At 35.5% G+C, this 144,179-nt stretch overlaps 1 protein-coding gene across 5 annotated transcripts; it reads left to right on the top strand.

Annotated features, from left to right (window-relative positions):
* Positions 1-48,802: 48,802 nt before the first annotated feature.
* LOC149533425 (FACT complex subunit SPT16-like) lies at positions 48,803-129,852 on the top strand. 5 transcript variants are annotated; one of them, XM_089804456.1, is made up of 4 exons: positions 48,803-48,994; positions 65,419-65,508; positions 65,643-65,731; positions 126,267-129,852. In XM_089804456.1, exon 4 carries the CDS (start codon positions 126,349-126,351, stop codon positions 129,532-129,534), a length of 3,186 nt encoding a protein of 1,061 aa, XP_089660582.1. In that variant the 5' UTR covers positions 48,803-48,994; positions 65,419-65,508; positions 65,643-65,731; positions 126,267-126,348; the 3' UTR covers positions 129,535-129,852. The 5 variants fall into 5 exon arrangements, with proteins under 5 accessions (XP_089660582.1, XP_089660580.1, XP_089660581.1 ...); XM_089804454.1 differs by lacking the exons at positions 65,419-65,508; positions 65,643-65,731; XM_089804455.1 differs by lacking the exons at positions 65,419-65,508; positions 65,643-65,731 and having other exon boundaries at positions 126,219-129,852.
* Positions 129,853-144,179: the final 14,327 nt, after the last annotated feature.

Below are 144,179 nucleotides of genomic sequence, written 5' to 3'. Positions count from 1 at the left end.
ACTTAATAAATTGAATTGTGAAAGACAGAAAGAGAAGGGGATAACAACATGTTGACCTTAGTCATTCAAGAATTGTGCATTCATTTTAAAGCCCAAATTGAAGTATAAAATTTGAAATGTTCTTTGAAACTTAAACCATTCAAGATTGTGTATGTCAGAGCATGCATTGTTCTTTTTAGTGCCCAAAATGAAATGTGAGTTAAAATTTAAGATTTGAAATTTAGACCCAAATCTAAATTTTAAATTGTAGCCTCCTAACAACATCACCGACCTACAAAAAAAATCATTAGACAATGCCTTTGTTTGCTCCTGAAAGAATTTTTTTATGAAAAATCATGAAAAATTCATAAATTGTGAAATATTGATCTAAAAAAATTTAGTTGTTTACTGTAGACTGAAGACATTAACATCAACTTGCAAAAACAATTTCTAAATTTTCTCCCAAAATATTTTTTTATGAAAAAACATTAAAAAATTATAAATTGATAGGAAATTGATCTTAAAAGTTTGATTTTTTTTACTGTAGGTTGTCGATATCAATATCAACTTGCAAAAAAAAATCATCCAATTATTTTATTTGCTCCCAAAAAATTTTTTTTATGACAAACCATGCAAAAAATATAAATTATTGCAAATTGATCAAAAAATTATGATTTTTTTACGGTAGGCTTCGAACATCAACAACCTATAAAAAAAATTTCATCATCCAATTCTTTTATTTGCTCACAAAATATTTTTTTAATGAAAAATATGAAAAAAAAAAAAAATTATAAATTAATCAAAAAATTCTGATTTTTAGGCAAAAGCCTACAACACAACAGTGAATTGTGAGCCTCTTAATTGGGAGGTCTTGGGTTTGAACCTACTCAAGATTAACTAATAAGTGAAATAATTAATCATAATAAATAATAATAATTAACCTTGGCTTTGGCCTCTTACCAATCTACACACACACACACACACACACACACACAGATATATATATATATATATATATATATATATATATATATATATATATATATATATATATATATATATATATATATATATATATGAATTTTTATTATTGTAGGTAGCAAACATCAACAACAACCTACAAAAAACATTTCATCATCCAATCCTTTTATTTGCTCACAAATTTCTTTTTATGAAAAATCATGAAAAAATAATAAATTATCAAAAATTGATCCAAAAATTCTAATTTTTGTACTGTAGGTTGTGGACATCAACAACCTGCAAAAAAATTACATCATCTAATTTTTTTATTTTCTCCAAACATATTTTGTTTTATGAAAAATCATGAAAAAAATATAAATTACTGAAAATTGATCCAAAAACTCTATTTTTTTATTGTAAGCTCCTCGTATCAACCTCGACCTGCAAAACCCAAGAAACTAAACAATGGAACCAAAAAAAACACAAAAATGTTAGATAATCTTTTAGTCCTTTAACAAAGAAAAATGAATCTTGGATAGCAAAATGACATTTGCAGGGTCCCATTAGGCGTGCCAAAATGTAAACTATAGAAATTAATTCATAAAGAGCACAAAGAATAATCAAAGCATTTACAAAATAAGATCCAAAGTAACAAATATGATAAACCAATAAGGAAAACTAAATAAAAAGAATGCAAACTTGTGAGTCTTCATAGCCTTCATGATATGTAGATGTGGTTGTGATCATGGATGTGTTCTCAAATCTAGTGCTCAAGCTTCAACAATGGATGGATTGGATATATGGATTTATGAAAATTTGAATATCGCCAAATAATGCTTGGAAGGTAATTAGCTCTCAAAATAGTATAATAATTCTAATCAAAAGGTGGATATTCTTTAGGAGCAATGGCTTTAATTTATAGGTGATTGGGTGAGGAGGAGATAAGAATTGTTGATGGATAGCTTAACTAAGTGAGGTGTGAGATACGCTTGAGCTGATTGAGATAAGTGGAGGAGATGGACTTACGTGTTTATAGGTGGGTGGGAGATGTGGTATGAGAGTGGACTTGGGCTTAAGTCAAGAAGAATAAATTGTGTCTTGATTCATGCAAGTGATCCGGAGAGGGATTTTAGGCATGGAAGAGGAGGTGAGGTGTTTCAGTTAAGGTGGGTGAGGTGGCTCAATTGATTGGATGATGTAGGAGGTGGATGGATTTGTTAGAGAAAATGTTGGGGGTTAGCTTAATTAAATAAATGAATTATTTAATTAAAAGGAGAATTATTAGTACATGTGATTTAATTAAATAAATGAATTATTAAATTAAAAGAGGAATTATTAGTGCATGAGTTTTAATTTAATTAATTAATTAATTAAAAGAGAAATTATTGGTGCATAAGATTTAATTAAATAAATGGATTATTTAATTAAAAGAGGAATTATTGGTGCATGGGTTGACTCTAGGTAATTGCTGGTTTAGAGGATGAGTTTGTGGGTGGAGGGATTTAATTAATTAAATTAAATTAATAGACAAGGATTTTGGAGATTAAATTAAATAGGATGTGTAGTTATTTAATTTAATAGAGGAAGGGGGATTTTTTTAATAAATTAGACTATTGGTTGTCTATAATTTATTAATTGGGCTATAACTAATTAATTAGGGGATAGCACTAAAATAATTAAATATTTGATTAATGTATGCTTTAGAAGATGACTAAATTTGATTACAAACTTATGTGATCAGATTTAGGTGTCTACAAAAGCAACATGTCGTAAGAAGTGGGTACATCTGCAACCAAGAAAATCATTTTGATCTTTCTGTCCAAGAAGGATGAAAAGATGAACTAAGCATCTTTTATTTATTCTTTTAGGGGTACTTGCTTATTTTCCATAGAATAGAAAAAATTAAAAGATTTAGTCAAGGTTAACCCTAAAGCATTTGCAACCTTAGTTGGCATGACATTATCAGAGGTGTTGGAATCTATGATACAATTGCTTAGCTTGAAGTCATTAATCAACAGGGGAAGATAGAAAGGCTCAATCTTTCTTAGAACTAAGGATGGATAGTAACAAGTTATTTGGCATACTCTTAGATTCGGGGGTGGCCACATGAGGTTGGGCAAGTTGTGATTCCTTGACAAATTTTGTAAGTCTATCTAGGTGGTTTGGATATGCTTAAAGGTATTCTACCTCATACATCTAAATTTTAGTCCTCTTAGCATGATCTATGATATCAAAAGCTTGGAATGAATTAGGTGCAAAGGAGTTAAAATTTTCATCTTGTGGCTTAGCATTTGTATTAGGAATACTAGGAGCAGGAGAATCAACACTTGATTCCTAGTTGGGTCATTAGGTAGGGATGGTAGTTTTATTCCCCTCTTTGCAATGATGAAATGCATATTGAGGAGCATCCAATTTCTTTTCATCATCTTCTTTTTGTTGTGCCATCTTTATTTGCAAACATATCATAACTACATATGCTTGTGCAAAACTAATTCATGGTCCTCATCATTATATTGGATGTACCCAATAGTAGAGTCACTAGTTTCTTGGTGATCTTCACAATATTGGGTAGCAATATCCTTGGAAGGATAATTTTCTTGAGTATCACCAGTAAAATCAACTTCGTAGTAACCAGTGGCTAAGTTTCTTAGTGGTGCGTCAAGTGAAATCCTCTTTTGAGGAGGAGGAAGCTTTTTATGGGTCTTGGTTGCATAATTATTTGTAGTATTAAGATTTGGACCCTATTTTCTACTGAAGAGAAAAACCACACTCTTGGAGGTAAAATACATGAAGTGGATGCATGTAAAAGAAGGTTTATAATGAAAATTGAACTCTTGGAGGCTCATAACATGTAACACCTAGGTTAGAAAAGGGGTTTTTCATGCAAATCACACTCTCCAAAGCCTTTTGCATGTGTTATCATATGATTTTTCATTTTCCCAATTCAAACAACAAGAGCATACAATAGAAATAGTTTATCTATGTCAAGTTACAAACAATCAAATGAAGGTATAAAATAGCTGTAATAGTTTCATCAAAGATTGGTATTGTATGTCCAAGAAGAGTTAAAAAATCAACAAAGTGGGAGTCTTTGGATTAATGAGCTTAATTATGATAGAGTTAGTTGATGAAAATTTAGAGGCATTCTTGAGACTTTCTTGTGACTCCTTGACTGAATTTATGCATGTTTGTGGGTTCTTTTGAGAGGGTTTTCAATGTAATATTGTTGGAGCATTCAGAAAGAACAACATTTATGTCTGACATGATGATGTAACATGTACCAATGGATCATGGAATATTTTTTTTTTTAATGTTTGAGGATGTTATTATTGATTTTTTTATGTGTTAGTCGACATACACATGATCAATTTGTAGAATGAGTTGTAATAAGTAAATATTTTGCAATTAGGTGTTTAGTAAGGCCAAACTTGTTTACTCTACAAGGTTAATGAATTGTGTAAATGAATATAATCATTTGTAGTTATGAAGTGTGTGTCATGTGGATATGGATGTGATCTATGTGTTGATGACCACATGAAGAGGTATGAGATGAATCTAATGTACTTCAATGGAACTAATTAGACATTTTGAAGATTTGACTAACTAGGTCATAAAGTTGTGGATTGTTGCCCACCATTGAATTAGTATCCAATTGTAATTATACAAAAATGAGCCTTCCTTTGAGAAATGAGCTCTAGACAGTTGGTCTAAATGCAAGTTCATTACTCATTGTAATAAGTTATATTTTTAACAAGGTATAGTTTATTGTGGGTTTCAAGCCCACCAAGGTTTTCCCCTAATAATGTTTCTACACAAAAATCTTGGTGATGTGTTGTGGATCAGTGCTTACATATATTTGTTAAAAAGTGAAGTCCACCAAGATAACTAAGAGGGGGGAGTGAATCGGTTATTTGATTATAACTACTCTTAATGTACTTACTAAGTCCAAAAAATGTAAATAGTAGATGCAAAAACCACATAAATATTACCATATACAATAACACTAGATTGTTAACTTGGGAAAACCTTGATCAAAGAGAAAACCCCGATGTGGATGGTACCCACAAAATGATGTACTAATATATAAGTTTCCTGTAAGAGGATGGACCCATGAAATACACTCAGTGCATATCAATCCTTGTTGGAGAATTTGAATACCTATTAGAAGATTCTAAACATGTTTGGAGTTGTGTCAACCCTGTTAGGAGTTGTGGAAGATAGAAGGACCCGCTATCCACCTAGATTTTGGGCAAGACCACCAAATACACTATTCAATTGGCCTTAGTACTATCCTTCTTAGAATAATACAATTGTACAACTATCCACAACAAATTCTTTTACAAATATTGTCTCTTTGTTTGCTCACCATGCCTCAATTGCGCCAAAAACTTCTATGATCAAAATATATTCAATATTAGGTTCACTAGATCTCACATACAAGTTCACATACTCACATTACATATTATTATCACTTAATCACAATTATTTCTCTACCATAGGGAAATAATGTTTCCTTTATACCAAGTCCTAGAATAAGTTATTGAGTCAGCCTTGGGGCTTTTGCAATTTAAAATTAATATTATAGGACCACCTTAAGTTATTACATTTACACATTCCATTACAATATTACATCTTTTCACAATTACAACCAAATTTTTGGCTCACAGTCTTCACAACTCTTCACACATATAACCTCTAACTTTATTCACTTAACCACATCATCTTCAACTTGTCTTCTTCCTCTATACAACCTCACTTAACTAGATTGTATCTTTATTAGGAGATATAATCAAAACATCAACAACTACTACACAGGAGCTCTGTCTGAATTTATCTTCAATAAATATAAAATAATTGTCTATTGCCTTCATATTTCCATGTGTGCTCTTAGCCACACCATGTAGATACTCTATAGAGCATCTAGTTAAGTGTGCATCACCTCATCTTCAATCCTCAAACCACATGACCTCAATCTTTATTTGTTGCTCTATCAATCTCACAGAGTAACATGTATGTTGATATCAATGACAAAACTTCCATAAATTTAACATATGACCACTATAATCCCTCTAGTAATGCTAGGATACTCCCCCACAGTAATATCATCAGTCTTTATGCTAGCAATCTCCCCCTTTAGCATTGATGGCAACATAGATGAAAGACATCTAAGTTCCATGAATGTCAAATGTCTCTACTACCTCAACTCCCCCATTCATGCTACCCATGAATGTCTATTGTATTGTACCCATCATGCATAAGGTAGGAGTTAATCTCCCCCATACAATGGCATCTTTTCAAAACCTCTTCATCAACCATCTCTCTCTCTCTCTCTCTCTCTCTCTCTCTCTCTCTCTCTCTCTCTCTCTCTCTCTCTCTCTCTCTCTCTCTCTCTCTCTCAAGAACATCAATCCCTAAATATTCTTCCTCATTGACATCAATTAGTTTATGTGTTACTCTCCCCCATTGATATTATACAAGAATGTTTATATTACTCTCCCTCATTGACATCAATGAAAAAGGCATCATTGTGTGATTTAAATACATAAGATATGCAATAAGCTCAAATGTCCAAAGACATTGTTTACCAAGAGTCCTTCATGACTTAGTTCAAACATAGATAGTACCCCATAAAGGAAGTATTAAGCTTCCAGTCCAGATAAGGAATAGTGCTCTACTGTCATTGGACTGATGCAATCTCTACATTAACTACTTAAAAGTAGGTTGGGGCATAAACCTGAGCATACCTTTCAAGTACTCAAATTTATCCTTTGGAAAAGGCTTCATAAATATGTCTGGTATCTACTCCTTTGTATTTACATACTCCAATCTGATCTCTTTCTCTAGAACTTTCTCTCTCAAAAAGTGGTACTTAATAGATATATTCTTTGTCTTTAAATGTAAAACATGATTCTTTGACATACTCACTATACTTGTGTTATCATAATGTATGATAACAAACTCTGTAAACTCAGTTCCAATGTCCTTCAATATTTGTTTCATCCAGATGATCTGAATACAATTATTTTTTGCTAATACATACTCTGTTTCTATTGTGCTATGTGAAATACAACCTTGTTCATTTCTTAGCTAAGAAACTAAACTTCCTCCTAAGAAGAATTCTCCACCACTTGTACTTTTTCTATTATCCACATTGCCTACCCAATCTGCACTAGTGTATGCACATAAGGTAAATTCATTTGATCCATCATACCATTATCCAAAATTAGGTGTACCCTTCAAATATCTAAAAAAATATTTTCACTATCCCATAATGTGATTCTTTAGGATCACCTTGAAATCTTGGCACAATACCAATTACATTGGCTATATCCATTCTAGTGTGTGTTAGATATTGTAATCCTCCAATCATAGACCTATAATTTTTATTTTAAATAGTAGGCATTTCATCTTTGCTATATAACTTGTGACCAGTTACCATAGGTGTTCCAACAAGTTTTCAACTTTCTAAACTAGATATTTTTAGAAAAATCTTCCAAATACTTAGTTTGTGATATAAAAATACCACCATTGTTATGAATAATCTACAATCCCAAGAAATTCTTCATCTAACCAATCATACTTATCTCAAATTATTTCTTCATTTCTGCTACAAATGTTTTACTTGCTTCATCAACATTTTTAGGTTCAACTTGAGAAATCAAACATAGTCCTTTCTGTACCTTATTCCTTGTCATAACCCCTTTATCTTTTCTTCTAATAATCTGATCAACAAGGTGATTCTTTAACAAATTCTTATTAGGTGGCATTGGTTCAACTATGACTTCCTCTAGCTCTAATCCTTGGTTCTTCTCTTTGTGCCACAACTTGAATCTCATTTTGTAAATTAGTTCAATCTCATAAAACAACTCAACATTTTCTTGGTTAGTCCTTGGATTAGTCTCTTCATCATAATTGTAATCAAGTATTCTTTCCTAAATATTGAACTTCTCGTCCACTCTAACATTTGCACTCTCAACAATTTTTTGAGTTATCTCATTAAAATATTGATAAGCCTTTATTTTCAATGAATAACCAAGAAACATACCTTCATCACTCTTTGAATCAAGCTTTCTACTATCATCATCCCTTTTAATGTAATACTTAATTCCAAAGATTCTTAAGTACATAATTGATGGCACATGTCCAAACCAAAGTTCATAGGGGGTCTTACTAGTACCTTGTCTAATTTTTACTTTATTCATAAGGTAAACTAGTGTATTTACTACTTCTCTCCAGAATCTCTTCACCACATTATTCTCAAAAACTATAGCTATTATTGCCTCTATTACAAATATGTTTATCCTTTTTGTTATACCATTATGCTCAAGTGTTTTATAGGTTGAAATTTATCTCTTAATTTCATTTACTTTACAAAAAAATTTAAACACATTTAAAGTAAACTCTCCTCCTCTATCAGATCTCAAATATTTAATCTTTAATCCATAATAATTTTCAACTATGTTCCTGAATATCTTAAAGTTCTCAAATGCTTCAGATTTTTCTTTAACAAATGCTATCCACATCATGCTAGTGAAATCATCAACAAGGATCATGAAATACCTTTCGCCATAGAAAGCTCTTGTCTTTGTACAACCACTCAAATCTATGTCTAGAATTTCTCCAACTTCGTAGATGTAGTAAACTTCTTACTTGGAAACTAGCTTTTCTTCTACTTTGCCATAACACATTCCTTGCATACCATGTTAGTAGGTTTCACAATTTTAGGCAAATCTCTAACAACAAATGTAGTACTGATATTCACAATGTCATCAAAGTTTATATGAAAAAACCTCTTATGCCACAACCAACTATCATCCACCATAGCAACTAAACATGTCATCTTAGTAGGATTCAACTAAAAACAATTACCTCTTATCCTTATACTAGTGTTGATTAGCTTACCATCTTTATATTTGATAATGCATGTCTTCTCTATAAATTGAAATTGATATCCTTTGTGAACTGGATGTCCAACACTCAATATATATTATGTTTCAAATCATCAACAAAATAAACATTATCAGTGTTATTCTTTCCATCAAGAGTAATAGACCCTTTTCCCTTAATATGATAGGTTGAATTATTTCCAACTATAACTATTCCACTATCATAGCTATTGAATTCAATGAATTTGTTCATATCTCCAGTCATATGACAAGAAAAACTACTATTAATAATCTAATCTAATTTCTTATTTTCAGCTTGTGATACTAATGCTCTTTCTTCCTCAACTTCATCTTTTTTTCGGGACTTTCTTCCTTAATAACAACAAATCCTATTTCATCACTTTCACTAAAAAATATTTCCACACAAGCATGTAATTCCTGATCATTAGCAAATAGACATTTCCTTGGCTTATAAGGCTTGTTCTTATACTTTCTTTCTCTCTTAGGACATTTACAAGAATAATGACCATACTCATTACATGCCCAACATTTAAAGATATTTTTGCATTTAAGTTCTCTCTAGATAAGCAAGGCAAGGCCTTCCTCAATCTTCTTGCCTTCTTCTATTTTTCCTCAACTGCTACTAGCATAATCTCCACTTATACTTGCACTTCTTGTCAATGTATAACCTCCCACTTGGAGACTGATCACAACACTACCAAACCTATAGCTCCCACTAGAATATCAAACCACTCTAGACTTTTTTGTTGTTTTATCCTATTTAGTCTAGAAGACCAACTCAAGCTGAAGAGGAATTTAGCTTCTCCCTTGTCACTACCTTTGTAAACATATCTACTAGATTTTCATTTGTATGTGTCTTGTCCAGCTTTAACTATCCATCATCCAAAACTAACCGAATGAAATGGTACCGTAACTGAATGTGTTTTGTCTTTGAATGCAGAGTTGAATTCTTTGCAAAATGAATGGCACTCTGACTATCTGTAAACAAATAATTATCCTTCTAAGCGTGTCCCAATTCTTCCAAGAAGAACTAAAGCCATATCATCTTCATGGTTGCCTCTATAGTAGCAACATACTCTACCTCTGTAGTGGATAAAGCATTAACCTTCTATAATCGAGAAACCCAACTCACTGCTACCCCACTAATAGTAAATACATAACATATAGTACTCTGCCTAGTATAAATATCCCATGTCAAATCAGAGTCAACATAGCCCTGTAAATTAGTAGTAGAGCCTCTAAAGTGTAAACACTTACTGGATGTTCCTCTGAGATATCTGAGAATCCATTTTAGTGCATTCCAATGCTCAATTCCTAGATGACTCATATACTTGCTAACTACTCCCACTAGATGTGCAATATCTAGCCTAGTACATACCATAGCATACATCAAGCTTCCTACAACTGAAGCATAAGGTACCCTAAACATCTTATCCTCCTCTTCTTGTGTCTTGGGTCACATCTCCTTAGTCAACTTCAAATGACCAAGTAAAGGTGTGCTAACAGCTTTAGCATTCTCCATATAGAAATGTTCCAACACCTTTGCAATATAATAAGCTTGAGATAATGTCAATTTCCTATTCTTCCTATCTCTACAAATCTTCATACCAAAGATTTTTTTTGTTGCCCCCAAATCCTTCATAGCAAATGTATGTGCTAACTGGTGTTTCAACCCCTTAATATGATCCGTGTTAGACCCAGCTACAAGAATACCATCAATATATAAACATAGAATAATGTGGTTGTCACCATCCAACATCTTAAATTAAACACAATGATCTAAATGACACCTACTATATCCATGCTTATGCATAAACCTGTCAAATTTCAAGTACCATTGCCGAGATGCTTGCTTCAAGCCATATAAACTTTTCTTCAATCTGCACACTAAGTTCTCCTTACTATTGACCTCAAACCATTATGACAGTGTCATATATATCTCTTCATCCAAATCACCATGAAGGAAGGTTGTTTTAACATCAAGATGCTCCAAATGTAAATCTTCAGTAGCCATAATACTTAAAACAATGTGAATAGAAGTCATTTTAACAATAGGAGAAAATATATCATCAAAATTAATGCCCTTTTTCTATGCAAATCCTTTTACCACTAACCTGGCTTTAAATATTTTCTTACCTCCGTCCTCTTCTTTCAACCTATAAAGCCATTTATTCTATAAAGCCATTTTACTTGCAGGCAACTTGCATAAATCCCATGTCTTATTTTTCAGCAAAGAGTCCATTTCATCTTTCATTGTAGACTCTCACTGAGTCTTTATATCCACCCACACAGCTTCATCATAACATCCAAGTTCACTAGCATCAGTGAGTAAAATAGAATACAAAGAAGGAGAAAATATTTTTGGAGGTCTACTTATCCTTATTGACTATCTAACATTCACTGGGGCCTCTAGTATTTTTTGTTGTGGTGATTGTAGATCACAAGGAAGTGCTAGAACATCAACTTTTGGAGTATCATCTAGCACTACATAATCATATTCTTTCTTCTCATATTGCTGCAACAGATCTTTGTACAACACTTTCTCATTAAATATGACATCCATGCTTCTTACAATTTTATGATTTTCAAGATCCCAAAGCCTATAACCAAATTCATTAATCCCATATCCAAAAAAAAACATTTCTTTGACTTAGCTTCTAGCTTGGTTCTATTTTTAGAATCTATATGAGCAAATGCTTCAGAACCAAAGGTTCTGAGAAAAGAATAACTCACCTTCTTACTAGTCCATGCTTCCTCTGAAATACCACAACCCAAAGGAGTATAGGGATCTCTATTAATCAACTATATAGTAGTATTGACAACCTTCACCCACATGTTTAACGGCAACCCAACATGCAACCTCATGCTTCTTGCATGCTCCATTATAGTTTTGTTCATGCATTCGACCACTCCATTTTCTTGTGGAGTCCTTGGAATAGTTTTCTATCTACGAATACCATTAGCGGAGCAATAATCTTGAAATTCATGATTGTAATACTGACCACCATTATCAAATCTAAAAAATTTTAATTTTTTTCTAGTCTCATTTTCAACCAAGCATTTCTATTCTTAAAATTTTGAAATACATCAGATTTATGTCTAAGGAAATAAACCCATACTTTTCTAGTTGCATCATCAATAAATGTAACATAATAATGAGAGCCACCAGGGGAAGATACCTGAGATGGTCCCCATACATCTATATGCACAAGCTCTAATTTCTCAAAAAAAAATTCCTTCCCAGTCTTCACAAAACTCACTCTCTTTTATTTTCCATACACACAACTTTCACAGAAATCCATATTGACACATTTCAGACCTGGTCATACTTTCTTTGAATGAAGTACTTTCACATCTTTCCCACTCATCTGCCCAAGTCTATTATGCCACAACACTATATTAGAATCTACAACAGCTATTTGTTCTCCCTGGTTAATTGTAGCAACTGTTCTTGAACATTCATTTCTCTCTAAAACAATCAAAGTAGAAGGAACAATATGACCTGTATAAAGATATAAGGTGCCTACTTTCACACTTTTTTCTACTACAAGGGAACTTTTTGAAACCTTCTAATTTTTATTATTAAAAGTAACTATACAACCCTCATCACTGAGTTGCCCTGCTAAAATTAAATTCCTACTCAGTCTTGAAACATGTCTTACCTCATGTAGTAGCCAATGATTCCCATTTCACAACTTAATCTTAACTTTTCCCTTTCCAACAATCAGACAAGGTTCATTATCACCCAAATAAACAAGCCCAAAATTCCCTTGGACATAATCAATAAAATAACCTCTATGAGGTGTAGCATGAAATGAAGGACTAGCATCTAAAACCCATGAATCATCAACACTTTCTAAAGACAGAAGCAAAGCATCCTCTTTGGATTTGTTACTTACCACATTTGCCTCTTTGTTCCCTTCTTGTTTATCTCCTTCATTGTTCTTTTGAGTCCAACAATCTTTCTTCTTATGGCATGTTTTACCACAGTATCAACAATCTCTCGGTCCTCTGGATTGAGACCTCTTCCCCTTTGACTTTCCTCTTGATTTTCCACAATTTCCTGAATTATTTCCTCTCTCAATCATTCTACCTCTGCTTTGTGTATTCAAAGCACTTCTTGATGTAGATCCACCTAAGGTTTTCCCATGAGCTTCCTCACTCAAAATAACACCGATCACATCATCATATTTTAGAGTATTACATCCAAAAATGGAATTACTTGCAACCATTACCAAGCCATTCTAGCTTTCAGACAAAGAACATAAACTCAAGAGAGCCCTAATTTCTTCATCAAAATTGATACCCATAGAAGATAACTAACTAGTAATAGTATTAAACTCATTTAAATGATCTGCAACATATCCACCTTCTGTCATTTTCATATTAAATAAATTCTTCATGAGAAATACCTTGTTTGAAGTAGAGCACTTTTCATATAGTTTCACTAGGGTTTGCATCAACTCTTTTGTTGTCATCACTTTTGTAATATTAAATGCTACCAATGGTACCAGACATAATTGAATGCTTCCAAGTGTCTTTCCGTCTAAAAGATCCCAGTCATTATTTGTCATAGATCCATGATTCTTGGTTTTTTCTTCCAACAGCTTTCATAAATCCTTCTAATAAAGATAGTCCTCTATTTGCATCTTCCATAATTGAAAGTCCCGCCCATTAAACTTGTTAACCCTCATCTTACCCTCATCTGCCATCACTCTCACTCAACTGTGAGACTCCCACTCAATTCTGAGACCTTCCTACAAAGGATCGCTAAAAAAAATGACAACGGTTTGGATTAAAAAAAAATGATGACCGATCTGGCTTTGATACCACTTGTTAAGATTAACCTCAGATAGAAATAATAGTTACATGCAAATATAACCAATATCAAAAAATAATAGATCGCATAGAAGAGAACACAAGACACCAAGATTTAACGTAGTTCACCCAATCATTGGGCTACATCCACCAATAGAAAATCCAATATTATTATTATCTAGTGATTACAACTTGATTACAATCTGTAACCCCTTACAACTCAATACCACCGCTAGAAACAATTTTCACATCACACATTATGAAAAACCCCTAACCCTAAGCTCTTTTATACAAGCTTTTTGTCACTTACAAAATTAGGGCTAGAATAATAGAAAAATAGTAGTGACACCTTTTACAATATAAGGCACATGGGTCACTACCCCAGAACCTCGTAGGGGTACTACACCTTGACCCTATCTTAGGGCGCTACCCCCAAACTCTCATAGAAATAATATGGGGAGAAAACCACACTGAATAAATCTTCAAGGCTTATTAGGCTCCACATCACAACATCAATTCCCTAATATTGTGGATAGAGTGCCCTCCCATATTACAGTTTTTTCTCTTGCTAAGGTTTCTACCAAGGACAATATTATACATAACCCCCTGATTGTGTAGGATGTCACTAAGGAGCAGGTGGATGGCTACCAATATGGCAAATAGGAGGCCATTAAGGAGGTCTGGAAGATGGCTAGCAATGAGCTAAGGGAAAGAATCTACAACCTAGAGGAAAGAATGTGTCTCTTGACTAAATTTACTGTCAAGGTGATGCATGTTAATACTACCATGTTACATCTGCTAAAGGAATAGTAGTGTGATCTGACCAGTGAGGACTTTAGAATGTTTTTCGACTTCCTTGCTAAAGACTAGACAAAAATCCTCCTAAGGGGGAAGGATGCCAAGAAGCCTTGGGGCCTTTTCCTCCCAGATCTCTATGTTGTAATTTTGCTGGTTGTTAAACTTTGTTGGGTTTAAGGTAGTTGTGCCTTTGTTTTCATGCTTTCTTAGTTTTATTAGTTTTAGTACAGGTATTAGTTGTTTAATTTTTGTTGATACTTTTATCTCCGTGCTTCTGAACAATGTTTTTGTGTTAAAAGTGGTAGGGGGTAATTTTCGTTGGTGGTATTCTATTGGTTGTGGACCAGATTATCTTTTTGAGGGTCATCCCCCTTTTTTTGACTACTTTTTTATTCAAAAACATATCAATTTTCAAGATAGTTCAGCCAAAGTTGCAAAGGAAGATTCATTTGTTGAGGTTCATGGTTAGTGAGTTATGTTTTAAGCACTTAAAGGGGAATTTAGGAATGTGTCCTAATGTTATGTATATGTTTGTGGGAAGAGATATGCAGATTTGCATGAGTTATAAAAAGTTTTGTGAAGATTGTTCTAAGAGAGAGTTTATGGTAAGCGAGTATTGGCAATCATTGTATATCTTTTTGGTGAGGTTGAAGATCATTCATCGGGCTTGGGTTATGATAGAAAACATGTTGAAGATGCTATGGTTAACTTTGCCAAATCAAATGTTCATTCTATGAAGATTTATGAAGATTGCTCAACGTGTTATTTCTAGGAAGCTGACAGGTGGTCCTATACTATTTATTGTAAATTGAGAAAGCCTTGAGGCTGACTCGATATTTTTTTTAGGACTTGGTATAAAGGAAAGTGTGTTTACATGGGTTTAAGTGTGTCATTAGATTAGTGAGATCACACATTGTATTATGCAAGCTTTGGATGTGAATATTGTATGATCAGAGCAGATATTGATGTTGAGGATGTACTATGAGCTTCAAAGGAACTGTATTGGCAAATAATTTGTAGTTTACCTAGTTTAAAAACTTGGATATCTTATCCTCAAGATTGTTTAGTGAAGATAACCTTGGGTTATTTGAATAATAAGTTCATGTGTCCTCCTTTCAACTCCTAAAAGGGTTGGCATAACTCTTAACATGTTTGGAATCTCCTAACAAGGATTCAAAGTATCCCAACAAGGACTCATATGTACTAATTGTATTTCATTGGTTCCTAATAGAGTTCATCCTTTCACAAGATACTTTAATATCCATACATCATCTTGGGGGCATTATTCCCACCAGAGTTTTCCCTCTGATCAAAGGTTGACCTGGTTAATAAATCTAGTGTTATTATGCATGGTTATCTCTATATGGTTGTTTCATCTTTTGGTTACATGTTTTAGATTTGATAGAGTTATTTTAAAAAAAATTGAGCACATAACTGATTCACCCCCCTAGTTATCTTGGTGGACTTTACTTTCTAACAATTGGTATCAAGGCTTTAGGTCCTTGAAGAAAAATTTTAATAGCTTAAGTAGATCTATGGCTTCTTATTGCATGAAAGAAATTATGAAGTTGAATGGAGTAAGTTATGATAGTTGGAAGGAAAAGATGAAGACTCACTCGTTGTGCATGGGTCCAGAATTTTGGCTACTTACTCAGAAGCAAAAGGATGTAATAGATGAAGATAAGCTTGACTCCTATGAGCAAGATGCTAAAGATTTATTCATTCAAAACATCCTTACTAAATAATTATTTTTGTTAGCTCTTCTAAAATCTGAATATGTAGAGGTGAAATCTATAAAGCTTGCACATCAAATTTGGCTTTAATTGAAGAATATGTTTGAAGGTGATGAAAATGCAAAGAAGTTTAGATTATAGAGTTGGACATGTATGTCTCAAAGTGCTAAAATGTAGGGAGATGAAACTGTAAGAAGATACTTTACCAAGATATTTGAGATTCTTGCAAGAATTAGAAGTTGTGGTGGAACTAAGACAGAGGATGATACTGTGCAGAAATTTTTGGAAACTTTGATACCTGCTTATCATCAAAAGGCATAAATGATTCAACAAGTTATCGCTTACACACCTAACTTTACAAAATAGACTCTTCTTTGAAAGTTATAGGCATCTAAATTATGGATGAAATAGAATGATGTATTACCTAGAGTTAAGGCTTTTTTCAGTGTATAGAGAGAAAAACCTACACTTATAAGAAATGTGAGTAAAAGTGGAGACTATGGTAGAATAAAACAAGAAGAAGACAAGAAGATTGATGGAGGACTTGCACTACTTATGAAAAGAGAACCTAAAGGTGAAACAATTCTTGTTTGTTGGACATGTAAATAACTTGTTCAGTTTTCATCTAAATGTCCTAAGAGAGAAAAGAAGAGGAAGCCTAAGAAGCCTTACAAGTCTAGAATGCCTAAAGATTGCTTCTTTGTTAATGAAGATGATGAAATTTATTTTAAGATGGTAAATTTTCTAGATGATAGTGACAATGAAATTGATGAGATAGGATTTTTTGGTATTCAAGAAGAAATCCCTAAGAAAGAATAAGAGAAGAAAAAGCCTTAGTATCACATGTTTTGAAGAGAAAGTCTGATTGGGTTATAGATAGTGGATGTTCTCATCATATGACTAAATATATGAACAAATTTGTTGAATTCAATAGTTATGATGGAGGACTAGTTAGAGTTGGGAATAATGCAGCTTTTCACATTAAAGGAAAAAGATCTATTACTCTTGATGGAAAGACTAACACTGAGGATGTTTACTTTGTGGGTGGATTGAAACATAATATTTTGAGTATTGGAAAACTTGTTGACAAGAAATATCAGTTGTAGTTTATATAGAAAACTTGCCTTATCAAAGATAAAGATGGTACATTCATTGGTACATATACAAGGAGAAGAGGTAATGTTTTTTGGTTGAACCCTACTAAGAAGACATATTTAGTTGCTAAAGTGGATGATAGTTGGTTTTGGCATAATATTTTTTGTTATATTAACTTTGATAATGTTGTGAAGGTTAGTACAACATTTGCAGTTAGATATTTTCCTAAGATCATGAAACCTTCTAACATGATTTGCAAAGAATGTGCATTGCTAAAGCTGAAGAATTGTCCACTTCCAAGCAAAATGTTTACTACTTTAGTGAAGCTAGAGATTGTGCATACAAATCTTCGTGGTGAAAGGTACTTTATGCTTCTTATTGATGATTTTACTAGGATGATGTGGATAGCATTTGTTAGAGAGAGAAGTCTAAAGCTTTTAAGAAATTCAAGATATTTAAGAGTGGATTTGAGAATGAATCTAATTTGAAGATTAAATGTTTGAGATCACATAGAGGTGGAGAAGTCATTTCAAATTAATTTAATATATTTTTTGAAGAAAATGGTATAAAAAAAATAGTTTTCAACTCCTAAGACATTGTAGCAGAATGAGATAGTGGTAAGAAGGAACAAATTAGTGACTAAAGCAAGTTGAGTAATGATGTTTGAGAATAATGTATTACATATATTTTGGAGAGAAGAAGTAAACACCATTTTATACATGATGAATAGAGTTTAGATTAGACAAGGCAATGGTAAGACACCTTATGAACTTTGATTTAGATAAACACCTACTATGAAATACTAATGAATCTTTGGAAGTAAGTATTGTATTAAAAGAGATGATGATATTGAGAAATTTGATTATAGAAGCGGTGAAAGAATATTTCTTGGATATTCATTGAAAATTAAAGTATATAGATGTTTTAATCAAAGATTGAAGACTATTGTTGAGAGTGCTAATGTGTGAGTTGATGAAAATTTTAGAATTCAAGAAAGGATACTTGATTATGATTCTGATGGAGAGACTAATCAAATGATTGGTAATCAAAATGTTGAGCAAGAATTTTTGTGTGAAAATGGCATTGACTTGTAGACTAAATTATAAAGAGAAGAATAGAGAGAAGAATAAAAAGTGAACTTAGATTAGAAATCATAATTAAGCAGAAGTCATAATTACATAGGGAATACTAGAGTAGAAATCATAATTAAGTAGGGAACACCTAAAATGAATGTTACAAAGAATCACCCTATAAATCAAATCATTGGCAATGTGAACAAAGGAGTTATGAAAATAAACAAGGTTAAGAATTTTTTATATATCTCAAGTTGAACCTAAGAATGCTGATGAATCTTGTTGTTAGAAAACTGGGAGTGTGGCAGGGGGGGGAGCAGGGTGAATTAGTTATATTTAGTTATCCTATAGGCCTTTAAAACACTTTAGTACTAAATCACACTTTATAAACTTTCACAACAATAACTCTATAACTACATTTAACTTCTCAAACCAAACTTGTAATCATTTATCACCAAACTATTCCTTATAGTTACCAAGTAACAAATATACTACTTATCTTATACCGAATTGCAACATTCAACAAATAACACAAAATAAACTTTACAACACATAAGAAATCACACATTTGACACATATATTTTAACGTGTAAACCTTATGAAGGGAAAACCACCCGGGTAATGACAAACCATAATATATGATCTACTCTGTGAGGAGTCTATCCTATTAAAGACTTAAGAAACTGTCAGGTTTCACTTGGTTAAAGGATTTGACACTTATAACTAAGGACTCAGTTAGGAGATTTACAAAGATTTGTTAAGACCACTCTATTAAAAGATTTACCCTAATTCAAATTTGTTAAAATTGACTTAATACCCGACTCTCAGTTTGCTCTGCAAGCTGATTTTGTGTCTTCTCCTTACTAACTAATGCTCTCCTCTGATATGATACTCTTATCTTTCCCTTCCAGTTTCACTACTTATGAACAAGTCACTTGTTATGTTAGATGGTAATAGAACTCATGGATGACTTCTAATCTCCTTCTCTATTCTTCAGATGGACGCACACAACCACTTTCTTAGCTCTCACATTCTCTTGATCTAGGTTAAGATCATCACTATATAAAGATTCCAAGAAGAGTCTTCTAGGTATTACCATGTAATGCCTACCCCTAGTTGACTTTTCATGTTGGATTGTCAAATTCTTTTAGGCCAATTTTATGATTAGCAGTACTTGGTTACCGAATTCAATTGGATTTAATTTTAGACCCAGTTTATTTATGTGATGAGCTACTTAGTTATTTCATGTGTTCATGATTATTTTGATGATGATATATGTATATTCATATAGTGGTTTCACTTATTTCATGATGATAGATAGATGGATGTTTCATATGCAGTTTCTATAGATACTCACCCCATACTTGCATGTGTATAGTGTACTTGTATGTTTTACTTTATATTTGACATTTCTAATGTGGTTTAGGGAGGGAGTGGCAGTCACTTGCTAGTTGGGATCTACACCATGCATCATTCCCTGCCATTTCCTATTTAGCTTACATTATATGTGTATGTACATGCTTAGATTTTATGCAGATTGTAGGTACTAGGCATCAACTTCTTTGAATTGCTAGGATGAGCGTGCCCTAGCGCGATATCTTAATGGTAAAATAGGAGAGATAATTCTTCAGTCCAAATCCTAGCCCTAAGCCAATTGTCCTAGAAAGTAGGACAAGTATCTGAGTCATTTATCCTTCCAAATTTGTCAGGTACATAAATTCATGATTTTGACCCTTGAGTTTGATCTAGTATTCTATACTTTATAATAGATTTTCGTATTTAGTTTTGTGGGTCTATTATGATTTTTAGTTATAATTAAATCAAATTAAAAGATAATTTAATGAAAATTTTATAAAGAAAATTCAATATTAATTATATTTAATTAATTGAGAAATTAATTAAATGAAAGAATTAAATTTAAAGATTTAATTAAAGTTTTTTGGCGTAATTATATTAATAATATATTTAGGAGTTTCATTTTTATAATAAACTCTAAATATTATTATTAGTTAAATTAATAAATATTTTATTAAAAACATCTTGGGATTTAATAAAATAGAGAAAGCAATTGATTTAATAAAGTTATTTTAATTAAATTGCAAAAAGGTTGCACATGAAAATTAAAATATAATAAAATAATTAAGAAAAAGGTTTCGCATGATTGCAAAATTGAAGCCCTAATTGGAGAAAGCTCTTTATTAAGAAATTAGAGCTCATTTCTCCATACACAGGTTTGGAGGAGCAAATTTCAAAGAAGATTGTTTCCGAAAGAAAAATAATTTGCTTGCAAGCTCTGTGCATCCATTGTTTAGCATCATATCCAAGTAGGAATTTTGCGAGTAGTTCTTTCATTGAAAATATTTGTCTTCTTCTTGTCTGAATGTAATGGTTTTCATAATTTAATTGGGTTGAAACCCTTGTTTGTAAATTTAATTGTTCTTCATTTAGAAAACCTTTGTAAACGAATTTATGATTTGAAACCCTTGTTTTGTAAGTTTAGAGATTTGTAAATTTGATAAATTACAATATGGGTATGGTTTGGAAAAGAAATCAAAATTTGATTGGTTACTCGTATTCTTCCTATCAAATCTAGTTCATATATTTATATTAAAAAAATTATATGTTAATAAAAATTACCACAATAAAATAAATTTTACTATGATAATTTTTATCACATAACTCATAATTCCTGAAACTTCATGGGAGGCATTTGATTGTGTTATGTTTATTTGAAACATATTTTTAAAATAATAACAAAAAATATATCTATGAAAAGGTGGACGGGGCCACCAACTCCCCACCCACCTGTGACTGCCTTTGTATTGCCGCACAACAAGTGTTGCTATCGTAGCAGTAGGTATTATTGTAAGGCAACACGTTGCTACTGTTGCATCACTGCCATAACAGTAGGCCATCGACTAGTAGGCCTAAAACACTTTAGTATATGGTTTTTTTAATTTAATTTATTAAATTTTAATTTAATAAAGTTTTTAAAAATATAGTTTGTGTTTAATTAAAATTAATTAAATTAAATTAAATTAAATTAGAAGATATTGAAATATTAATTAGTTAATATTATATTAATATTAATTAGTTAATATTATATTAATATTAATTAGTTAATATTATATTAATATTAATTAGTTAATATTATATTAATATTAATAGTAATTATGATTATTAATAAATTAAAATTATTTATTAATAGTTATTAGTTATTTTATTAATCATTAATATTAATTGTTTAATTTTTTTAATATGTATTTAAAATTATATTTTAGTTAGTAAATTACCAGTTATTTGGAAATGGGATTTTAGTGTTAAATCAACCAAGTATGATTGAACTATTTATTTTAAATCTAATGTTGATTTATTTAAATGATCATTATGAACTTTTAGGGATACATTTTAAATGGAGTACAAAACTCGAACCTTGTTGTTTAATCAAAATCATATGTTTTCAAAAAAAAAAACAAAAATCTATGAAACTACACTACGATGTTGTATGTTTTTCTTTCGTGTTGGGTTTGGGGTTGACTTAGAGTATTGACTAATTCAAGATGTTTACCAGAGGCTTGGGGGTTTTTGTTCTATGATGATGTTATGCATATGATCTTTTATACTTGACCGTGGTGATCTCTCATGTGTTTTCTATGATGAGTTTGTTTAGATGTTTGTGGTGCTTTCTAGTTTCTTATGTAGAACTAAGGTGAATGGTGTGGCTTTTCTTGTGTAACCTTTGAGTCTTCGATTAGTTATCTTTTGATGTCTTCTAGTTGGTTGTATAGGATTGAGATGATTATTGTGTTTTGTCTTTTGGTGATTTTCAGTTGCTTGTATAGGACTAAGGTGATATTAAGATTGTTCTTTAGGTGCTTTCCAATTGCTTGTAAAGGACTAAGGTGAATACTATGTTTTATCTATTGGTGCTTTCTAGTTGCTTGTAATGAATTGAGGTGAAAATTGTGATTTTTATGAGTTGTACTTTTATGAGCCTAGGATTGGTAATCTATGTGTACATTGTGAAGTGACTTGAAATGGAGGCCAAAGCCCTAAGTGTTTGCTTGGGTAACCCATTGTAAGTTGTTTTAATAAGTGATAACATTTCATTAAATGAGATTAAAATGACTTAATAAGAGTCATTGTTTTTCCTCACCCATGCCTTGAGTGCTAGTATAGGCTAGGATAAGAGTAGAGAGGATGCTTGGTTGTGACCTTGCTTCATTAGTATGCCTTGTCTATGCGAGAGGATATTGGTACCACATAGAGACACTAGGGGGCCGAAGTCCAGAGAGCTTGCCAGGGTAACCTTAGAGTTGGCTCATGCGATGACACTTGCCCACTTACATAGGAGATTCCCTATGTGTCTTTGTTGCCTCTAGGATTAGATGATATTTGTGTCTTGGTACCCTTTGAGATAGTTTGCTATCGGGTATTTCCTTGACCTAGATGTTGGTTATGACTTGTAGATTGCTATCCGTTTGGGACTTGAGACTATCTCCTTAGCACAATGAGAGTGGGCCATTTAGGTTCCATGAGGTTGGGTGGTAGTGCTTTTACTTATACCATTGAGATTCATTTGTTGAATGTCATTGTTGGATGTACTTGTGCAATTGTTCCTTTCTATCTGATCTTGTATTTTGTTGGATGGTAATATTCTATTGTATTGTACTTGATTATCATAGATCCTATGAGATGATGTATTTATTTATGATGTATATTCTTTGAGCTTTTCATACCTTGTGATTTGTACAGTGGATGATCATGCATTCTAGTTATGCCAAGTGGCAAACTTTGTAATTGTATATTATTTAATTGGATTCGTACTTGTGATTATTCCATGATGCGTATTATGTATCAATTATAATATTAGTAAAACTTGTGTGTGTGTGTGTGTGTGTGTGTGTGTGTGTGTGTGTGTGTGTGTTTCAACATCATGAGATCCTTGAGAGATTTAATTTGTTTATGTAGTTGCATGTATGTGAGTTATCTATTTTATCTCTTGTTGTTTATTATCTTTCAAAAAAAAAAGTTTGGAAAACTTAGTAAAACTTTAGGTTAATTTATTTTGGGTTCCCTGGTGGGGCGTTACATTCCATGTTTTGCCTCTTCATCTTGATCATTGAACATACACATGGGGATATGTGATCCATGCCATGTAAATATTTTGTAACAACCTCAACAAGTATTAAATGTTTAGTAAAAACCTCTTCAAAAATTAAATATTTCTTCTAAGTCAGCCTAATAATCATTTGCCTAAAACTACATTCCATTCCTGAATTTTATATAACCTCTGCATTGCTTGGCCTCTACTATTACTAGTGCCTGACATTGTTGTTGCTCAGCCTTTATTAACTTCCTGATGCTCGACGTATACTGTGTTTGGCACATACTATGTCACTTGGTACTTATATACTAGGAACTATACTCGGTCACTAGTAACTTTCTCGGTCATTGAATGAGTTTGGTCCATATGCCATACTTTACTCATTTTTTGTACAATTGCTCGATATATACTAGCTTATGTACATGACTCAACCTATGTAGAGTAGCTCAATCGTAGTGATGACTATTTGACTTTGCCTTGTAAATGAATAAGTGATTGATACTAATAGACAAAAAAGATTAGTGATACTAATGTAGGGGCATCTTGGGGTGTAAGAGCAATCTTGCATCACCCAAAAATATTTTATTTTCAGTCTTTTCTATTTTAATAAGGACTAGTAGACAAGGTGGTTACTATTTATGGGAACTTGCTATTTTTAGTAAGTTTATCATATGAGCTCGTAATGTTCTCATTTTCTATAGGAAGGTTCATTTTAGAGTTGTAAGCCTACCATAAAAATCTCATTGCTCAAGCATAAGTATTAGAGAAGTTATTGTGGTTTTTCGATGGAAAAATTTGTAGAAAAAACTTTAGGCTCATCATTGGAGGCCTTAGACTGCCCAGATGAGGTCCAAAAACTTGACCAAAGGGTGCTAGCATGGTTTTAAGCTTGTAGATCATGAGCTGGTATTTCTAAAAAGTGGTTATAATAGCCAATCAGAGCAACGATTTGTGAGTTATGGCCTTTCAAAGTTAGTCTACCCGAAATATCTAAAATAATTGTCAAAGATGTATTTGGCAAACTCTATATGTATTGTTAGGGTTTGTCGGCCCTAGGTATTAAGTTTCAATGTCTAGAACCTTCTCAAGTGGCATAAAATTGCCTATTTAAGAAAGGCCCGAACATTGTCTAGAACAACTTTGGGTGTAGTTCATAGCATTGTCTTGCAAATTACTGTAATGAAGGCGTGCCCATGTGGGTTAGCATATTGTTCTTGTGAGTTTTGTAATTTCACTTTTGTGGAACAAATAAGAAATCTATATTAACATATTGTACTTGTGAATTCTGTAATTCTGCATTTGTGGCACAAATAAGAAATCCATATTTTGTTCTCGCATTTGTTATTTTTTCTTTGTCATGTTATGGTTTATGGTATTAAGGGGAGCACCCTTCATCAGATACCAACACCATATAGGATTTAAAAGACTTTTTATGTCCACTTAGTTAAGAGATTTTTCTGTTGTAATGATAAGAAAGTAATAGTCAAATGGTTTGCTAGATTTAGCACTACCTTTCTTATTCATATCTCTCATTGTTTCTATCTTCTTCCTTTTGATCTTTGTCTAGTTGATTCATAGACTTTCACTTTCACGTTGCACTTCCTATGCTTGATATTTTTACTTTTGCTATGCTTAGTTCAACTTGTTCTTCTTTATTCTTCTTCAACAATATTTCTTGCACAATCAACAATTTATCCACAATTAAAAAAAATCTTGTTCATCTCCTTAAATAGTAAACTTTATCATTCCATAGTCTTCTAGATTTTGTTGTTTAATCACGATTGTAGATCTCAAATTCATTGAATTTAGCCACCTAAACAATATAACTTCCTTCAACTTTGTGCTCATCGTCATTTTGTTAAATCTCCTTCATGAGATCTTTATTACATTTTTCTAGTTGTAGAACTTATAACTAACTTTGACTCTATCCTTTGAACTTCTCAATCATTTCTTATTATCAAATGTTGGTCTCAAATTCAATCTTTCTTGACTTGTTCTTCTTGTTCATACTCAGTAAACATTGTAACTTTACTCGAGCAATACATCATTCAGTTAACACTAAAATTACTTGGTCAACACTAAATTTCAATTCTTCCTTGCCAAGTGTCACAAACAACTGTAGTCAACCGGTTAATATTGTATTTCTTCTTTCACTGTATAGACTGTTTAGTCAGTGAATACATGAATTTCATCACATTATCACATGATTGTAAAATAATTAAACCAACATTATATTGTCATAGTCCAATTTGTTCAAGCACCCACTGAATACCAACACTTATCAACTCTTTCATCATCATACTTTCTTAAAATCATCTTCATCAATCAAATGATGTGATACTCTACTGAATTGGTATAATGTTTAACCAAATAAGGCTTGACATCAATGACAACATAACAACTGATATGACGTGTTTACATTCAATATTAACATTATTAGTCAAGGCTAACACTTGTAAAGATGATTTTTGGATAAAAGATATGAAAATGGAATTAGAGCATATTGAAAAGAACAAAACTTGGGAATTGGTTCCTAGACCTAAAGACCATAATGTTATTGGAACTAAATGGGTATTTAGAAACAATATAAATGAGCAAGGCAAAGTAGTGAGAAACAAAGTAAGATTAGTTTATAAAAGTTATTCATAGCAAAAAGGAATTGATTTTGAGGAAACGTTCGCACCTATTACTAGATTAGAAGAAGTTATAATATTTTTAGCATATGTAGCTAACAAGAATTTCAAGGTTTTTCAAATGGGTTTAAGGTCAACATTTCTAAATGGAGAACTTGAAGAAGAGGTATGCATTGAAAAACCTTATGGATTTCCTTTGACCAAAGAAAATGCTATGGTTTGAAAATTGAAGAAAGTATTATATGGACTAAAATTATCACCTAGATCTTGGTATGCGAGGTTGGATAAAAATTTGTTTAGTTTGGGATTTGTAAAAGGTAATGCAGACAATAATTTGTACTTAAGAAGGAATGAAGATGGTTTGTTGTTTATTGTTGTATTTGTAGATGAGATCATTTTTGGAGGTCACGATAAAGCTAGCAAGACATTTTTAGAAGAGATGAAGAAGGAATTTGAGATGAGTATGATTGGTGAGATGAAATGTTTCTTGGGATTGTAGATTATTTAGAACAAAGATGACATTTTCATATCACAAGATAAATATCTTAAGAATTTATTGAAAAGATTTGGATTGGAAAATTGTAAACCTATTGGAACACCTATGGTGATAGGATGTAAGTTATCAAGCAAAGATGAATCTCCTAGTGCATTGCAAACTAGATATAAATCTATGATTGGAGGATTGCAATATTTGACACATACTAGACACATACTAGACCAAATATAGCCAATGCAGTTGGAATTATAGTGAGATTTCAAGTAGATCCTAAAGAGACATATCTTGTAGTGGTGAAAAAAATTTAGATATTTGGAAGGAACTTTAGATAATGGGTTATGGTTTGATAGATCACATGATTTCACATTATGTACTTATACTGATGCTAATTGGGGAGGAAGTGTAAATAACAAAAAAGCACCAGTGTTGGATCATTTTTCTTGGGAGGAAGATTGGTTTCTTGGCTAAGAAAGAAACATTATTGCATTTCATGATGTATAGTAGAGGCAGAATATGTAGCAACAATAAACAAATGTAATCAAATAATTTGGATGAAGCAAATGCTAAAGGATATTGGAATTAAGTTTATAGAGCATTTTATTATACATTATGATAACACAAGTATAATTAACATGTCAAAGAATCTAGTGTTACATTCAAAGACAAAGCACATTTCAACTAAGTATCATTTTTAGAGAGAAAAGGTAGAAGAGAAAGAAATTAGATTGGAATATGTCAGTACAAAGGAGTAGATCAAAGACATATTTACTAAACCTTTGGCTAAGCATACATTTGAGTATTTGAGAGGTATGCTTGGAGTCATTCCCCAATATCTTTCGTAGTAGTTGATACATATATTAGACTAGTCCAACATGAAACAAAGTACTATTCTTTTGTCTAGACTAAATACTTGATACTTCTCCTATGGGGGAGTATTTGTCTTTGAGTTGGGTTATTGAAGGGCTCTTGGAAATGATATTTAATAGTGTCTTTGGACACTTGAGCTTTTATAGATTAGATCAGAGATGATTAAGCTTCAAGAACCAGCATAATGCAACCATTGTCATTGATGTCAATGGGGGAGAGTAACACGTCAAAAACCTTCTTTGTTATTGGAGGAGAGTAATACATGAGAAACCTTCTTCCTTTATGGGGGGCATTAAAACCTTCTTAGTGCATGGGAGAGAGATATATTGTTGACTAATGGGGGATTAGAACATGAAAAAATATTTATAACATATTAGAAAGAGAGAACAAGAGATGTTTACATTATGCACAACATGAATGGGGGAGTAAAGACAGATGAGGTAGAAATATATTTTGGTATTCATAGTACTTTGATGTTTTTCATCTTATGTTTCCATCAATGCAAAAGGGGGAGATTTTTAAGCATAAATACTTGTTATTGCTGAATGGGGGAGTTTGTCAACATGTTAGGGAGATAATCAAATACTTATGTGTTGATGTCAACATATCAATTTTAGAATAGCTCAGCCAAAGTTGTAAAGGAAGATTCATTTGGTAAGGTTCATGGTTAGTGGGTTATGTTTTGTGCACTTAGAGGATAATTCAAGAAATTATTGTGATGTTATGTATATGTTTGCAGAAAGAGATACGTAGATTTGTGTGAGTTACAAAAAATTTTGTGAACATTGTTCTCAGAGAGAGTTTTTGGTAAGCGAGTACTAGAAATTATAGTATATCTTTTTGGTGAGGTTGAAGATCATCCAATGGGCTTGAATTATGATAGAAGACATGTTAAACATGTTATGATTAACTTGGTAAGATTAGATGTTCATTCTATGAAGATTGTTCAACATGTTATTTCCAGGAAGTCGACTATTGTTAATATCTTTATGGGAAGTGTTATTTGTAATGTAATATATAATTTAATATCACAATGTGTTCTTATATTATTTATTTCAAATTGAGAAAGCCTAAATGCCAAATCAATATTTGTTTTAGGACTTAGTATAAAGCAAAGTTTGTTTCCTTGGTGTAGGCGTGGCATTAGATTGGTGACATCACATATTGTATTATGCAAGTTTTGGGTGCAAATTATGTATTATTAAAGAAGAGATGTATGTTGAGGACCTATTGTGAGCTTCAAAGGAATTTTATTGGAAAATAAGTTGTTTTTTATGTTGAAGTTGATGAAAGATCAACCCCATAGCTCCCAAGAACCACATGTATGCAAACACCTATTATAGAAAGAGAGAAGCAAAAGCTATGGAGGTTGGTATTCACATTCTAAAAGATAACATAAAAATGTGAAAAACCAAGTCAAACCTCTCATAAATAGAAAAAGGGCATGTAGATCTAGAGTCTAATACCATGTTAAAGTTGATGAAAGATCAACCTCACAAATCCCAAGAATCACATGCATGCAAACACTTATCATATAAAGAGAGAAGCAAAAGCTATGGAGGCTGGAATTCACAGATCCACAAAGGAGACATTCTTGACGAGCAAAAAGATGAATTGATATTAATCAAAAGTGAATAAATTGTTGACTTCTAAAAACTCTTAACTGAGATTATTCACATGCATCTAACACATCTACTTAACATCAAAAAATAAAGACATGCATGAAAATAGATAACACAAAATTTTGGTCACCCAGAAACTCTCCAAAATGAGAAGGTAAAACTGAGGTGGGGTTGACACCCACAAATTATCATTGCAGCAATATGTAACTGATTAAGGTTACAAAGTTTGACCACTTCCAATGGTCTGCCCTATGAAAGGCCTACCCTGTTAAAGGCTTTACACCCTATTAAAAGTGACCTGGTTAAAGGATTTACAATCATTCACTTGCAATGTTACCTTGTTAAAGGTTTACAACATGGTTGTTAAACCAACCTATCTCCATAGGATTTTCATTCCTAATAAAATGGTTAGAAAATATTAGAATATGTTGACTTGATGACTTACAAAATTTAATTGTTGATTCCAGATCCTTGTTCTGCTTAATCTAATCTAATCCTTCTTGATCTGATAACTCTCTGCTCATATTGTTGATACTCTATTCTGAACAACTTGATTATGTAGTTCTACTCTTCCTCTAAGTCCTTACACCCCTCTGAACTTTGCTAGCATTCTCCCATACAACTCTCTTCCATATAACTCTCACACATGAATTATGGGCTATCAACCTCCTTATAAAGACTTCGAAGACTTAGGGTTAGGTATGAATCCACAATCAATATTCATCCATCTTTTTCTCTTAAATCTTTACACTTTTCCTATTGGTTGCATACTTTCTCCATTTTTCTGATTGACAACATGCTGATTACATAGGGAACATAAAAGATTTGATCTTATCTTTTAGATCCTTCAAGATTCATCCTGAGTCGGCTCAAACATGGTTTACATCTAAGTTTGTGAAGGCACAAACTCATATGTTGATTTTGTGTTACTCAGCACTTACTGATTTCTAATGCTCAACACATATAGGAATTCTATCGTGCTCGGCTCCTATAGTAACTCTATCTCGCTCAGCATCTATACTTTGCTCGGTACCTATAGTGATTCGGCACCTAAAACTTGCTCAGCACCTGAAGTTTACTTAGCACCTGTTGAATTTATGGCTTGGCACATACTGTAGCTCAACATCAACTTAGAAATTGGTTAAGTGTGTTGACACTCAATTGTCAAAACCAATTTGAGACCAACAATCTCCCCCTTTGACATGAGTGTAAAAAACACTTAACTAAACATTATGAATCTAATCTCTATGAGTATAATACACATCTTGTTTGACATATGTACAAAACTTTAAAAACTTGCTCAAAATTTTGTAGAAGACTATATACCTAAAAAACTTGTAACTCCCCCTGAGTTGATGTGCCATTTCTATATCCAAAGTTCCTTATGTTGGATTTGTCTCATGCCGATGTTTCTAATGCTCTTTATCTTTGCCTTGTCTACTCTATTTCTACTCTTTTTTTACTCCCCCTTTAACACATCTCCATGTAGTTTTTGTATCCTTTTGGCTTTATTTCCTTATCACTCCTCAAAACCCAATTGTGTATTATCTCTCCCCCTTTGGGTATATCTTCTCCTTTGGGCATTATCTCCCCAATTTATCATATCTCCCCCATATCTTATTATCTCCCCCTTTTTGACACTTATGTCAAAGGGTCCTAAGAATGAATTGAATACTTAGCCAAAAAAGATTTATTTACTTCCATTATAATCTTTAGAGCAACATCCCAATTGTCTAATGCAATTTCTAGTGCTTTAAGTTGGATGGTTGTCTCTACTGCAAGGTGTACCAGGCCTTCTAATGTAGAAAGATTTGGATCTTTCTTCAAAACATTCTCTACATAGGCCATCTCTTTATGCAAAACTTCCATGTGTGGGGTGATTGTAGACTGTATCTATATCAACTTGGCCTTGATGTTAGCCTCATCTGCTATGAGTACATCTAATTCCTTTTGGGTGTGAAGTGTTCTGGCAAAATAATTCTCACTTTGAGCTAGATCCTTTGGTAACTGTGTGCTTAACACTTTGAGGTTCCTCTCCAAGCTCAATATCCTTTGGCTAGTCTTTTGTGTGAAATATGAGGAATCACACAATTTGGAGTACAATGAGAATATGTTCTCAAGTATTGCTTTCACTTTCTCTACCTTTTTAGCCAGTTCCACCTATGATAGTGCTATTTCACCAAATATTTTCTTGTTTACCTTCATTTGAAATTTCTTCTTAGACCATTCAAGCAATTTTGCATTGGTATTTAGGTCTTCATTTTGTACCTGGTCCACTATGTTGGATAGTTGCTCCATTATGGGCTTTGTTTCATCAGGTACTGGCAAGTTGAATGCATCAAGAAAGATGTCTTTAATTTCAATCAATGTTTGCCTCTACCTATACTCATTTCTAAGTATCTCCTACCTTTTCTTCTTCTCTAGTGCCTCTTTCACTTCATTGATCTATGCTATATTCATTATTTTATAGTCATAACTTGGTATGACTATCTCCTCATCAAGTGCAAGTTCTCCATAATGAAGTACCTTTGCTACCTTGGTAGAGCTCGATCCTAGTGCTGATATTTGTAATGGTATTGCATCAGTGCTTAGTTGCTTAGTAGGAGTCCCTATAGTAGGCAAATTGACCAACATTTGTATTTCCTTTTGCTGACTCTCCTTAAGGGTCTTCTCCTCTTCCTTGTCTTCTTTAGTTCTGCCTTCATCAATTATAGTGATTAGAGGAGGTGCACCTTGACTCTGTATTGTAGGATCAGAGGTATCTTTTTGTCCTATCTTCTCCTTAGCTTGCTCCTTGGTAGTTGAAGTCTTTGTAACTGTGGAATCAACCTTAGCAGATGCATCTTGTGCTGGTTGCTCTTGAGGTTGACTACTTGTAGCTGTAGGAGTTTGTGAAGGTGGTTCTTGTGGATTCACCTTTTCCTTGGTTATTTCAACTACTACCTTTTGTAGTTCCTCTACACTCACCAGAACTAGATTAGTGCACAATTGTGCTTGCAATGTAGTCTGGTGAAGGATCTTTTTGAGATCCTTTGCAGTGAATGGGTTAATGTTATGACCAGAGGTGTCTGGAACATCCTTCAAAATTATTGTTCTGTAGATGTAGGTGTTGCATGTGGAGGACTAGGTGGTGGCAATTGTGTGTCTTGCACACTCTGTTCCTGTTGCTACTCCTCAACTGTTGCCTCATCACCTTTTTGTGTTTCCTTCTCCACTATTACTTCTTCCCTTTCTTTCTCTCCTTCTTCCTCCTTTTCATTTTCCTCTTCTTCTTCATCATTATTTCTTCCCCAAAGGGATCTTCTTGTCCTTCCTTGAACGTAGTCAGCCCATAAATCAATTTCCACATTTGTGTGGACTTCTTTACAACATCTTCAATCTTATTTTGTAAAATGTTGAAGGCTCTATATTTTGGTGCAAATTTGCTCCCATGTTTCTTGCTAACCTTGCTTATTTGACCTTTAGTGAGGTCAGACATTACACGAGCGAATGTTGACTCTCTTATTTCTTTCTCCATGTTTAGCCAATAATGTCATTTATTTTCAACACTAGAGTATAGCTCCTTAGGCATAGTATTATCTAGTTCAAGTGGAGTAGTCTTGAACTTGGCCATCATAGTGTAGATTGATTCTTCAACTATGTTCTGCTCCTCTCTACTTAGCTTATTACAATCAATAGTTTTCAATCCAGTTAAATCTGCATTATCCCTAGTATTGTCACAAACATTTTCTAGGTCAGATTTAGTGGTGTGACTTACCACTTTGAATTGTTCATTGTCAGATTCTATCCTCTCCTCATCTGACTTTGGGGGTGACACATATTTTCTTGTCTTTTTCCCTACTGGCCCTCCTTGTTGTGTTCATTTTTGCTTCTCCTATTCCTTTGCTACTTTTGTTGTTACCCTTGTATCTACCCTTGTGGTAGGCTTTGTTGGGCTAGGCTTGGTCATTTTCTTCTTGCCTTTCGACTGTGCAGTAGGCTATTCTTGTGCTTTCCTCTTCTTGGGTTGTACTTTGGGTGCTTCCTGCTCGACACCTTGTTTTTCTTCAACATCCTCACCCATGCCTTGGGTTAATGCTAGTGGTCCTTGCCCTTGTTCATCTTCATCATCATTTGCCTCTTCATCTTCTTCTACCTCCTCTGCCTTTGTTGTGCCTTCTCCAAATTTGGCCTTGAGATTCTTCACTAATTTATCCTTTTTTCTTAAGTGTAGAAGTTGTCTTCAACTCCATATCTACTTTAGATCTCACCACATCATAAGTGCCAAAATGCAGTGCACTCTTATCTACTTCTTCTACTAACAATGTTGTTATGGTTGCAGATGCATCATCAATGTTAATTTCATAACCAAGAGGTCTAAGCCATCTAACCCTTGGTATGGCTCCTTGAATGTAGGTATAATCAATGTCCACAAGAAAACAAACATCATTTATATGCTGCTCAACTAATGAAATAGGTATCCTCAGTCTTTGTTTCATGGATTTCTTGAAATCTTCAAAATAATTTGTCATAAGTGTCTCAAAATTTGCCCCCATTTGTTCAATATATTCATTTACCTGGGCTACAATGGACCTGTTTGTCTTCCAGCTAACTTTCCAAAAGATGGAAATTTATTTTGTACATAAAAAAAATATACAAATCAAAATTGCACCAAATTTACATTGTGCTCCCTTAGTTCTCTTTATAGCTCCTAAATTCTCATTGATTTGCTGCAATTGCAATTCTGTTAGGTCATAGGTATGATCCTTTTTGACAAGTTTGTGGCCAACATCTACTATAATGCATGGAACACTATTGAGTTTGCTAGATTGATAAAACTTGTGGGAAATGACTCTAACAACAAAATCAACAAGAGGATCCTGAATGGTATCTATAGTCATTCCTCTCTTGTTCCATTTGGCTCTTGTATTCTTTTCAATGGCTTCTTTGGAGTCACTTCTTAGGGTTTTGGGCTGATCTAGGGTTGGATACCCTATTACCCTGTGAACAATCCACTTTGATATCTTAACTGGGCCATCTTCTAACCAAAAACTTCCATCATGAATCCTACTTGACACAATTTTGATCCATTCAGTTTTTTAAATGGTAGGGAATTCTAGGGCACGGGTTAAACCTTTCCTTTCAACAATTTGGAATTCTTGCTTTAAGACTCCATTTTCAAACAACTTATTAGAAGCTTCACTAATCTCCATATCTCCTATAGCACCTATCTTGTAGTTATAACATCTCCTAAAATCTTGCACCATTACTACCTTAGGAGGAATTACGGATAGCGCTCCAGCTAGGTCATTTATGTAGGCAACTTCAGGGATAGGTCAAAAATTTGGTTGCTTGACTTCATTTGACACTAATTGGACTTCAAACAACTCTTTCTCCTAAGGTTTCCTAGAACTGGAGGCCATTTCTTCAAACTAGGGTTTAAACACGGCGAAAATTTGAAACTGCATAGCTTGGCACTAGTATAAATGCCTTGGAATCAATGAGACTATGCTGAATTTGCATAGAAATCAGCTCAAATGCTTGATTCTCTACTTAGAATTTTTTCATCTCTCTTCTTCATCTTTGCTCTTTGTTAGCGATGGTGAAAAATGATTCAAAATGTGAACATATACCCTAATTTCATAGCATTTAATTCTTAGTGCGTTTACAACTATCCACTTGGCTTCTTAAGCATTTCTGTTTTACTCGGCTTCCATTGATTTTCAAACACTCGGCATATACTGGAGTTTCCCTTACTCAGATTCAACTAAAATTCTTCACTCGACATCCACTACTAACTCAATTGCAACTAACCACTTGGCATCTGAAGGCAACTCGGCAACACTTGTAAAAACTTGGAATTTTAACTTTGCATCTTTATTCATGTTGATCTATCCTCTTCAGTATTTACTTGTCTTGGAATTAATGTATGATAAAGCTTTGTATATCAGTCCCACATACCTTTTTTTGCTTAGTTAGATGAAGTGTGACCACTTGACCTTTTTGGTGAAGTGATCCCTTCATTGGATGCGATGCTTCCATCTTTCTTCTTCCACGTCTTATTCATCTCTCCTTTGATGTGTTCAACATCTACCTTTCCTTTTCCTTTGTTGAACTCTGAATTGGGTGCCTTTGACCTTGTTAGGCAATTTTTTCTCATATGACCAGTCTTCAAACAATTGAAGCATGTAGTTTGGCTTAACCATCTGCTGTAGTTTCCACTGAAATGTGTTCTTATGTAGTTTTCAAGAATGTGTCCATATTCCTGATAGTAGTGATAACTATGTCTGGTGTTGTAGTCCCAGTTGTAGTAATGTCCATGATTATTTGACCTTGTAGGCTGATTAGATGTCCACATAGGTTTTGATCTGCACTCAAAAGCTCTATGTCCATACTTCTTGCAATTATAGCAGCGACCTTCAAATCTTGGTGTTCTAATGGTTCTAGTCCTATAGTCATGTGCTTGATGTCCTTGCTTGTTGTACTTGTGATAGTGACCCATATTCTTAGGTTTTTCATACTGATGGGCATTCTTACTCCTGCACACATTAGAGGTATGTCCTTTTTTACCACAAAAATACAAGTAGGTTTAGTGTTCTTACCTTTGTCACTTCTTTCTTTTGTAGTCTTGGATGATTCTCCTTTTTCAGTGCTGGTGTATCCTAGTCTTGAAGTATCATTGTTGGCCCTTGGTGATTTTAGTAGCTGTTCAAATTATTTGATGGCTTCATTAGGTTTGTTAAAGCTTTCTGCAATCTCCTTCTCTCTTTTTAGGTCATTTTGTAGTTCTTCATTTTGCATCTTCAATATGGAGATCTTAATGTCTTTGACATTTAGCTATGATGTGCATTCATCATCTGACTTAGGGTGTCTAGCTGCATGTTAGAAATTCTTGCAAGCTCAATTGACTTTTCTTCCAACCTATTAGCAAGGTTTCTCTTGTCATCTTCTAGCATAGCCTTATCTTCAATGGCTCTTTTCTTCTATTCAGTCACTTCACAAAGCATCATGGCTTGAGATTCTTGTTCAAGCTTGAGAGTTCTAATCTCTTCTACTTGAGATTTATTCTTCTCCATTAGATTTTCTATTGCTACATCAAACTCTTTGGAGTCTCCATTTACAAACACTTTTGAGGTGTCAATCTCCTTGTATCGTGCATCATTCTCAGCTATGGCAATCTCTCTTCTTCTCTTTAAGGATTTTCTTAGTTCTTCTCTTCCAAAGTATGTAGAGCGAGTTGTATATCAATCACCTGGTTTTCCATGACCTTCCCAAGTTTTTAGACTTCCATTTCCATATCTTTTCTCCAAGCTGTAAGGCTTCTCCTTGTGATAACTTGGCTCTAATACCAATTGTTGGAATTTACAAGTGGGAATATTTACTTTTGAGAGGGGGGGTGAATTAGAAGTAACCGTATTTAACTTCTAAAAACTTTTAACTGAGATTATTTACATGCATCTAACACATCTATTTAACATGGAAAAATAAAGACTTGCATGAAAATAGATAACACAAGATTTTGGTCATCCAAAAACCCTCCAAAATGAGAAGGTAAAACTGGGGTGGGGATGACACCCACAAATTATCACTGCAACAATATGTAATTGATTAAGGTTACAAAGTTTGACCACTTCCAGTGGTTTGCCCTGTGAAAGGCCTACCCTATTAAAGGCTTTAAACCTTGTTAAAAGTGGCCTGGTTAAAGGATTTACAAAAATTCATTTGGAATGTTACCCTGTTAAAGGATTTATCACCTTGTTGAAGGTTTACAACATGGCTGTTAAACCAACCTATCTCCATAGGATTTTCATTCCTAATATAATGGATAGAAAGTATTAAAATATGTTGACCTAATGACTTATAATCTTTAATTGTTGATTCTAGATCCTTGTTTAGCTCAATCTAATCTAATCCTTCCTGATCTGATAACTCTCTACTCATGTTGTTGATACTCTATTCTGAACAACTTGATTCTGCAATGGTACTCTTCCTCTAAGTCCTTACACCCCTTTGAACTTCGCTAGCATTTCTGTAATGGTACTCTTCCTCTAAGTCCTTACACCCCTTTGAACTTCTCTGGCATTCTCCCATAAAACTCTCTTCCATATAACTCTCACACATGAATTATGGGCTATCAACCTCCTTATAAAGGCTTCAAAGCCTTAGGGTTAGTTATGAATCCACGATTGATATTCATCCATCTTTTTCGCTCAAATATTTACACTTTTCCTATTGATTGCATGCTTTCTCCATTTTTCTGATTGGTTGCATGTTGATTACATAGGGAATGTAAAAGATGCAATCTTATCTTTTAGATCCTTCAAGATTCATCCTGAGTCGGCTCAAAAATGGTTTACATCTGAGTTTGTGAAGGCACAAAATCATATGTTGATTCTGTGTTACTTAGACCTTACTGATTACTGATGCTTGGCACATATAGGAATTTTTTCTTGCTCGGCTCCTAGAGTAACTCTATCTCACTTGGCATCTATACTTTGCCCAGCACCTATAGTGATTCAACACCTGAAACTTGCTTAGCACCTAAAGTTTACTCAGCACTTGTTGAATTTCTGGCATGACACATACTGTAGCTCAACATCAACTTAGAAATTGGTTAAGTATGTTGACACTCAATTGTCAAAACCAATCCGAGACCAACATATATTTGTTACAAAGAGATCAATCCTTATAAAAGGAGATCAAAACCCTAACAAGAATCTAACCTAGGTTGCATGATAATAATTAACAAATTAATTAATTATTATATGACTAAAGTTTAGCTTAAGTATAATAAAGTTAATTAGAAAATATTTAATTATTCTAACACCCCTCCTTAAGATAAACTTAGGGAGTAGCTAAAAACCTAGAAACTACTTCTATATGTCGATTTGGGTCCCAACAATAAGGCATGATGAGGTACCAAAGCACAACCAAATATTTAAAAATAAGAGAAGTAGAGAAAACCACATGGGAAAACCCTACTCTAAGAAGAGATGGAAATAATGTTGAACGAACTAGTGAAGGACTGAAGAAGCCTCCAAACTAGAGAATGTCCCAGAAGATAGGAACAAAGGGACGATCATGAAGAAAACCATTGAAGCATGTAGAAGATGCAAAGCTCTGTCGAAAGTAATTGCTGGTATGAAGAACCTCCACTAAAATAGAACTTGACCAGATAGAGAAGACTATAATTTGTATGAGTGTTCTTAGAAGACACTACTTAAATCAAGAGATAGACAAAGGCAAACAACTAAACTTGAAGATACATATGTCATGAAACACCAAAGCCTGAGGATTTGATTAATCAAACATGGACGGTTGCAACCAAAGGAGGAATGAAAAGAATAATATTTATACGGTAAATGATCCATCTCACCAAAATGCATAGGTACCTAGCCACTATGTTTGCCTAGTATATAGGAACAAATACTAAATACATAGCTCACTCTATTGAACTAAGGAAGCATAAGAACCAACAAAAAATACCCTAATGTAGATAAGGGTAAGGTGACAGGCAACTAGAAAAATGGGCCAATAGAGTTGCATGTCAAGAAACCACGATCAAGATGCATTAAAGAATACATATGTGTGTATTGAGGTGATCAATCTTGAGGCTAATGTCATGGATAAAATACTCACTGACAAAGGAAGATGGAAAATAAAGGAAAAACATGAACACCCCATGACACTTTAATCAAAGCAGTGCATGTAAAAATAAGGCACAATATATGGTGAATCCCAAGAATAAAATAATTTGTATGAGTGTCCTCAAATGACACTGCTCGAGTCAAAGGCAAAACAAGTGAAACACAATATAGATGTGCAATATGGCACTTTATCTTAGTACATTTGCAAGAATGTATATAAATGATATCTACATAGACCATAAGAGACATACAATTGATACAACAAATAGTACAACCCATGGTGAATCATCTGAAGCAATGAAACTAATCCTAGACTTGAAAAAACCAAGATATCCACTAGAAAACAAAATTGCCAAAAACTGAATAGAATGTACCTAGAGAAGAATCTGGAAAAAAAAACTAGCATCACCAGAATGAGTACATAAATACCTTTCCAATGATATAAATAATTAGTAAATTGGAGATTAGATGCTCAACATATGTCTCTTGAAGTGCAAAAAGGGACTTATAATTTTGACAATAGGAAAAGCAATAAAAAAGCATAAAAAATGAAAATTACCTATACCATTACGATGGGCTCAGAACTAGCTTTTCGTTGATATCTTGTTTCAAAAAATGGAGTTTGTATGCCCGAGATATGAGCAAAAATATAAAGGCAAGTCCAAACAAAGCCTAGAGGACAACCTAATCTGATGATGTAGGTAGGATGTTAGCAAGTGACAAGCCCAAATTTGATGGTCAAATGATTGTCGAGATGTAAATTGCCAAAAAAATTACCAATAGCTAGAAAAAAAATCTAGTAAAATTAATAGTAGCCAAAAAAAGGAATCAGAGCCGCATATTTTTTCGAGTGGCCAAACAGACGTATTTGTAAAAGAAAACACCAAATCCGCCAATAATGTATGAAAACAATTAGCTTTCAAAATATTGTTGATAGCTTAAAACCATTGATGAGAAGGTTCATCACCAAAATTGACGCACATGTCTGAAAAAACTGGGCAGTGGAGGGCCTAGGGTTGCCGAAAAGTGCACAAAGGGGCCAAGGATGTAGGTGGCATGGGGTTTTTTGCATGAAGCCCATAAGAAATATGCACCCTTTTAAAAAACTGCTTGTAGATGTAGGTGTCCATGTGGCCACACCAATCGATAACTAGGTGTTGACCTAATAAAAAGGGCACCAAGGAGTTGAGGTCGGTGACTGTCTCAAGTGGTGTGAACATGGGCCAAGAAGCATGTGCATGTCATGGTCCAAAGTATGTGGTGGGTAAGTTGATAAAAATTTGCACCGTTTCCAACATGCCCCCAAAAAATGTGACCAATATTGATGGAGCAAAAATCAATGCACTAGAATAGGGAAATCACATGCCAAAAAAGTCTTTGTGGAGTCCACAAAAAGTTTGGCACACATAAAAAAATACAACACATTATCCAGTTTAGTGCCCCAAGATTCCTTGTCAAACTGTTGCATGTGTGGAAAAAAATAATGCCAAAAAAACGCACAAGGGCAGGTTGAAAAAATAATGGAGAAGACAGGATTTCTTTCCCAAAGATGGCGACGTGGCTCTAATCCTCCCAAGAAATTTGTCACCATAAATGACTAGTTGAGCATGGTTGAAATGGAGGCCCACAAAAAAATGCTTCTCCTCTAATGATTAAAATGCATCATCTCCCATTGGATGCATCATCCATCCAAAACATGTGTATGCAACATGGAGCAAAGGGTGGGAGGAAACTAGAGTCTGAGCACACAAGAAGAGGTGTTGATGTCGGTGTGCACACATGCACCCAATCTTAAACAAGCACTGATAGAGCCCAAAAGGAGTGTTGACTGGTGAGGTCTTCAAACTGAGAGTTCTAATTAGAAATCCATGCCATGTCTTGAAGTGTGCATGTGAAGGCATAGGTTTGATGGCTCCTCAGGAGCAGAGCAAAGCTAGTAGTCAAGGGGGCGTCAAAGCCTTAAACAAATGCATGTTAGTACTTTCCTCTATTTACCATCCATAGATATGGTCAATGTTTCCCAATCGTAGAGCCCAAGGAAAACAAGATGACAATTCAAAGCAAGACAATTGCATGTGATCTTGGAACCACTGTCAAAAAGGATAGGGCTTGTGATATAGTTTTTAATTTAAAAAAAATCCCAAGCCCATAAACAAAGTGCGCCTCCCAAAGCGTTCTTCTTTATTTTTAAAAAATCAATCCCCAAAAAAATATTGTGCATTGTAAAAATATTTTGTGATAAAAGATTTTGATAAAAAAAGATTAAAAAATAATGTCGCCTCGTATGGAGTGCTTAGGTTGTACGACTTGGGTGCAATTTTTTTTGCCTCAGATTTCAATAGCGCTTAAATTGGACATATTCTATATGGAAATGGGGGTTTTCAAGTGCTTTGAGCTCAACAATGATGTCTTTTTGCGCTCAAAGTGATCCAAAAAATAGGTCCCTCCATATCCAATAGAAAACACTTTTAAAAATTGAAATCCTTTGAAAGATAACACTTATATGAAAAACCAAATCAAACCTCTCATAAATAGAATAGGGCATGAAGATCTAGAGCCTTGATACCATGTTGAAGTTGATGAAAGATAAACCCCACAACTCCCAAGCATCATCTGCATGCAAACACCTGCCACGAAAAGAGAGAAGCAAAAGCTATGGAGATTGGAATTCACAAACCCACAAAGGAGACATTCTTGATGAGCAAAAAGATAAATTGCTATTAATAAAAAGTGAAAGAATGTGTTACAAAGAGATAAATCCTTTTAAAAGGAGATGAAAACCCTAATAGGAATCTAACATAGGTTACATGATAATAATTGATAAAAGAACAAATTATTATATGCCTAAAGTTTAGCTTCAATATAATAGAGTTAATTAGAAATTATCTAATTACTCTAACAATTTAGTTAGTTCAAAAACTTGGATATGTTATCCTAAAGATTGTTTAGTGAAGACAGTCTAAGGTTATTTGAATTATGGGTTCATTTGTCCACCTTTCAACTCCTAATAGGGTTGGAACAACTCCAAACAGGGTTGGAATCTCCAAAAAGGGATTCAAAGTCTCCTAATAGGGACTCATATGTATTGATTATATTTTATTGGCTCCTAAAAGAGTCCATCATTTCACAATGAACTTTATATTAGTACATCATCTTGTGGGCATCATTCCTGTCAAGGTTTTCCCTCTAGTCAAGGGTTTCCCTAGTTAACAAATATGATGTTATTGTGCATGGTTATCTTTCTATGGTTGTTGCATCTTTTGATTACATGTTTCATATTTGATGAAGTTACTAAAAGTTATTTTGAGCATGCAATTGACTCACCCCCCACCCCCTTAGTTATCTTGGTGGACTTACTTTCTTTATAACTCTAAATCATATTAGTAGATGCTCCCAAAAGACACCTAGATATTACGTAGCCAACTTTAGTGGCTCAATGAATTATAACAAATATGTTATGAAAATGGTAACTCAATTTTGCAATAATGAAATATTTTGGTTGATCAATAAGTGCAAGGAGGGTTTCCCCTTACAGACTCTAAGTTCCACGTTTCTTGATGGAGGTTGGGGGGTAATGGCCCCCAAAAGCAACATTTTATGTATAATTTATTATCATAAATATTGTTTGTTTATCATTGGGTTGCATAATTATTGTTGGATACTTTGTGTGCTTTGTGTAACTTAGAAGGCAACCCTATTTAATGAGTTAAAATTAATACAAATATGGAGTGTGGTGTATTATGAGAGTCTGATAGTTTTTGAGTTGCTTTCGAATCTCTATTAGACCATTGGTGATACTCCTATGAGAAACTTTCTCTACGACTATATTATTATATGATATTGATTTTAGAATAACTTATTAGGTGACATTTGGAGTATGAGGTTTTACTCCTAAATGTGTTTTCCCCATGTCAATCTATGTTTTGATTTGTACAAGCTATTTGTGTTTATTTTTGTTGTACTATAATTTTTATAATAATTTTTCAAAAGTTACATAATCGTTATCTAAATATTAGTTTAGGAAGTTGTTTTGTAATATTAACTTGCTTACAAGTGGTATCAAACCTTAATCGCCTTAGGTTTCAGTAGTGGTTTTTAAGTTTTTTTATACTGATTTGAAAGGGAGTTTGTGAAGAAGATACTTTGTGATCTTTTTGTGGGAATGTTAAGATGACAAGTTTGTCAAGGGGAATAAACATAGGAAAATTTTTGGAAATAGTTTTGAGATACGAAAGAAGAACATGGAGGATCTATCTATGGGAGTTTATTGATGAGGGTGACCAATAATCATGTTTTCTTGCTCAATATAATATTATAGACAACAAAGCTAAGAGTTTAATAAGATAATGCTTAGTCCTCTCTAGTTTAATCAACGTAAAGAGACCTCTACAGATAAGTTATATAAAAGAAACTTGGTTGGATGTGTCAAGCCAAATATTTAGTGAACAAGATTTTCTCAAGGAACAAATTATATTCCTTAAGGATGGAAGAGGGTGAATGAATTGCAGACCACATGGAAGCATTTAATATATTGATGGCTCGATTATCGACAACTAAATGTCAATATCATGGATAGGAGGAGAAACATTGAATCTTCATTTTTTCTTTGTTTTATGGATGGGAGTTTCTTATTATCAATATTAATATTGCTTCGATTATTTTTTACACTTGAATTATGGTGAATTTTTTACTTTACAGAGAGATGAGGAAGAAGATATCCATCACTTCCTATATAATATAAAATGGTGATCAATAGTAGACCACCAAATTCTATATGTATTGGAAGACCTAAAATCTACTTCTTGGGCTAAATGAGATTTGTATAACCTAAGAGGATGAAGAGATACAAATACAAGGATTTTAGGGTATTCCTTATGTAGATGGAAGAGAAGGTTTCAAGAGACAAAATAAATGATTACTAACATGATAAAATGGTAGATATGATCTAATACTTCTAGACATGTCCTAAATATTCATGGAAGACCCAAGGAAAAAGGTAAGAAAAATAATAATCTTGACGTATCCATGTCCAAAGAGAGATATACATCTCCTATAAATTACAAAAAAATGTAGGAATTGTGTTAAGTTTATAGACTTATGTCAGAAGTGAAAATAAGAAAAGAAGAGGAAAAGGAAGGAATTTGATTTATATTCTTAGTTCACGAAGAAAGTTAGTGCTGTATTCATTGTAACTTGTCCCCTTTTCCTCATCATGATGCATGTTAGATTGACTTAAGTGTTGGAAGTAGCAACACCGCACAATTGGAGGGGTGAATCAGTTATGACCTAAATTTACTATCTTTAACAATCTTTCAAATTTAAACCATTAAACCATAGATTATAATGTAAAACTATTAGCATGAGTATTGATGATATTCCTATGGGGTAGTATCCTAGCATTTTGGAGAGATGATAGAGTGGTCACATGTTGCATTCATGGAAGAGTTTTTCCATTGATGTCAACATACATATTATTCTGTGAGATTGGCAGAGTAGAAGAAAGAGATTTAGGTTGCGTTGTTTGAGGATTAAAGTTGAGGTAATGCACACTTAATTGGATGTTCTATAGAGTGTCTACATGATGTGGCTAAGTGTGCATGCAAAAATATGAAGATGGTGGATAGTTATTCGATATTTATTGAAGACAATGTTTTGTCAAAGTTCCTATATAACAGTTGCTAATGTTTTGATTATATATCCTAATAGAGATAGAATCTAGTTAAGCAAGACTATATAGAGGAAGAAGACAAGTTGAAGATGATGTGGTTAAGTGAGAAAAGTTAGAGGTTACTCGTGTGAAAATTTGTGAAGGGTGTAAGATGACAGTTTGGTTGTAATTTTAAAAAGATGTAATATTGTAATGTAATGTGTAAATGTAATATCTTAAGGTGGCCCTATATTATTAATTATAAATTGAGAAAACCCCAAGGTTGACTCAATAACTTTGTCTGGAACTTGGTATAAAGGAAAGACTATTTCCTTGTGGAAGATAAAGAATTGTGATTAAGTGATGAGAATGTGTAATGCGAGAATGTGAACTTGTATGTGAGATCTAGTGAACCCGATATTGAATATCTTTTGATTAGAGAAATATGTGGTGTAGTTGAGGCACAGTAAGTAAATAAAGAGATTGTATTTGGTGAAGAAGTTGTTGTGGATAGTTGTACACTTGTATTATTTTGAGAAAGATAGTATTGAGGCCAATTGACCAACGATTTTAGTGGTCTTTCCTAGAAGTTGTTTGGACACTAAGTCCTTCTATCTTTCACAACTCCTAATAGGGTTGGAATCTCCTAACAGGGACTGATATGTACTAAATGTATTACATTTACTTCTAACAGGATCCATCCTCTTACAAGAAACTTATATATTAGTACATTATTTTGTGGGTACCATCCCCACAGGGGTTTTCCCTTTGATCAAGGGTTTCCTTGGTTAAAAAATATGGTGTTATTGTGTATGGCAATCTTTATATGGTTGTTTCATAAACTCTTTACATGTTTTGCATTTAATTAGGATATTGAGAGTTGTTGTAATCTAATAACTAATTCACCAACCCCCCCACCCCCCAAATTATCTTGGTGGACTTTACTTTTAAACAATTGGTATTAGAGCATCAATTCCTTGAAGGAATATCTTAACATATTAAAGAGATCTATAACAAGTAATCATTTTAGGAAATAAAGTTTGAAGTTTGATGGAGTTAACTATGGTAGTTGGAAGGAGAGAAATAGAAGACGAAGACACATTTTCTATGCATGGGTCCAGGATATTGGTTACTCAGCAAGAGCAAGAAGGATGTGGTTGACGAAGATTAGCTTGAGTCTTGTATTGAAGGTTAGAGAGATCTATTTATGTGTAATATTCTTTCTAGAGAAGCACTTTTGACAACTCTTCCCAAAAATGGGTATTGACAGGTAAAATCTATAAATCTAGCTCATGATATTTGGAAAGCTTTAGAATCTACATTTGAAGGTGATAAGCATGCTAGGAAGTTTAGATTATAGAATTGGATATGTTTATTTAAAGAAGATAAAATGACAGAAGATGAATATGTAAGAAGTTACTTTGGTAGAATATTAGAGATTATTGAAGGAATTAAGGCTTGTGATGGAAAGAAAGATGAAGATGAAATTATATGGAAGATCTTGAAAATGGATACCTATATATAAGAAGAGAACATAGATGATTGATACCTTGCACAAAAAAATTAACAAGTGAGACTCTTCTTGGGAGACTAGAATCAACAGAGATAAGAATGTAAAAAAGTGGAGAACTACCTCGAATTGAGACTGCTAGGGTCTTGGGGTAGCACACCAGGTGTGCTCCCTATTGTAATACATGGTGGGGTTGAGGGACAAAGCCCTCACAAGGGTTTTTGGAGGCAGTGTCCTCGAAGCCAAAAATGCCCTTATATTGTGAAAGGTGTCAGCTACTATTTTTCTATTATTATAGCCCTAATTTTGTAAGCTTCAAAAAGCTTGTATAAACGAAGTTAGGGTTAGGGGTTTTTCATAATGTGTGATGTGAAAATTGGTTCTTGTGACGGTATTGAGCTGTATGGGGTTACAGATTGTAATTAGATTGTAATCACTAGATACTAATAATATTGGACTTCTTATTGGTGGACGTAGCCCAAGGATTGGGTGAACCACATTAATTCTTGGTGTCTTGTGTTCTCTTCTATGCAATCTATTATTTTCTAATATTGGTTATATTTGCATGTAACTATTATTTCTGTCTGAAGTTAATCCCAATAGTTGGTCCTGAGTTAGGTCCACACATCCCATCACGATGGAGGCTGAAACATGCATAATCTCTTTCCCCCCTTTAATCACACCTCCGGAGCCAAACCTTGAGGAATCAAAAACCTCCACTTCCTCCTCCTCCATATTCCCCCGGCCAAAATTTGAAGCCTTCTATTTAATCCTTTGTTTAGGGTGGCCCATCTCCTCAGAATCTGAAACCTCCTCCTACGAGGCCCTAAATCTAAGCTTCCTTTTTGCCTTGGATTTCACAATCCTCCTCGACCTCCTCCTACCACCTCTCTCCATGTCCTTCATCCTCTAGTTCCTTCTCTTTTCCTTTTTCTGACTTCACTTTTTTACCAGGGGAGGAGAGCTTCGTCTAAATAGGGGACCCACTAGGTGAAGGCTGGAGAGTAGGGGCTTTGGGGCTTGTGATCCTAAGAGGGATTTGTTGGGGGGGCAAGGACATCAATCTCAACAATCCTAGGGGGGACCAACACAAGATTGAATTGATAGAGATGGAACATCAAACCTTGATGCAGAATGGTATAATTAACCCCCTTCCTCATTTTTCCCTTAACATCAGCAATCGTATCAACCAAATCATGTAACAAAAAAATGAAAAAAAAATGAAATCATGGTGGCAAAAATGGTTCAGAGTAGGGAAATGGTAATAATAATAGACACCATACCTCCCTGAAAGGAAAATTGATATGTTGACATCAATGACAAACACTGTCATGAATGCAACAAATAAGTACTCAACTATCTTTTTGATATACTGACAAACTCCCCCATTTAGCAACATTAAGCATTCATGCTTAACAATAAGTGGAAGGGATAGGTAATTGAATGCAACATTTGTTAGGGTTTGATAGATCCAGAACAATATAAGAATAAATAGTTATATGCATAAACAAAAGAAGAATACTCAAAGAACACAAATAACACATATATTTAACGTGGTTCACCTAAAACCTGGACTACGTCTACCTACATAGCCTTCAACCTTTCTATTATCCAGCAAAAATGTACACCAACATTACAATGCATTATACATCTCAACCACTTCTAACAACGTTTTAGGGAAACCTCTAAAATCAACCATTTTAAGATTTTACAATGTTGTCAATTTTCTTTTCTCGAAAAAACACCACAACTTTTCAGCGTTGTGCACCAGTCGGAGGTTCGGGGCCCAGCCACAACATCAACACCCACTACATAATTAGTCACCACAATATCAACAACATATGGAGATGAATGTCTCCATTATAGTTTATAATTGTATAGGGGGCCCTTGAATCTAGCTATGGATTTTTTTCTCCCACATCTATTGGTATGAGTTTAAGAAAATGTAGATCAATGTGCATAATTTCCATGTCATTGCAAGTTCTTTGTGATTTCTTTGTTTTGTCTCACATGGTTTTTTTCAGTACTAAGATGGATTACTAAGCATGTATAGTTACAAAAAAAGTGTTATTTATGCCTTACATGTATGCACACATCTTATTCAATTTATACTTTGCAAGAGTATTGTTCTTCTCCTTGTAGATCTTGACTTTATTACTAAATAATATTTTGATAGGTGATAGGTCAAAAATCTATAAAATCTCATTATCTTTATTTTGAGACATTCGAATGTACATTGGACTTCTCCATGCTTTAATGCTTCTATTGTGTAAACTACAAAACATTCTAAAATGCTTTGTTATTGCCATCTTTGGATGTATGTGGAAGACTGTAGTTATCATCCCCTTTAAATTATAGTGCTCTAGTTTAACATTTTTAACATGTCTTGTAATGTGGCCACAAGTCCTCCAATGCCACTAGACCTTGGCACCTCACACTTTACTAAACTAAACTCTTGCTAATCAAACTAAACCCAAACTTATAAAATAATTCTTTAATATCAAAATAAATATTATTATTTTTATTAATTTTAAAAATATACACTTTCATTTTATAATTAATTATATATTTTTATAAATGAAACATCTCTTTAATAAAAAACAAATAAATAATTTGTCAATTTTTTTTTATCAACTAACAAGAAGTTTAGTTTTCTTATCTACTTGTTTATTTATTTATTCTTAGTCACAAGAAATAACGTTTTCTTATCTACTTGTTTAGTTAACTATTTATATGTTCGGCATGTATTTAGTAATATTTATTATAAAAGAAAATATTCTCTATTAATATAAATTAATTAATGAAAAAAAGTTACAAATTTCAACTTAAATCCATGAGTTCCGATTGTTCGAAACTTGTGCTCGAATAGTTCAAACGTAACGCCTATTCTTCAGAATTATGTGAAATAAATAGCTAAATATTATTATTATTTAAAAGTTTATATGCTGTGAGATTAAATACACCAATTACATATCTGTTAAAGCCGAATTTATCTGGAAATCGAGAGCGAAATGTAAGCTAATACAAAATTTGGCCGAATGCAGAAATCTGTTTACGTTGTTTGCGAGCTTTTTAGATTCTGTATGCTCGCTTCCTCTCATTCAGTAACATGATCGGCGCAAGGTATGCATGATTTTTAATCACATCTCACGTTATTTTTTACGAGATCGTTAAATTGTGATGAAATGTCTAGGTAGTAGTATTTAAACTGGAAGCAAATTTAGACATTGGGATATTCTGTGAGACTGGACATCTGGAATTTTTTGATTGTTCGCTTGTTATTATTACTAATAATTTTGTCCTACAACATTCTTTTGAGTTGGGCAAAATCAAATGTCACGTGCAAACTGATGATAACATGAGTATCAATAGAGTCTCTAACCACAACCAAATTTACCATCGTTCATAAGCAGGATCTTAAGTAAGCCAGCAAAAGAAAACCCTAACATAAAAAGTTGTTTCCATTGAGCGCTACAAGACGAAGGCCCCTCCAATATTTACAAATGCTGTTCTTTGTGCTTTCGCAAAAAATTCATTTCTGGATTCGTCCGCCAGGCTGGAGTCCATTTATGAATATTCAGTCTTGAATTGGTGGACCTTGTGCTTAACTTATTATTCCAAAGCAATTGGAAGTTGTGTCCGTTCCTATTCACAACCTTGGCTTTTCATTGAATTAATCCATGCTTTCCCGTTGTCGGATGTGAAACCCAACAATCACTTTGTTTCCCTCCAGTAACCCTTGACCCTTCCCATTCCGGATTACACTTGTTGTATGTAAGATGTTGGAAAAACTAATAAAGTTATTGCCCTGCTTGAGAGTGGACGTAGTCATTAATGGTGAACCACTATAAAACTGTATTTTTTGTTTTAATCTCTGTTTATGTCTTGAATTCTGTTTCTAGCTTTTTCTTTTATGTTTTAACAATTAGTATTAGAGCCATTGTGGTGTTAGACCTGACATGAGAGATTCAAGTTTGAGTGAGAGCAATGTCAGTTGAAGGAAAGATCAAAAAATTTAATGGTCGTAACTACGAGTCATGGAAGATGCAAATAGAGGACTATTTGTGTGAGGAAGATTTGTTGTGACCATTGTGTGGAAAAGTAAAGAAACAAGCAGCAATGTTGGATGAAGATTGGGATGTATTGGACCGAAAAGCCTCAGGAGTGAGTTCGGTTGCACTTATCTCCAAATTTAGCCTTTGATATATCCAATGCAACAACTATTGCTGATTTGATGGGTGCATTAAATAAGTTGTATTAAAAGTCATCAGCCTCAAACAAGCATCGTGTACATTGGTTGGATGAAGTTGAGGAATCTGTAGTTGCTCTAAAAATAAAGGATATAGATGCTGTAGAAAGGAGTGTTGTTAAACAACAAGACGGTGCAATGAGTTAGTGTTTGGAGTGTAACAAGGAGGAAGTTGAATTAGCAGTGAGAAGAGAAAGATTAGTGAATATGGAAGATGTGGAGACAAAATGTAAAATATTGGAGGGCTTCACACAGGAGCAGCTTCCTGACATTCTCATGTATATCTCTCCCAAGCAGAATGACTTTATAGAGGAAGGCAAGAAAAGCCTAGTTTTTAGAATGCAGATGAGCATGAGAACTGGTGGTGTTATGTTGTCAGAGGCAAAGTTAAATTCCATGGACAGGATAAAAAGAGCGTTCAAAGGGCTTTTTAGAGGTGTTTGTAATGGGGAATGAGGCATCTGAAGTAGGTGAAGTTAAGGTTAGTGAGAGGCCTTTAGAATTACAACAGTGTTTGGCTTTGGTAGGGTTGGAAAGTGCTGAGGATGCTAAAAACAATGTATTGGATGTTGATGGTGCGATTTTGAAGAAGGAAAGTCAAGAGGATATTATTACAGATGACGGGGTAGTTGAAGAGGAGAATCTTTTGTCTGCAAAATCCATGTCCAAACAGGTTGGGGAGGGGATAAAGTGTTTGAGAGATGAGGTGGATGGTTTCAGCTAGAATGGTGTGCTCATAGAGTTGTGTGAGATTCTGCCATTTGCTTCCGAGGAGTCTGGTGAGTGGACGAATGAGACAGTGACTGAAATTTTGATAATACATGTAATACGAGAAACATGTACACAAACATATTTTATATCTTTTCAACTTTATAACAAATTTGTTGAACATCATTTAAAATTGTAAAGGTTGAAATTAAAATACCTTTAAAAACTGTATGTGACATTGAACATCATTAAAAATCCTGAAGCATTGATCAAAATGAATGACCGATATTGACCCTTGAAAATTAAAATCCAAAATTGAGTAAAACACTGAGATATGAATATGAAGTCACAATTATGGTTTGCCAATTGCTGTATTAAATGATCATTGACAATAAGCATTTGAAAATGACACCCTTTGTTTTTATGAAATTATTATTTATACAAATTTGATTTTATCATTTTTCCCTCTTTAAACACAGTTGATGTAAGAGATGTCAGGATGTCCAAGGCTTGGCCCTGGTAATATTTGATTCTTTGTAAGGTGAAGGTGTTATAAATTTGTATACAATTCTTCACAACAGCTGGTAGTTGTGGAATTGACCTGTTAAGTAAGATTGCAACAATCTGCAGATTTTCTCAGTGAAATTTTGCAAAGCTAAATTTGAATTACATCTGACTTCCTGAGAGATATCTTATTGGGGGTGCAATTGCAAATACTGCTTGGAGGATTGTAGTTGACAATGGTATAAGTTGGGAAAATTCAAAATAAGTTATTGTGGAGATTCCATTGCATCATTCTATCATTTGCTGAATTTTTTGTGGGATTGATGGAAAATGGCTTAGATATTGCTCACAAAAATATGCTGAAACTCTTGGATTATTTCGACAGTTCTTTTATAATCGCAATAACATTGCAGCAATCAGAGTATTGATTGCATGCCATCATTCTCTGGGTAATATGTCTACTTTGATAAATGAAGGTCGATACCTGAAAGGTAAAGCTAGTTTTTTAAGTTTTTAGGTCATTGCTAGGGAGCCACTAGTTTAGGGTACGAGCTCTCCAGGCAGGCATTGCAAAGGGTACTTTTTTTTCAGTTTACTTTTATAATGATTTAGAATGTACAACCCTATCCACCTCTAGTATTGAACACGTGACCTCCATTATATTATAGAGTAATTGGTAAAATACTTGCTTGTTATTAACAAAGATTGAGAGGTCAATATATACAAAAGAATAAAGTGATGTTTCCTTAGGAAATGATTGTAAAGAATAGAAACATTCTATTCTAGCTAAAAGAAAGCTAAAAAAGCTAACTACAACTAACTAAATATTAGAAACATTCTAATATTTACAATAGATTACCATTAACCAATAATAGACGATTATCTATTATTGTAATACCCTCCCTTAATGGTTAATCTATCTACAACACCAAGCTGTTCTCTGAATTTTACAAGCTTATCAGGACCAAGAGGCTTGGTGAGAATGTCTATAGTCTGATCTGTGGTAGGAACATATTGCAAATCTATTGTCCCGTCTTCAACCAGCTTTCGTATGTAGTGACGGTAAACATCCACGTGCTTGGTTTGTTCATGGAAGACTGGATTTCGGGCTAACTTGATAATGCCTTTGTTATCAACAAATAGAGTAGTCAGTCCTGCTAGTAACATTTGCATATCTTGAAGCATCTGACGAAGCCAAACAACTTCACATCTTGCCTTGATAGTCCCTCTGTATTTGACCTCTGTAGAGGAGAGAGAAATTGCCTGCTACTTCTACTTCTTACTGGTCCATGTGACGACACTGGAGCCGAAACTGAACACATATCCAAAAATTGACTTTTTATTGTCAACAGAGCTTGCTCAATCTGAATCTGTGAACCCATTGAGCCTAGGACTAGAATTTCAAGAGTAAAGAAGTCCATAATTTGAAGTGCCCTTCACATAACGAAGCACACACTTTGTGGTCATCCAATGATCAGCCTTGGGAGCTTTCATAAAGTGTGAGATGTAGCTAACTGCGAAGTTGATGCCAGGCCTAGTAACAGAGAGGTAGATGAGGCTGTCTACTAGTTGCTTGTATGTAGTATCAATGGGAGGAGAATCAAACTTGGCTAATAACCTGAGACCTTTCTCCATGGGTGTAGATGCAGGCTTGCAATCCTGTATACAAAATTTCTCTAATAGAGCCCTGGCATATTTGGACTGAGAGATGAACATACCAGAAGACTGTTGCCAAACCTTAACACCTAGGCAATAATGCATGAGCCCAAGGTTAGTCATATCAAAAGACTGGCATAAATTTGTTTGATTCCTTGAATCAAAGATGACGAACTGCCAGCGATGATCAAATCATCCACATAAATAACTAGAAGGATGATGTCACTGTCAGTAGTCTTGATGTACAAATTTGAGTCTAAAGAACTCCTCTTGAAGCCTTGATCACTGAGGTACTTATCAATTTTTATGTATCATGCCCGAGGGGCTTGCTTCAAGCCATAGAGAGCTTTTATCAATCTAAGAACCTGATGGTCTTTACTAACAACCTTGAAACCAGGAGGCCGTGTCATGTAGACCTCTTCATGGAGATCACCATTCAAAAAAACAATCTTGATGTTCATCTGATGGACCTTCTAGCCAAACTGTGCTGCCATCACTAGGACTAATCTAATTGTGCTCATCTTTGTATTAGGAGCAAAGGTCTCCTCATAATCAATGCCCTAACGCTGAGAAAAGCCCTTCGCAACTAAATGAGCTTTGTACTTATCCAAAGTATTATTAGATTTGTATTTGATTTTGTAAACCCATTTGCAGCCAATTGGTTTCTTCCTTTGTAGAAGATCATAAAGGACCTAGGTTTTATACTTAGGTAGACTCTGGTGTTCAAATGTCATGGCTTGTTCCAACTCTGGAATTCCTTTAGCTAATATGTTTGAGGTTCAAATACACTATGAATGTTGGTCATGAGAGCAAAGTTAACAAACTTTGTAGGTTTTCTCTTATTCCGAGTAGTTCTCCCATTAATGAACCGATTATCACGAAGATTAGCAAGTGTCTTAGTCCACCACTTAGGCCCGAGAGGAGAATGACCAACATTAGCATCAAGAGATGCTTGATCAGGTTCCTCATCAGAAGAATCTAGATCCAACTCAGGTGAAGCATCTACAAATTGAGGTGATCTTGTAGGAGAAGCTGAAGGTGTCTGTACAGGGATCATTGGTATAACTGGAGCTCTCCCATCAGGTGGACCTAATGGAAGCCTAACTCCCAAATCATGAGCCTCAATAGTCTGGTTTGCTAGATTAGGAACGGGAGAAACAGGCATGAATGGTCCTTGCTGCTCATCAAAGACTACATCATGACTGTAGAGGAGATGAGATGTCTCAGCGTCGATCAATCGGTAGGCTTTCTAAACACTATTGTATCTAACAAGCATGAGTTTTTGACTCTTGGCATCCAACTTGGTGCATGACGCATCGAGGATTCAAACAAAAGCAAGGGAGCCAAAAACCTTCAAGTGATTGATTTTGGGCTCACGACTTGACCAGGCCTCTTCCAGAGTTTTACTTTTAACCGCCACTATAGGTGACTGGTTCAAAAGATAAACTACAGTGTTGACTGCTTCTGCCCAAAACTTCTTCAAAACATGTCTGCGTTCAAGCATTGATCGATCCATCTTGGTGATTGTTCTGTTCTGTTGTTCAACTACACTATTCTATTTTGGTGTGTGGGGTGTGGTTAATTGGTGTTTAATGCCACGAGTATCCAAGAAGCTAGAGAAATCATTAGAACAAAATTCCCCCCATTGTCTGATCTAAGAGTGACAATAGATTTTCTCGATTTTGTTTCAACGAAAGGTTTAAACTTTTGAAATAAAGGAAATGCATCTAATTTCTTTTTAAGTAAATACACCCACATTTCTCTATTGAAATCATCGACAAACAACAGAAAATACTTGTACCCAAGAAAGAAAGGAAGGTCACAGATATTGGCATAAACAAGCTGAAGTATCTAAGAAGTGCACCATGAATCACCACTTGTAAAAAGTGTGTGATGTTGCTTCCCAGCCTGGCATGTATCACAAACTCCAAGCTCTTGAGTCTGAATCTCTGGCAATCCAAGGACAAGCTCATCCCAAGCAAGCTGAGAGAGATATGCACATTTAAGTGTCCATATCGCTGATGCCAAAGTGTGCTAACAGACCACCAAGCAGTTATAGCTAAGACTCGAGAATCACCAGGATGAATAAGTTGGAAAAGACCATGATCCTCAAGACCCACTACAACAATAGATTGAGTTGCCCAATCAGTGATGGTACACTGATGTGAACTGAAGATGATATCCAAGTGTTGAGAATGTCGTAGTAACTGACTGACTGAGAGTAGATTTAGTTCCATCCTTGGAACATAGTACACATCGAAGAAAATGAGATTCCTCCTAGTAGACTAAATCTGAATGTTGCCTTTGCCGACAACAGTGTACTCTTCTCCGCCACCAAAAATAACAAAATATGAATAAGGTTGGTAGTCAGTAAACTAGTCTGTGGTGAGTGAAATGATGAGAGACACCTAAATCAATGTACCAGGCATATGACTTCACAATATTTGCAGGTTTTTTAGTCATAAAGGTGTAAAAGACAAATTTCGTTTGCTCAGTGTGCTCAGCACTGTTTACTTTGGGCTGCGAACCTGATTGCTTAGATTGGGCAGCTAAGCGTTTCTAACATTCAACCTTCATGTGACCAAACTTGTGGCAATAGTTGCATTGAATGTTCTTCTTCCGGGAGCCATTTGAGGGTGGAGCAGATGACTTATGCTAAGAAGACGACTGAGACTTGCTTTTATCCTTCTGAAAGGATTTAGCAACAAAGGCTTTCTCTATGGAGGTGGAGTTGGAATTGCTACCAAGCTGTTGTTTCCATTGATCTTGCTGAAGCAGAAGTGTGCAGAGATCGGTGAACTTCAGATCAACACCAGAAGATGTGATGTTGAGAGTCTCGATAAAATGCTTGAAGGACTTTGGTAAACTTCGAAGAGTGATAACCACAATGTCCTCTTCATTTTGCAGACAATGGCAAGAAATTGATCACAGATATCCTAAATCTTATTTAGGCGTTCCTGGAGTGAGGTTCGCTCATCCATGATAATAAAAAACAATGTTCTTAAAAAAGAAAGCTCTGCTTTTGTCAGAAGTCTCATGAAAACCTTTGAGATGTGCCCATATCTCAACCGCTGTCTTGCTTGTAATGTTCTGTTATGGGTGTATGCTAGAATAATGGTATTTGCTAGTAGCCTTACGCTTGCTTCTTGGAGGTTGTACATTTTTGGAGGTCGTACGGTTGCTTTTGGAGGTCGTGCAGTTACTCTGTAATGCCACAGGGTTTGCAGGAGCCACATGGTGAATGCAAAATGAGTTATGAACAAGATGCTAGAACATGTATTTGCCAAACAATTAATGCCAGAGCAAAGGAATACAAAGATATATAACTATATATATAAATGAATCTATAACAAAGATGGTGCGCAGATTTGCCAGATTCGAGCAAGTAATGTAGAACGGAATAGGATGAGGGTTGAATCCCAGCGAAACCAGAAAGCCAAATAGGGAAGGTCTTTCACTTCCAAAATGGCGAATAGTAGAGTATCCCCATGGGAGGTCGCAATACAAGAGAAATAATCCAAATTTGCATACCTAGCAACTACCTAAATGTCGTGCTTAAATACCCATCGGTAAACTTTCCGAGGGCGCACAAAGATAGCCGACGGCCACACCTACCTATGGAAACAATTAAATTAAAAATGGGTCCGAGATATATTAAATCAATTGCCCCATTAACAAGGTTTAATTAAATACATTTATTTTATGACCGGGACATTACAGTCCTTTTGTTCCAAAATTTGCTTCTCCTCAAGCAAATGCAAATTCGTTTGTAGGAAACCTTCCGTAATTAGCTTCTTCAGTTCCGAGTCAGGTACTAAGTAGATATTGCCATCAAAGTAAATGATGTGATCAATAACTTTGTATCTTTCATCGCATATATAGCCATCCATCAAATGACATGCAAAAGTGTTCTTGGAGTACTTGACCAATAGATGGGCCCGCCAATTATTCAAGGAACGGGGTAAGGTGTTGACTGTCATGTTTTTACTTGCAGTGTCTGGGATTAAATTATGTTTAAAAATGGCCTCCATCTTCTTGATTATGACTTCCCTTGATCCTTTATTTGACATTTCTCTTAGTAGCACCTTCTTGCCATCTGTCTCGAATGAAAAGTCCATCCTTTTGAAACTTTGGGTGTACTGTGTTGGTTCCCAAAACCACAGATTGGAAATCCAAGAGCTTGCCACTTCTCTGATAGGACTTCTCAATCAGTTCTGGCCAACGAACGGGAATACTTCTCGATTCCCTTGCACTTCACCGCTACACCTAGGCGGGTAGACCTTCTCCTCGAACTTGATTACTTGATCCAAGGCTTTTCTACAGTGAATTTAAACTTCTAGAGTTCTTCGGCTGGCAAGGTCCTTGAACTCAATGAAATTGAAACTGGATGCTGGATGATAGTTGAATGTTTTGTATATAGTATTTGTAAATAATGGATTTGATGTTTGTAGAAGGAATATATATAGATTTTCTAACTTCAATAATAAAAGACCAGTGCCTCTGCTCATCCGGGCAATAGAGTCAACTTCAGTGAATTATCACGTACAACTTTATAATGCTTTACACACTTTAATTGCCAACAATTAAATAATCAAGATGCGATGGATCAAATATATATGCAGTCTTAAATTAGTCCAAATTGAATTTTAACTCATCTAGGAGACAAACTGGACACAGATACGGAAATGATTAAATATTTCACAATATCTGCGATGATCAAATTTAAAATGCTAAATGACCATATCCACTGATCCGATATTTAAATTGTATTTAGAATTCCAGAAGATAATTACAAAGGACGATTTGCTTGTAGTTTAAATCTCCGTGCCATTTAAAAAATAAACAAAAGACATTTTATTTTATTTAAAAAATAATGGAATTTATATTACAAAGCCATATTGAGCCCTTATTCTGTTAATGTTTGGTAGCTTCTGTCAGATAACTCTTTGGATATACATGTCAAATTATATATGAGATATAATTCTATGTGAGATATAAACTTATTATATGTGAGAAATATATTTATATATATATATATAGAGAGAGAGAGAGAGAGAGAGAGAGAGAGAGAGAGAGAGAGAGAGAGAGAGAGAGAACAATAATTAAGTTTATATAAATTAATTATTTGATTATTGAATAGACATGTCTATTCAATAACCTATGTTCAATATAAATGAGAGGATGTTGCGTATGGAAAACATATACCTCAACAAGCAATGCAAGTACATTGGCAGCGATCTGAGAAACATCAACATGGTATCAGAGCCAGATGCAAATGTATATTATTTTTAGAAGGAATAGAAGATATGATAAAAGAGAAATGATTGGAGGAAAAAGTGACGTGGACCAGTAAAGGTACAGTCAGAGACAGAATAACATCACAAACGGGTTATCTGGACCAAGCAAGTTGCCTCTTTTCAATATTTGAGGACTGTAGGTGCACCCCATTCAGATCTTCCCTTCTGCAAGGTGACATTGCGGGCCAAGAATAAATTGTCCCCAACAGAATCGGGAAAAAAAAGAGCGGCCGGTGTTGAGGATTCTGAAACTGGCCTGCCTGTTTGGCGTCCTCCTTGAATTTGGCCATGGTCAAGGTGGTCTCGTGCTGCCATTTGAGCTTGCGGGTGCCTTCAATTACGAGTATAATCGTCACCAGCCAGAAATCCTCTCTTTCTAATTTGATCGCGAAGCTGCCGAGGAGGGCAACGGTTGCCCACACAAAGGCCAAGGTTCCGAGGCCACTTGTGGCTTTTTCAAGAAGGGCTAGTCTTATGGCAAACACCGTTATTTTCTTTTCCGGTGCTGCTGCTTTCATACCCGATGCCTGCGTCTGCAACCTCGTTGGATGGACTTCTGAGTTCATATAACTACTGCTTGGAGAATAAACTCTAATGTAAATATCGTTCGAGCCACAAAACCCATTTGAAAGATGGTAAAGTGAGAAAACTCAAATTGGAAGTTAAAGTTCCAATGTAAAGTGAACCGAACATCATTACGAAGGTCCACGTCACCATCGGGCAAGGTAAGTAAGAATAACATGCAATTAGAACTCTATTCATAAGAAATAGTTATATTTATAAGAAAATTTAGATATGTTATAATATAATCTAAGAGGAATATAATGAATACTTATAATAGAATAAAAGGTGAGTTAAATAAGGATCATTTCCTAAGTAAGGAATGGTGTTGGTTTTAATTTAAATTTTAGAACCAAGCGTATAATATGAATGCTCACTTTTTAAGAGTCATATTATGAGATATTATATAATATGTTTATGAACATATATTATGATAAGTATATTGATAACTATGCCGAATACTGGAATAGATTTAATTCATTAGGAATTAAATATAGAATCAAAATTTTAAATGTTCTTATAATTAAATAATATTATTATTGAGAATAATTATTAAAAGAGATTTTTATTATAAGATATGTGCCTTGATCTTTTCTTCTTAGAATGTTCTTGCAGAATAAGGAGGATTAATATCAAGCTCAGAGGGAGCTTAACACTCCTCATAAGTATTACAAGATGAGGAGCTCAAGAGATTGAGATTCAGAGGAAGCCTGACATTTTGTTATGGGCAACCTTGAAAGAGAGGGAGCAAGATAGAGGATGCGATTTGATCTACCTTCGCTGATCTCGATTGTATTGACTCAGAGGGAGTAAACCATGTTGAGATGGATTCTCCAGTGATCGATACATTATAGCAGTCAATGGGACTATGATTCATGACTATGCCTACCCTTGATGTACATCATGAGAAAGTGACGAGTTCCAAATGATGTCACTTGTATTTGGGAGAAGTTGTTGTAAGGTGACGATCTTACAATCGACTTATATTATGAGATCTAATAAATTGAGTAAATGGTGAATGTCTTGTATCTCAACATTCTGGGAGGCCATTACTCTTAGAGTACTTGGTGAATATCATTGATATTTTGGGAGGCCAATACTCTTGATATCAAATGTGATATCTAAACGTTTTGAGTAATTGGTGAATATCATTGATATTCTGGGAGGCCAATACTCTTGTTATCAAATGTGATATCAAAACATTTTGAGTAAGTGGTGAATATTATTGATATTCTAGGAGACCAATACTCTTGATATCAAATGTGATATTAAACCTTATTTTTGAGTACTTGATGAATATCGGATGTCGATATTCTGAGAGATCAAGACTCTTGATATCATACCCTAGTTTGAGAAATTGATGAATATCATATGTTGATATTCTGAAGATCAATACACTTGATATCGTATGCTATATTAAATGGTGGAGAACTTCTGAGATATCCTTAATATTACCAATGGTGTAATATTTGTCTTGTGTTTATCCTCCCTTGCTAAGAGGGAGTGTTAATGTTTGGTAGCTTCTGTCAAATAACTCTTTGGATATTCATGTAATTATATATGAGATTTAATTCTATGTGAGATATAAACTTATTATATGTGAGAAATATATTTATATATATAGATAACAATAATTAAGTTTATATAAATTAATTATTTGATTATTGAATAGACATGTCTATTCAATAACCTATGTTCAATATAAATGAGAGAATGTTGCATATGGAAAACATATACCTCAACAGGCAATGCAAGTACATTTGCAGCGATTTGAGAAACATCAACATATTCCTCCTTACAAAAATATATAAATATAAAAATGCTTCTTCAGAGTAAATCTGAATGTAATTGTTCGAAAATGTCTTGCTTTTTTATTTTTCAAATAATAAAATCATATTTAGATCCTATGCAAATGAAAGGTGTGACTTTTGAAAAATGAAAAGTCATATCCTTTGGAAATAAATTTATCTCTTTGTAATAAAAAATTAATCAATTAAAATTACGGATTACAAATTTTGTAATGTAATTTGTATATTATCGATTTTTGTCATTGGGCTATTGGGATAACTTCAACCTTGTGCATAAGTGATAAAATGGCATGATACACATTTCTAGTTCATTGATCTCTGATATCGCATGGTTTTCCAAACATACCCGTCACATATCATTTATTGGCTCCAATATTATCTGAATATGACCTTATATCAAATAGCTAATTTTTTCCTCGATGCTTTTGATTATTGCCATAAACTTGTAATTATTTTTGGGTAGATTGTATTGAGCAATTCATTGCATACAAAGACTTGATTGAGCGTTCACTGTTTGCATATATTCCCGTGGGAGAGAATTCTCAAATATATTATATGCATGTTTATTTCGGAATCCGTTGGCTGGGAATGCATACTGGGCAATAGGAACTTGAACATATTTTTTGCACATGCTCATTCAATATATAATATTTCACCTACAGCATCAGCGGCTTGGGCAATTCATGAGATTTCCTTCTATAATCTGATGATGCTTAAAGAATCCTTAGTATCACCAGCGCATTCCTTGAGCAGTAAGCTTAATTCTTTAAAGCCAAAAAATACAAAACATTGAAGTGAGACGCTTTCTCTACACGACCTTTTGTGTTGGGACAATCCCTTCTCTTCACATACTTTCTGACATTAGTTGTAATTATCTCCATTACAGTTCTAAACAAAATCAGGAGGAGAGACTGATAAGTCAGTACAACAAGATTAGCTGATGGTATCAATGCTCAAGACCCATAGTATGAACAGGTGCCAATCTTTTTTGTCCCAAATTCTGAAGATCCTCAGACCTCTATATTATTTTTTGCATATTCTCAGCGTAAGTATTTCTTTGATTCTTTCTTCATACATTCAGATCTGCATGTTGACTAATTTATGTGTAAGTTGGCTTGGATGGTGCCTCGCTATAGTTCTTCTCAATGCAGCATTGAAGTTATGAGTGAGTTTTGTTTTCTGAATATCCACCTGTAGTTGAGATCATTTTTCCAACCTGCCAGTTTTTTGAGAAAGAGCTATGAGGTTGTCTTGCTGTTCTTAAAAATGGATGCCAAAATTTTGAAAATTTGGGCACCATTGGTTTCTCTTATTGGGGACATATGCTCCTTGTGGGTATAATGAGATTCTAGCTATCTCTGGAAGAGCAGACCGCAGACCGAGCATCGATGCTTAACATGATGCACGGTGAAATTGGGTGTCCCTAGGCCCCCCAAAATGAACACTGCTACTTAACTCTATCAAAAACTCCATTCTGTTTGTGTAACACTTTGAACCTACTGATCATGATGCCATCATTTGTATAAACAATACATATTGTTTTTACTTTACCAATGTATTCATTGATATCTGTCTCACGTTTAGCCTTCACAAAATCATCAGGTGCCCTATGAATTTTGCTGAATGGAGGATCCTTATAGTCATGGTTTTGAACATCATCCTTATAGTCATGGTTTTGAACATCTCCTTGTTCACAGTATGCTTTGTTCCCATACTCCGGATGTTGCTTATCCTCACAATAAGGCATTGAAAACGGTTTATATTTAGGAAATGCTACCTCTCCCTCATCAGGAACTCCATCAGATATGATACTTGGAAAATTTTCAGAACTATTCTCCAACATAGCCTCCCCATTATGCATGGCTGATTCCACCTCACCTTCATATGTTTGATGTATCTCTTGCTCATAGGATGGACTGAAAGATGTTTCACCTTCTGAATACACTTTATGAGTTTCATCAATTTCAAAATCAGACCTGCTATCTTTGTCATGGTGCTGATGGATTTGGCTGCACAGAAAATCTTCGTCAAATAAAGGATTCAAGAACATAGTGAACTCAGACATATCCCTTTCTGCTTGCTCTTCAAACAGCAGATATAGGAATATAGAATATTTAAGCATGCCTTCATGAGAGCTTTCATTTGGATCATTAGGTGTGTCATCAACAAAGCTGATGTCTTCATCAACATTACCTTCAGAACTTTCCTCTTGTTCATACACCATATAATGTTCTACTTCATCCTCACTATATGATTCCTCGGAATGATTATCTCTTTCATCCAATGCCCCTTGAGAATGCACTATTCCATCAACTTGCTTACCATGGTGATTTGAGAAAAAATTTGGACCATTTCTTTCAACATGTTTTTGATACTCCATATCTAACAAGGCTGAAATCTCCTCCACACTAACAGAATCCTCTTCCACATTTTCACATTCACTATCATCTGCAGGCATATAAGTATCATCATGAGTTGATTCTCCTTTAGAATGTTCAAAATTTTCATCTCCATTTGAATCTGAAATTTCATTTGACTCATATGTTACTTTAGTCTCGCATTCATTTTCCTCTCCAACCAGCTCATTATCCATAAGTTTTAGAAAATTAATAAACTGATGATCATATAAGAGGCCTAATTCCCGCATCCTGTAGAGAAAATCAGATGATGGAGGTCTGTATTTTGAAGGTATTTCTTAACAAGCATTAAACATTCTCATAAAGAATTGTGTTGCAGATTCATCTTCTTGCTTTTCTAAGTTCCAAAATGCATCCAAAAGAGATATATAATTTGAACTTTCATCTAATATTTGGAAGAGAAGCATCAAATCAGGATCATTTGGCGAGATTCCCAACTCACGAAACTTTCTTATCAATTCCTTGTATGAGGGCATGATGTCTGAAGGTACATCCCAAAAAATATCCACCATCCTAATAAATAAGTGTGCCGATGTCTCGCCTTCATATCTTTCCAAATTAAAAAACGCATCTAAGGGGTGTATGTATTCTTCCTCCATGGTGTAACATAGATCTACCTCCTAATTGTAGTACATATTCTCCATGTTAGATAATCAAATCATCTCTTTCTAAGTCCTCTCCCTTAGCAGAGTTACCAATTGAAACTTTATTGAATTGAGTGGCCACCTCTTTCAAGGAATGTATTGATCTTCCTAGGTTCTCACTTCCAGCAGAGTACACTTCCAAACAAATTGATACAACTTCTTTTTGATACTGATCTACGAATTTAGGAATTCTGAATAACTTCGCAATATGTATTGTGAGCAACTCTCCCCAGCGGAGTCACCAATCTATTGGTTCCTAAAACCGCAGATTGGAAATTCAATAGCCTGCCACTTCTCCGATAGGAGTTCTCAATCAGTTCTGGCCAACGAACGGGAATACTTCTCGATTCTCCTGTGCTTCAGGCTCCGCTACACCTAGGCAGGTAGACCTTCTGCTCAAACTTGATTACTTGATCTAAGGCTTTTCTATAGCGAATTTAAACCTCTGGAGTTCTTCGGCTGGCAAGGTCCTTGAACTCAATGAGACTGAAACTGGATGCTGAATGATAGTTGAATGTTTTGTATATAATATTTGTAAATAATGGATTTGATGCTTGTAGAAAGAATATATATAGATTTTATGACTTCAATAATAAAAGACTAGTGCCTCTGCTCATCCAGGCAATAGAGTCAACTTCAATGAATTATCATGTACAACTTTATAATGCTTTACACACTATAACTGCCAACAATTAAATAATCAAGATGCGACGGATCAAATATATATGCAATCTTAAATTAGTTTAGATTGAATTTTAACTCCTCTAAGAGACAAACTGGACACAGATACAGAAATGATTAAATATTTAACAATATCTGCGATGATCAAATTTGAAATGCTAAATGACCATATCCACTTATCCGATATTTAAATTGTATGTAGAATTCTAGAAGATAATTAGAAAAAGGACGATTTGCCTGCAGTTTAAATCTCCACGCCATTTTAAAAAAAAAACAAAAGACATTTTATTTAATTTAAAAAATAATGGAATTTATATTACAAAGCCATATTGAGCCCTTATTCCTCCTTACAAAAATATATAAATATAAAAATGCTTCTTCAGAGTAAATCTGAATGTAATTGTTCGAATATCTCTTGCTTTTTTATTTTTCAAATAATAAAATCATATTTATATCCTATGCAAATGAAAGGTGTGACTTTTGAAAAATGAAAAGTCATATCCTTTGGAAATAAATTTATCTCTTTGTAATAAAAAATTAATCAATCAAATTTACCGATTACAAATTTTGTAATGTAATTTGTATATTATCGATTTTTGTTATTGGGCTATTGGGATAACTTCAACCTTGTGCATAAGTGATAAAATGGCATGACACACATTTCTAGTTCATTGATCTCTGATATCACATGGTTTTCCAAACACACCTGTCACATATCATTTATCGGCTCCAATATTATCTGAATATGACCTTATATCAAATAGCTAACTTTTTCCTTGATGCTTTTGATTATTGCCGGAAACTTGTAATTATTTTTGGGTAGATTGTATTGAGCAATTCGTTGCATAGAAAGACTTGATTGAGCATTCACTGTTTGCATATATTCCCGCGGGAGAGAATTCTCAAATATATTATATGCATGTTTATTTCCAAATCCATTGGCTGGGAACGCATATTGGGCAATAGGAACTTGAACATATTTTTTGCATATGCTCATTCAATATATAATATTTCACCTGCAGCATCAGCGGCTTGGGCAATTCATGAGATTTCCTTCCATAATCTGATGACGCTTAAAGAATCCTTAGTATCACCAGTGCATTCCTTGAGCAGTAAGCTTAATTCTTTAAAGCCAAAAAATACAAAACATTGAAGTGAGATGCTTTCTCCGCACGACCTTTTGTGTTGGGACAATCCCTTCTCTTCACATACTTTCTGACATTAGTTGTATTTATCTCCATTACAGCTCTAAACAAAATCAGGAGGAGAGACTGATAAGTCAGTACAACAAGATTAGCTGATGGTATCAATGCTCGAGACCCATAGTATGAACAGGTGCCAATCTTTTTTGTCCCAAATTCTGAAGATCCTCAGACCTCTATATTATTTTTTGCATAATCTCAGCATAAGTATTTCTTTGATTCTTTCTTCATACATTCAGATCTCCATGTTGACTAATTTATGTGTAAGTTGGCCTGGATGGTGCCTTGCTATATTTCTTCTCAATGCAGCATTGAAGTTATGAGTGAGTTTTGTTTTCTGAATATCCACCTGTAGTTGAGATGATTTTTCCAACCTGCCAGTTTTTTGAGAAAGAGCTATGAGGTTGTCTTGCTGTTCTTAAAAATGGATGCCAAAATTTGGAAAATTTGGGTACCATCATACTGGTCAAGAGTTTCCAACTGCTGGATGCCCAATATGATATTAGTATCAACCAAATCTCTGACAAAGAAATCATCTGTCATGGTATAGTTTCCCATGGAAATTTGTAGTCATGGGATCACATGAGTGCAAGGTAACAAGGTTCCTCGTGCAACCTTAACCTCAAATCCTCCATGCTCAACTGTGCACAATCTTTTACTAGTAACTAAAGATGAATTGATGAAATTGAGCGTGGCGCCACTATAAATCATGATTGGGACTTGTTTTTCGTGAAGTATGCCACGAACCCAAAAGATACCACTTCTCGTCACTGTAGTGGGGGTAGCAATGGAACCCCCTTTGTATTAGGGCATTTATCCTCTCTTGCTAGGTAATTTCTTCATCAATCGTTGAAGGTATTTGTTCATCGTTATCAGGCATCACTTTAATGTAATGAATCTTTCCCTTCCCCAGGCAGTGATGACCAGGTCCCATGGTTCTTTGCACGTGAAATAGAGCTTTTTCCTCAAGAGCTCTTGCCGAGAATCTTCATCAAACCGAGGTTTTTTTAAAATTGGTTCCTTGTCTTTGTGTTCTTGTGGCGATGGTGTTGGTGTAGCTGCGTGAGTTTTGGAGGAAGATGTGGCCATGTCACGCACCTTCTTAATAGCTTCGTTGAGTGCACATAGGTTGAACCCTTTGATCCAACCTATCAAAGGCTCTTTCCGCCCATCCATGAATAACACGATTCAACATCTTTTAGAGATGTCTGTGACTAACACTGACAACCTTTGGAACTTAGTGATGTAATTGTCTACCGTGCCTATTTGCTTTAGCTCAGCTAGATCTTTGAAGTTCAGTGCAGGATCCTTCCCATCGAAACAGTCAATGAGTTTCTCAGTGAACTCAACATAAGATGTTATTTGGTCGTGGCCAAGAGTAACCAATCCATAGTGCCACCATTCTTGCGCAACTCCTTCCAAATGGAGTGCTAGCAACTTGATTGCTTCTGCTTCGGGCATCAGGTTGAGTTGGAAATAGGTGTTTGCCTTCAGAACCCATGCCTGTGCAGTGATGGTTCCAGATACATCAAATGGTGATAAATTTACCTTTTTGATCTTTCTCCTGAGATCATTATTAAAATTACCATGATTCCCTTTGCTTGAATATCTCATTCTTAGATTAACATAGTCTCTGTAAGATATATCATCTTCCATATTTGTGTTCCGCGAATCTTCCTAAAGTTGTTCTTGCATTTCTTGAAAAGTGGGCTCTCTTTCTTTGCATGGTGCTTCCGTCCTTCGAAGGAAGATATGTATCAAGGGTCAAGAGCGAGAGGGTTGAAAGTTTGTCCTTCTGGAAACAGAGTCGTCTCTATGCTTATTTGGTTCTCTTCTTGTCTTTTTCTTGATCAATTTTTGTAAGGTTTCCTGCATAAGCCTTTGGGTTTTGTTGATTTGCATTTGGTTTCTGTTTAATTCTCTTAAAAGATTCATGACTTCGGTCGTAGGATCTTGATGATTTGCCATTCTACCAATAAGGTTATTTCGCCTTCTCCTTCGAGTATAAACTTGCATTTCACTTCCACAAGCTAGCAGAATCAGAAGCTCTGATACCACTGTAATGTTCCGTTCTGGGTGTATGCCAGAATAACGGTAGTTGCTAGTAGTCATACGGTTGCTATTGGAGGCTGTACGGTTGCTCTGTTACGCCACGGGTTATGCAGGAGCCAGACGATGAATGCAGAATGAGTTACCAACAAGATGCCAGAACATGTATTTGCCAAACAATTAATGCCAGTGCAAAGGAACTCAAAGATATATAACTATATATATAAATGAATTTATAACAAAGATGGTGCGCGGATTTGCCAGATCCGAGCAAGTATGCAGAATGGAATAGGATGAGGGTTGAATCCCATCGAAACTAGAAAGCCAAATAGGGAAGGTCTTTCACTTCCAAAATGGCGAACAATAGAGAATCCCCATGGGAGTTCGCAATACAAGAGAAATACTCTAAATCTCATAGCTAACAACTACCTATATGTTGTGCTTAAATACCCATCAGTAAACCTTCCGAGGGCATACAAAGATAGCTGATGGCCACACCTACCTATAGAGACAATTAAATTAAAAATGGGTCTGAGATATATTAAATCAATTGGCCCATTTTTTTAAAAAAAAAAAAAAAAATTATTTAAGAGGGGTAAACGCTTTAACCTAGAGCTATGAACCAGTGAGGCCACAAACAGGGGACCTCATCCCCATTAGATTTGAACCTTGATGGCAAGGATAACAACTCAACAACTTAACCATCACAACATGCCCACTATTGGCAAATCAATTGGCCCATTAACAAGGTTTAATTAAATACATTTATTTTATGACTAAGACATTACATTGCCAGATGAAATTTGAGAGAGTTGATCATCAACCACGGATAATTTGAGAAGCATCACCGCCTCTCAATTATTCAGATCCCATGTATCTTGATCAGTACCAAGAGCAGTCGGATGCTTCGTAACCCCTAGAACAATTTGATCGATATTCTGATATTCAAAGATTGCTATGATTCCCTGCTTCCAAGTGCCATAATTTTGATAATTGAATTTTGAGTTGTTCTCGAGCAGAATGTTTGTCAGAGATGCCATGGCACATTTTTCAATGAAAAATTGTGAAAATATGAGAAGGTACGTTCTTCAAGGCAAAAATAGAAGACCCAAAAAATTTGAAGGATGACTGAAAAGAGCTCGAAAGGACTCGAACTCGCCTCTGACTCAGACAGTCAAAATCTGACTTAGTCTCAGACTCAGACTCAGCGACTAGACTCGGCAAGGGCTCGGAAAATTGAAAAACCCATGAAATTCAAAGAGTTTTAAGGATTTAATGATTTTTTCATGCATCATTTAGTCAATTAACATCAAATACACAATAATTGAGATAAATAGACGCTACTTATCACTCATACACAATTTTGCATGGATCACATAAGTATAACAGCGAATTTCTGAAGGAAAAACTGAATAATATAATATAAAGTTTAAGATTTAAGATTCAATCCTTAATAAATTCCTGACATACCACAACATTATTTTCAGAATTAATATACACTGAAAAAAAACATTTTCCAGAAATCTCTATCTTTTTAAATTTAAAATTTTTTTTCAAAAAATAAAAAATAAAAAATTCGGGAGTCCTGGACTCGGGACTCAGCGAGTCCACGTGGACTCTGCCAGGACTTGACCGAGTTAGAGTCTAGAGGCCATTTTTCTCGAAAAGGCCACCTCTACCTCGGACTCGCAGAGTCTCGGAACACTGCGAGAAACCCAGAGAGAACATGTTGTTGGTTTTTGGATCTGCTAGCTCAAAAATTGAGGCACAAAAATCAAGGCACCCAAAAAAATGGACAACCCAGTTGAGCTCTTGAAAAATCCACAAAGAATTTGTAATCAAAAAAATTTTTCGAGGTCAAAAATTAGGGTTTCAAAAAAAACCCTAGTCGGCAGCCATGAAAGCTCAGATTTGTAGAAAAATGGAGTTTTGGAGGCCAAAAAAGTGCGATTTGAGGTTGCAAACAGCCGATCTAAGGTCGTTTTTGGCTTGGGAAAGAAAAAACGACCCCAAAGAGGGTGTCTATAGTGCGCGAAGTGCAAAAAACAATTGCAAAAATTGTTAAAAGAACAAATTGTGTGTATTTGTCCAAAAAACACAGATGTGATTTGTCCAAATCATATTTTTCAAGCATAAGTAACTTGAGATTTTTGCAGACCAAGATGAACCAGTACGCATGCGATTTTTTGCACGCCTTTGATGCTGTGGTTTGAATAGAGGAAACTCTAGATGGGTTTTAGAAAAATCAGAAATAATTTCGAAAATTTGTAGCAAATAATTTCAAAAGAAATTATAAAATTTTCAATTTTTTTGAAGTATTGGCTCTGATACCATATTACGAAGTAATTGGTAAAATACTTGCTTGTTATTAACAGAGACCGAGAGGTCTATAAATACAAAAGAATAAAGCGATGTTTCCTTAGGAAACGATGGTAAAGAATAGAGACATTTTATTCTAGCTAAAAGAAAGTTAAAAAAGCTAACAGATAACTACAGCTAACTAAATATTAGAAACGTTATAATGTTTACAATAGATTACAAATGGATTACCATTAACCAATACTAGATGATTAGATTATCTATTATCCTAATACATTATGGGTGGGTCTCCACCATTGGATCAATACAAGCAACCTGAAAAAATATTCTCCTTTTTTATTGCATTTCTGTGTTTGTATTTGTTAAAGATGATAGGTTCGGTCAGATACACGATAATCAATAGCACACACGCGCACACACACATATAGGTACATACATATATATATTCACTTGAAATAAAATGATTATCAGCTATATCAGATCGTAACATATCATGGACCCACGAATATTGTCAATCTGCACTTGCAGATTCTACTTCTGATTATTGTCATTTACGTTCCTCTTATCACGATCGAGCACTGATGAAATGATTGACTGAATGCAATCAGATCGAGTCTAATTATATCACCTTTCAGATCGACAATGTAATATGTAAGTTTGTTTAAGTGCAAACTACTACTAATACTGATCAGTGTTCGAGCTTCATTTGGGAAATGAATTGATGCAAATGGAAGGACATGTCATGAGTGGACATGCCTCCACTTTGTGGGGCCACGTCCACTCATGAACATGACTTTTATTGCATTTATATACTAGACCGGATCGGCCAATATAGCATCAAAATCAATTAATGCTCTGCCTCTTGGAGATCGGATATCAACAATATTGGATTTAGATTTGTAATATCATATTCAGTATTTCTCATCATTGTTTTAGTATCACCTTCATACCTGCCAAGATCAAAATTGTGAACATTCTGATTAAAAACTGCACATAAAAGAATAGTGACTAGCGGGAATCATATTTTGAAAATCAAAAGACATATACATATATATATATATGTATGTATGTATGTATGTATGTATGTATGTACATACATACATACATGTACATACATATCTATATATATGTGTGTGTGTGTGTGTGTATAGTTAAATTGTGAAATAAATTTAATCATCATTTACATGGTATTAGAGCCTTGCTAAGGAAGATCCGATTAAATTTGAGATATCAGATTACTCTAAAAACATAGTCTCTCTTGAAATTGCAATCGGATTTCATTCTTTTTAATGTTGACTGTAATCAGATCTGAGGATTGTCTTGATGGTGCAAACAACTTAACGATATTGAAAGAAAATAAGTTAGATTCATTCGTGAAAGAAAACAAAATAGAATCAGAAAATGGTCAGGAGAAAACTCAATGGATCGAGAACAATGAGAAAGCTGTGAAACTTATAGTAGATGCAGTTAGGGATTGTATTGTACCTATATTGTCAAAACTTGAGGCTGCATACCTAATGTTTAATTCCCTTGAAGGAACTTTTGAAATAAACAACACCAGTAGTACCCTTTGCTGTAAAGAGGCAACTTAATCATGTACAAATGAGCAAGGGAGAATCCATTAATGCATATTTCATAAGAATCATTGAACTAATAGATCAACTGTCAACAGTTGGATATCAAATTGATAGCAAGGAGTTAACACTAAAGAAAATAAGTTGGACTCATTCGTGAAAGAAAACAAAATAGAATCAGAAAATGGTCAGGAGAAAACTCAATGGATCAAGAACAATGAGAAAGCTATGAAACTTATAGTAGATGCAGTTAGGGATTGTATTGTACCTATATTGTCAAAACTTGAGGCTGCATACCTAATGTTTAATTCCCTTGAAGACACTTTTGGAATAAGCAACACCAGTAGGACCCTTGCTGTAAAGAGGCAACTTAATCATGTACCAATGAACAAGGGATAATCCATTAATGCATATTTCATGAGAATCATTGAACTAATAGATCAACTGTCAACAGTTGATATCAAATTGATAGCAGTCATGGGAGTCATTTGTTCAGGAATAAGTGCAAGATCAAAACTCCCTCAATTTGATAGGCTAAGAGCCGATTGCTTACAAGAAGCGAGATTGATGACTAAAGGTAACAAGCAAAAACCCATAGACGAGGATATTCATGTATTAAACACAAATTCTCATAAGAAAGGTAAAAAGGAAAACTTCAAGAGAAAGAAGAATTCTTATGGGAAGGGATCATCCAAGAAGAGGAAATATATTTTCAAAATCCAATGTTTCAAATGTGATCAGTATAGACACTATGTAACCAAGTGCCCTAATAGAACAAAACAACAAGCATCCTTTGCTAAATTTGGAAAAACAAATAGAACATGATTTTGAGAAATTTGTCTTCTACTCAGCATTATCAAGCCAAGTATCAAACAAACTCAACACCTGAGTAATTGATAGTGGTTCATCAAGACAAATCACAGGATTCAGGGAACTTAGAAGAAACTGATGAAGAAGTAACAATTGGGGATGATTATGCATATCTAGTAGAAGGGGTTGGAACTTGCACCATAAATTTGAAGTCTAGCATCTCTCTACAACTCATTGGAGTATTGTTTGTATTGGGAATAAAGAGGAACCTAATATCCATTTCCACTCTTGAAGTTGACGAATATAGGGTTACCTTTATGGATGAAAATGTTCTAGCATTGCCAAGGAACTCCACCATAAAGAAAGCACAAACTATAGGTATAAGACAAGGATATCTTTACAAACTCTGCATTGAGATGAATCAAGCCTTTAGTCATGAGACCTCTGACTGAAATGAAATTTGGCATTGAAGATTAGGACACATTCATTCGCATGCCCTACCTTCATTAGAAAAATTGGTGATGAGGTTACCAAACTAAAAAATATTCATGAAGGAGCATGCAAAGGGTGTGCCCTAGGAAAGAATGCAAGGGGGACCTTCCAAAATAGCTTGAGTAAAACCAAAAATGCATTAGAATTAGTTCACTCCGACTTATGTGGACCCATGTCTGCCCCCTCCATGGGAGGGCTCTTATATTATGTAATAGTTGTGAATGATTTTTCTAGATAGACCTGGATATTTTTTCAAGTGTAAAGAGTCGGAGAAAATCCTTAAAAGATTTAAGGAGTTCAAAGCTCTTACATAAAACTTTTCTAGGAAGAAAGTCAAAGTACTAAGAACAAATAATGGGACGGATATACCTCAGGAATTTTATTTAAATGCTGTGATTAAAAGGGAATTTATTGTACCCTATAATCCACAACAAAATGGTGTTGTTGAGAGGAAAAATAGAACTATTGTAGAAGTTGCTAGAGCTCTGTTGTACGACCAAAAGATAGAAACTTCATTTTGGGCAGAGCCTCTAGGACAACTATCTACATTCAGAATAGATGTCCTCACTCACATTTGGATAACAAAACTCTTGAAGAAGCATTCAACGGTGTGAAATTTGATGTAAGTCACTTAAGGATTTTTGGCTGTTTTGTATACATTGACGTGCCTCAAGAAAGGAGGTCTAAATTAGAACCCACTGGAAAGAAAGGGATATTTGTGGGCTATAGTGAAACTTCAAAAGCTTACAAAATACACATACTTGGACATAAACAAATTGAACTAATTAGAGATGTTATCTTTGAGGAAGACATTGCTTTCAAAAGAGCAAAGAGGTCTAATGAGATAGAAATTCAAGATTCTCCTAAAGCCATGGAGGAGGATCCTGCTCTTGAGATTCAGAGGGAGTACCTTGAAGAAACCAAAATGAAAACCAAACTGCTCCAAAAAAGAATCCTAATAACAACAACAAAAAGAGACCACTTTAGGCTAGAAAGATGATTGAGGAAGTTGAGAATTATGCACCACCAAAAGGCAACTTTAGAGAAAGTAAGAGACCCAACAAATTCTCAAGCCCTAATGAGATAGAAATTCAAGATTCTCCTAAAGCCATGGAGGAGGATCCTGCTCTTGAGATTCAGAGGGAGTACCTTGAAGAAACCAAAATGAAAACCAAACTGCTCCAAAAAAGAATCCTAATAACAACAACAAAAAGAGACCACTTTAGGCTAGAAAGATGATTGAGGAAGTTGAGAATTATGCACCACCAAAAGGCAACTTTAGAGAAAGTAAGAGACCCAACAAATTCTCAAGCCCTAATGAATGGGATCATTAGTTTTGGAACCAACTAGTGTTATAGAAGCTCTCGAGTATCAAGTATGGAAAGATGCTATGACGGAAGAGTCTCAATCTATTTCGGTAAATGATGTATGGGATATAGTACCCGGGCCAAAAAGAGAAATTTGTTGTTTCTTCCAAATGGCTCTTCAAAACCAAACATGCTGCAGATGTCAGTAGAAAGAAACACAAAGAATGTTGTTGTCAGAGATTTCTTACAAGAGGGAGGTATTGATTATGAAGAGGTGTTTGCACCTGTTGCTCAATACACCTCTATTAGAGTAGTAATAGCTATTGCAGCTGCTAAAGGCTGGAAGATCCATCAAATGGATGTGAAAATTGCATTCTTGAATGAGACTATTGAAGAGGAAGTCTATTTAGAGCAACTTGAAGGCTTCGTGATACATAATGCAAATTCACATGTATGCAAATTGAAGAAAGCCCTATATGGACTTAAATAGGCCCCCATAGCATGGTATAAGAGGATTGATTGTTGTCTTACGGGACTAGGATTTTCCAAGAACAATGCAGATCCAAATTTCTATTTTAAGGTAATTAATGTTGATATGTTAATACTCTTTTATATGTTGATGACCTACTAATCACAGGAGAAGATCACCTTATCACTCAATGTATGAAGGACTTGGCCTCTGAATTTGACATGAAGTACTTGGGTATTTTACATTACTTCCTTATGTTAGAAATTTTGCAGAAATCAGATGGTATCATTTTAAATGAAGGAAAATATACCATTGATATTTTGAAGAGATTTGGGATGTTGGACTATAGACTCGTGTCTACACCTATGGAAACCAACTTACATAAATTGAAGGAAGCAACAACAGAGTCAAGATTTATAGATCCTACTCTCTCTAGGCAGATAATTGGATCATTGATGTACTTGGTTAACACTAGACCGGATATTTGTTATGCAGTGAATGCTCTAAGGCAGTTTATGTGCTAACCAAAGGAGATACAACTTGTTGCTGCGAAGCATATATTGAGATACCTTTAAGGTACTGTTAGATATGGTCTAAATACAAAATTGTAGGCCTAGATCTACATGGATACTTTGAAAGGTACATTATTGAAAGGTGACGATCTTTCTGACAATGAACACTTGTATTTGACATTGTATGGTGATGACTTTACAATGATTAGTCTCACTATCATGATGGATATTAAGTGACTTGATATTCATGGACATGTTGTGATAGTTAGTATCTCTTGGACATTTTGATAGATATCATGAGACTTGATATCAGTTGAAGATGATTATGATCCTTATGAGATAATCATGGTGGATAAGTGTCTCCATGGATATGCTATGATTTATTATGGTAGAGATTATGAGACTTGATGTCAGTGCACATGCCACAATGAATATGTGTAATGAAGAATGTCATGTGACTTGATATTTTTAAGAAGCATACTATATCTTCCGATATCACGAGTAAAATGATATCTTTATATACTTGGATATTTTTTATCTTCCCTAGCTAAGAGGGACTGTTAAACATGATAGCTTTGGTCAGGTACATGATAATTGATAACATGATATATATATTCACTTGAAATAAATTGATTATCATCTATATCAGATTGTAACATATCAGGGACCCGAGTATATTTCAATCTGCACTTGCAGATTCTACTTCTGATTATTGTCATTTATGTTCCTCTTATCCCCATTGAGCAATGATCAAATAATCGACTGAATGCAATTAGATCGAGTCTGATTATATCACCTTTCAGATCAACGATGCAATATGTAAGTTTATTCAAGTGCAAACTAATACTAATACCAATTAGTGATTGGGCTTCATTTGGGAAATGAATCAATGCAAATGGAAGGACATGCCATGAGTGGACATGCCTAGACTTTGTAGAGTCATGTCCATGTTACAAGATTCAAGAAGAGTTGGCAGATTAACGGATTTCCGGATGATTCATTGATTAACAGAGGAACAAATGTGTTCCTTATAAAGAATTACAAGGACGTTGTTTCTAAAAGAAACAACGTAGACTGAAGATGGAATTAGAAACAAAACTAGAGACAGGATAGGAAACATTCCTATCTGGACTGAAGAAAAAAGAGACGGGATAGGAAACATTCCTATCTAGACTGAAAGACGGACTACAGACAAGTAGTTGACTATTATAGAAAGTATAAGATATTATCTTAATACCCTCCCTTAATGGTCAACGTACGGATGTCGGAACATTCAGTGATAACTGAGACCCTCCTTGGATCTACAGAATGCTGAAACCAAGAAGCTTTGCCAGAAGAGTGCTATGACTCAAAATAAGTTGCATTTACAAAACTTCATTTTTGTGGAAAAAACGGTAAAACCCAGAATCTCACGCAACCTTGCGTATTACAGACAACTTGAAATGATTTTTGAGGAGAAAATCAACAAACCCAGAATCTCACACAACCTTGCGTATTATAGACAATTTGAAATGATTTTTGAGGAGAAAATCAACAAACCCATAAAAACAGAAACAGATTCAGAAGGCGAAAAATGCGGCTTCGCCTTGATCAGGACCTGGAGAAGTCGGACGCTGCGTAACACCCAGAACAAGTTGATCGGTGTTTCGATATTCGAAGATTGCGATGATGCGCTGCTTCTAGGTTCCATAATTGCGACTATTGAATTTGGAATTATGTTCGAGCAGAATATTTGTTAGAGATGCCATGGCACGTTTTTCAATGAAAACTGTGAAAATCTGTGAAGGCTCATTCTTCGAGGCAAAAATACGAAAGACCCAGAAGAATCAGAGAATGACCCAGAAGAGAGCTCGAAAAACCTAGAAGGAATCTGCTGTCTTTTTTGGATCTGCTGGCTCGACAATCGAGGCACCCAGAAAAACGGACGACAACCCAGTTGAGCTCTCGAAAAACCCACCAAGAATTTACAAACAAAATATTTTTTCGACCCCAAAAATTAGGGTTTCGAAAAAAAAGGCCCTGGCTGAAAAAGGCTTGAAAAAACTTAAGATTTCTTGATAAAAATGGCAGATTTTTTTTCAGGATCGATGTGCATGGACGAATGGGGCTTGAGTGTGCCGAACAAACACAGGCAGACCCGAGTTCGGGAATTTCTCTAGGCCGAAAACCCTAAGCGGGTTTTAGAGAAATTCAACAGAAATTTTTTTGAAAAAATTTAAACAAATAATTTCACGAAGAAATTATAAATTTTTTCGAAAAAATTTAAATAATAGCTCTGATACCATGTTACAAGATTCAAGAAGAGTTGGCAGATTAACGGATTTCCGGATGATTCATTGATTAACAGAGGAACAAATGTGTTCCTTATAAAGAATTACAAGGACGTTGTTTCTTCTGAAGACGGAATTAGAAACAAAACTAGAGATAGGATAGAAAACATTCCTATCTGGACTGAAGAAAAAAGAGACGGGATAGGAAACATTCCTATCTAGACTGAAAGACGGACTACAGACAAGTAGTTGACTATTATAGAAAGTATAAGATATTATCTTAATAGTCCACTCATGAACATGACTTTTCATTGCATTTATATACTAGATCAGATCAGCCAAGAATAGCATCAAAATCCATTAATGTTCTGCCTCTTGGAGATTGGATATCAACAGTATCAGCTTCAGCTTTGTATTTTCATATTCACTATTTCTCATTATTGTTTTAGTATCACCTTCATACTTGCCAAGAGCAAAATTGTCAACATTCTGATTACAAACTACAAATAAAAGAACAGTGTTTAGTGGGAATCAAATTCTAAAAATCAAAAGACATATATATGGTTAAATTCTGATTTAAATATAATCATCATTTACAGAATTCTTTAGTGGAGTTCACTGTGGAGCACTAAAGTGATATACCCTTCTTTGTTAAAATTAAATTCTATTCAAATAAAATATGCCACATTCAATACAACAGTCACTACCAAAGGGTTGTAGCCCAATTGGCGAGGATAATGGTGTATGACTGCATCTACGAAGTTACAAATTCCTAGAGGTACAGTGAGGGCCAGGTTTGATCCTTGGGTGATTTGGATGGAATGGATCCCAGTGGTAGTCTTTAGCCAAGAGATTTATGGTATAGGTGTATACTAAACAAACATGCTGTAATCAGCTATTTAAGGGCAGAGATGCCTATCCGTGTAGCTGCACTGTATACATAAAAAACAATTTGCATTTTTGTTTTTTCTTTTTTCGTAAAGTAATCAGTGAAAGGTGGGCCTCGATCTGTGACGATACAGTATATTGCTAAAGAATTTCAGATCTAGATCAGGAGCACTTATACTTACAGGATGCTAAGCATATATTATACTTTATACAGAACAGAATTCATAAGTCTTCAATACTAACACATCAGTTATACGTATTGATACGAGACTAATGTTAGGATTTTGTGACTCAGTTTTCCTGGGTACAACACATTAGAAAATCAGGCTTTATTAATGTTTTTACTTTGGTATTTCCTTAGCTAGACACTGTTATGAATTTTGACTACATGCAGACTTGAGCACTCTTTTTGGCACTCAAAGCTGCTGATATTTAATGCAGGTTTAGGTTATATTTAGGCACTAATATTAGTTTTTTTAGGGGCCACTTTTCTTTAATATTTTGGTTTTTCATTGTCTCTATTTTGGGCATATGATATATTTTTAGAAAGTGCTGTTCTATGATAAAAGGAAATTAAAAAGTAACATGCTTTGTTCTGATTTGAATTGCCAAGCTCTTGGGTTATATATGACCTTGAGGCATCCATCCATAGTACTTGGAATTTTTCACCTAAAAATACTTTTTTTTCCAGCAATTGTGGAACTCTGATATCAATGTAAGTGCATTCAAAATTGTAGGTCTGGTTTAAGGTTAAGTTAGAGAATTAGTTTCAAATTTTATAGAATGGATTTTTCATGCTATATGCTGAATTTCAATATTGTATTAAAGCACTATTATTGAGATTATCTAGGTCCATACATGGAACACACCGCTGCTTGTGAGAGTGAGTTGCAAGAATATTCAAGTTCCTTAAATAAGTGATGGAGTATCTTGAACGTGTGAAAGGTTACAGATACAATGCCATAGTGGTGCCAGTTTTTTAAGAATCGATCTACACTTGTGAAATTTTGCTGATCTGATTTATTTTTATTTAAGTTACTTATCTTGGTATGGTTCAAGTAAGGGTTCATGGGCCAATACATAAAATCAAAATTATATACATGTTTGTAGCATTAACTGAGTTCAGAGTACCAACTAGCATCATATCATAAACAAGACCAACATAAAAATGAAATATATGATATCATCAGCGCATCAAACTGTATCTCATGATATATATTAAAATTAAAAATAATACTGTCAAATGTCAACTATCAGCCATTATGGATCACGGTTCAACATTACGTGTCTTGAAAAACTATCATTGCCACATTAGATTTGGGAGTGGTGAATCAGAAGAAACACAACTAGTGCCATTGGTACGAGCACTACCATACTCATGCTCACTAGCTGGTTTATTTTTTAAATGAGAAGTAGCAAGGTCGAGTGGTAGCATCCAGTTCAGTATCTGGATCAATATTCCACTTTTATCTTGTCTCTCATTGTAGCCATTTTATATAATATAAAATTAGATAACTAGAGATAAAATTAAAAAAAAAGTTAACCTTAGATGTATAATTGGGTACTTTTATTAGATTAGGTACCAATTAAGATTGTCATATTATGACTTGAACAACATTTTGAGTTCTCAATTCCTCAATGGTTTGACAAAGAGTTTTAGCCATAAATGCACCATTCTTCACCTCCCCCTCACATTCAACTACAGTAAAAAACATAGCCCTTTTAGGGACTTGCACTAACATTGATTAACAATTGATTTTTTGCATCCTTCCACCCATTGGAAACAATGGATACTGTTGTCTCCACCCAAGAATCCTCTACAGGCTTTAATGAATCCTTTACAAACTTCGCCTCTTTTTTGAATATTGTGGACACAACTTCACATAATTTGGGTAGTTGTACCATTTTGGAGTGTCAAATTTTGCTTTCATCATTTGTTGTTAATATTAGCGAGTGAGCGACATTGAAAGCTAATCCATCAATGGACATCTTGCATTGCACTGTCCAATAATCTCATGAGATTAATTTTAAAATCCCATTTCTAATGGTCCATTTGATCTCTTAAATGTAAAGGATGTAGTTGATCTTTAGGTGTGGCAAATAGTGGATGGCTCTTTCCAAGCTAAAGATTAGATGATGTTGGAGGTTCATTCTTGGAGATCCTTTCTTTAGGAAAGGATGATTTGATCTATGATTTGTTCCTTCATTTGCTTTTTTGTGCTCATTAATATATGCAATAACTTGGTTTTTTTTTTGCAACCTGCACAATAGCTTTCTCTTGGTTGGTATTCTCCATCTCGGCAATGAGGATCCTGAAATGCTCCACTGAGGCCTTGAGGATTTTATAACTTTGCTCTTCAATTTTCTTTCTTCTCAACACCAGAGAACCTAGTGTCCACCTTTTTAAACGTGGAAGTATAGGTCTCTGTCATGGCTTCAACATCACAACCTTGGTGAGGTCTCGTAGAGCTTCAAGGAAAGAGTTATCCTTGCCAACACCAATAGCCTCTAGAAAATCCAGCTTATTGGTGAAGGCCCTTTGTTTAATTTTAATCTCTTACACCTCATGAAAAACCCATTTCACAACCCTATAAAAGTCCAAAGGCCCATCCTTGGCAGTCTACAGGACATTGATATTGGGCTCTTTTCCGTGGTTGTCTAGCTCAGTAAAAATAACATCCTCCTTAGGTGTATCCATATCAACATCTGTAATAATATCCTTGTGAGGAAGAAAACCACCTCCCACCACATTCTTCGATACACTATCCCCACCCACCACATTCTTCAACACATTATCCCCACCCACCACATTCTTCAACACACTAACCACAGGATTCATATGCACTGTGCTATTGGAAGCTAGGGGAGGAAAGGGTTCAGGAGTATCCACAAGATTTAGATGCATTAGGCTATTAGGGATTGGGGGAGGGGAGGGAGCAAGGGAGTTCCTATCAAATACCCTCTGGGCTTCGAGCAGAGGAAGCTGAAGCTTTAGATTTATTCCTCGGGGGGGAGGACTGCACATCTTCCTTAATATTAGTGTCCATACCCTCGTTATCATCATATTCCTCCTCATCCCACATATCCTCCATCTTCTTCCGATTTCTACTCTTAGAAGCATTCCCTTTCTTCTTCTTAAAAGATCCAGAAACATAAGTTTTATCCTTGCTCTTACCAACACTTATCCCTGGGGTTTCCATATCCGTATATTCCTTAAGTGCTATATTAAACTTCCCATCCTCCTCATTGTCATCAGAGTTATGATAATCCTAATCCGAGATAGAATGCTTAGAGATGATGTGCACCATAGAAGCAACTTTAAAATGATAAAAAATTAAAACCTAAACCCTTCATGAAGAGACAAATTACTATCTGGATTAACCGTAGGACTCTGAATACTAGATTTCAGTGAGCAAAAGAGATAACACGGAGTGAATATCTTCTCTTTGTGGTGAACGTGCTTCAACAAGACAAAATGATACCCATAAACCCGAGAGAATCTCCCATCTAGAGTGATATACTACATGATAGTGAAATGAACCCACCTCCAAATCTTCTTGATGGCCTTTGGAGAACAGTAGGTTTTGTCAATTTTGACCAAATTTCTACCCTCCTTAGGCTTTTTAGGAAACCTCTTGATATAAACATTAGTGAGTTCCCGATCTTTGTAGAATTTCTTCCCCACAATGGGAAGGCTAGTAGCTTTAGCTACCACTCCCTCATCAATTTTAACCATTCTCCCCTAATGCCCATCTTTCCCTCCTTCCAATCATTAAACAATCTAGTAATAAATTGGTTTCGACCATGTAGGCATTCCATAAAGCTCGCCATTTTGCCTACCTCCAAAATTTCCCAAGCTCCAAGCTTTTGCTTCCATTCCTTGTAAGATAAGGGCTCCCTCCTCTTTCTATTTCCGCCCATATGACTTGTAACACTACCATGTAACACAATTTGTATAGAGAGAGCTAGAGAAAATCTTGAGACTAGATACAAAATGAAACTTTTGAGAACCCAAGCCAAAATAAGGTAAATAACACCCAGAAAGTGTGTGGGGCATGTCATGATTATTTTCCAAATTGTCAATCAAACAATACCCTTTACTTATCATAATTACTTTGAGCATTGGAAAGTGCACGATAATCAATATAAAGGACTCCCACATCCTCGTGAATCCTGTCATGACTTAAGATGGCTTTGGTGTCGTGAGGGAAATTTTGCTCACCCTGCCAACCTATCGGTTTGTCATCTCTCATTGCTACATTGGCAATCTAGTTCGCCATACTAACTTCCCTGAATCCATGACAGTTAAAAAAATTGCCAAAAGAATTAATATTTATGGCCATGTATATAATGTTATTAATGGTCGATGAAGGGGGGGGGGGGATAATCCCTTTAAGCATGTTATTATATTGCTAGAGTCCCCTTCGAGCCAAACCTTTCTGCATCCCATTAATTCAGCTAGCAATAGGAATTGAAGAGCCATCATAGCCTTGGCTAAATGGTTAGTTTGAGATCCCAAGGGGAGCGCCACCGCTGCAACGCATTGGCCAAATTAATTTCTTATCACTCCCCCAAACCTAGCCGACCCAGGTTTACCCTTAGTTGCCTCATCAAAGTTAATTTGAACCCATCGAGAAGGCGGATAGCTCCACTTACAACCATCTCTGCTAGCAGGCTTAGAGACCAAAGGAGAGGGAGTAGGAATTTTCCAACACTTACAATGTAATTATCTTCATCGTTGCAAGGAAGATGTACATTCCTTAAGGCATTCAAGTTTTCTAAGATAGCTCTCTCCGTTTTCCCACATAACACATGAGGAGGGGCTTTATTATCTCTGAAAATTCTATTATTTATCTCCTTCCAAATCCCCCATAGAACATGAGGCATAATCAGGGCTTGCAACTTTTTAATAATTTTATTGGAAGAATGATGGGGTTGTAATATTCTTGTCATAAAATAAATTATTAATCAAACCTTTGTTAATGGGCCGATTGATTTAGTTTATCTCGGACCCGACGGGTATTTAAGCACGACATGTAGGTAGTATTTGGGATGCGATTTTGGATTATTTCTTTGTACTGCGAATTCTTGTTGGAGTTCTGGATTGTTTGCCATTTCAGAAGTGAAAGATCTTCCATACTTGGCTTTACGGTTTCGATGGGATTCAACCCTTACCCTATTCCCTAGTGTTCTACTTTGCTTCGGGTCTGGCACATCTGGAGTGCCATTATTGTCTAAAATTATATATATTCTGTGATCTAGAAATGTTTACCACATTTATTGTCTTGAGTTAACTAGGAAATCTAATCAATCTTGTTTGGCATGCATACTATTTGGAAATATAGTTAACCTTTGCATTCGAACTGCCTGCTATACAAGTTAGTACCGTACGGACATAGCTGTCAGTCATACCATACGGCCCCAAACACCCCGGACTCAATTCTCCTACTATACGGACAACTTAGTCTTCACATCATACCCCCTCCCCATCACCATATGGACTCCCTCCCAACACCGTACGACCTATTTTTCCATACTGTACGATCACCCTTATACTAACTGTATGGCCAAAACCTAGACACCGTACGACCAACTCATTTGTATAGTGCGGCCAATCTGATTTGCGTTGTACGGCCAACTTAGACACCCTGCACTTCCTTCCTACTTTCCGTACCACACCCTCCAGCTACTCGACAAGGGTGGAATTAGGACACAGAGGAAGCGTGTCTTCAACTGTGGGGAATTGGAACATTATGGGGGCCATTCTCTGAAGCAATTATGAATGGAAGAGGGGAAGATCTAGCACTAGTTCAACTTCTGTAGGATGCAGGACCAGATTTGGGAAGAAAAAGCACAATAAATAGAAATATGGTCGATGATTCTTTCTCATTTAAGCATAGATAACATCTGATGGGATAACAAAATCCTCTGCGATACAAATTGTCAGTTGTAGGAATCTTATTATGCAAAAATCCAGAATCAAATATTCACTCTAAGAATGTGATCCTGAATCTAAGCTTGCACCAACAGGGAGGTGGCACTGGGGACCAAGACAACAAAAATACAACTGAAGCCACTGAGCAGTTACTCGATGGGGAACCAGACCAAATGATCCTATCTTCAATCTCTGGGATCAGCACCACCAAATTAAGAACAACCATCAAAGGGTTGAGAAGGGGACTGATATCATTCAGATTCACCCACTGATTAGCAAGCCAATAATTAATAACCATGATCCCAAACCTATCTTTACACAACTGCATAAAGGGAGCAAAAGCAGCCTGATCACTGAGAGGGGTCTGTAATAATCATGTATTATACCAAAACTTAATGTTTTCTCCCATTACCAATTGACCAGACCATCCCAATGCTCATAGTCTGCTTAGCTTGTAAAATTTTGTTCTAGATCACAGAACCTGTAGAAGATTTAAAGGAGGACAGGAAGCCAGCCAAAGAAGTAAGGGAGTTCAAGTATTTATTTCTCCAGATTAGATTCCATTCCCCATTCGCACCATACATTCTTCAAATTTGTTTAGCTAGAAGGGCTTGGTTAAGGGTTTTAATACTTCTCAGTCCAAGGTCACCCAGGCATTTAGGTCCGCAGACCTTTTTCTAGGCAATGAAAGCCATATATTTTCTTGCTTCAACATCTGACCACATGAAGGATTTCTGAATCTTTTTAATGGCCTCAACAAATTGTGTAGGAATTCTGAGCGATATCAGAGCATAGACTGGAAGACTCTGAAGGGAGGACTTGAGGAGTTGAACTTTCCTAGCTTGGCTTAAGAGAGCACCTTCTAAACCAACAAGCTTCTTATGGAACCTATCCACCAAGCTATTCCAAAAGGAATGAGGAGGTTAGTGAGAGCCCTAAATAAATAGATGGGAGCAACTTGATCTGATATCCAAGAATGTTAGTAATACGATGTTGTCTACCATCAGGCGTATTAATGAAAAAGAGGGAGCCTTTATCCCAGTTAGTAGGCTGACCTGAGGCTTGACTGTAGCAATTCAAAGTACATTTAAGAGTCCCAACTGCCTTTCTTGTTGAAGATCCCTTAAAAATCGTATCGGCAACAAATTGTTGATGGGAGTTGACCAAGTTAGCAGAGGAGGGGCTGACCCTTTAATCTGACCCTCAGAAACTAGTTTACTTATATATCTCCCAAGACATTTAACTGTAATGACAAAAAGAATGGGGGAAATAGGGTCTTCTTGCCTAATACCTCTAGACAGTCTGAAGAAAGGAGTAGGCAATCCATTAAAAATAACTGAGAGAGAAGGGTTAGAGATTAGCTGATAGATTAACTGGATAACTCTATTATTGAAATCAAAGCCTTTGAGCACCTTCAAAAGAAAAGACCAATCCACTCTATTGTAAAACCTTGCTTCTTGGAGACTTCTAAGGAGTGAATGTTCTCATGCACAGTAATGATGGAGTCAAGAATCTTTCTCCCAAAAGAAAAACCATTTTGTTGAGGAGAGATGATACTTGGAAGTAAGGACAACAACCTCAGAGTGAGAACCGTAGACATTATCGTGTAGAAAGAATTTGTCGGGATCCAAAAAATTCTTTAACCCCCTTCACAACATCAGAATGAACAATGGGAAAACTATCAGGGCTTTATTACCTTCAAAGGAAAAGACAACCCTTTTAACTTCATCTTTTGAAGGGATTTCAGAAAGGAATTTATTTTGCTCAAGCCCAATAAAAGGAGAAATAACATGCAGGAGCACATCTTGAGCCTGAGAACTCAAGCTATTGTCAGCAAAGAGAAGAGAGGAGAAGAGTCGCCTACCTTCCTGATTAATATCCTCTTTGACATCAAAACAATTTCCATTGATAGCCTGACAAGAGATCCTGTTGGTGGCTTTGTGCTTTAAAGCAGTTGCAAGGAATAAGCTCATGTATCCCCAACCATCAGCTACAGAGATCGAGATCTTTGTTTTCAAAATTCATTTTTGGAAATAATATCGTGGTTTTTGACTAAGATCTCAGTGTTAGAATTAACATTAGCTTCAGTGTACCCCTAAACTTGGATTTTTTCCTGAATTTCCTTCAAATCAGACTGAATAGCAGATTTAGAAGCAAATATATCCTCAAAGACCTCCTTATTCCACTTCTTAACCATATCCTTAACATGCCTTAGTTTTTTAGCAACTCTGTACATAGCTGAACCATCAACTGAGACATTCTACCACTCCTTAATTGCCCCCTCAAGACTAGGATGGGTCATCTCCACTTTCTCAACTGTGAAAGGAAAACTTTTTCCTGAGATGGGGTTGCCACAAAGGAAACGGGAAGACGATCTGAGCCAATATAGGATAAAGCAGTCCAAGAGCAGTGATAGTGAGAATACCAAGCATTATTGATGAGAGCCCTGTCAAGATGAACCTTATCCTTAACATGCCTTAGTTTTTTAGCAACTCTTTACATAGCTGAACCATCAACAGAGACATTCGACCACTCCTTAATGGTTCCCTCAAAACTAGGATGGGTCAGCCACATTTACTCAATTGTGAAAGGAAAACTTCTTCCTGAGATGGAGTTGCCACAAAGGAAATGGGAAGATGATCTGAGCCGATATGGGATAAAGCAGTCAAAGAGCAGTGATAGTGAGAATATCAACCATTATTGATGAGAGCCCTGTCAAGACAAACCTGAATAAGTTCCCTTAATGTCCATATCATGAAGAGCTTGGTTTTAATGACATATATATGGTCCAATCTGCCATCAAGCTGAGATGGCATATCCCCGAACTTTTCACTTTTCTTAAGGGTTGTGCTGAAGTCGTCCATAACAATCCATCCTTACTAAATTGATATCTAATATTTCAAGCTTCTTCCAGACCTTACATCTCCCCTGTTTGGTATTTGGGGTATAAATATTTGTCAGGAGCCAACCATCTTTGATATGTTGAAATCTAGCAAATGCCATATAGTCATCCCAGAGAACAAGATCACCACGAATATGATTTAGATTGCCAGAATTACCTTCCAGAACACCATAGTTTTTAAATACTTTGATTTTCTTAACTTTCTCCTTAGACATTTTAGTTTCTTGGATCAAAATAATATCAGCAGGTTTATGATCCCTAATTAGGTTCTTAAGAACATTTTGCTTGTGCAGCCCATTGAGACCACACATGTTCCAAGAAATAATTTTAATTTTCTTTTAAGAGAACATACCTCATGGATGGTCAACTGAGTACCATCCGCAATATTCTTATTAGCTTCTCGCTCCCTTAGTGAAGTAGCTGATCTTCTACCCGGTGTTGTGGATTTAGAGCCAACATCAACTTTGGACCTATTCCATGTTTTGACTGGGGTAAATTGAGGTAGATTTAGAACCTTTTTTCCCACCCTTCCTATCCACTACATTAGTAAAAGGGACATCATCATCCAAATTGGATTTGGTATGCATTTCCTTCTTAGAAATTTTATCTCTTCCATCTTCATCACCCCATTTAGGGCTGGCTTTAGGAATAAAAGAAGGTGGGAAAGTGGACTTAACGAGATCTACTGACTCATGGGACTCAGGCACTAGAGTCATTTCCAAAATATGGTAGGGTCAATTATTCTTATTATCTTCCTGCTCCCTTAGCTAATAGGTGATCTTCTACTTCTTGTGGATTTAGAGCCAACATCAACTTTGGACCTATTCCTTGTTTTGATCGGGGTAAATTGGGGGTAGATATAGAACATCAAGAACTTTGGACCTATTCCTTGTTTTGACCAAGTACTTTGAGGAATGGCCTCGTGAACATCAAGTTGAATCACATTCACCAAATATCTAAGTAATGGCCTCCCGAATGTCGATTTGCAAGATATTCACCAAGTACTCTTGAGTAATGGGCTCTTGAACATCAAGTCGCATGATATTCACCAAGTACTCTTGAGCAATGGCCTCTTGAACATCAAGTTGCAAGACATTCACCAAGTACTCAAAAAATGTTCATAAGGTATGTGCACACGTATCCTCAATGATACTTACCATAGGAACGTTCATGGTCTGTTTAAGGAACTTAATCCCCCATGCAAGATATAATTTATTATGATATGCTTATACATCATAAGATGTCCATCATAATAGAAGATTAAGTTATTGTAAGATTGTCACCTTTCAATAACTTCTACAAATACCAGTGTTAATCATTTAGAAGTCGTCACTTGCTCATGTACACAGGGGGTAGGCACATCAAAATCATGTAGTCACTCACATGGATTTTCATATTCCCTCTGAATTCTTTTGAGCTCCTCATCCAACGTTGCCTTTGATGAAGTGTCAAACTCCCTCCAAATTTGATATCAGTCTTCCTTTTCTTGCAAGAAGATTCTCGATAAAGAGCAAGGCAAATAACTCTTATAGAACATATACCAACTATAATGTCCCCTTTTAGGGTTCATTGTTATAGATGATTATTTAATCAATCAAATGTTTATATTAGTTATTTTAGTTATCAAATGATAATATTATTTGGATTTATAATTAAAACTTATAGATGTTATCCAAGTTGCCTAAACACCATTGATGGACTCCCTCAAAATTTACAAGTCCAAGCCCAATTCGTGAAGATTTAAGGGACGCTGACCCCCATCCTCTTGGTTGCATCTAGGAGTTCTCTCTTTTAATATCGATGATAATATTAAAAATAATTAATTATTCTTATCATTGATATTAGTATAATATTATTCTAAAGAATAATATAGTTATTCTAAAGAATAATATAGTTATTCTAATGAATAATATAGTTTTTCTATTCAATATTCATGATCATGTTTGGATTTCATTTCCTTTATATTCTTAATGGAAATATTAGAAACTTCACAAAATCACTAACAATTTAGATTCTTAAATAAAGATAAACATTCACGTAATCTACTTACGTTGGTTATGTCAATGTTTGGAGGGGATTAGGTGAATATTCCCTTGAGACACATGATTATATTTGGAAGGTTTCTTTACACCTTATTTGACAATCATCATCATTCTCTTAGTGTGACGAATGAGCTCGATCCCAAACTATGAGTCAGGTCACAAGGGTCACTGAACTCATATAGCTCGACACAATCATCAATCATACTTGGCGGTATCAAATAAAAAATACCTTCCCGAACTACGTGTTTATCGTGTGCCCTTTTCACTTCGTTCCTACATTGATGTGTGGATTATAAAAAGGTCGTCCTTAGATATTTCAGGTTTATTCCTTTTTATTGCTTTGTACCCCTTGATTGGACTGCACGAATTTTCATGATGGTATCTTTGCCTTGTATTTGGTTTGCCTGCCGTTTGAGGGATATGCATTCCTTACAACCCTTATTTTCTCCTCACAATAGATTTTTGGTGGCTTCCCAATGCCTATCCTTTGTGGCATTTGATTGTGTATTTATGTTAGGGATGCTATCGCAAGTCAACTGTGTTGCACACTTTTAGGTTTCCTTTTAATAATTATTTCCACATTTTTGTCTTATCTCTTTCCTGTTACCATCTAATAATTCCTTCACATTTGCCCCCATAGCAGTCTATTCATTGATCGTTTATATATATATATATATATATGTTTGGCAATTAATCTAGTCATCTATGATCCCTACTATTTTTCTTCTCATGTCATTGCTCTTTGTTTTGGTCAAATTAATGAAAGGTCTCCTTTCATATGTCTTCTTTTCCTTATCTCTTTTTATAATTCCCTCATCTGCTACGCGACTTGACATTAATGTGCTCTGTACCTTGTTTATGCAATGCACTTTTATCATCTACGTGCCCGATGGAATTTCCTCCTTCGTAAATGCTTTCAAAACCTTTTTACATAACTATTACTTCCCGGTCACTATTTGGGTTTTCATTTATTCTTATTCAATACTCCCCCTTTCATGTGTGGTGGTTGGGCATCTTCGGGTCGAACCAGTCATGACTCTTCTTGATTAATAATTGATTTGTTTGCATTTTCACTGCATCTTTCTATAGATTCTCTTAATAACTCCTTTGCATTCTTTGTCTGGGATCTACCTTCAAATTGTTTAAACTTTATAGAAGGAACTTGGCTCTAATACCATGTTGAGGTTTTAGGAGGATCGCTGCAAATGTAATGGCATTGCCTATTCGGTATGTGTGTTTTAATTGCAACACTCTATCTTGCATTTATATTGAGAATGAGGTAAAAGACATGTCCCATGATTGGACATGTCTATTCATAATTGTGAAATTAATGTAACAATAATGATTTTGTAAACTATATATATATACACACATACAAATACACATATTATTGTATTAATATCTCCTAATAGAATTTAGATATATATCTATATATATGTATTATATCTCGTATAAGATATATATCTTCAATAGTCTCATAAGATTTATCCGACATAAGCTACAAAACATCAATAACCTTCTTATTCCAACTGTTGACTCCATCTATCGAGCTTTGAGTTTATCTCCACAATGAGTTGCATATCAACATCCTGAGAGACTACCACACAGATTCAGGCATATGTGAGCCTGATCTTGGCTGTTGTTATGGGATGTATAGAAAGTGATTCACCAAGCGAGCTAGCTAGGCCATTAAAAATGTCATTGAACCAATATTCTGGGGGAAGACTTGCAAGCCCTTCAAACAAGGCACGAACAAAGAAAGAGGCATTCAAATCCATATTAAGTGACCGTTTTTGAAGGGTTAAAGCTGAGTTTTGAACCATACAAGCACCACCACCCAAAATATTTGACATATCTTCATGGTAGGAAAAGGAGAAGGGAAAACCTTTTGGCATGGCTGTGATTTCTACCTGTCCCTTAAGGTTCCATTTTGTCTTAGCAAAAACCCACACAACATCAATATTGGGTCTAGGACCCATGAATTTCCCAACTAGTGTAAGATCCATAAGAGCAATATTGTGATCAATAGTCGGGTTAGGGACAATAATTGAAAACTTGCCTTGGGATGATTTAGAAATATTTTGTACTTGAGGAAATGAAGATTTCCCGCTCTGTTTAATGCCAAAAAGGGAAGACCAAGGGCGCATGATCTCTATATGATCCCATATTGGATTTGGTTTACTCCCAACATGTGGAGCTCCCCCCTTCCAGATCCAAAGGCTTGTCTTTCCATTGTGGGTCCCCAACATCAGGATCAATCCCATCTCCTTGAGCATCTATTGAATAGCCGCAACCCGTAGTCCTTCCTTCCCATTTGCAACCTAGATCGCAAGGCCAACACAGTGATTCCCACCTAAACCACAATTCAAATTATGTCCTCCCATTGTTTTTTAATTTAACTTCATGTTCATGGAAAAAGTTTGAAAAGTTTTGTTTTTGGATCTGTTAATGCATAGGATCTCTGATAGAAATAATATCAGACTTGTACTTCTTCTTCTTCCTATTTGTGTGCAGCAGGTCTGCAACTTTAATTTGTCTTCAATGCTACAATAATCTTTATCTTGAATGCCAAGTGTTGATGAGAAACTATTTGATAATCTGCAATATATAAGTCTGCCGATTCTGGGACTGCAAGTATGTCTGTTATTGATATTGCCTTGTCCACTGAATAGTTTATATTTATAATGTATGAGGAGTTATTCCCCCCGTAGGGACATGACTCTATGTGGCCAAAGGACACGTAGGGTCATGACCCTATGCGGACATGACCATCAGTAACTAAGTCAACCGATTATAATCCACGATAACTAATCATGCCCGACCATGCCCGATAATACCATTTGATACACTGCATGATATATATATCGATGGTAATAATAGGATGGAGCCCGATACTCGATCGGTGATAACAGATGTTTCAATATCAATATTAATGCACCCAATATGAATCGGTGACAGTAATAAGAGAATCCCAATCTGAATCATAAACATGTAACTCTTATATATACGCATATCTATATATATGCATATGCATATAATCATGTGTGTGTATATATATATATATATATATATATATATATATATATCAGTTTGTTTACAGCATACTGTAATGAACCAGATTTAGATGCCCTGTATTACTTTGTCTGATGGTAAACTTCAACACTCCCTCTTTAGCAAGGGAGAAGTAATAAAGAAATCAGATAACAAAATATCTACACAACACATTATTTGACACTGCCACTCTAAAAAACTAGAGACTTGTCAAATAATTTAAATCACCATGCTATGAGCACTATCATAGCATACATTATGATCTCTTATTGTCCGAAACAATATATAGAGTAATCATAATGCATTTGTTATTCATGACTTCCGACATGTCCGGAACAAACTGTCATAATAACAGGCCTATCATTTGTAAGATTGTCACCTTACAAACATTACCTTCTGAATATATATGTCTTTGAAAGATCGTCATCTTTCATTACATATCTGATGCAACTATTCAACTTAGAAGCATACAAACACATATAAATTGAAACTTAAGTTCAATATTCAAAAATTACAACTTGATCATATCAAGGTTGCCTCTAAAATATTCCAATTTAACATTGGCAAGAGGTTCAGTAAGAATATCTATTGTTTTCTCATCAATCTTGATATACCATATCTCTGATTCAGAAACTGAATTTATAGATAATTGATTTATCTGAGTACAACATTGTATATGTCACTTTATGTAATCGAACTTTGGAAATGTATCACTCTCCCTTTGATTCCTCACTATGGGATTCTCGTTCCACTTTATATCTTTGTTCAACAACTTAAAATGTAAGATTTTCATCCTTTTCATACTTAACTTCTGCTAGGGCTACTTGAATTTTCTCTCGTTCTGGACAAAAGTTATGAGTGTGACCGAATTTGTCACATTTGAAGCATTGTACTTTGGACCAATCTCTTTTCCTGTATGATTTGGTAAATTCCTTGTTGTCTTGATGAATTCCCTTTCTTTTTCCTTTATTATTGGTACTGGCTTGAAGAGCTTGAAATTCTCCCTCTTGATTTGAAATGATTCCGCTTGTAATTAATCTTGACTCTTCTTGAGTGCATTCGTTTTGAGTAGTTCAAACTTAGGAAGATCTGGTCGAGAACTTAGTCCATGAATAAATGTCTCCCAAGATAGTGGCAGTCCTTTATAATGCTAAGTTCTTTGTCATCTACTTCATTTCCAATGGTCACAAGTTGATCTTTTAATTCTGAGATTCTTAGGAAATAGGACGTAACAGTTTCTCCATTATTCATCTTGACGTATAGTAGATCTTGCTTCAATGTCAGCAATGTCAGCAATCTATTAGTATTATTGATTTCAAAGGTGTTCTTATTAGTGGAGAACATCTCAAATGCTGTAGAAAGACTGGAAATAGAAGGGAGAATATGATCTTGAATATGATCTTTAATAGAGTCTATAATAATTTTCATGGTCTTATTGTTGTGCCTTTTCCATGTCGTTTTGTCTGGATCATTCTCAGGAATATCTTTGTTCGATTCTACATAATCTTCTAATTCCATTTCTCTTAGAACTATTATGACTCGAATTTTCCATGAAGAAAAATTTGATGACCCCTCCAATCTATCCTCTAACCTTATGTGGTTGACCATTTTTAATTTTGAGAATGAAATTCTGAAATGGCTAAGTCTGGAATTTTATATTAATTCTTAATAATAAAATTTCTTATCATGATGGCTCTGATACCATGTTAATGCAAAGGATCTTTGGTAGAAATAATATCAGACTTTTATAGAAAACTTGTACTTCTTCTTCCTATTTGTGTGCAGCAGGTCTGCAACTTTGATTTGTCTTCAATGCTACAATAATCTTTATCTTGAATGCCAAGTGCTGATGAGAAAGTATTTGATAATCTGCAATGTATAAGTCTGCTGATTCGGGGACTGCAAGTATGTTATTGATATTTCCTTGTCCACTGAATAGTTTATATTTATAATGTATGAGGAGTCATGTCTCCATAGGGGCATTACTCTATATGGCCAAAGGACACGTAGGTTCATGACCCTACGTAGACATGACCATCGGTTACTAAGTCAACCAATTATAATCCACGATAACTAATCATGCCCGACCATGCCCAATAATACCATTTGATACACTGCATGGTATATATTGATGGTAATAATAAGATGGAGCTCGATACTTGATTGGTGATAACAAATGTTTCAATATTGCTATCAATGCATCCGATATGAATCGGTGACAGTAATAAGAGAAACCCGATCTGAATCATAAACGTGTAACTCTTATATATACGCATATCTATGTATATATACATATGCATATAATCATGTGTGTGTGTGTATCAGTTTGTTTACAGCATATTGTAATTAACCAGATTCAGATGCTCTGTATTACTTTGACTGATGCTAAATTTCAACAGGATCCATGTTAGTAGCTTTATTGGCTGGGAACATTTGACTACATTCCTTACATTGATAATTTCTCAAGAAAAACCTATTACTATTTTGTTTAGGCCTTAAGAAAATTTCAAGAGTTTAGAACTCTAGTGAAAACATCAAGTAGATAAAAGGATGTGTTGAGGTTTGACCATGGAGGTGAGTATATCTCTAAGGACTTCAATCCTTTAATGAATATGTATGGATGTTGAGGGAATTGATTGTGACTTACAACACTTAAAAAGATGGGGGGTTGTAAAGAGGAAAATAGTTCCACTATAGAGATTACTAAGTCATAAATTCGCCCATGTTTCTTTTGGTTGAAGCATCTAGCTTTGTAGTACAACTATATATATATTAAATGGACACCCTCATAAGATGTGAACTAGATTTCTCATTTTTGGTCTGTTTTGTGCTTTCATACGAGATCAACCAAACATTATAGGGAAATAAAACATTTGATACCATCTCTTTATAGAGCATATAAGAGTGTATTTTGTTAGCCATTTCAGAGTTCAAGTTTGTGAATTTCGTATTCTTTTGAAAAATTGAGTATGCTCTTTTCTTGCATTGAATAATGTCACGGAGAATTAGATTTACTTGATAGAAATACCATTCTAGGTTTCCTCTTTGTGTCTTTGTATTGTAGGTGCATTTGGAGGTTGATGCAACAGATTTGAGCTCACATTGAATCTGGAGAATTCAGTAAAAAATTAGTTCTGCCTTTTAGTTGCATCTAGATTAGACATAGGTGGTCAGATTTCTGAAGGTTTTCATGTGGGAGTCGCCTAGGATATTCTATAGATAGCTAATATTATGGAGCATGTTGAGTCAAATCTTCCTTGCCATTGTGACTATTCCGACTGAAATCCTATGGATCAACTATCAAATTTGCTAAATTGGATATCTTCGTTGTAGCCTTTAGAGGATTTATTTGGTTGTGGAATATTTCCTTGAAATCTTGAAAATTCCTTGGTTGTGCATGTATTTTTCTTTTGGTGGGTTAAAAATATTATTATTAATGTTTTTTTTTCTAAAAACTTTAAAACAATATTGGGGTGCCATTTGGCAAACCATAGATTTGCATTGTTTTTGTAGATTTTCTTGAATCCATGATGAAAAAGGAAAGCTTTTTATTATAAAATGCTTTATGTAATAGGCAAATAATGTTTATAGTGCACATCTTTTCATAGATGCCATGGATCTCTATAGGTCCACATTGTGGTATTTGGCTAGTGATCTTATGTGTGTTTGGTGACCACTCCAATATGCAGAAAAAAGTACCAAGTATTCTATCCTCTCTTGAACAAGGAAACTTCATATTCTAAACAATATGGTAATGTGTGTTCAAATGAAGAAACCCCAAGGTTTACATTATGAATTTCTTTTTCACACTTTCTGATATACTTGCTGGATTTATCCTTGAATTCTGATTCAAATCTGCATCTTTGCTGGAAATTTCACCCCATAGGTCTGGAAATGCGGACATGCTGCTTGGAATCACCTTCTCTTTGTTTAAACTTGTACTTCAAATGATCTTTTAGGAGAATTCGTGCTTGTGTGTTGAAGATTACTTTCAGGTCTCCTTAATTGCATTTGTCTGCCTTTTGCTTTTGAAATTTTCTTTGAAATGATTTATGAAATGATGTGCTTCCTACACATATGTGTTCAAATTTTAATTTCTTTCATCAAGGGATGACCTTGTTTTTTTCACTCCCCTTCTCCCTCTAGTGGGCTTTTGATTTATAGGTGGAAATACTTCACGGAATTTCAGTATTTAGCTGGAGATTCTTGCACCTCCTAGGGCTTGTGATTTTCACACTAAAGGCAGAATTTTGCGTTTTATTTCTGATTTTTACACTCTGATAACATACTTCTCCCTTAATTCTGATTTTATCTTCAGGTTCGCCTCTTAAGATTCTTGTTATCTTCAAAATCACCTCTTCAATGAATTAGATTTGCTAGTATTCTCGCTCTGCTTTGCTTATAATTGATTTTTGCTTGAATGATTGTCATTGCAAGGCTTCCATCCGATCTTCCTTAGTAGTCTTCAAGTGCAATTTGATTAAGGACTTTGTCTATTTACCCAAGGAGGAGTGAGCTATATGTATTTTGACAATTTCCCCACTCTCCAAGTAGGATGACCTGATATGGTGAATTCAAATTTTTCTGTAATTACATTGGTTTTTTATGGTCTTTCCTTTTCTAGTTTTTTATCTCCAAAGAGTTGAAATTCGAAGGGTACTATCAAGCTTTAATTTCATGAAGGGTGGAAACTCATGGTTTACCATGAATTTCCACTCTTGATTCCCGTTTTTCCTTAGAGTGGAGAATCAATCCCTACCAAAGGCTTGATTTCATGAAGGGTGGAGATTCATGGTCGACCATTAATCTCCAGTTATTGTTCTCATTTTTCATTATAAATTTTCTTGTAGAGTGGAAAATCAACCCTTACTATGAAGGTTTGATTTCATGAAGCATGGGGACTTGTGGTTACCATGAATTTCCTCTTATTTCTCATTTTTCATTGTAAAGTTTCTCCTATAGTAGAACATTGACCCCTATTATGAAGGCTTGATTAACACTTGAAATTTCCTCAATGGACGGGAATTGGATCCACACCACAAACTTTTGATCTTGCGAAAGGTAAAATTTCATGGTCCACAAATCTCCACCCTTTTTGAAATGGAAACTTTATGGCCATGGTTGATTTTCCACTCGTGAGCAAAATTTACAAGTTAAGGTGAATGAAAATAGTGGAATTATGAATTTCCAGCTTTTGTGAGGTTTTCACACCATCGCCTCATTGCAAATGCCTTCCCCCATCACCCAACCCCTTTTGCTTTGGTAGTAGCTTAGGTGGTGGCAGTTTTCAAGTCTCCAAGTTGAACTCTTGGGTGGTCAAGTCTGTCAAGGAGATGGGCAAGAGGGCTAAGTTAGTCAAGGAAGTGGAAATGAAACCAAGGGATTTGTGATGAAATGAGTTGGAACCTTTTGAAAACCCTTGTACTAGTTCTAGTTTCATCTTAAAAAGTTAGGAAAGATTGTGGGAGGTAAGATTGCTGGAGACATGATGAATTGTAAAATTTGGTTAAGTTTGGAATTTTTCAGACTCCCAAAATCGAAAATCTTTATTATAACTCCTATGAAGCTGAAACCTATCTCAAGCATTCTGACAATATTTATATAAAATAGAACTGGAAGTTTAAGAAAGGAACTTATGCTTAAATGTTATATTTTATTTAAATCACTTTGCCTTCCGAGCTAAACAAATTTGAAGTTACAAGTTGGGAAATTTTAACATGCAAAGTAGGGGTCGAAAATCCCATGACCCCAGGGTTTTTGCCCTTTCAAAATCTTGGCTTGTAAAAAAGTCAGCCGAGCTATTATCGACTTTTCAATGAAAATCATGGACTCAATTTGATCAAGAAAGTGAAAAAATGAGGATTGGAGGACAAGTTCGATGGGGAATTTTTTTCGACAAGAAATGAGGACAAATTAAACCATATAGATGTCGGAATTCCTAGCATTCTAGGTTTTCTGCCAGATTGTCAAGGAGATATTAAACAAAGAATCAAGTCCAAAACTCTTCTATAGCCCCAAAATGATGAAATTTGTCAAGTCTCATGAGTTTAGCGGTGAAGCAAAGCCCACACAAGGGGGCAGAATTTTTTAAGAATGAAGATTTTCAATCCTCCCATCCTCAAATCTCTAATATGCTCCCAAAACGAGTTATGAAGTGGGCAGCAAAAGCACAATTTCACATGAGATATCAAGTTGCAAATGAGATCCTCCTTCAACAAAAATTAAAATCCTGAAGCCAGGTCAATGCAAGATAATTCATGGCATTGCAGAAAGCCTAAGATCCCAGGATTCTCACTCAATACTCATCCTCCAAAGTCAAAATCCCATGAGGAGACTCAGCACAAACTTGCCCAAACACGAGATTTTTCAATCTCAATTATTTCAAGACCTTCACCACTTTAAATTATGGATTTTAATTAAGTTGAGATCAATCCATGCAAGGGGAAGTTTGATCCATCTAAATTGACAAAAAGGCTGAACCATATGGATGATCTATGTGTTTTGGAAGAAAGCAAAAATTAATTGAATATTACATACAAGCAAGTCAGCCTTGAAGGGAGAATAAGTGCTGAAGGTTGGATGATTTAATTGGCTTAATTAGAGACAAGTCGGTCCAAACTAAAGTCATGCCTTTTCACCTTTTGGATTGCCTATATAAGAATGGGAAGACAAATCATTTCTCACTAAGAGAAGAGCACGCTCATTGGAAGGGGTGTTTTTGGAAGAATTTTGGAGGATAATCCTCTAATTTTCACAAAATCAGAATTTGGGGATTGTGAAGAAAGAAATCTGGACTAAAAATGAGGAAAAATCAGAGTTGAAGTGTATAAAAAGGAGAATTCTGGAAAAAGTAAATTAAAATCAGACCTTAGAAAATTGAGGATTATTGATTGAGTAGAGGAAAAGGTTAATTTAAAGTTGATCTAGATGCAATCTTATATCATGAAAGCTTTCAAAATTTTCTTCATTTTGTTATTCCAATCTATTTTGTGAGCTTAATGCAATCTTTCCTTTGTTTTGCAAGGTGAATTGTTGAAGGGGAGGCTTAGAGAGCAAGGAGATGATGATGAGGCCAAGTTCAAGATCTCAAGCAAAGAATCATGGTAAGATCAGCCTCAAGGACTTCAAATGAGGAGGAGGTTCAAAATCAGATTATCAAACTGCAAATTCACAAGATCAAGGTGGAGTTCAAGAAAAGAAGGAACAAGAAGAAAGAAAACTAGAATAAAATAATCATGAACTTTAATTTCCTTTGGAAATTCAAGTTCATCTTGAAGGATCCAAGTGCATGAAGACTTCATCATTTCAAGGAGATCAAGGTGAAGACATCAAAAGAGACATCAAGTACAATCAAGTTTAAATTGTCACAATAAGAAAATTTCCAAGAACGAAGATGGAGAAAATTATTAACGTGGATCTTTTCTGCAAATGTACTAATATGGCCATTGTAATTGATGTCCTCCAAATGTAGATTTGGATCTCATATAAATATGAGAGGAGGAGACATGTCTCTTCAAGAGACATGTCCCTATAATTATTCATCATTAGTTAAGAAATAACTATATGTATATCTCACCTTTAAGCATATATGTAATATTAATATATTAACCATATATGTAATATATTATTATATTATAATATAATAATATATAATGTATAATATATAATATATATTATATATTACATATATAATATATTATATATATAAGATATTTATGTTAAAGATAATTTACCATCAACGAGGTATCTCATGATAAAATCAATCCGACAGAAGCTACAACCTTAACAACAAAGTCATGTCCCTGTAGGGTCATGTCCCTATTTGATCACCGTCGGTGTATAAGCAAACACAATTAGTTTGCTTCTCAATCAACAATCATGTGGTGGTAAAACAATTACATTCAGGAACTCCATAACATAATAGTCTCTTCTGATTAAAGAGCCCGATTAGTTAAGTAAAGTCATCTATAAATATATATATAGTATTCTTATCAATAATATAAGACATAAATCAATGTTCATATAAATCATGAATACAAATACTCAATGTAATGAGTATACACTTCGAATGATGCTACACTTCAACACTCCCTCTTAGCAAGGGAGAAGTGACAAAAACATTTTATGAGATATCAATATCAAGGATATTTATACATAACATATTATCTGACTTTAACACTCTGAAATAGTGACTTGTCAAATAACTACAATCATAATGTTATGAACACTATCATAACATAATTTATGATCTCTAATTGTTTGAAACAATATCTAGAGTAATCATAATGCTTTCGTTATCAATGACTTTAGGTGTATCTGGAACAAAGCTGTCATAATAATAGGCCTATCATTTGCAAGATCGTCATCTTAAAAAGATTACCTTCTGTCTGTTTGTTATCATGATTTCCAGCATTCTGGGACAACTTAATGAAGTTTGTCATGATAACAGGTCTACCATTTATAAGATTGTCATCTTATAATGGCTACCTTCTGTTTATATATTTCAATGAAAGATTGTCACCTTTCATTACTGTTGGTTAACAGTTTGTTCTCTTGTTGTGATTTATATCTTGACTCTTTTAATACCCAACGTTTTCGAAAGACAAAAGGATGTCAGCAACAAATGGGTTAGTATATATGTTTTATCACTGGCCTCTGAATTACAAGGTACAACTCCCTTAAGACTTGCAATAATGTGCAATGAATATGTCTTTCTTAGATCAGAAGTTTATAACAGAATAAGCTCTTAACCTGAGAGCAGTAAAGGCTAACCAAATTGCTTTTAGACACAAACAATTTAGGCAATATGGATTTGGATAACTCACAACCCCCAATGGAATGTTTGTCATGAATTATCTTGCAACACTTCTATCTAGCTTCTAACTACAATCAATTTCTATTTATGCAATCCTGATTGTTAACTCTAACAAAGCAAAACAACAAGAGGGAGAGAAGAAACATAATCATATATGTACAGTAAATGGAATTACTTATACTGCTAACACCATGATGAAATGGAATCAAAAGGAGATAACAGAGCCACACACAATTGTCTTTCAACTCTTTATGCAAAAACTACTTTAAACTAAGTTGAAACAACAAAACCTTAACAACAAATAGGTTAAGTGGAATTATAGAGCCAATTCACCATTAAGTTTGCCGACCTTTTTATTATCATCAGAAATTACATTTATAGTCTTTAGTTATTACTCAATTTTTGGTAGTGCAACAGTCACAGAACAGAAAGAAAACATGAAAATGTCTAATCCGAAGCACGGTATAGACGCGTGGCATTTTTCTCAGCAATGATTCTGATCCCATGTCACCTCTGAGAACACTTGGTGATTGTTTATCTTCAAGCAACTCCAAAAATCCTACGAAAATCTTCATTTCTTTCATATTCTGCTGTTGGCGCCCAATTTATGTAATTCGTATTTCAACGGTTACAGTAAATTTGAATTCTAGTCATCGATCTTGAATTGATGATCACGATCTTATTTGTTTATGACTTCTTCCGTGGGTCCCTCTGTGTACACATGTCCAGTGCTCGCTTTCCCACACTGGTTATTCTTCATGCATCTTCGAAAAGCGGGAAAGCGATAGGTGCTGATCTGCTTTTGATCAATAGCTTCCATAAAGCAAAGATGTTTTATAACATTCAAAAACTCCAACCAATCTGAGCATACCATCTAGACAACTTATTTGGATGTCTTCCTTTTTTGGCTCACAGCTGAGTCTGGTCCCACCATCTCCACGTGTTGAATGCTCATATTCTTGCATTGATTATCCTTCATGCATCTTCGAAAAGCGGGAAAGCGATAGTCGTTGATCCTTTAAAATTTGACGGCTGAATGATATCTCTTCTTTTCATGTCGCATCTTCGCTGCAGTTCAAGATTTAACATTTCTTCTAACTGCAAAATAGCGATGGCTCAAACAATTAACCATGTTGCGGCTTCGCAACTACCAGATACAAATTGACTAATCTCTTAATTGCCTGCGACGATGCGAAAGCTCAGGTCCTAACTACTGTGGTTAGCCCTTTATCAATTTATCAAAAAATCAAATACCACTTCTTTTGATCACTTAACTCATTTGATTATTGAATTCCTTATTACCTCTTCGCAACTTAACATATCTCCATCCTAATAACTGCAATGAAGTAGTGATGACTGCACACTAACCATAATCGTGCCTTAACAACATTAAAATTAATTGTTATTTCAAACCTACGAATTAGCGAAACCTTTGAATTTGACCGCGTCGCCTATTTGCAACTGTTAATCAAATAACACTCTTTATCTCTTGCAATGTTGCGATGACCGTTTGACTTAACTGTTGTTGTCTCTCGCAGCTTCACAGTCTTCATTGAGGTTCAACATTAACATGTTGCGACGATGCAATTTATTTACTTTCACCACTTTGCAACTTAAAATGTCTTGAATGCTTCTTAGCTGGCGACCTTGCGAAAACTATTCACCTTAGCTGTTGTTGTCTCTTGCACTCTCATAACCTTCTTTAAGAATTAACCTTAACACCTTGCGACATTGTGAATGCATGCTTTCGCTCCATTGCAGCATTAACCTCAGGTTACCTTTAACTACTGGCGATAATGTGATCTTCAGCTTTTGCTGCTTTGGAGCCTTAACTCATAATTAACTTAAACTGCTTGCGACCATGTGATAGCCTTAAATGTTAACTGTCATGTTCATTCTTCGCATCCTCGCAACTTGAAAATATTCAATTGTTTTGCCACTTGCGATGTTGCATTAATTGTGTGAAATTGACTGTCCCTTTTTGTGCAACTTCGTGACAAGATTTAACTTCCTGTTCAACTGTGCGATGTTGCGATGACCTTTGATCTGATCTTCATCCGACGGTCAAGGATCCATCTTTAAGAGCAATTGACTTTTCAACTGACCAATGGCATTAGTTCCTTTTGCTGATTGACTTTTCCACTCGTCCATGTAGCTGTTGATACAAATTGGTTTCTCTACATACTGAGGTCGATCACCTATGATATCTTCCATTGAAATGCAATTACTACAGATCTTTGTCCTCAAAATCCTTCTGAATCCTTCGATGATGAATCATTGGAGTTTACAGGCCTTCTTCTCATCAAGGAGGCACTTATAAGTAACCCACCAAATCCTAAATCACCTAGCCCTTGACTAGTGCAATGCTTACATGATTTCCTGCATAGGTTAGCTTGAAAGGGGATGATGAGAAGAGAGGTCATCCTAGAGGCATTCTAGACAGAGACTCAAACTGGACATTGACTTGATTGCAACTTAGAGCCAAAAGGAATAGGACTAAAAACTAGGCAACAATTACATATCACATGTGAAATAGTAACCACCATGAACCTAGTCAGAGGGTGGTACAAAGGCTTTCACCTCAATTCTCTCTCACAGAGAAGAATGCATTTCAAGGAATTTAACTTAGAACTTCTTCTCATACAGAAGATATCATTCACAAAGGATTGCATCTCAAAATTTCTCCCTCCGAACATTGATCCTGGGAAGTCAGATCCTCTAGTTACTTCCTTAGAAATTCTCTTTACCGAAGGATGCCTGTCGAACTCACTTTGAATCAATTGTCTAATTTTCTGGTGATAATTCATCACTTCATGATATACATAGTAGGCCCATCACATCATGTAGTCACCCACATATATTTCTAGACTCCCTCTAAGTATCAATCTCCTAAGCTCTTGCGTTGTCTTAGAAGAAGTGTCATACTTCCTCTTAATGTAGAAGAATCTCATAATCTCAATCATCAAGGATGTTTGCTTCAAGAGCCTTAGTTTATCTATATTGATCATCAGGGTCTTTGGAGCTACTATCATTAGATTGAGTTTGCACAATATTTGGTAGCATATGTAAAGTACCAACCTTCTTTTCCTATAAGAATGCCCTCAAACATAAAGGAAAAAATCAAAGCAAATGACCCTTATAGTATGTATAAAATTACAAATAAATGAATAAATAAATGTAAAAGATGCAAGGACTTATCTGCCCACGAGGGTCATGAGGATGGTGCAAGTGGGAATGAAACATTGCCTATTATTCCCCCCACAATGTAAAATTTCCACTCTTATACACTTTTACATCACATCAAATTTGACGACTTCTTTCTAAGTTCCAACTTGCTCTTTTCATCCATTGAAGCTCCAAACATTCATTAAGCTTAATAGTAGAAGCTAACACAAACTTGTCCACAATACGTCAATTTCTTGATTGAGTATGATTGTGCCACTTGAGTGACTCTACAACTCATACATCAAGTTTCATTTATCTAAGAGAGACTTGTAGATAGTTTAATTAAAGTCACAACTTTCTTATGATATTCACATAGTTGCATGAATTACAGTCCTCTTGACTGTTACAATTTATCGATCACTAAAGATTCGATCACAGCATTGGTTTACTCCATTTGAATCAATATGATTGATATCACAAACGGTTGACAAAACCATATCCTCTATCTGCTCTCTCTGACGGATGTGTCAGAATCCCTTTGAACATAAATCTTCTAAGCTTCTAAAATAAACTTCCCTTTAACAAAGTGTTAGACTTTCTCTGAATTTGATATTAATCCTCCTTTTCCTGCAAGGACATACTTGAAGGAAAATATCAAGTTATATAGCTGGTATATATAGAATTCCAAATAAAAAGTTGACCACAAAAGTAATAGAGGATATAATGAAAATACTCATCTCATTATCTTTTATTACTTTCCATATAACTTTTCATAATCTCCTAATACTGTGTGAAATGAATTTGTTTTATTTCATATATCAAATCCTAATTCATATTCTTATAAATAATAGGCATACTAGAGGAGAATGATAAAACTTATATGAAATATATGTATAAACGTGAATGTACTCAATAGGATATAACCCTACCAAGTATCATCTTTTATACTTACTTGATCGGAGGTGGGTCCCTAGTTCTTAAGACCTGTCTCCTAACTTCCAATGGGTGCTTTCCATCCCTCACCATGTCTAGATGCTATACTACATTTAAGTACTTGGACATTGAGGTGGGGTTCTATGGCTTGATAAGCCTAAGCCCAAGAGTGGAGTACATACCCCTCTTTCCTAACCCTGCCCTCTTACCCACCCTGTCTCTTTACTTATTAACATATATTTGAATTCTTTGTGTTCAAGATGACTAAAACGTTATTTAATAATCTATCAAATATTTACTTCACCTTATTTAATTATTCCATAATATAGTATTACAAAATTACTAATATAATTCTTACTTAACTATATTATACATAACATTTTCCAAAAATATACCTTACTAATCAAAATTAATGAATAAGGAAAGTACATACCTCTCTTACCTAAGCCTTAGTGGCAGCTTGTGATTGCTGACATGACCTTGGACTATCATATCTAATGATTGTGCGTCAAAGGGTGCAGTAAATGTCTTATTTCTAGTCACCGCTCACCGTTCGGTGTGTAGGGAATATTGTGAATCTTTGATCTGTCGAATCTCCTATCCCCATTCGATGCATTTTGGCTTCCACGCCATACTTCATTTGATGATAGCAATCAGTTTCGAGCAGCAAATATCATTCCGACCCTCCTTTGATTGAAGCAATCTTTCAAATCAATTTATATATTTCTTAGATCTTTAACCTCCTTTACATCTTTTTCATCATTTTATTAAATTGTCGTTCCATCCATAAGCTGTTGACACACTATCATGGCATTCAAAAAATCCCATGTCATTGTGATGGAGAATATTTTGAGACATTTTGATATGCTATTACCATTTATACAATCTGACGGGTGTCTTATGCGGACCCATGCTTTTCCATTCTCCTTTAAATTTGACGCTTGGACCACGTCATACATATAATGTTTAAATGATGTAAAGAAAGATTTATATTATCCATGATACCTTACTTTCTTTGTGGGGCATGTGCTATTGCTACACGTGGGTTCCATTCTCTATGCAATCATCCTGTACTTGTTGCTCTTCATTGTTGTGCACATCAATATCTTTAATGCCGACTATGATTTGTTAGTGTATAATTCCTCATGACTTGTGAATGGTACACGTCAATGCTCCTTTCTAATTCGATGTTATGTCTTTGTTGCCTTGCTATTAATTTTCACTTGTCCATGGGTGTATTATGTTATATGTTTTTGCTTTCCTTGTATATTTCCTTCGATGGTTTATACAATCCCACCGTGGGTTCATTTATGAATCAGAATCTATTTACTAGGACAGTCTCTCTTTTCCTTACACAGGATTACTCCTGTTTCTTGCCTTCATGGATGCCACGTAGTATGTTTTATGGATTGTTTATTCAACGAACCTTCCTATTTCACTTGTACATATAAATGGTTGCCCAGTCATATTCAGATCCATTTATTCCTCCATGTAGGCCGAATGGATACTATTTTGACACTTAGTTGATGTCTTTCCTAATCCGAACCTTTGTTGGAGTCTTACAATCAACTAGCATATGGAAGCTCAACAATGAGTCGGTTAGTTGCTACCTTGAAGGCTTTCCAACTATTTGGGTTGTGAGTAGAGCTTCTGATTTTCGCTTATATTATTGAGCCAGGATTACATGTCTATAATTATATTTGATTAGGAAATTCTCAGTCCTATCACCCAGATGATATCATAAGATAAAAAACTAAGTATCCTATCCTCTCTTAAACAAGGAAACTTGAAATGCTAGATAATATGACAATTATGTGATCAAGTTAAGCAACCCCTTGGTTTACTATGCATGCGTACAACTTTATGGTGGATATAACTCAATGAATATGATGTGATTTCGCTGGTAACTAAAGGAATTTAGAGAAAATTCTAGTGAAAATAAAAAATGACGAGTTAAAATTAAATCTTCATAGTCATTGTCAAATTTTCACTCTTGGGGAAAATTTACAATTTAAAATCAAAGTGAAGGGTGGAGTTTTGTGGTCCACCATGAATTTCTACTCTTTGCAAGATCAAGACTTCATGGCGTGGGTTGGATTTTCACCTTTCTTGAAAATTTGAAGTGTTTAGTCAAGCCTTCATTTTAGGGGATGATTTTCCACTTTGGGAGAAAATCTATGATGGAAAATGAGAAAGAAGAATGGAAATTCATGGTCATTCATGAACTTCCATGTGTCATGAATTCAAGCTTTCATTGCAGGGATTGATTTTTCAGTCCGAGGCAAAATTTATGAAGGAAATTGAGAATCAAGAGTGAAAATTCATAGTCTAGGAACCCCCAGGAACCCCCATCATTCATGTTATCAAAGCTTAATGGGGGTGGTTTGTGAAAACCAATTTGTTTAATGTTTCCTTTTTAGAGTTCACAACACAATGTTGTTGTTGGCTTATTTCTCGTGGTCCCATAGGCTAACGAGGACATAGAAGGAACTTGGAGACCGATTGGTCTAGGTAGTTTGGTTGCAATTCATTTGAAGATGAGCTGAGGCAATTTTGGGGGCACTTCCTATTTATAATAATTCATTATGGACATGTTAGATTTCTAGTTGTAGTGGCTTGTTGATGGTAAATTGGTAATATTGACAAGATCATTTATTTATCATTGATATAATTTCAATTTGTTATGTGTTATTAAAGTCATTTTATGAATCTAAATATAATTATTCAACTTTTTAATGCATAGTTGATAGTTTGTAGAAATTTTTAACTTTATTAATGCATAGTCTATAGTTTGTGGGAAATTTTATTAAACGGCCCCCTTTAATCTATAATATGTTGGAAGCATAAATAAAAGTAATTGGGGACTTAAGGAGATTCATGTTACATGACATGGAAATATAATAGAAAAAACAATTGCGATACAAGAAAATGAGGGGGAAAAACAAAAATCCCGAAACTATAGGGAAGTGCAAAAAAGTCATTTTGTTTATCACACGTTGTTAAGGCGAGTGGTGGAGCTCTTAGAAAGTATTAAAGAAGAGATAATATATGAAATTGGTGACATTGTGGAGATTTCCTGTTCTAGGCTGGGAGGATGAAATCCCTCTATGCTAGCATTCTTCTCACTGTTGCAGGACATGGTCGGGAGAATTTTGTGACTGAGTTTTCAAGGTAAATCCAAAGGTTTATGTTATTTGCCTATGCTTATTGTTTTTATTTGCTGGAGAGTTCGATTGCAAGCTAGGGTGTGAGAAAAAAAGTCTGTCGTATGGTTGAATTGCTAGTCATCAATGCCTATATCTGCAAGTGTATGAAGGTCATACAAGCTGGGAAACACAGCTGCAAATATCTGAGATAACAGTACAGGCTGGTGATCACTAGGGCAGGGTAGTAAAGGTTTGGAAATTACCTGGGAAGTGGACCACATCAGTCCAGACATTCAGCTACCGTTAATATCAGAGCCTTCCCTAAGCAGGATGCATAGGCCTATATCTGCTGTTTACAGTGCATAGTGTAATCTGAACATACCTCGTGGGGCTGTACCGCCTGGAGCCATGCCAATCAGAGTTGGAGGCACAAACTAAAGATCAGTGACTGCTGTAGTCAGGCCAATAAACCATACCACACCTGGAGCTCCGATTGGGTATGCATGTGCAATGTAATGTTTACATTTGTGAATGAATAAATGAAAGTTACTGTTATTGAAACATCAGAGCCGTGGTATTAATGTGATGTGGTTGAACTAATTTGTTGAAGGTAAATTAGTAATTAGAAATAAGTCAGATTTTCTGTGATATATTTATATTAGCTATTTCCTTCCTAAACTGTTCATGCAACCATAGGCAACAATACATCGTGAAACAATCAAACCCAGCCTGCAAGCAAACTAGTTGACAAAATTACAGTTATTGAAGACTAATAAAAATTAGACAGAGAAAAGGGGCAGATCTTTGGACTTTGCTTCCCCAAACGAAACAAGTACACAGAGATGATGTAATCTTCAAAAGGAACGCTTAGAATTTTCATGAAATCATTTGGATTGCAGAAGTGTTGGGCATTTGGATGAATCTTTATAATACGAAAATCCTTTTTTACCATTGGAGATTGCATCATCTTTGTGTAGTACTTTCATTTGGTGAAGAAAAGCTTGGTTATATGAATTCACTCAAGTATCGTCCACTGATATCATTGCCCTTAGGTGTTAGATTGGATTATCTAAATTCTTATCTTTTTATTTTTCACTTGGAATAAATTCTAGTTTGCATCAAGTTCTACCTACTTTGAGGGAGAGGAATTGATAAAGTCTAGGAAGAATAGCGTAAGTGCTTTGTGTTTACCAGAAAATCACATCAAAAAATTGAGTTGTATCCCGACACAAAGTCGCTAGTTCACATTGTAAACCTCGGCACTTCTTCATTTGATCACACATTGCCATATTGTATAGCATATGAAGTTTCCTTGTTTGAGAGGATAGAATACTCAGTATTCCACTCTACATGCTGGAGTAGTCACAAAACTCACATCAATAGGTGCCCTTACAAAATCCACTAGCGCATGTCCAAATAATTTGAGATCCCTACCATACATTTTAATAAATGCAGTTGTGATGGTCATGTGCTCAATTCATAACAATTAAATTTAACATTCTAAACAAATTCAATGACCTTCGATCTACCAAATATGGTAGTTGCTCCAAGTTTTGCAGTAACTTTGCTATTTCTCTAATATGGGGACAGATCTTTATATTTATTTGGTTGCTTGCAAAATTTGATGGCAACTTAAAAAAATATTGCTAATATAGTAGTTTTTCCAACTTTGGAAGTTCTTAAAATATCACTAACTTGGATTCTGGAAGAGGCTGCACCATTGGAGTTTTGCCTTTCCCTTGTGGTTTAAGAGGGCAATATCTTGGGTATACAAGCTCCTTTTTTAGTGCCATTTGTTTCGATGTGGGCCATTTTTCTGTCTACTTCACAATGGTGTAGGTATTATTTGATTCCAAATGATGAATTTTTCAAAATTAATAGATTGTCAATAGCACATAGGTGATGTTACACAATTACCATTTTTTGGACCTTGTAGGGCCTCGTTTGAGCTCCTTTGCTGGTGTTGTCTTTTGAAATACTTTTGAACTAAATGCAATGGTGCTATTATTTCATTCTCATCTTGTTCCTTATACTTATTTCAATTTTGAGCCTCATTTTGGCAAGTGTAAAGCATCACGGTTAAGGACGCTCCAAAATTTGGGAGTGGCAAGTCCAATATTCAGATAGTCTTAGAGGGATTATTGAACAATTGCTAGAGGGATTGTGTTATCAGTTCTTTTGTGTTTGTGCTTTCTTTTCTGTTGATGCTGTTTCTGATGTGGCCTTTATGTTTTCTTTCCATTTTGAACCAATTCATTAGCTTATTAAAATGAACAGTTTTAAACATAGTCACTGCGAGATGGGGACTTTATATAACAAAGAGACATGGATAGGTAACGATATGCCATTTTCAAAAAATATGGAGATAGGTATGTGGATACTATGCATATATAATTAATCAATTAATTAAGTCGAGAACAAAATAATCATCAATAGCGTGCAAGTTTAAGGATTGTTAACTACTAAATTGCTTTAAAATAAAAAAGTTAACATTTCCAAATATTGAAATAAATCTCATCAAAATCAAATATTAATTTTATTGATAGTTGACAATCATGGTCATGATATAAATTAATTAAAACCCTTTGAGTTTTATAGGACTGTTTTCTGCAAATGTAATAACACTACCTTTTATTTCTGTGTATTCCAAGCGCAGATCCAAATGCATATATATGGGAGTAGAAGAGACATGTCTCTATGTTAATCAATATTGGTTATGGTGAGTTAATAATCATTAGACATAATTAACAGCAACACACACACACAACACACACACACATAAAATTTATGATTAATCAAATGCAATAATGTTTACCCAATAACCATTAGAGATTAACTCTAGATCAATTCAGTCTGACTGAAGCTACAACTTTAACACTCCCTCTCAGTGAGCGAGAATTGAATCATTTATGTTTCATTACCTTAGTGATATTCACTTGATATGTGCACTGACATCAGACAAGTGATGTTTATCAAGAGAATAAGTTATTTGATTTCCGATGCTCTGGGACAACAACTTAATTAAGTTGATCAGATAACAATTAATCAGAATGTCATGAACTCTATCATGGCAAATATCATGATATCCAACACTCTGGGACAGCAACTTAATGTATTCTAATCATGATACATTCGTATTCATGACTTCCGGCACTTCGAGACATCAACTTAATGTAGTCTGTCATGATAACAGATCCAACTATTGATAAGATTGTCACCTTTCATGACATAATCCACATATGCAAAATAGTAACCACCATGAACCAAGTCAGATGGTGGAACAAGGGCTTCATCTCAGACTTCTTTCTCACAAAGCAAAGTACATTACAAAGAATTTCACTTCAAAATTCTCCCTTATAGAGAAGAACTCATTAAGCAAATTTCAATCTGTTGACTTTTTTGTCCAAGGTTTCTTGTTAAACTCCCTCTAAATCTGATTTTAATCTTCAAACCTCTTCGTTCAAGGTTGCCTCTAATGAAGTGTCAATCTCCCTCTGAAACAAAATGTCCAAGATCTTCTGATGACAACTGAAGTAGATCCTCTAGTTACTCAATCTTTGATCTACTATCATAAGATCGAGTCTTGCACAATATTTGGTAGCATGCCTAATCTACCAATCTTCTTTTCCTACAAGAACATTCCCGAAGACAAAGGAAAAGATAAAGGCAAATAACTCTTTATAGTATGTATAGAAATACAAATAAGAGAGAAACTACATTGAGTAAATAAATTTAATACTCAAGAACAATAAATACTTATCTGGACATTAACATCCTTGATATAGGTTGCCCCAATGAAGATCCATATGCAACAAATCAGAAAATGCTTCCATATAAGCATTTGTCAAACAATGCGAATGAAACATTGGTTATTATTCCCCCCCACCCGCCCCCCTTGGTAATGTAAAATTCCCACTTACTCCATTTTATAGAGTTTTCATTCACTATTAGGTCCAATGAGAAATAATCAATCAATTTTTCAATCATCTCTGTGGCTGCGTTAATAGCAGTAGTAGTTCTTATATAATCATCACTACCATCCTTTGTCACCGTCACCACATTTGCCATCAACTTGACACCCATGGCTATTTGCATGAGCAATCTAATGTCCTCACGATACATTCAAATAGTTTGCTTATTTGTTGGTCATTGAGTTTTCTAATTTGTTTAATTTTTGGCATATTATCAATCTTCTAAGTGTGAGTTTAGAAATATTTGGCTCAGGAACTGTCATTCTCAAATAGTATGCAGTCCAAAATGAAGATACATATCATTATGTATGTCCCTTTGAAATATTGAGGTTTCAACATTTGAAGGGTTAATGCTTAAATCGTATGTGTATATCTATTAATATAATTGTTGAATGTTGTGTATTGGGGCATCAACATGGTGCTAATAACTTTGCATCTTATTCGATGTTTCACCAATTTACTTCTGTCATTATGATTATAAAGTCAATGACATATATTTAATACAAACATAAATCTCCTAAATATCTCCTATGATCATTGAGATTTTTTTTTGTTTACTCAAGTCGTAGGGATATAATTTTCAGTCTTAATTTATCTTTAATAGTTTCCTCCATAGATATGTCCCTAATGCCTTGATATGCATCATAGTTTATATTGTGTTTCTGCTGACCAGATTATTGTTTTGACAATTTATTCGTGGATGTCCTCTTTAACATGGGCTTCAATGGTAATATCCACACGTTCTTCTTTTAGTAACGAGTGATGTTCCCATATTTAAACTGAGTTTTATTCCTTGTATGTGTCTTACTTATTATCATATCCTTCTGCAAATATTGTTTACTATATAGGGTAAACGGGTATTTATTGCATTCAAAGACTAGAATATGACACAGAACATGATAGTATTTTATTCATATAAGCAGAGTATACAATAATGAGTATAACTATAATGATCCATAGTTCAACAGGACAATATACATATATATTTCGAAGGGGTGACTCAACCGTCACGCAACCTTTCAGGTACTAACTAATCCCGTTGGCTTTGTTATACTTTTGTCGATAACATCATCCCCCCAAAAAGAAGAGTCGTCTCCGGACGACAAAATGGAGAGCACTAAGTACATCAAAACATGACTAGGCATGAGGGTGCAACTGTGCTTGTAACTCATGCACCTGCTAGGTCCTTCTCTTTAGATCCACCTCAACCTATATCTGAATCTCTAAAACTTTCTTCATCATCTCTGCTATATTCCCGAGCTCCACCTCTTTTGCTTCTGACTCCTTCTATAGTCGACTGTTTTCTTGCTTTACTTCTTCAAGTTGAGATAAGAATGTTGCCTTCTTTGATTCTTTTTCCTGTTTAATTGCCTCCAACTGGGCAATGATTGCTGCCCATTCGGACTCCCAAGCTGATTGCTGTGCAGCCAAACCTGCTTCTACTGTTGCTAATTGGGTAGCTATCTCTTCCCAAGCCCTCTTTGTTGCTACCTGATTTGCTTGACTCCTCCATAGAGCACAGTAGGCATCTCAATACACCTGCACTATCTCTCGGGTAAGGTCCTCCACTCGGCTCTCTACTAATGGCTCTCTCACAATCCACTTCTGTCACGTCTCTGAAGACTCTGTATTAGGCCACCCTTGTGCCTCAAAGCATACTATAAATGCAGTCGGGCAACTGACTTGCATAAAGGATAAAACATGTTCTAGCTCTTGCATAACTGTCTCTAGTGCGTGTGTTTGCACATAAATCACCACTTGGCGACCTTGAGTCACCATATCAGCCAAGTATGACTCTACATCCTCCCCCATGTTTGTCAATAATCCTGATGTGGGCTGCTCGTGTGTGCCCCTAGTTGTCTCAACTGCCTCTAACATTATCTTGGTAGTGCTATCTGTCGGAGGTGGAGGTGGTATCTCATTTGTACCAGTGGGGTGACTCTCCTACGAAGCTATAGGTTCCTCCTCCTGGGGCACTTCCCTCATAGGCAAGAGAATACCAGATGCCCGTGCTACTAGCCTGATGTTAAACCTCCGACTCAGATAAGCACTCAAGTCTTGTGTTGTTCTTGTCCTACTAGTATCCTCACTGGCTGGCTTGGCCAATAATGCATCATCTATGGTGACTACGGCATCGAAACCAATTACGTCCAATCGAGCTTGTGGTGCCCTCAGACTCTCAGGTGCTTTCTCCTGCTTAGGTATCTCCATCACCCGCTCATGTGTCTCCAACACTTCTTCCGGTTTCGCTGTAGGTGGCGATGCATGAGATTCTATCCGTGATGTAACCACTGCCTCCGGAACGACTGTAGGCTCTGGGATCCCTGCGAGTGCTGGTTGGGCTGCTACTGTAATGAGAGTCATGACTATGGGTTGCCTAAACTATCCGAAGCCAGGAATTCGCACTTACAGGAGCCAAATGAGATATTATGGAGAGGGCAAGCCATGGAAATAGTAGCGGTGTCGCAGTGATTACTTCGACCTCCTCATCATTTTCCATCTACGTGCTATCCTCATCCTCTTCATCCATCTCATTGGTATCTTTGGATGATGTGTCCTGCCTGCCACTATCTGTGTTCCCGTGTTCTGAGCCTGTGTTTAGTTCCTGTCTAAGTCGCTTTTGTCCAACCATGGCCTTCTGCTTGCTCGGTGTGCCTAAATGCTTCCACTGCATAATGGAGGGCTCACTTGGAGCAAGTGAGCCAGGCTTGATCTCCAGCTTGTCAATGGAGATCATTCGTGCTGTAGCATTGAGGAACAATCCAATGGCGTAATGGGGCATATAAAATGTCTTGTGCTACAATGTCATGAATTCGTACATGCGTTCTGCAAGTACTGCTGCCCAATCGTACACCTTCCCTTTCATGATTCCATTCATCATCGCTACTTGCAAAAAATAAATATCTGATGCACGGCTCGATCTCGTGAACTTGCTCTTAACCAAGTCCATTAGGTAGTGCCACTCTCCCTCCTAAATGTTGGATTTTTTCAATCCTCTACCTTTAGAAGTTTCCATCAACGCTTCTTTCTTTAAGATAATTGCCACACACCAAATCTATCAGGCACGCCTTTGCCTCCTGACTCTATTTCTTGGGTTTTCCATCTATCTTCTTGCCTCCCTGTGAATGTCCAAGAATGCCAAATACCCTAGTAAAGTCTGCTGCCCTGAAAGAAAGTACTAGGTCCCGCCCTAGGTAGGAAAATGAGTTTGTTTCAGAAAACCTGTCGTAAGTGTCTATTATCATTTGTAGAAAGCTTGTATACTCTCGAATGTAGAAGATTGACATTCGGATTGGCCATTCCACCTATGCCTTCCTTATATTGTTCTTTATTGCATGATCAATCGAGGTATCTAGCCACTATTTCCTGCACTCCAACCCATTCAGACCTTCGAAGGGTATGTTCTGAGGAGTGAGATGCACTGTTGCAGCTGTCTGTGCTTGTTGTTTGCCCTTCTTTTTGCTTGAGCTCGTGCCTCTTGCAATGCGGATGCCTGAGTGTAATGTCTGCACATTCTTATTCATCCTCTTATTGGTAGCCGAATCTTCTTCCAACTTTTTCTAGGCTCTTTTCCGAGCCGACTCCATAATTACTCTTCTTATTTTCAAGGAACAGTTAGGTGAAACCGTTAGGGTTCAAGGCTACTTGATTGCAAGGTCCATACGGCTCCTTGTCTTCACTCTCCGCTTAATAATGGAACACCTCGATAAATGGAGCACCTCGATCAATCTGTTGTGGTTGTACGGCTGTTGTGAATTCCTCTTCTTTCCTCTATTCTCTATACCTGCTCTTTGTAAATTTCCGTATACATCTCCATGCTAAATAAATATTTCTCTAGAACCCTTGATAATATACACGTGAGGTCCTTTCTATGGTAGATGGGAAATCAAACATTTTCCCTTCGATGTAGGTGTTGCCTTTATAAATTTTTAATTACTATTACTTTCATTGTTGTTTGTTTCTACCGTACGGTGTTATCTGCCATCTAATACCACTTATCTATTTGCATTGTTGGTTGTGGCTATACGGTGTTTACTTGCTCTCTTTAATACTTTTCACCATCGTATGGTCTGTACGGGTCTCCAACATAGCACATTGTGTTTAAAAAATCCTATTCCTTCTTTGGCCGTACAGTGGAAGGTACTTTCTAATATTGTGCCCACTGGCTTGGCCGTACGGTGGAAGGTGCTTTCTAATATTGTGCCCACCAACTTGGCCGTACGATCTGCCTTCTCACCATGTAGTGTGCCCTTTAACATTGCCGTATGGTGTCTTCTTGAATATGTTGTGCAAGCTGTATGACTGTACAGTGCCCTTTGCTTCTGCCTTTTTCTCTTCTTCATATGGTTGTGCGACACTCTAATTCCCTGGTGTTGTACAACTTGTGCTTAGAGTCATTTATGTTATCTTTTGCTTGGGCCGTACGGTATTTGGTTTCTTCAAATGTCTGTACGGTGTTTGGCTCCTTCCCCCTTGATTAATTGCTTATAATGCCATACAGTGTACGGTGTTTCTTCTTCCATATGGTTTTTTTATAATAAAAATTGTCTCCAAATCAGAATTTTATATTGTTTACCGACCGATATCAAAATCAATAATTCCCACATCGCCTATAGTTTTGTAAAACATATATATACTTATTATTATTATTTAATTACTATTATTATTAAATATTCACATTCTAGCTGAATTGTTCATTCAAGTGTCATTATCTCCCCAGGCTTCGTCCCGCTAATGATAACCTTTTAACTTTGAACCATTTATTGGGTTGACCACTTCCTGCCCCTACAACGTCCACAGCTTGATCGCTCCATTATCGCTAACTTCACGGATCTTATATGGCCTAACCCACGTCACCTTGAATTTACTTGGTTTGATCTCATTACTCCCATTATATTTCAATACTAGTTGGCTTGGTGCAAATTTGTTTAGTTTCAGATGCTTGTCATGCCAAACTTTGCGCCTAAGCTGTGAAATCTCTGTAGCCCATTGTGCTTGTAGGCTTTGTTCGTCGAGCTTATTCAGGTTGTATAACCTCTCCCTGAGACTCTTTGTGTCTCCCAACTTGTTCTCAAATGCTATTCGTAAGCTTGGTACCATGAACTTTGTTGGTACTATGGCCTCCTGACCATAAATGGGGCATGTCCCGTGGTGAGCTTGTAGGAGGTATGGTATGCCCATAATGCCGATGACAACTTCTCTTCCCAATCTTCGCCTTCGACACCGCAAGATTTATAAATCAGTGAAACCAAGATTTTGTTTGTTGATTCTGTCTGCCCATTCGCTCTCGGGTAGTATGGGCTCGAAAGGGAATAGCTTTTTTAAAATTCCGTCGTAAGAAGTTTGATGACATGGTTGACAAAGTGCCCTCTGCGGTTGCTTGTTAGTTGGATTGGGATGTCATACCTTGTAATGATTTGTTCATAAATGAATTTCACCGTATTCAGTGTGGAGTTGTCTGGTAAGTCCCGAGTCTCTACCCACTTTGTGAGGTACTTCGTTGCTACGACGATGTATCAACATTTGCAGGCTTTGCTTACCTTCAAGTGTCCAACAAAGTCCAGTCCCCACTGCTAGAAGAGTTCTTGCACCTGTGAGGGGTTCAAGGGCATAAAATCCCGCTTTAGTGGCTTCCCGACTCTTTGACATGTATCACATCCAATGATCCACTCTCTAGCGTTGTTGTTCATAGTAGGCCACCATAGCCCTACGAGAAGTATCTTCCGCATAGTTGTGTCTGGCCCCATATGCCCACCTGCTGGCCCTTTGTGTGCCTCTTTTAATACTCTTGGTATTTCTTCTTCAAGAATGCATCACCACAAGATTTGGTCAGGTTCCATCTTGTATAGTAGCTTGTTGATCAACTGGTATGTTCGACTTCTCAGTACTAGTTTCCTTCGCTCATTTGATTGCATTTCTCTAGGGAATTGACCAGCTGAAAGATACTCTCCAATACTTGTGTACCAAGATGGAAGTACAACGATTTGAAACAATTGTGTGTCTGGGAAGTCATCATTGACTCCCTCAGGCAGTTCCCCTGACTTGATTCTAGAGAGGTGGTTTGTCTCATGTGGCTTTTTCTAGGATGTACTACAATCTTAAACTTGAATTCCTGAAGAAGTAACCATTTACTTATTTGTCCCTAAATGATTGGTTTATTCACCAAATATAGCAAAGCCTGATGGTCTATGTAGAACACGAATGGGGTTACTAGTAAGTAGTGTCTGAACTTGTGTACAACATACACCATTCCGAGAGCTTCCCTCTCGGTAGTACTGTAGTTCTTATTTGCTTTCGACAAGAGTCTACTTGCAAAGTACACCGGGTGGTTTAATTTATGATCACTTGTTTGTGCGAGTGTTGCTCCGATTGCAAAATTTGATGCATCAACATGTACGTGGAACTCCATGTCCTAGTTTGGGTAAGCCAAAAAAGGTGCTGTGACCACTCTTGTTAAAACTCTTGGAAGGCTTCATCCTGTTCTGCTTCCCACTTGTAGGGTTCTCCCTTGCAAGTCAAGCTTTAGAGAGGGTAAGACACTTTGGCAAATTTTTTAATGACCCTCCTGTAGTGCTCGATGTGTCTTAAGAATGATTTCACTTTGGTCACGTTTGTCGAAGGTGGAATTTCCAGTATCACTCGAACCTTGTTTGGGTCCGTCTTCAAGCTTCCCTTGCACATGATATGTCCCAACAATTTTCCTTGGGGACCATAAATCTACACTTCTTAGGATTTAGTGCTAGCCTTGCGCATTTGCATCTCTCCATACATTCCTTAAGTGCAGTCAAAGTGTTTGTCCTCCACGTTGAAAATGGACCAATCATTCAAGAAAGCCTTGAAGTTGCCTACTGACATCTTGTCAAAGATGTGCAGGATGATTCTTTGAAATGTTGCTGGGTTTGTGCATAGATTGAAGGGCATCCATTTGTAGGCGTAAACTCCATCTTCCACCACAAAGGTTGTTATCAACTTGTTCTCCTTGGCGATGGATATCTGATCGTAGCTAGAGAATCCATCCATGAACGAGTATCTGTTGTGCCTGACCACTTCAAAATGCTATCAGTGAATGGTATTGGGAATAGATCCTTAATTGTCATTGCATTCAAACCACAGAAACCCATGCATATTCTTATTTTAGACTGGTATCCTTTTTCAGTCAGATTACGATTGGAGACACCTGGGTACTCACTTGTCTGTACTCGAAAGATAATGCCTGCATCGAGCATTTGGTTAATCTCATCCTTGACCTGTGCAACATAGTTTTTATTCATCTGGTATGGTCACTTCCTTATGGGCATCGCTCCTTGTATCAGTGGGATCCGATGGACACATAATTTTGGTGGCACTCCCTTAGGTCTTTGTACGTCCATTTGAAAATAATCCTTGTACTCCATGGATATTTTGAATGTTGCTGCTTTAAATATAGGATTCCAATCATCTCCCAAAAAATGTTTTTTTGGTTGGTTTCATCCCCTAAGTTTACAGTCTTCACTGTAGGTTCTTCATATTTAATTGGTTTCTCTTTGCTAAATGTGTGCGTGGGTGTTTCATCTATTGGTGCCTCCCCTTGAATTCTCTGTGCTCTGTCGGGAACTCTTTCTTTTCATCCTCTTTATTTCCTTCTTCCACCCCTAGCATGAGACAACTTGGGAAGAGTTCATAGTCCTCCATTTACCAATGGAGTAGGCCATTCAATGAGTCCAAGTCGTCGTCGTCGGATCCTCCTAGTTTCAGGATTCCTTCTTCGTCGGGTTCCATCCTTTTCTTTCCTTTGTCATCTCCCTCTTCGCCTTCAGAGTCTGACAAGGATGCTACGTCTTCTCCCACCATTTGGGTGTGTAGGTCAATTATAAACCTACGACCCCTTCTTTCCATCGAAAGAGTGTTCCTTTTCCAGTCATGTTTCACTTTTGCCTGTACTAGCCAGCCCCTTCCAAGGATGGCATTGACCACAAAGTCGAGTAGGAAGGGTTGTCGCTTGATTATTACAGTCTGTGTCATTAAAGTTTCGAGGGATTTGATTCCTTGTTGGTTGGCACTAAGCAGTTGGAATGTAGGCGGCCATAGGGTTGCTTGTCGTAACTTCTTCCACGTTTCCTCAAGTCATGCATTTACGCTAGATCCTCCGTCCATAATGGTGTCTGTCAGGATGGTTTCTAGAATAGTTATCTCTACCTTAGCAGAGTGTCTTCCTATGTTCAGTGCGAGTAACATTGGGTGTGTCGTGGGGGCTTCACTTCCACCGTGGGTGCTCTTCCTTGGCTCATCCACCGTCTTTGGAGACGGTGTCATGTTTAAGATTGTTGTTCTTAGTTATGGCATTAAAGAAGGTTTATTTTCATAGGAACCTCAGCTTGCATTAGCTATTGTATAATGTTCTATTCTGCATCCTCCTTGAGGTACCTGTAGTGTCATTCATTTGCGTTCTTTCAGCTATTATCTCCTTTTCTATTTCTGCTTTTGCCTAGTGCATCCTTCTTTTCTCTTCTTCAAGATCTGGGTATGTTGCCTTGTTCGCTTGTATTTGGGTGACTGTTAATACTTCTTCCTCGCTTCTTTCTATAGTCAATAGGTTCACCTTGGCCTTGGGGCATTTCGAGGCTTCATGGTCTCCAAGGCCATACCATTTGCACAATAACTGCAGTGTTCCCTTCGTGGTACAATCTCTAGCAAAGTGGCCCCATAGGTTGCACGCGCGACATTGTATCATTGGCTATCCGGTTGGATCATATTTTTATCTGGCTGCGGCCCTCGTTATTGTTGTTGTTGCTTCCTCCTTCGCGTTGGTTGTTGTTTCGATACCTTCCTGAAGTTGCTGTGTCATTGTTTGTAGTTGTTCCTGTAGCCCTCGAGGTGGACATTTCTTGCATCAATAAAACTTGCTCGTGACCTTTTGTTTTCATATTGAACGAACATTCTTTGGTGGAATGTCCGAAAATCTAGTAGATATCGCAAAACTGGTTCTTGGGGAAAGCGCCTTTTGTATGGCCTTCCTCCTTGCTACCCGTACGCCATAGTTCCCCTTCTATGTTTTTCTTCCTGTTTTTTAATTCTTTCATCATATGCAACATATCTTTTTGTAATGCTTAAATCTTTCTATTTAATTCTTCATCACTGCTTTTAGAGGATGAGTCTTTCGAGTCAGAAGATCTGCTCTTCTTCTTTTTCCTTGTTTTGTGTTCGCTTTCTAAGTCCATTACCCGGCTATATGCCTCAATGTACGATGTCAGAGGTACTATTTTCATCTTCCAAATTGCTAGCCGTAGCCCTTCAACAAACCATCATTTTTTGAAGTCGTCGGTTGGTAGGCTCTCCATCTTCCTGACCAGCTCTTTTAGTCTCCTTGTGCATTTGTGGATTGTCTCATTCTTCCCTTGCTTTGTATTGTAGATTTCCGCTATGATCTCATTGTCATCCCTTAGTAATTGAAATTCTGCTGTAAATTCTTTCTTTAAATTCGCCCATGTGGCCACCTTTGTTTGGTCAATGTTTGAAAACCAATCAATTGCTACGCCTCTTAGGGTAGCCTGGAATTGATAGATCTAGTCATCCTCACCCATTACGCCATTCACTGTCCATATTGTTTCACATGTTTTACAGTGTCGAATTGGGTCAACCATCCCGTCACCAACAAATTTAGGCAATTTCTCCTTTGGCCCTGCCATCGTTAGCTTCTTTATTCCTACGTTGTTTTCCACCCACATTGTTGTGTGTACCCACGTTGTTCTGTGTATCCATGTTTTTCTTCACAATCACGTTACTTTGTACAACTGTGTTATGTGCTAGTGTGATGGGTTATTTTAGAAGCCGAGTTGTTCGACTATTGAATTGTATCCGTTTGTCTAGTGTATTGGGGATGAAGAGTTCACCCCACACTCGTGCTCCTTCGACACCTTGAGTCGTGTTGGTTCTTTCTCTTCCGTTTGGATTCTTCACCCTTGGTGTCTACAACTTCGGGAATTCCTCCCTTGATTCTTCCATCAACCTCAGTCTTTGGAACTCTTCCCTTGTCTCTTCTATCAAGTCCTCTCATGGACGGTTAGGTGAATGCACTCTGTTGGTTAGTGCTCCCGTGGCATTGTGGTCACCTTCAGTGATACACCCTCGGTACCTGTTGGCGAGCTGTTGAATTCTATACCTTCGTTCTGCTTGTTGTGTGTGAATTAATGCTTCCTGTGTTGTGCGTACATCATCACTTTCTTTTCTTTTATTTCTATCCTTATTAAGTTTGGCATCAATCTTTAAAACACATCTTTGACTAGGTTCGATAGGCAACGATGCCAAATGTTTACCGTACAGGGTAAACAGATATTTATTGCATTCAGAGACCACAATATGACATAGAACAAGATAATATTTTATTCATATAAGCAGAGTATACAATAATGAGTACAACTATAATGATCCATAGTTCCATAGGACGATATACATATATATTCCGAAGGGGCGACTCAACCGTCACGCAACCTTTCGGGTACTAACTAATCCTGTTGGCTTTGTTATACTTTTGCTGATAACAATTATACTGTGATACATCAGTCCTGATTATTATAATAGATTTCTGTTATATTGGATATTAATTTTGTGACTGTGTTCTTCATTCCATATGCATTCAACTCCGCTGATATATGGTTCCCTTTTAAATCCGAATTCATTGTTGTTGTTCTCTGTCAGGTAAGTGCTGACGGTATTTGATAATGGATGCATATGAATCAAACCCTATTTATTTATATGGGTATTATATTCAATATTTTTTAAAAATATTTTTAAATGTGAATTTGAAGATCTCTCTTGTTCGTTATCTTTCATTATTCAACTAAATTACACCCAAGGGCTGATGGTCGGTTGTGCGGCTCAATACCGATTAGTAACAAGACATGAATAATGTTCAAAGATTATGGCTTCCTGAATTGTTGATTGTATTCACCGTGGCTAAGACTCTGTGTTGCCATTTTGTTGAGTATTATTCTCTGGGATTTGATTATATATGCTCTAATATGATCAACGCTGCTTTTTATCTTCTTTGTACTTAATGCTATATACATTAACTTTCCAACTTAAAAGTTCTTCAAAATGTTTGATCCAACATAAGAGGGTTCTCCTAACGTGGATATGTATTCCTTTTAACTCTATCTTCCAATCTTGTATGATGATGTTCAATACGTAGATAATATAAATTGTTCCAGATAAATGTCCATGCCCTTAAATATCATGTTTGTTTTATAAAGGATCCACGAGAGTAATGTTAATGTTCCTATTTACAGTCACTTGAGATTATTCAAAATAGGCAAATCGTTCGATGAGAGCTTTTGAACTAATATGTGCATTTGCAATCCTTAATCTATCCCTTATGGTAGAGCGACATCTTTTGATGAGCTATAGCAGATCAATCTTAAAACATCCTTGTCTTCTATTTTCGACATTTGCAGCCTGGAGCTCTGATTCCAATGTTGAGTTTTGTAGGATCGTTTTCTGCAAATGTAATAACACTACCTTTTATTTCTGTGTATTCCAAGTGCAGATCCAAATGCATATATATAGGAGTAGCAGAGACATGTCTAATGAAGAGACATGTCTCTATGTTAATCAATATTGGTTATGGTGAGTTAATAATCATTAGACATAATTAACAGCAATATATATATATTTTAATGATTAATCAAATGCAATAATGTTTAACCAATCACCATTAGAGATTAACTCTAGATCAATTCAATCCAACTGAAGCTACAACTCTAACAAAACCATAATCACTTGGAGATTGAAGACAAAGATTGTAAGAGGCATTCCATTATTTCAAAAATGTTGTTAAGCTTCCTTGGAGATGATTATGTTTTCAACCAGTTGATAAAATCTAAATGCATGTACCCGGTTAAAGCCACATTAATGTTTCTCTTTGTACTATTGCCACTTTGGATTTTGATTAAATAAGTTCTGATACTAAAAAGCTTGCAAATTTTATGAAATATTAGAAATTACAAGTCTTATGCATTTGTTTAGTTTTAGCTTTTCTCAAGCCCGTTTTGGGAAACTTATAATGAAGGTACCCTAATGTTTAAGGGATGCTAATAGGAGATGTTAGATTCAAATAAACTTCATATAATGTCTCCTAATGTCTGGAGATGCCCCATCAAGTGCCTGCAAGAGGGGTATGTGTTTTTGGTACAGGAGATGAGTACCAAGAGTCAAGGCACGTCTCTTAATAACTATGGGTTTAAATGATACAAGTAATGGTGTTTCTTTATATCACTGTATTCTTGGGGTTTTGTTTCTCATGAATTTCCTTATTTTCAATAACCTATACAGGGGATCTATATATGTACTCCCTTCCCAACTACCACATACCATTCAACTATTACGAAAGCAAGAGAAGTACAGAACTGCATCAACCACCCCTACTATGAGATAGAAAGAGCAACTAGAAGCACATGGTAAACTACTATCCAGCATATCAAAATACATAATCAAAGTACAATATAAGCATTTCAATGAAGAAATTTATTGTCAACAGACCTATAAGTATACACCTCTCATATGATCAAAGTTTGAGCACTCATTTACCTTGTAGAAACTCTACTCTATTCTCTTCCATCTTTGACATGCCATGAAATTTAATACCATGCATCATGGAATCTCTTTGAACAGTTCAATTCAGTAGACTCTGTTCTAGATATGGCATTAGATATGACCAGTGATTTCCCCAGCATCCGTATGCATTGACACCACCAAATTACACATTACAACACACATATCCTGTATGAAGCATTCTAGAACATCTACATGTAAACACATATCTTTCATGTCTGCCTCAACCATTGTAACCAACACTCCACTATTGTGCCATCTGTATTTTTCTTTTCCCATCACAACCCAGTTCCCATAGATCTTTCATATCCAACCCATCCGGCACCGACAATTCTAAAATCAATCATGAAGCTCAACATTTTAAACAATCTCTCAAAAGTTTTCTCTAAAAATCCACCATCATTGTGGCACATGATCAAAGCAGACCATAATCAGCCAACCTTCCCGCTTCAATATAGCTTTCATCCTCCCATAGTAAATGAGGTATTGCAGTTGAAAATTATTTTGCAGTCTCCCATCCAATAACATACCCTGCCTCAAAGGATTATGCGGTATGGGACTGCTCTCCATAGCAACACATATACGAGCACAAAGGACACAAATCCTAGACTTCTCAGCTGGCGTGCTTATATTAAAGTTGACAAAAACACCTCCAAACATAAATGCACATGATTTGAAAATCACACCCTACACAGCCACCAACTACCACCACCACATAATCCACAAAACAAGCCACCTTCCTATGTAATTAATCTCTATATTTGATTACAATAGTAATTTTAAAGTTGTCTATCATACTGGTCTGTACTTTTTAAGAGAGACATAAAATTTCTTTGCACCAATGTTGGCTAAACGGTTAGATGCCCAATGTTGGTCCTGGTGGCATTGGGAAATTTACAGGATATTCCTCTTTCCATATGAGATTTTTTTCCAGAAATGAGTTAAGCTGCCAGATTGGACATGAGTTGTTGATGACCACATTTAGACTATTTGCAAACTTCCTATAATTCTATGTTTCTATATTCAGTTTTCACATAGGCTTGGATCCTTGACAGAAGTGCTGACCATCCACGAAATTGTTAGTTTGATTACTCAAATGTTGAAAAGCCTTCTTAAAGAAATTTCCCGTTTGTGTTTTATTGCTACAAAACTTGCCCATGTATTGTCTGGATTGCCTTTTGCAGCACCATTGAAGTTGAGTTTTACTTTTCTCAAAGTTTTCAACCACTTAACGAAATTTCTTTTTTTGCTCTACTTCTCCTAACCCTCTGATGCTAGTCATGGATTACCTTTATTGTTTGGCATTCAGATTTTTGTTCTCTGTAGTTTTCTTGCTGCCTCGGATACTTACTGCTACAATAGTTGTTTTGATCTTTGAGATGCAGCTTTGTGGTTCAGAAATCATTAAGACCTCAATAAAATTTTCAATGCAGGCAATTCATTCATGGTCAGATAATATGTTGTGCTATTTAATCTAGGAGGCTGAGGCAGGCCTGTGATGACAAATTGATTTTAATGGCAGAGATCAGCACAGGAGATGTGAAGGAAATAGCTACTGATGTAAGTCCTGATGAATACAAGATCAACATAAGTACTCTCAGTAAAAGGTTAGAGGCATTGTATTTAAATTGGAGAGGTCGCAAGCAGGAGTCCTGGGGAGGTGTAGAAGCCATTGCAGTAGCCACTCCTCCCACATCCGAAGACTTGCGCTACTTGAAATCAGCTGCTCTACAAATATGGCTTCTTGGATTTGAATTTCCAGAGACAATCATGATATTTTTAGACACACGGATCCATGTCTTGTGTCATCAGAAAAAACCATCTTTGATTGAATCTATTAAAAATATCTCCACAGAGTGTTTGGGTGTTGATATTTTCTTACATGCAATACCAAAAGGTGACAATGGAAGTTCTCAGATGCAGGAGATATTCCAATCAGTTAAGAGTCAATGCTCTACGTTTCCCCCTGTCGTTGGCTGGATTGCAAAAGAGGACCCAGAAGGGCCACTTTTGATAAGGTGGGGAGAAGCATTAAAAGATACAGGATTTCAGCTTGTTGATGTCAGTGTCAGTTTTTCAGAGCTGTTTGCTCAAAAGGATGAGACCGAGATAACAAGTGTGAAAAAAGCATCGTTTTTGTCTGCTTCAGTTCTCAAAAATTATGTTGTGCCCAAACTTGAGGAAATTATAGAAGGGGAAAAGAAGGTAACCCATTTCACTCTTATGGAGGATACAGAGAATGCCATTTTTGATCCCAGCAAAGCGAATTTGAAAATGGAACCAGAAAATGTTGACATTTGCTATCCTCCTATTTTTCAGAGTGGGGGAGTATTTGACTTGAAGCCTGATGCAGAATCCAATGATGATGATCTTTATTATGATGCCAAAGGAGTCATCATCTGTTCTATTGGGGCACGCTACAACAGTTACTGCTCAAATGTTGCTAGGACATATCTAATAAATGCTGATAAGTTGCAGGAGAAAGCTTATAAGGTGTTACTAAGAGCTCATGAAGCAGCAATTATGTCACTAAGGCCAGGAAACACTGGTGCTGCTTCTTATAAGGCAGCAGTTGAAGTTGTTCAGAAAGATTGTCCTGAATTCCTTCCTCACATGACCAAGAGTGTAGGAACTGGGATTGGCATTGAGTTCAGGGACACCAAGTTAAATTTAAATGCAAGAAATGAAAGAGTTCTGAATGTTGGGACGGTCTTCAATGTCAGTCTTGGGTTTCACAATCTACGGATAGAATCGGAAAATCCAAAAACACGGTTCTTCTCTCTGTTGCTTTCTGATACAGTTATTATTAGGGATAAAGGGCCAGAAGTTGCAACTGCTACTTGCTCTAAATCTGTTTCAGATGTTCTCTACTCCTTTAATGATGATGATGAAGAAGAATCTGAAATGAGACCAAGCCCCAAAGTTGATGCAAACGGGACAGAGTCTAATATTTCAAACCTAAAAGTAAAAGCAATTCCAAGTTCTGATAAACAGGAGGCTACCGAAGAGCATGTACAAAGACGACATCAGGCCAAAGTATCTCAACAAAAGAGTGATGAGAATGCAAGAACGTTCCCTGCAGGGAGTTCCGATTCAAGTGATTCTCAGGGTAATTGCAAATCTCCATGTGACTTGGATGCCTATAACAATATAGATGAAATTCCTTCATCAAAGGAATTGATGATTCAGGTTGATCACAAGAATGAGGCTGTTTTATTACCAATAAATGGCTTAATGGTACCATTTCATATTGCCACCATAAGGAGTGCTTCAAGTCAACAAGATGGCGATATATCTTATATACGCATCCTTCTCAATGGATCAGTCACTGGGTTTAATGCTAATAATATTTTGCCTCAGAAATCTCAAGGCTACATCTATGTGAAAGAATTAACTTTCCGCTCAAAAGATACAAGGCATGTGAACCAGGTCATTCAACTAATTAAAAATCTGAGGCGTAAGGTAGTTTCAAGAGAATCTGGAAGAACTGAAATGCTAACTCAAGAGAAGATGCCAATTTCAAAAATGAAGCCTATCGTGTTATCAGATTTATGTATTCGACCTTCATTTGGTGGCAGAGAGAGAAGAATCATTGGAACATTAGAAGGTCATTCAAATGGTTTTTGTTACTCAACCACGAGGCAAGAAGAGAGAGTAGAGGTTACATATAGGAACATAAAGCATGCATTATTTCAGCCAGCAGAAAAGGAGATGATTACCTTGATACATTTCCATCTTCATAAACATATTAGAATAGGGAGCAAGAATACAAAGGATGTCCAATTTTATGTTGCAGTGATGGATTTTGGTGCTCTTTCAGGCACTTGCAGGAAATCAATCAATGATTCTGATGATCAGGAGGCAGAACAGCAAGGGAGGAATACGAAAAGCAAAGTAAACGAGGAGTTCAATACATTCATTAAGAGAATATCAGAGCTGTGGGAACAACCTCATTTGAAAGCCCTTAAATTAAATTTTGAAATACCACACAAAGAGTTTGGCTTCCATGGTGTTCCCTTCAAGGACCCTGTTTTTATTGTTCCTACAGACAACTGCTTGGTAGAGTTGATAGAATTTCCATTCTTAGTAATTTCCCTCAGTAATATTGAAATAGTTAACTTAGAGAGGGTAGGCCTTGGGGAAAATAATTTTGATATGATCATCATTTTCAAGAATTTTAAGCAGGAAGCCTTCCATATTGATGCCATTCCGTCTGCATCACTTAATTGTATCAAGAATTGGCTAAGTTCTAAGAACATAAAGTGCTATGAAACTAGAATGAATTTGCACTGGCGACCAATTTTAAAGACCATTTTGGAGGACCCCAAGGAGTTTATTCAAGATGGTGGTTGGGAGTTTTTGAACCTTCAGATTAGTGATTCAGATTTGGATAATTCAGAGTGTGAAGGAGGATACCATTCATCAGAATTGGAGGAGTCAGAATTGAACAAGGATGATTCTGACAATGCATCTGTTGTGGGGTTTGATGATGATGAGAAAGAGGATGAATTAACAGAAGTTGAAGGGAAAAGATGGGATGAAGTAGAGGCTGAGAAAGGAACCGCAGACAGGGAACATGGGAATGAGTCAGGCAACGAAGATGCTACACGGATCCACAAAGTAAAATCTTCCACTAAGGCTCAACTTCCTAAAGTAAAATTTTCAAAAGGAACACCTACAAAGAAACAAAAAATAAGATGAGCCCAACTGGACAATTTCCGTACTGACTTTAATACATTTGAGTATTTTTACCTTTGTTCTCTTATTGGAGGTCTCTAGACGAGCTTCAAGTATTGTTTAAAGAACTGCATGACTTCCGCTTGACAATACAGAAATTAGCATATGGAAATTGACTCTCAATTGTACACATCTTTTCTCTTACTTTTCTTCCATTCTAAGTCCATTTTTCAGGAACTCTTGAACTCCTTTAGGAAAATCTTTGTCCAAAGGATGCAGGTTATATTTCTTTGTAAATACTAACCTAGCATTTATTGTTTATTCATTATTGCTTATTTCTTTCATGTGTTCATTCGTGTCTGGTCTCCGATGTCATTATGTAATGTCTTTTATTTTTAGGGAGCAGTTCTATGTTTTATTCAGGATGCTCTTATGTCAAATCATCTCAAGTTAATTAAATAATTTTGAGAGAGATATGATTGAATTTCAGGAATAGGGACCTTTCTTAAGCAAGCATTGAATAATAGTAACATTTGGATGACTTCCCATGTTTCTTCAAACTGACCCCAAGAAAGAAATTTGACTTGGACTAGAAATGTCAGAACAAGACAATACATTGTCATACTCATTATGGGTGGTGATGAAAGATAATATCAGGTTAGCAATAAAGAAAATGGATTCAATTTTTTTGAGCATTGTAATACCACAAACTACTTTATCTCATATTTATTAAATTGCTGGCCCATTTGAAATATTATTGCTGATTTTTTAAAATTAAATTGAAAGAGTAGAAATGTGCGCAGTTGCAAGAAACTGAACAGGTAAGTCATTCAAACCAGTTACTGATTTTTATTGTTATAATTGTCAAGGCTTTGGACATAGAGCAGTAAATTGTAAGAAACCTAAGTTTGATAATAGTAATTGAAATAGTAAAATGTTTTGAGGCACTAGTCTCGTAAGGAGGAGATGTGAAGAAGGAAACAATGGAGCATGGAATAACATTGTATGTTACAAGTGTAACAACTTTGGACATATTGTCTGAAATTGCAAAGCACCTATAAATCAGCCTGGACCCATATTTGGAAACAATGCACTAGTATGCTAGTTGTGTAACAAATTTGGTCACATAGCGAGATTGTGTAGAAGGGACATGAGGTACAACACAAGGAATCCAAACTTCAGGAGGAGTACAAGATGAAATGCCAAAAGAATCGGTAGCAATAGTGACAGTTAGAAAGATAACATAAAGGAACATCTAGAAGAATTCAAAGAGGTATTTGTCAAAGTTAAAGATCCACCCACTTCACATGTTGTGTTAGAAGAATAGTCAAATGACACATCTAGAAGAAAATTAAGTTAAAAATTGTATTTGATTCATCTTATTTGAATGAAGTACTCTCCATAAGAGATCAAGGATCAGAAAGGTAGAAGTCATGACATAAAGCAAGTTAAGGTTTGCACAATTAGTATGAGGTAGAATTTGATGTGTTGAATCCATGGTTAAGTGTGCAAATGATTTGCAAATCTTATGTGCGTGCGCAAAAGTATTTCAAGTTTCTTGGTAATCAATAACAACTTTTATTAATTACGTACTTGTGCAATTGATGCAGAGATGAATTGAAAGTGATTTAAGGGTCAAAATCAAGTTATTGAGTACTATTCAATCGTGCAAGAAGTAAATGAGAGCTTTGGAGCAAATTTAAGGAAGATTTGAAGTGTTCTAAGAAGCGAATTGAAAGAAGCTCTAGTTATGCGAAATCAAGGTATTTATTGTGTGCACAGTCATAATTTGAGTTTTAATTTGAAAACATGGCAAATCCTATAGTATGTGGTGTGAGTGAGAGGTCTAGGTACAAGTTTAAGAAGCACCCATATATTTCTGCGGAGGATGATCCGCTAGGAGCATTTTCACAAATGCCACATAACATTTTACACGTCGAGGATGTTAGGGCGTACATTCATTATAAATTTGAAGGCATTGGTGATAGTGATATCCACAAAGATTTAAATTTAGTCTGCAGCAATGACCTATCACTAAAACAAGAGTTTGAGCACTTGAATGAATTAAAAATTGTCAGGGACATGTTTTACACCGAGTTTGATAACCATGAATGGAGCAGCATTATACTGAGTAGAATTCATGTAGACATGCTTTGGGTAGGTGATATCCTTGTTATGATTGACAATGAATTAATTCATGAGCTTCCCAGATTAAGTAATGAAGGCATCAATCCTATTAATGAGAAAAATGTGAAGAAGTTAGTGGAGAAAAACTTGAAAACAAAGTCAGATGGGAGAAACATGAGATTGGAGATGATAGTTGAGACTGAAGTGAGATTTATAAGTAAGATCGTTGGTTACAAGATGAAGTATAGTTCTAGGTTAAACTTAGTACTTGCTAGATTTACCCATCTAGCTTATTTGATGACAATTTAAAAAGAGAAGGTGAATAAGTGTTAAATCCTAAGACAACAACTACTGGACAACATTGATAGAATTAAGAAAACCAAGAATGCAGTATTCAGATTTGAATCCTTGATAACACATCTATTTTTTCAAGTTATCAGAAAATTCCCTTGAATGTCAGATCATGAAACGGATAGCAATAGTTGTATAGTGAGTATGATCACTTACCACTACAAAAAGAAATCAGGCATAATAATAGAGGAAATTTTTAAAATGATGAAGAGTTTCCAAGCTATAATAAAGCAAAGGTACAAAATACCTCCATCTTTGGTATTTAAGTATAAATATGACATCTGTTTCATGGTTGAAACTAATGTGACATGCATGGAAGTAGTGGAACCAAGGGTTAAATTCATTGATCCTATGGGGTATGAGATAACATAAGAGTTAGTAGAAGGATATGCGAACAAATCTTTGAATTAGAAGTCCTAGATGGGGAACATATGAAGAAAAAGTAAAGGAAGTTAACAATGAAATTCATAGTAAAGACATTACAGAGAGAGTAGATAAGAAAATTGAGACCATATTGAAAGAAACAAGGATGAGCAGATAAGAGTATAGCGAAGCTATGGGAATTGCTCTAGAAATGAGAGCAAGTGAAAAATCTGAAATCTCAATGGAAAAACCTTTAGCAATGGAGATAGGATCTGCACAAGGAGTTGCAGTAGTTGGACCCTTATAAAGTGCACCTTATGCGGCAATTTCACAAGATCAACCACAAGTTATGTCACTAGTTTAGAGGCAAAAGGAGGAAGATATGTGAACATTGTTAGAGAACAAACAATTATCCCACCCAACACTAGAAAACTAAAAATAAATAGTAGCAAATGGAATCTCCCGCACACAACAAAAATAAGAAAATGGCAAGTAGGCATGGGAAGAAAAGAAAAACTATCCATGGCACATAGAGAAGAAAGGTTCAAATAACTGAATTTGAATTAGAAAAATCATATGGGGAAGAAATAGAGGAAAAATATGCTGAGCAAGTGAAGGTAGAAAAAAATCACCTACAGGAAGGAAGCCCTAGAAGCCTAAAGTAGAGAGACTCAACAAGGCAAACATTAATAATGGAAACTTTGTACAATTGAATAGGTTTAATGATTTGTATGATAATATGGATATATTACAACTAGAAAATGCAACAATAAGGCACATGATTTTATCAAATAAGAAATTTGAAGACATACAAAAGAAAATCCCTAAAAATCTGTATGATAGATTAATAAATAGAAAAATAAGAGTAATTGATGAGGACAAGAAAATAAGAGAAAATCAAATAAGGAAGCTATGCGAGGTTAGGAATGATGAACACCTTGAGAACACCATGAAGGGTATTGAGCCCTTATTGAGGTATAAAGGAAGAGTAATTTTAATAATGGGAAGTAACTTTGAAGAGGTTAATGAGGAAACCAAAGAGGTAATTGTGAAATACATGACCTCTGTACCTAACCAAGAAGAAGAAATTAAGGACTTAGGGGAGCAATCCCTATAGTTACTCTAGAAGTTGGTAAAAATACAGTGATGTTAGAAGCTACTCTGTAGGTAACTATTGGTATTGATACCATGCAAGTGGATAGTACAAGAATAATCTTGGATACAACAAAGGATCCATTCAAGGATTATGGACCATCCTTTGAAAATTTGGTGACCTACACCAAATCTGAGAATGAGGAAACAAAAGAAGAAGAAGAGGAGAAAAATAAAAAAGTAGAGGACATAAAGAAGAAGGAAGAAGAAAAGAAGAAAGATGAAGAAGAAAAGAAAAGATAAGAGGTAGAGAGGAAAGACGAAGAGGAGAAGAGGAAAGTTGAAGAGGAAAAGAGAAAATAAGAAAAAGAAAAGGAAGAAAAGGAGAAATAAGAAGAGGAGGAAATAGAGGAGCAAAAACAAGAAAATAAGATTAAAAGGCATTGGACAATAGTAATGCAAGAGTTAAAATTCTCTCCATAATTGAAGCATATGGAAACTGAATTTGACAAAATCAAATTTCAGCATGAAGCAAACATTCTACTACAGACCCCTGAGAAGACCAAATATCCATTAGAATCGGCATTGGAAAAATTGTCTAGAGATGATGATGATCAGTTAGGTCTGATATAATCTTTGTGTCAATTATTTAAAACAAACAAGAAGGTGAAAAGTCTAGAAAATACTTTAGAGGAAATTTCAGAGAAACTACAAGATGCCATATTAGTCAAGGTGATAGAGATTGATCCACAACTAATAGACAAGGAGTTGATAAAAGCCTTTGATAATGAGTTTTCTCAATTAATAAAGTGGCAGTGGCACAAGCATAGATTAAGCATGATGCAAAATTATTTGATACAGTGTGCACTAATATCAAGAATTCCTCCATGCTGGCCATCTGCTACTTTCTAGCACTAGTCTACTCCCTCGCTGAACTAAACACCTTCGGTTAACCGAAAAGAAGAACTAACTGGCTACTTGTTAACACTTAATACTTGCATCAAGGAACTAAGATGATGCTTGACAGAAGCGAGGAATTTGTATGGATAGTGCATCCTGTCTTACAATTATGTTAAGGATATGAATGATGAGCTAAATGGAAAGGTGAGTGAGCTGTAAAATCTGGTGAGAAAGCTCCAACAACTAGATACAAAAATTGAAGAACTTGAAGCAACCATTGCACAAGTTCATAATGACATAAGGATCATTGAGCTCAAGAAGGAGAATTTTTTAAAGAGGTTCTCACTATCAAGAGAACATCTTACCTTGAAGATCATAAATGCACATAAATAGCTAGATGAATGTCTTACAACGAAGACATCATATGAGAAATTTTTGTATTATGATCTTAATGTAGTTGAAGTAGCATTCCATGGTCTACATGGTCTATCAGTGTATCAAAGGCAGTAAAGGACGCATGATAGAAAGAGTTTGTGAGTTTGAAGTCAAACTTTGTTGACTATATTTCCAGGATGTCAAACTCAACATGAAGGGAAAGGTAATACAATTTTGACTTGTACATAATTTTTTGGCGCCTTTGTCGTTGATGTCAAAGGAGAAGAGATAAGGAAAATTATATATACATAAGGGGAGTATTGTAGAAAATAATTAGGTGGAAAGATGATATATATATATATATATATATATATATATATATATATATATATATATATATATATATATATATATATATATATATATATATATATATATATATATATATGATCCACAATTTTTGAATTTTTTAAAGGCCACAAATTTGAAGTTATGTTCTAGACTTAGCCAATTTTCTCATATGTTGCCATCAATGCCAAAGGGGGAGATTGTTGGAAATTTGGCTAGGTTATAATATATGATATTTTCATTTATGGAAATATATCAGCTATGTGAAGTGAGCAGAGTAAGCAGATAAAATTTTGGAATGTATACTTAGAAAATTGCACAAGTGTTACAAGGTTTATCTGTCAGAATAGTTAGAGTTTTAATCACTGCATTTCATAGAAGTCATATTGGCACGTGCACACTTTAGGAAAAATAGTACAAAGTAGGAGGACTCTACATTCAAGTCTGTAGGATAGTACAAACAGTATGAACATAGTTATGATTAGATTTCTAGTTACGACAATATACCAACAGAACATAGTATAATAGAGAAATGGGTATTTTGGGTTAAAGAATTATTTTGTTAACCCTAGATGTTAACCCTATGTCAACGAAAGTTAATATAATATTTTGTAAAGTGTATAAAGACATGAAGGCTGACTGGGCAATAATTTGTAAATTAGCAAAATATAAAGGAAAGATTGCAAATGCAAAGTTTTGGGAAGCAAGAATGTATTATGTGATATGTGAATTCTGATGTATGATCAAAGGAGTGTGAACTAAGATAAAGTTTTGTGATGAAAAACAAAGAAAAATTAGATATTGAACATATTAACATCAGTGTAAAAGAGGTTTTTGTTCCTATCTCTTTGTATTGAAGACACTATATTGTATATTGCATGTTTGGGTAGTGGGCTCATCTTAAATACATTTGTATTTGTATATAAGACCTCCTAATAGGGTTGAGGCTTCTAACAAAGCCTATTCTTCTAACAAGGACTGAGACACTATACACATGTAATAGACTCCTAACAGGGTCAATATCTTTCACAAGATACTTTAGATTGGATGTGACTATCCTCCATCCAAACTATATAGTTGACCAATTTTTAGAAAATTGAAAACATTGTGAATTTTTCTGAAAATTTCAGCATTTGATCTTCATGATTTGCATAGTTTGTAGTGAAAAACAACAAAAAATTTGGAAAAAAAAACTTCTTTTTTGTGAATCAAGAAAAAAAGTTTGATTTTGTTTTGTCTTTGGTGCATTTTGGATGGAGATTAGGCTGTCCCCTTTTGATTAGTGGATCATTTTGTGGGCACCATCCCCACTAGGGTTTTCCCTTGGATAGGGTTTCCCTAGTTAACAAAATACAGTTCTCTTATTACATGGTTATGTTTACTATTCAACATAGTTTACTTTCATATGCAAGTTATAAGATTGTTAATAATATCCAATTTTGGGCTAAAGTTTGTAAAATACTAATTTACACCCCCTGCCCTCTCACTATTTCTATTTCTAACAAGTTCTAAATATTTATAAAGCTTAACCTTTAAATTATAGGAATTTGTACATATGCCCCTAAATCAATCAATTGTGTTAAAATTATCCGTTTGTTTAGTAAGCTATGAATCTTGTTGTGTATGACCCCTACAAGTGTGAACTACTATGATATGTAAATGAAATGTCAAGTAGTCATTGGACCATGCCAATGATCAATGTTTGGGATACTGCAAGAGTTATTTGCCATTCTCTTAGTTCAGAAAGGTGAAATTGCTGAGGCTACCCTAGGTATGACTTGGTACTAGTTAGTAGATTTTAATTGGATTGTATTAGTTGAAGATTCCTTGAAATACTTTGTATCTTTTGGATTAACCAATTTTCACTTGGTCAACATAGGTGAATGATTTCTAGGGGGCTACTTAAGATTTGATTATTTGATTATTGAACATGTTATCATGCAGATAGCAATAACCAAAGCTAATCATTGTAATAGGAAGGCCCATTGGAAATCATAGATAGAATGCACATGATTGATGCCAAGTGGTACTCAGGATTGTGGAGAATATAGTGAACAATATCACTAAGTCACCAAGTAGTATATATTAAAAACTACTTTTTGGTTAGACATACTTTCTATCAATGACCTATAGGCGATTGAAATCTGAATGCACTAGGTTGGGTTGATTTTCTAGTTATAGACATCCTTGGGATTCTATGGACTCATGATATAGTGTGAGATGCATTGAATCCTCTGGCTAGTTGTTAGGTGGTACACTTTGATCCTATTGGGTTGAGCAAAAACCCTTGAAGTATGAAATGCACCAAATTAATATTCGCAAGTATTTGTTGGTACAAAAGACCCGAGGGAAAAATGGGACCCATGGTGCAGTGTGCAATGCACTAACTTCCCTCTCTTTGGGATGCACTATAGATCATAGATGATTGACCATTGTGTATGAGCCAATCACTATGTTATTTGTGATTTTTGTATGAGCCACTTAGTATTATCTTTTTGATTCATTTATGATCCAATCACTATTGTCTTTTTGTTGTATGCTGAAGCTAATCATTTTATACATGATGTATGTTAAATATGTCAAGCTTGTGTGCGTATGATGTGTATGGGTTGGTCCTTTTGGGTATATGTGACATATGCTCAAGATAATCATGTGTGTGATTTTTGATATGACCTATGTGCATATGGGCTAGTTGGTACAACTAATAATTTGCCATGATGGGTATGGAACAAATACCCAATGGAAAATGATATCTTTTTATTATGGAGAGACTAAGTTAACATATTACACTTAATTAATAATAATGAAATAAAGAGAGATCATAGATCTCTTTAATAAGAGAGTATAAAATTGCCCTTTGAGAAAACTATAAGTATAATACTTCCCACAAGAGAATGTCTAGGTAGGGTTGTCATGAATGAAGCCTCGAGGCTTAGATTTGGGTCTAGGTACAACTGTAATTATATAATCTTAGCAATCTTAAGAGTAATCATATATTAATATGTTTAGTATTTTTCATTACGGTGAATGGATATTATTAGTCACTTCTAAATCAAATGGAAGATTCTTGGTTGATTAAGTTACTAATCCATGTTAAAAAAATGTTGTGGCCAAAGGGGCAGATTTTACACTTTTTTGGTTTGTGAAAAATTGAAAGTTTTGCAAGGATAACCAAAATAGGCCTTGTGTTCTATGAAAAATAGTGTGCAAAGAACATTAAGCAATTGAAAATATTCAAAAACTAATCACATATCAACATATAGATTAGACTAAGAAAAGCATGTGAAAAGGAATGTAAAACACCAAGTAGCACTCCAAGCTTCCCTTGATGAATAGATGTGTCCAGGATGGAGATATGTATGCTCAAATATTTCTCCAAGCCTTCAATGGAAGAGAGTCTTCATGGGATTAAACATGGTGTATGAGGTGAGTATTGATTCTTGCATGGTAAGGGTATGGTTTGGTGATCTACTCTCTAAAAGGGCATTATAAGTTTACATAAGAGTTGGTTATGAATTGTGAAGGGAGAGGGGTTCATTTATAGGCCAAGGATGTGAGGATGGAGGGACAAGATGAAACGATGGAGAAAGGATGAGGGAGGGATAGGATACAAGTAGAGGGAAGCCCATGGATTATGCTTCCTCAAATCCATGATGTGAGAGGATGGTCAAGATGGAGGGAGAATGGATGGTCAAAGGAGTTATGAGGGAGATGGACTGTGGAAGAGGGATACAAGAGGATTTAAATGCTTTGTAAGATCCTTTAATGCCGTTGGATAGGAATGTAAGAGGGATGAGGTGGGGGTTTGACTTTGCTTTGGCTTAGACATTCTTGAGCCTTGCTTAAAGTTGTGCACATGTTTAGGGAAAGGATTAGGCTTAGCTTAAGAGGTGATTAGGAGGCAAGTGGCATGTTAGTTGGATGCAAGTGGGCTAGCCACTTGAGTGGGTTTAGTTAGTTGGATAAAAGAGTTAGCATGGCTAAATGGGTTGGATTTAGCTAATGATATGGATTTAGGAATAGTTAGAGGTTGGGGATTTGATCTAATAAATGAATTATTTGATAAAAGGGGATGTGGAATAAAATAAAATATGCATGGTGCAATTATTTAATTTAATACTAGAATAGGGATTTAATTGATAATTTAGACATTTGATTGTCATTCAATTTTATGAATTGGACTATAGTCAATTAAATGTATCAATTAACTAGGGGATGGCATTGAATTAATTAAATATTAAATACTTAATCAATGATGTCTTAGGAGATGACTAAATATGATTAATTAAATGATGTAATTAGATTTAGGTGCCTACATTTCCCCCCTCTTTGACATAGTGTTAGAACATTACTATTTCGAAGAAGTCTGAAGATAGATGACATAAAGAATAATGTTTAAAGTAACAAAGTTGCCCCAGTCTTGAAAAAAGAGAGGAGAGATTGGATTGTGTGATGCCCCTTTGAGAAGGCGATGGGGAGAGAAGGCGAGACCCAAAGGCTTCTTGAAAAGTATGAGAATTTGGGGTAAGAGGGAGGACCTAGATTGGCTAGGAGAGGATTAAAAAGGACTTAGATTCTCACTATGGGAGAATAAGACAGAGGGGAACCATGTACACAAGAATAACCATGGGTTAAGTACTTGGGTTGGGGATGGGGGGGAGATGAAATCTATTAAAGCTTGAGCATGGGGGTGCTCCCAAGGGGAGCACCATCATGTAGTTGAGAATTGAGTTTAATATACGAATATTGGAGACATGCCAAGGTTATGAAGAACATCAAGGCCTTTTCACTAATATTACAAAGGACTGACTAAAAAAAAAACATGAAAGGGGTTCCCTAGTATTACACATGAATATGAGAGGAATCAAAGTGGAAAAGATGTTGGGTAGTCCACAAACCAGTGATATTTCCCAAGTGCACCATGTAACCACAAGTGATCATATGTTCGAAACATGCAAGGGTCACATCTGACTGACTCACAAGTAGAAAAGAAAGAGACAAAAAAAACTTGATCAAGACCTTGCTCTCAAATTTGTGACCAGTCATGAACTGACATGAAAAGATGGGATATATACAATTGGACCAACATAAGGACTGAATTTGGAGGATATAAAACTGATGGACCAAGGGTTTTACAAGGATCACTGTATAAAATATTAGTATGATAGGATAGTGTAATTGATCTGATATAGTACGATGTTCAAAAGACCAGGATGAGGAGATAGTGGATGAAAAGCTCAGGATGAAAAGATAGCATAAGAAAATGGATTGATGGTGGATAGGGTGATGTGGATAAGGGAATGATATACCTTAAGGAGTAGGAAGGAAGCATCCTAGTGATGATGATTGGATCATGACCAAGGCTTGCAGCAAGACTAGGTAGAAGATTAAGAATGCGATTGGATTGGTTAAAAGATGTGCGATGAGATGGTGCAGTTGATGGTAGATTTTTAGGAGCATTTAGGATATAAATGGAGGATGTTGGGGTACATGGGGACATCCTAGAGATAGATACAAATGACAAGGGATGTTCTAGGTGATGGAAAGATTGAGGCAATGTTGGGAGGTGTAAGGATAGAAAAAAAGGGTACAATTGATATAAGGTGTGGATAGAGGAATGCAAAAAGATTGGAATTGGGAGATGAATGGTTTCGGGGAAGACTAAATGGAAATGAGACTAGAATGGGGAGATAGAAAAATGGACATGATAGGGTCTACAAGGGATATAGTGCCCCTAGATATCATATGTCATTCAAGAGGATGAGGGAGGTAGATGAAAGCTAGGATATGAAAGGTGAATGAGCGAGGGAGATAAGGGATAACTATGGTTGGTGGATGAGGTTGATAAAGGAAGGTGGAGGGAGTAGATGGAAGAAAAAATGGGTGGATACAAGCTGTGATGGAGAAATGGATCTCAAAAAGATGACCAAAAGAATGCATTTGGTGGTGGCCTTTATTTTTTTGCCAAGATCCAAAGGAGGATGGAGGGTATGAAATGGATAAGATGTGATTGGTATGGTGGGATGAGATGGGTATGGTGGGTAGTGCAACTTTCCCTTGAGTGTGTAGAGCATTTGGATGGAGGGATTACACATAACACTTGTTTGCCAAGTTTTCATCACGACACTTGTCCAATCCGCTCAAATTGCCAAGTTTTCACTAATGGATGCTTATTTTTCTTTACCTTTTTTGTCTGATTGTTTTGTATGAATTTTATGATGGATTTTTACTCATAGATGTTGGTAGGATGGGTGGATTAGGAAGAATGAAAAAGATGGGATTAAATGAGTGGAATGGTGGGTGGGAGTTAACAGATAATGGATGGGAAGATATAATATTTGTGGGTAAATGAACAAGGAAATTGGAAAGATCATCATTGACACACACCTTGAAAGCTGATGAAGTATCGGGAAAGATGATGTTGAATTAGATTAAGGAGAAAATGGAGTAGGAGAAATATAAGGACCAAAAGAAAAGTTGCAAGACGAGGATTGGAAATGTAGGATAAGAATCATAAGGACTAAAAGTGAATTGGGGGGATGGAAGATGTATATATGGAGATTTTAATAAATTATGAATAGATGAGGCTTTTTGAGTACCAGGAATGGATGCCAATTGAGATTTTTCTCCGAGATGCATTTCTTTTATAGGTATCCTAGGTATCCACATGATTTTTGACTTTTTCATTTTGGGCCTTTGTGGCCTTTTAAAGTTTTATTTCTTTTGGATCAAATGTTTCTCTTCTGGAACATGTATTTTAGATGGGACATGTTGATACTTGGATTTTTGGATTTATGCTTTTTAATTTTGGCGTCCAATTTGCTTCTAATAGTCATCACATGAAAAAAGAGCATGAAGGATATGCAGAGATTATGGATGAAATGATAGAGGTTGAAAGTTGGAAGGAATTGAAGGATGAGTGCCTTTGATGATCTAGCTTGTGGATTTGAGGAAATGGAGTGATGAATTGGAATACAAGATATGGATGCATATAATTCCCCAAAATGGATGGAGGGAATGAATGATAAAGACCTAAAATAGATGGAGGTGAGGAATGAGTAGGTCCTAATATAGGTGGAGGAGTTTAAGGATTTGTACTAGGTACATAAGCCCCCAAAATGGATGGAAAGGGTGGAGGATTTAGATAAGGGATATATCAACCTAAAATGAAGGGATGAAAATAAGTACTAGGATAAAGGCCCAAAATAGATGTGGAATAAGATGGATGGGAAACTTGGGTGAAGGTGGAAGGACTTGAGACCATGAAGGGATAGAAGGGATACCAACATCTAGAGATAAAATTTTATTTCTTTTTTCAATATGATCATTATTTGGAACACAGGATGTGATTTCATTAGTAGGTGAAGGAGTTGAAGTTAAGTTATGATAGTTAGTGCTTCTTTTGTAGATCTATTATGATGGATTATAGGAGATGTACAATCATGAAGCAAAGGGGATGGGGCTTTATCATCTTTATTTGAATTGGTTGGTGGAAATGGACCTTGACTTGGAGGGATGAATGAAACAATAAGATGTTGAAGTGGAGTGGTGGATGAAAGGGTAGGATCTTGATATGGAGGAGATGGTGACTGCTCTTTAGATGGAGTGAATAGTAAAAGTGGATCATCTTGGGGAATAAGTGGGATTATGGGATTTTGAGATGGAGTAGGTATAATGGTAGGATCATTATTTAGGCTAGTGGATATTTCAACATGCTTTTGGACAACATCTTAACATGATTGGACTGAAGTGGGGGGTATGATTGGAGATGTATGGGTGTACTCTTCAAATGGAGTAGATGTATGGGTGATAGGTTCTCCAATGGGGATGAGTTGATGTGAGATGGACTCATTAGGTTCATTACATGGGATTTGGGTAATGCTAGGAGGAGGAGACGTGGATGAGATTTGGAGGAGCTTGATGGATGGGATGTAGGATATGGAAAGGGATTGATATGTAGGATATGGAAAGGGATTGATAAGTGGGGTGGATGAAATAGGGATGATAGTGATGGGATGAGAGAAGAGGAATGATGGGTGTGGGAGATGGAAAGGCTTCATCATTAGTTACCTCACATGATGGAATTAGATGTCATGAATCATCAACTTTAGGATATGGGTTTTTGTTTGGTTTCTTTGTAAAACTCTTTGGAGATTTGTGTGTTGGAGGTAGAGATGAAGGATTGGTAGAAGTAGATAGTGTAAATCTATCTATGGGCATGGTAGGAGATTGTATGCTTGGATGATTGAGAAATGGTTTAGAAATATGGATATGAGATGACATGGCTAGATAGTTCACATATGAAGGCATGAAGGTGACTTTCAAACTATATTGACTAATTGATGGAGGAGCAATGGATTGGGGTATGGAATGTGAATTGGAATGAGGGACATAAGTAGATTTTAGAAGGGGGTTTGTGGAAAAATAGGATGGAATGGACTATGGTTGATTAAGACAAGGTGTAGAAGATATGTAGGATGGAGTGGATGGAATTGGATTGGGAAGAGTAAGGGGATCACAGTGATACATTTCATAACTAGGATTGATGTGAGAATTTGGAATGGGTTAGAGGATATTGAGAAGGTGGACTTGGATTAGGGATGTAGCTAATAGTATTGTTCTAGAAGGGTGGAGGTCAAGATATGAAGGTGGAGGAAGATGGAGACATGACTGATGTATGAGGGGAATATGTGGGCACAATATAGGAAGGAGGTGTGGATGAGTGCAATAATGGATTTCCTTTGTAAAAGGTATGATAAGGAGTAACAATGAGTATACATGGAGGCATGATGAAGTAGTTTGTAGGAGTGTTTAGATTTTGGAGGATGTTTGGAGAAAGATATCTAAGGATTTCAATATACCCATCATGGTCAACAAGAGCTTCATCATCATTGGAATAGGATGGAGTGGGAGAATAGGTGGGATGACCAAAATCATCATAATAGAATTGTGACATCATGTTTTGATGATGAATTGGATAGAGATGAAAGATGAATATGGATGAATACTAAAGCCCAGATTAGGATTAAAAGTAAGCTTATAATGGGATTTAGATTAAGGTTGTAATAGGAGGAAGGAGTGACTCCAAGGAAGATAGAAATGGGGTGGGAAAT

The sequence above is a fragment of the Cupressus sempervirens genome, chromosome 10, assembly GCF_028749045.1.
Source record: "Cupressus sempervirens isolate cs-2001-9-10 chromosome 10, ASM2874904v1, whole genome shotgun sequence".
Classification (NCBI taxonomy): Eukaryota; Viridiplantae; Streptophyta; class Pinopsida; order Cupressales; family Cupressaceae; genus Cupressus; species Cupressus sempervirens.
This window is presented reverse-complemented; position numbering and strand designations above follow the sequence as displayed.

Excerpts from the sequence above, each read along its gene's own strand:
- LOC149533425 (XM_089804454.1), top strand. The coding sequence starts at position 126,349 with ATGGCAGAGATCAGCACAGGAGATGTGAAGGAAATAGCTACTGATGTA.